Source organism: Mytilus edulis, chromosome 1 (genome assembly GCF_963676685.1).
Source record: "Mytilus edulis chromosome 1, xbMytEdul2.2, whole genome shotgun sequence".
Classification (NCBI taxonomy): domain Eukaryota; kingdom Metazoa; phylum Mollusca; class Bivalvia; order Mytilida; family Mytilidae; genus Mytilus; species Mytilus edulis.
In genome coordinates this window covers 115,242,676-115,372,629 of record NC_092344.1, presented here as the reverse complement: position 1 = coordinate 115,372,629, position 129,954 = coordinate 115,242,676, and the positions used below count along the sequence as shown (strand labels likewise).

The 129,954-nt window shown below is 31.0% G+C and overlaps 4 protein-coding genes across 36 annotated transcripts; 2 read left to right on the top strand and 2 right to left on the bottom strand.

Moving 5' to 3' along the window:
• Window positions 1-19,411: 19,411 nt before the first annotated feature.
• On the bottom strand, window positions 19,412-41,975 carry LOC139501208 (protein phosphatase 1 regulatory subunit 42-like). 5 transcript variants are annotated; one of them, XM_071290231.1, is made up of 11 exons: window positions 41,802-41,956; window positions 40,107-40,294; window positions 39,251-39,420; window positions 37,978-38,116; window positions 37,256-37,490; window positions 34,842-34,973; window positions 34,335-34,400; window positions 32,165-32,179; window positions 28,870-28,987; window positions 27,655-27,680; window positions 22,162-22,300 (listed from the first exon to the last, which is right to left on the bottom strand). In XM_071290231.1, exons 2-10 carry the CDS (start codon window positions 40,239-40,241, stop codon window positions 27,662-27,664), a joined length of 1,029 nt encoding a protein of 342 aa, XP_071146332.1. In that variant the 5' UTR covers window positions 40,242-40,294; window positions 41,802-41,956; the 3' UTR covers window positions 22,162-22,300; window positions 27,655-27,661. The 5 variants fall into 5 exon arrangements, with proteins under 5 accessions (XP_071146305.1, XP_071146312.1, XP_071146320.1 ...); XM_071290204.1 differs by lacking the exon at window positions 27,655-27,680 and having other exon boundaries at window positions 19,412-22,300; XM_071290211.1 differs by lacking the exons at window positions 27,655-27,680; window positions 41,802-41,956 and adding an exon at window positions 41,568-41,719 and having other exon boundaries at window positions 19,412-22,300.
• A 600-nt stretch (window positions 41,976-42,575) lies between these two features.
• LOC139501622 (uncharacterized) lies at window positions 42,576-43,130 on the top strand. The gene has a single exon (XM_071290782.1). The coding sequence runs from the start codon at window positions 42,576-42,578 to the stop codon at window positions 43,128-43,130; it is 555 nt and encodes a 184-aa protein (XP_071146883.1).
• Window positions 43,131-45,715: 2,585 nt separating this feature from the next.
• Window positions 45,716-54,013, top strand: LOC139501237 (guanine nucleotide-exchange factor SEC12-like). The gene is made up of 9 exons (XM_071290246.1): window positions 45,716-45,874; window positions 48,092-48,287; window positions 49,300-49,508; window positions 49,966-50,049; window positions 50,582-50,694; window positions 50,928-51,101; window positions 52,088-52,160; window positions 52,855-53,014; window positions 53,759-54,013. Exons 1-9 carry the CDS (start codon window positions 45,740-45,742, stop codon window positions 53,842-53,844), a joined length of 1,230 nt encoding a protein of 409 aa, XP_071146347.1. The 5' UTR covers window positions 45,716-45,739; the 3' UTR covers window positions 53,845-54,013.
• Window positions 54,014-56,982: 2,969 nt separating this feature from the next.
• Window positions 56,983-125,943, bottom strand: LOC139501401 (centrosome and spindle pole-associated protein 1-like). Of its 29 annotated transcripts, XM_071290454.1 has the most exons (55): window positions 125,650-125,927; window positions 121,360-121,451; window positions 120,028-120,102; window positions 116,563-116,847; window positions 115,752-115,853; window positions 115,372-115,497; window positions 114,763-115,020; window positions 114,257-114,370; window positions 111,964-112,101; window positions 110,610-110,837; window positions 110,190-110,234; window positions 109,745-109,834; window positions 108,881-109,264; window positions 107,762-107,914; window positions 106,812-106,874; window positions 106,015-106,056; window positions 105,217-105,324; window positions 103,359-103,478; window positions 100,449-100,508; window positions 99,642-99,710; window positions 99,042-99,113; window positions 97,334-97,492; window positions 96,732-96,775; window positions 95,143-95,239; window positions 94,874-94,906; window positions 88,772-88,865; window positions 86,501-86,512; window positions 84,258-84,354; window positions 83,339-83,350; window positions 81,086-81,241; window positions 80,062-80,277; window positions 79,681-79,722; window positions 75,757-75,875; window positions 75,326-75,413; window positions 74,478-74,598; window positions 74,219-74,268; window positions 73,697-73,794; window positions 72,997-73,190; window positions 72,568-72,621; window positions 71,733-71,882; window positions 70,794-70,934; window positions 70,293-70,364; window positions 69,665-69,877; window positions 68,061-68,123; window positions 67,355-67,391; window positions 66,775-66,863; window positions 64,860-64,906; window positions 64,347-64,462; window positions 63,866-63,997; window positions 62,253-62,321; window positions 61,037-61,140; window positions 60,386-60,491; window positions 59,698-59,767; window positions 59,372-59,396; window positions 56,983-58,095 (listed from the first exon to the last, which is right to left on the bottom strand). In XM_071290454.1, the coding sequence occupies exons 2-55, from the start codon at window positions 121,441-121,443 to the stop codon at window positions 58,066-58,068; spliced, it is 5,766 nt and encodes a 1,921-aa protein (XP_071146555.1). In that variant the 5' UTR covers window positions 121,444-121,451; window positions 125,650-125,927; the 3' UTR covers window positions 56,983-58,065. The 29 variants fall into 29 exon arrangements, with proteins under 29 accessions (XP_071146555.1, XP_071146562.1, XP_071146587.1 ...); XM_071290461.1 differs by lacking the exons at window positions 59,372-59,396; window positions 83,339-83,350; XM_071290486.1 differs by lacking the exons at window positions 59,372-59,396; window positions 106,812-106,874.
• Between the last annotated feature and the right edge of the window lie 4,011 nt (window positions 125,944-129,954).

Sequence of the window (129,954 nt, the reverse complement as noted above, 5' to 3'; positions counted from 1 at the left end):
TACAACAATATAATGTATTACTATACATATGTTTTAACAAGTCATAAAATTTCCCACCTATTCCCTTTTTGAGCAATTTATGTAGTAATGCCTTTCTTACAACACTGTCGAATGCCTTTTTAAAGTCCACAAAACAAATGTAAAGATTTTTCTTACACTTATTTAAATATTTATTAATTAAAGTTTTCATTATGAATATATGGTCACTTGTTCTATATCCTTCACGAAAACCACCCTGCTTGGCACTCAACAAGTCTTTAGACTCTATGAACACAGTTAATCTGTTTTGCAGTAATGAAGTAAATAATTTACCTAAACAGCTAGAGACACATATACCTCTATAGTTATTGCAATCATTTGGATCACCTGATTTAAAAATTGAAGAAATATATGACAGATTCCATGATTTTGGAAATTTTCCACATTGTAGTATTTTATTAAAAAGTTTTACTATAACTAGTACCATGGATGAGGCACTACATTTAATAAACTCATTCAATATCAAATCAGGGCCACCAGACTTACCAGATTTAACTTCATTACAAGTAAATGGGTAATCCAGAGAGCAATGATTGTCCTTTGATGTTTCAAGATCATCATGAAAATTAAGTTCTGAATCAGAGTTTAATAAGGATTTGTAATGTTCTACCCATTCCTGCTTTGATAATGGACTGGGCGCCTGTTGGTGGTTATTTTTTAGATTGTTAATAGATTTCCAAAAGGACTTAGAGTCTTTGTGTTCTAGGCTATTCAATTTACTAATAAATGTCCTATAAAATTCTGCTTTTAAGCTCTTTTTTTGTTTATTATAATGTTTTACACAATTAGAATATGTTTGGCGCAGGTTAGCATTATTTTTATCCTTTTGGAGTCTTTTACCAAGAGACCTTACTTCTTTCCTCAGCAAAAGACAATCATTGGACATCCATGCTTTTTTTGGTTTAGCTCTTTTTCTCTTATTAGATGGACGAGAACTTTTCTTTTTTAATACTAAAGTTTTTGATGCTGCATTTACATAAATTTTATTAACTGATGAGACAAGAAAATCAATATCATCACAGTTTTCATCATCAATATTGTTCATTAGATCTAATATATCATTTACAGACTCTTTATGTAATAAAGCATCATGATAATTGTCTGACATGGAATGTTCCCATTGAAATTTACCAACATCAGAAAGAGACTCAAGAGTTGTCTCTCTTTGAGTACATGATTTAAAGCATACAGATAATAAACAGTGGTCAGACAATTCCACTGGAGATCTAACAATAAAATGCTGTACACAATAGAATAAATTAGGTGTTGCTAACATATAATCAACTGTGCTTTGGCCATTAGAATTATAAAAAGTAAAAAATCCTAAGGAATCGCCTAGAAATCTCCCATTAAGAAGTCTCAACTGCAAATCTTTACAAAGGGACATAAGAAGAGTCCCATGTATGTTTTTTTCTCTATCCATTTGACGTCTTACTAAGGGAATATCAGGGGAGTAATTAATAGGGACAGGACAATCAATGAAATTTTCATTTCCATCATCATTTTGAATGTAGTCCTGCAGTCCTCCTGTTCGGGCATTAAAGTCACCACAGATTAGAATTTCTCCCTGATGTTTAAACTGCATGATTTCATTTTGAAGCTGTGTAAATATCAATTCTGAATCATCTTTATTCATATATGGTTTTATATAACAAAAACACAAATAAACTGTATAAGGTAGTCCAAGTATTTGCTTATCCAGCTTTAACCAAAGTGAAATTGTTAAATGTTGTTCTTAAGTTAAAAATAAACTTGTGTATAATTTAGAGCTAAATAGCTCTTTTAACATTTTATTTACCACAAAGGAGACCAGGTTCGTTCTCAAAAGACCTTCAACAAAGCTGCTTATAATATCGGATCGTTATCAAAGACTGGGATTATAATCTGAGACTACCGTGCAATAGTAGTCGCACGAATAATACATGGTCTATTGCTCACAGATTAAGAGAAAATAGAAATTTATCAGCTTTACTGCGGTCATTTCTGAAGTTCATTAAGAACAACATTTAACAAAAGTGAATAATAATTGCATATTACGACTACCGTTATCCTAACTTATAGTGCTGTCAAACAAATGCGATATAGCTTTTTCGTATACAGTTTTTAATTCAAGATGTATGCCTTTTACATACAGTCGTCTTCAAAGACTCTAGCAGGTACAATTTTGCGCAAAACAAGGACTCGGGTCAATTTTTTATAGACTTTGAAAAGTTCCTTTTACATTTCTTTAATATGAAAATTATAAGTCTGTTCGAAAATATCAAGTTTGCAAAGTTTACTTCCACTCTTTTCCGTAGGAAAGTTTAAAATGAAAATCTACAAAAATTGATTATTAATATTAAATGAATAGATAACGAACATTGCTATACATAGTGAAGATGTTATGGAGCTCCATCCAATCCAATCAGTCGTTTATGATATGAAAACATATGGAACGCCAAAACTGTCTTGTTATGACAATTTTTCATTATATGAGGTGCATTTACCTCTATATGATGTGCACTTGTCAGTATATGATGTGCAAACACCTTTATATGACGTGCAAATATACCTATATGATGTGCATTCATACTTATATGATGTGCAAATGTTCTTATATGATGTGCAAACATACTTATATGATGTGCAAACATTCTTATATGATGTACAAATATCCTTATATTATGTGCACATATACTTATATTATGTGCAAATGTACTTGTATGATGTGCAAGTATATTTATATGATGTCCAAAGGTATCCGGTCGTTCCGGCCCCAAACCGATCCGGCCCCAAGTCAATCCGGCCCAAAGTCGATCCGGCCCAAGTCGATCCGGCCCACGTCGATCCGGCCCCAAGTCGATCCGGCCCCATAATAAAATATGAATAAACTATATTCACTATATGGAGGAATTTGTCACAAATTTGAACAGTATAAACGGAATTTGCAAAAAGTGTCGATGATGGACGACAACAGATAAGTGAAGTATTGGAGTACCAGTTAAAGAACAATTTTAAATCGATTCGATACGAAACTGAGTGTTATTGTGTCTGTTTGCATATAAATAAACTCATCATATATACCAGGACTGTATAGCAGCTCCAACATGTTTTAAAATGTGAAGATATTTTCCATGTTGACTTTGAATGTCATGGCGATTTTTATTTTATTTACTTCTCACACAGAGTAGCTAAATAGATATTTACAGTCCAATGGAACCGTTAAAATTTAACTCATCATAATGTCTTGTTTAACCAAATCATTAGTCTATAATTGGTTTGTTTATTCAACAATTGTCTGATGATTGTGAACTAAGGTAATGCCAATCGTAATCACTTAATTCAATCAAATCCTGATTAACTAAAGTTAAAGAAAACTTATGTGCATATACTTTTTTCTGAGGAAAATTCTTTAATTTGTCCACATTTAGAAGAAGTTTACTTATTTTTAATTGCTTGCTGCCAGGAAGCAATTCGTCGACATATTTTCCGTATGCATAGTGACCTAAGCGTGACCCGGCCTCCTCGTAAAAATCCGGTGATAGCAATACGCATGAATCTGTCATTAAAATAAACAATTACCTGATTGTATATGTTAAACACGTGCTAAGTACCCATGCTTTTTGTTGATTATTTACTATAAGGTGACAATCGGTAAACTTCGGCTTGAAAACACGGCATTTAATGAGTAGCCATATTTGTTAAATCATAACAGACAGATAGAAAAAAAAATGACGATTATACGATATATTTGCGTAAAAAATGATAAAATCGTGCACAGAGGACTTAGTTTATGATATATACATGCATTGGTTCAAGAATTGGATGAACATTATTTTTCACCAGTCACTCGTTTCTTATTACTTTAAAGAAATTAAAAGAAAAACAAAGTTTGACAGCACTTTTCTGCGATTTATTCATCTTGTTTACATAAACTATTTATGATCTTAAAGGAAAGACCACGTATACTGCTTTGGAATTGATTGGACGATGTTCACATATCCTCATCCTCACCCTACATTCAGACACAACATATGCAATTATATATATATATATTTATTTTTTAATTATTTTTTTTTCTCAAAATGATGTGGATGCTTGAGCATCTGAGCATACATGCAAGCTACGCCACTGATTTGTTATATACGTTTTAATATAATTATACAATAATCTTGAAAACTTGTAATAAAAATATAACCTAATTGTTTTATACCAGAGACTCTGTTTATACTCATCTAAAGAAAATATTTTTCAAAGGCCTTTTTTATTTTTTTTTAACGTACACCTTTTACATTATAATAAAAATCATAAACATTTATGAATTACAATTAATATATATCTTTATTTTTATTCCTTTTAAATATATTTTTTATTGGGGCCGGATCGACTTTACATATGGGCCGGATCGACGTGGGGCCGGATCGACGTGGGACAGATCGACTTGGGCCGGATCGACGTGGGGCCGGATCGACCCGAAAGCTGTCCAAACATCTTTATATGATGTGCAACTACACTTATATGATGTGCAAATATACTGATATGATGTGCAAATGTACTTATATGATGTGCAAATGTACTTATATGATGTACAAATATCCTTATATGATGTGCATTTTCCCTTATATTATGTGCAAACATCTTTATATGTTGTGGTTGTGTCATTATATTATGTGCTTGTAATCTTATATCATGTGGTTCGGTTAACTTCATTATATGATGTCGAAACGTCATTATTAGAATGATTACTGTCTACGTCATAACTAATTCCGATCTGCTTCTGCAGAATTGATATAAACCCGGATCAAATCTTATTTTATCTAAAAAGAGGAAAACCTTGACATGTTTGTTCCTCGATTTAAGATGAAAAAAATCTTGGAATTATTCAAGAAACATAGCTATAATCATTTTCTTGAAAATTATATGCAAGTCAACTAATTTGTTTTCCTCTAACAAAACTATATCAAATATTGTCATTTATTACCCTTTGTATATTTCAATGATTGAATTGTGTATATACTAGTAATATATATTGTAAATTAATGTATGAATGTATGAATGTTAACTGTATGCATGTATTTTGTTTGAGGGCCTCAATGAAAATTAGACTATTTCTAATTGAGTTACCCTCTTTAAATAAAGAATTTATTATTATTATTATTATTATTACACCAAATATTGATGGAAAATTGTCAAATTATGAATTTTAATCGATGGGTCTACAATAATGAATATACGGGATCTACAATAATGAGCATGCAGTTAACTTATTACGTTTTAAATCTTTTAAGCGAAAGTGCATTTTTAAGACAAAGTGAGACAGTGCATTTTAACAAAAATTAACGTTTCAAACATTTCGGCGGAAGATTAAGATCAATTAATGCAGGAACTAGTTGAAGAATTTCTCGGCAGCGGCGGAAATATGACAAAACAAATTGTGTGGCTCTTTTTATAGCTTGCTGTTCGGTTTGAGTAAACGCTCCTTGTTGAAGGCCGTAATTTAACATATAATTGTTTACTTTTTACACATCATGGCTTAGATGTAGAGTTGTCTCATTGGCACTCATATCATATCTTCCTATTTCTATTCATTGCAAAAGACACCAATGAACTCAAAGTCAATTTTAAAAATATTTTATAACGATAGCTACAAAATTATCCTCTCTTGCATATATAATTATACCGGTATGGATGATTGGTTGATTAATTTGTTGATTGATTGCTTTTTAACGCCACTTTCAACATTATCATGTGGCATTTCGTGGCAGTGAGTATACATTGATGGAGGAAGCTGAAGTCCCCGGAAAGAACCACCGACTTTCGGTAGGAAAACTAATTATTCTATTCAATGGAGATTAGAGTCGAGCTCACAACCTACATGTAAGTGTTGACAGGGTAGATACTTGGACCACTCGGCCACCGAGCCCCCCCCTCCCCCCCCCAAAAAAAAAGGAATTAAAGGAGATATGGGATGACCTTCAACTCGGTGCATGACATTTGCTTGCATCTTTTTATTATGTTTTCATGCATTTATTGAACACTTACATGATTATGAATGTGTGCTTGACGTCCAGCGGAAAATTGATATATATATATATATATATATATATATATATAGTTGTCTCTTTGACACATTCCCCATTTCCATTCTCAATTTCATATATATATAAAAGACTATGTGGTATAATTGCCAATGAGACAACTCTCCACAAGACACCAAATGACACAGAAATTAACAACTATAGGGCACCGTACGGCCTTTAACAATGAGCAAAGCGCATACCGCATAATCAGCTATAAAAGGCCCCGAAATGACAAATGTAAAAGAATTCAAAAGAGAAAACTAACGGCATTATTTATGTACAAAAAATGAACGAAGAACAAATACTGGTATGTAACACATCAACAGACGACAACCACTGAATTACAGGCTCCTGACTTGGGACAGGTGCATATTCGTATGGGAACATATTAATGTGAAATGAATATTAACCTGTTTTGTAATAGACCGACACCCTGAGTCGGATTTTTAACATGCTACTTCGTAGAAATCCATTTTACCTTACGGTGTTACCCGGACAGATTATTCTGATTCCGAGCCGAACAAGTCTTCGATTGTACTCCTTAATTTAGCAGGGAAGCAGCAAATACCAATTTTAAATTCTTTGATTTTGAACCGGCCAGAATTCGAACCTACGACCAGCAACACTAGAGGCTAACATGCTACCATGAAAGCACCGCCACTAGACAGTTACCCGTAATATAAAAGGAAAGCCGTTCAGATATACAACTCCGTGAACAGGGCTAACATACTGACCATTGATTTTTTTTGGGGGGTGATTGCGGGGGAAAAAGGGGGGGGACATGTTTTTCTGTAAATGTTTGATTCCAAGTTTCTTGAAAGATATTTTATCTTTTTCAGGAGGGAATCAAAATAATTGTTTCCATTGAAAATGAGAAAAAAAATAAAAAAATAATGAAATTAAAAAAATTAACCATATTATTTAAAAAAAAAAGAGTTTTTTCATTAAAGTCGAAAAATATGTTTGTCCTGGAACAAGGAAGTACACGTCCTCCTGTCCACACTTCATGTTTACATCACGATGACCGCGAGGGCATTCCGATGTATTGTCGCAACAGAGATTTGACTTTTGTGTTTTTTGTGTTAACGAATGCGGAAGAATATCTCAAGAACGTTTATGCGGGAAAAATGAATGCCTACATAAATCCAAACTATTAGAAAATCCGAATTATTACAGATGAGTTTTCACCATGCACTTGCACTGCACTATAATTAGAATAGTAGAATAGAATGCTTAGCATTTGAATCAAAATTATGTATACATGTAACTGTTATATACAAGTAATAATTCAATATATAACAACAAACCAGAGTATACTGATTTGTATCACTACAATATAATTGTGATTACAGTGAGGTTGAATTCCCTGTCATTTATTCATCATCCAAGCACGAACTTGTCTCAGAAAAAATATATTTCTGTAAGTTAACCTCACTTTCAGGTATTGAGATGTGATTTTCTTTTAGACAAGTGCGTGTGACCATCCGCGAGAACTTGCGGTCATCCGATCTTCAGTACTTCAGTCCTTTGATACTGTTTGTTCTAGTAAATATTACATCAGCCAATGAAATTCAGCCTTCACATTTTTGAAGGTGTATATAAATCCGACAAAACCAAGAATCCCAATGGTCTTTAAACAGAAAATAGAATGGAGCGTTTTCAGATCCGCATAAGCATAGCTTGGACACACAATATCTGTACTTTAATTAGATTTGTGTCTGAATGAACATAAAAACACTGTATTTATTTTTTGTTTACTGAGGCCTGGTGGTCTCTGAAAGATAGAGAGTTGTGTTTTCAATTTTTCTAAGTGAAGATTGACGGCGGTGACTTTTAATATTTGGCGTTTATCTTTAAAACTTCAATAGATTAAAATAATAATAGTGCAATGTGTCTGAATATATTCTATGGTAAGTTTTATGGTCCCATTTTGAGCAATTTTGGCCCTTATGAGTTTTGTTGTTTTATTGCCTATTATCTTGATACTTATTTATAGAGAAACCTTTTCTTAGCAAAATAGTTTTCTCGTTTGAATTGTTTTACATTGTCATCATGGGGCCTTTTATACTGACTATGCGGTATGGGCTTTGCTCATTGTTGAAGGCCTTACGGTTACCTATAGTTGTTAATTTCTGTGTCATTTTGGTCTCTTGTGGAGAGTTGTCTCATTGGCAATCATACCACATTTTCTTTTCTTTTTTTATATTGTAAGAACAGATTTAAAAATAAGTATATTATAATTATTGTCATTTTCATCATTGGTGGTGGGGACGGGGTAGGAAAGATGGAAATTCCTCTATTTTTTTCCAAGGAATTACCGTGAAATAGGGGGAAAAACACAATCATTCCAAAGACATAAACTTTACACCCCCCCTAAAAAAACCACCAGAGAACAATTACATACACCTTTCTCAATACATTTGTTCGTAATAAAAAAAACAAAAAAATATATTAAATTCCTTTTGCAGTATATAAGTTTAAAATAGCACGTCAATAGTGGATCTAGAACTTCTCTGTGGACAGAGTACGATGAGGGTCAAACTCTAAACAGTTAGGGCAAGTATGGACATAACCATTCCAGCTTTATACAGGTCTGAATTTGAATTAATTTATCATTCAATATCTGACACATCATAGGTTTGTGACACATAATAAATGTGGTCTAAGATTTCCAAAAGTTGAAATTTGGCAATTACCTATTATATTGTCCAATATCCGAAATCTAAATATATTGCTAGATTCAGCATATCAAAGAACCTTAAGAATTGCTTGTTTTAAGTGCCGTTTTGGCCCCTTATTTCTAAAAAGTTTTTGTCTGGCAACAAAGTATTTACGGACACCGAACACATCGCAAAAACATTATACTGCGTCAAATCTATAAATATAAACAATTAAATACCACCATTTTATTTTTAAAAAAATCAAAATTAAAGGCTCCCTTAATTTCTTCGTATCCCCTCTTTATGGGGATAGCAAATGACCGGTCCATCATATTAGTCATTACCCTATCAATGTCCGGTTTTTGTCCATTTTTGTGTCTTTCTTCAGAAAAGTGATATATAAAGACAAACTTCCACAGCTAAAATGATCAGCAAAGCAAACTTTACAAAACACTGAACATACTGGAAATTCATGTTTTTACTTCTTTAAAAGACAAAAGCCGCTAACGCAAGATATAAAGATATTGTCAAATATAAGCCTAGTACAATGAGCATAGAGCATGGCATAAAAGAATCATTTCTTTAATTTAATAACTTTAACTGTATGCCGATTATTGCAGACCTCGTATGTTCATTATTGTAGACCCATTGATTAAAACTAAACTTTTCCTAAGTCAGGAATCTGATGTACAGTAGTTGTCGTTTGTTTATGTAATATATACGTGTTTCTCGTTTCTCGTTTTGTTTATATAGATTAGACCGTTGGTTTTCCCGTTTGAATGGTTTTACACATGTAATTTTGGGGCCCTTTATAGCTTGTTGTTCGGTGTGAGCCAAGGCTCCGTGTTGAAGGCCGTACTTTAACCTATAATGGTTTACTTTTTAAATTGTTATTTGGATGGAGAGTTGTCTCATTGGCACTCACACCACATCTTCCTATATCTATTTGCAATTCACAATTTGAAAAATTTCCAATAATATCTGGTGTGATCTTTTTCATCTTAAATCTCGAAACAAACATGTTAAGGTTTTTTTCTTTTTACATCTCAATCATTTTCCAGACGACAGCTACATATTTGATCCGGGTTTATATTAATTCTGCAGAAGCAGATCGGAATCAGTTATGACGTAGACAGTAATCATTCTTATCGTAATCATGTTCATTGACCATAACGACGATGAAAGCACATCATATAATGACGTTTCGACATCATATAATGAAGTTAATCGAACCACATGATATAAGATTACAAGCACATAATATAATGACACAACCACATCATATAAAGATGTTTGCACATAATATAAAGGAAAATGCACATCATATAAGGATGTTTGCACATCATATAAGTATATTTGCACATCATACAAATACATTTGCACATAATATAAGTATATGTGCACATAATATAAGAATGTTTGTACATCATATAAGAATGTTTGCACATCATATAAGTATGTTTGCACATCATGTAAGAACATTTGCACATCATATGAGTATTTATGCACATCATATAAGTGTATTTGCACATCATATAGAGATGTTTGGACATCATATATAGATACTTGCACATAATATAAGCATATTTGCACGTCATATAAAGGTGTTTGCACATCATATAAAGGTGTTTGCACATCATACAATGACAAGTGCACATCATGTAAAGGTAAATGCACATCATATAATGACAAGTGCACATCATATAAAGGTAAATGCACATCATATAATGAAAATGGTCATAACAAGACAGTTTTGGCGTTCCATAAAAACACATAACATTCATTATATGGAATTAAAGTTTATGCTTTCCTACCCATTTTTTATAGGCGGAAAAAATACTATAGTAGTTACTTTTTATATTTTTCTGCGTCAACGTCTATCCTTTTTGTTTATACTTTATTGTCTACGTCCAATTTCTTAATATGCCCAGTGGTACTTTCTTGATTTAACTTTATTTTCTGCATCCAATTTCCCTGTATGCCCATTGGTGCTTTCTTGATTTAACTTTATTTTCTGCGTCCAAATGCCCAGTATGCTCTGTAGTACTTTTTTGTTTTAACTTTATTTTTCTGCGTCTAAATGTCCAGTATGCCCAGTATTACCTTTTACTTTATTTTCTGCGACCAAAATGCACAGTATGCCAAGTGATACTTTCTTGTTTTAACCGTTATTTTCTGAGTCCAATGCCACTATTCTCAGTGGTACTTTTTTTGTTTGTACTTTATTTTCTACGTCCAAATGACCAGTGTTCGCAGCGGTACGTTCTTGTTTTAAAATAGCATTATTTTCTGCTTCCAATGTGCAGTATGCCCAGTGATATTTTCTTGTTTGTACTTTGAGTTTCCTTTCTACGTTCAATGTCCACAGTGTTATTTTTTTTTTAACTTTATTTTCTGCGTCAAAATAAATCATGTACCCATCTTATCTTTACTTATTTTTTCTGCGTCAAGGTCGCTGTGGTTCTCTTTACCGATCTTTTGAGCCAACTAAAACTTGTTTTTACTGTTTGTTCTTATTTTGTGCTATTACACCACGCACTGTCCAAGGTTATAGGAGGGTTTAATGTTTACAAACATGATTAATCCTGCCACATTATGTATGTGCCTATCCTAGGTCAGGAGCCTCTAGTACAGTGGTTGTCTTTGGTTCATGTCTGTCAAAATTGTTCTTCAAAAAAAAATCTATTTCAGGTCTTTAGTTTTCTCGTTAATTATTGAACGGTGATTTTTACTTGCTTAGTACAACAACGGCCTTATTATATATATTTCCTGTCGTCACCTTTTTTCTGCTTCAAAGTTTCTGTGGTACCTTTGTGTCCACTTATTTTCTATGACATACTGACATAAAATCCGATTTATCAATTTCAGTATCCTTGTAATCGGCAATATTTTTATGAAGTGTTCTACGTCATTGTCTATTGTTTATCAAATTTTTCGAATCACCAAGTTGTTTTCTACCCTGAAATACATTACAATTTAGCTGTATTTGGCAAAACCATTCGAAACTACCTCCCTTTTTTAAACTGAGATCAGGCTGTACCTAACATTTCTTATACACAATTCCAAACAAGTTACAACTTAAATTTCAAACACAAACAAGTGCTGCAGGATCTCAATGTATTAACCTCCTGATTGCTTTAGTGCTAGTTCCTCATTTATGTATAATCCGACTATTCACGTTATTACTGGTGACATGAAAGTTGTCAATAACACGTCTCTGCGGAATGTGTCATCCTAAGGCTTGAAATATCGTCAGCCTTAACCCATCAATTGGAAGCACAAATTCAAAATACGGATGGATTTAGTCGATGATTATGCAGGCAATATGGGTAAATATGAGAATGAAGACGAAGATACTCTTTCCGAATGGATAAAGGCTGTGAAGTGGTTAAATCAAATCATTCTTGAAAAAAACCCCAGAATGTGTCTATGAATACACATGCTATATAAATATTTAAAGACCCACATATACACATGTCCTTTCTCCATAGAAATATGTTGTTGTCCCTGCAGATAAAGCCCCAAACAACATCACATTACTTTCAAGGACCACAAGGATACAAACAAAAAAATCTCTGCAACTGACATTATCAAGATGCTTGATTTCTTGATTGACAACATATTTGATACGTTCGGAGGACGTGGTTTTCAACAGACTGTTGGCATTCCAATGAGAACCAATTGTGCCCCTCTTCTTGCCGACTTGTTTCTTTTTTATTATGAGGCTTACTACATACAGGATCTTCTTACGAAGAAAGATAAGAAGTTAGCAATATCCTTTAACTTTACTTTCCGCTATATGCATGATATTCTCTCACTAAATAATTCAAAATTTGGTGACTATGTTGAACGCATCTATCCCATCGAACTAGAAATAAAGAATACAACAGATACAGTCAAGTCGGCCTCATATCTTGACTGACATCTAGAAATTGACAATGTCGGTCGTTTGAAAACAAAACTTTACAACAAAAGAGATGATATCATCTTTCCTATTACTTTTCATTTTTAAGTAGCAACATTCCAGCAGCATGGGTTATCTCTCAATGGATACGATATTCCCGTGCTTGTATTTCCTATCATTATTTGCTTGAAAGAGGACTGCTGCTCACAAGGAAGCTATTAAACCAAGAGTTTCAAATGGTGAAGTTGACATCATCCCTTCGTAAATTTTACGGACGCCATCACGAGTTGGTTGACCGTTATGGAATAACCGTTTCACAGATGATATCGGATATGTTCCTTACGTCGTATCTACAACCCCCTTCCCGTTCATGAATGTGACCTACCGGATTAGATTAACTACCGGATTTGTTATAACATGAGCAACACGACGGGTGCCACATGTGGAGAAGATTCTGCTTACCCTTCCGCAGCACCTGAGATCACCTCTAGTTTTTGGTGGGGTTCTTGTTGCTTATTCTTTAGTTTTCTATGTTGTGTCATGTGTACTATTGTTTGTCTGTTTGTCTTTTTTGCTTTTAGCCATAGCGTTGTACGTTTATTTTCTATTTATGACTTTGACTGTCCCTCTGGTATCTCAACCTATACCCCCATGAAACTTACACAGTAGGGAAAAAATCTGGATAATCAAAAGTCTGCTGTATGTTCTTTTTGGAATTTCCACAAAAGATGAAGAACTGGATTTCCTTCACTGTATTGAATACATAAATTATATATGTCTTTACAAACAACGTAATATTGCTGGGTAGACCAAGTGCCCCACAAAAACTCTTTCTAAATCTAAATTATTATAAATTTTATCAGCGACCAAAGCCTGACTTCAAGATTATTGTGTAACTAACTATTCTAGAGGCGACATGAATCAAATGTGGATACGATATTAAAAAAAATCAAAAGATCTGAAATAGTACATACAACTTCAAGCACTCTTTTATCTTATTGTGCAATAGCATTAAAACACCTGACTTTTCATCATTTTAAACAAATATTCCTCTTTCCAAACTAAAAGACAAATTGAAAGAGTTGGTTCTGTTTTGTTTCGTGTGATTAAAAAAATAATCTGTGAAACTGACATTATTAAAATGTTTGCTTTCTTGATTCTTGTGGCGATTGCCCCTCTTCTCGCCGATTGTTCTTGTATTTATATGAGGCTGACTTCATAAAGGGCTTTCTTAAGAATAATAAGCAGAAGTGCTCACACTGAATAATATAAAGTTTGATGACTAATGTTGAATGTATCTACCCCATTGATATTGATCCCAAGGATCCAAGAGATACAGTTAAGTCAGTCTCATATCTTGACTTACACTTATAATAATTGACAATGAGGGTCGGCTGAGCAAAAAACTTTACGATAAAAGAGATGATTTCACCTTTCCAATTGTGAACTTTCAATTGCAATGTAGCTCCAAGTTGATACGATTTAGGTCTTGTATTCCTACTATGATTTCCATGATAGAGGGTTGCTGCTCACAATAAAGCTATCAAACCAAGAGTTCCAAGTTGAGAATTTTAAATCATCTATTCTAAAAATTCATGTCCACATCAATAGTTGGTTGGCCGTTATGGAAGATTTGGTTCACACATTACGATGGATATGTTCTAATCGTCGTAACCACAACCACGTCCACCTCTTTTAGGGATGTCAACTTCCGAATTAGACTAAAGATTTCGTAGTACATGTGAAACATGACAGTTACTACATATTCAGCAGGATCTGCTCACTCTTCCGGAGCAATCGAAATTAACCCCGTTTTTTTCGGTGGGGTTCGTTTTACTCAGTATCAGTTTTCTATGTTGTGTTTTGTATTGTATACTGATGTTTGTCTTTTGGTCTTTTTCTTTATTTTTCCTTAGCGTTGTCAGTTTATTTTCGACTTTAGAGTTAATGTCCGTTTGGTATTGTTCGCCTTTCAAGTACAATGTACACGTACTGTTCTATTTCAAAATCTTTCTGTTATTCCCTTGAGGTCTTCACAATGTTTTCTATTTCATAGTTCGTGAAGATATCTATGTCATAACATTATTTTGTTTTCTGTCATACTTGTCTTGTTATCTTTACTATGAATTGTATAGCCCTACAATAAATGATAACCCTTCAAACCACAACAAGAAACTTTTGATAGGAGGAACAAATACACATTGACACAAGAAGTGGAATATATCCATTGTAATCTTAAACACCGATATGCCATAATGAACAGCTAGGCAAAGCAATGGCCTGCGCAAAATTTTCGGAATGATGATTTAAACTTTACGATTTGGCACCCTTTGCAATCCCTGGAATATCTGTTCGCCAAAAACAAGCGCTGCTAGAATGTGTTGCGTCTGGCGTAAATGTAAAATTTTGATCCTGGTATCTATGATGAGTTTATTTGCAACCACTGCTGGTGGAGATTTATTTCCCCGAGGGTATCACCAGCCCAGTAGTCAGCACTTCTGTGTTGACTTGAGTTATCATTGATATGTTCATAATCATAATTAAACTGTTAAAAAAACTTTGAATTTTTGAAAACTAAGGCTTTTCTACCTCAGGAATAGATTACTATTTTAGTACCATGGCTGTATTTGGCAAAACTTTTTAGGAATTTTTGGTCCTCAATGCTCTTTCTTCAACTTTGTACTCTTTTTGGCCTTTTAAACATTTTTGATTCGAGCGTCACTGATGAGTCTTTTTTTTAGACGAAACGCGCGTCTGGCGTAAATGTAAAATTTTGATCCTGGTATCTATTATGAGTTTATTTGCTACAAAGAAATGGAAAGTTCATAATTGGAAAATTAAACTTATCTACATTTCGAAGTTACCGAAGCACACCTGTCTGTATTTGTTTTATCCTTTATACATTAGAATAAATGGGATATATGCGATCAATAAAGTTCCCAAACTTTGAATTATTTGAAGACGGAACATCATGAATTATACACTGAGAAGCCTATTGTTTCATTTAAATGTAAAAATGTGGTTTGAATCATCAAATCACACAGCTTGAAGAATATAATTCGATTGTTCACGTATTACGAATTACATGATGTGTTCAACTCACTAACCGAAATCGCAACATTAAAATACTCATTGATTCAGTCAAGGATTTTTACTTACTAGAGATTGATCGGGTAATTCTATTTAGTAAGTGATGTATAATTAATTATCTTAGCAAGAAAATACTATAATTTTATTGACAAACAAAAACATCATGGGTCAGTATTATGTATACTTTGAATTTCAACAAAAGATATAGCTAGGTCTTCTTGCACTCTACTGGACATCCAAATCTTTTTTTTTTTCGTGAAGTTTTGTTTTCAACCGATCCTTATTGTCAATTTCTATATGCAAACAAAGACATGAGGCATACAACTGTATCTTGTGTATCATTCATTTCAAGTTCGATGAGATAGATGCGTTCAACATGCTATATACACATGTATATTTATAGTAGTCATTAAACTATTCAGTATTAAGTGAGAAGACACTGTCTCTTTAGCGGAAATGAAAGGATAATGTTACATTCCTTTTCATTCTTCCTTTGAAGCTCATGGATGCAATCCGTGTCATATAAATAAGAGAACGAATCAGTAATACGAGGAGCACCGTTTTTATTCCTGGAAATGCCGATTGTTTGTTGAGAAACACGCCCTCTAGCTGAACGTTACAAATATGTTGTTAATAAAACAAAAATCAAGCCTCTTGATAATGTCCGATCAAGAGATTTTTCGTTTAGTTAAAAAGTACGATGCATCCCTGCCTAAAACATATATTTTTATCTACGTTGACCATTTATTTTTATGAAACAAAACAGTACCAATGCATCCAATTAGTTTGGTATTGGGAATACATGTGTGAAGGATAGAAAAGTCAAATATGTTAATCCTATTGAGAGAAGATAAACTCGTAATAGATACCAACTTAAGTACGAGAAATTGAAGAACACTGAGGGTCCATCATGCCGACAGGTTTTGCCAAATACAGGTTATGTTATATTGTTTCATTTTCCAGACTGTGACTTTTTGACTAAAAGAACGGCGGAGGCAACCAACTAGTAGTCAAACTCATAAGTAAAAAATGATGCAATTGCCCCTCCCCCCCAAATAAAAAGCCACACAGAATAGACCTTTGATTTATCAAGTAGTTTTCGTGGGTTTATAAATTTATTTTCCACAGAAGTGAATTGTCTATTCTTTTAGTAGACAATCTTTCTGAATGTGTAAAGAAAGCCGATAGATCGTTGATACAAATTGAATTAAAATATCATAAAAGGTATACATATGCTACATCGATCATTTAAGATCTGAACATGCTAGGCACCAGTGGTATGTCAAATATGTTGTTGTCCCCGCAGACAAAGGCCAGCAACATCGTTGAGTGTAAATCGTATCAAACTAACAGCTTGATAAAGGAATATAATAAGGTATTGGCAATTGACTTAGAAACTTGATATATATACCCAAAAGCCATTTACTATGATGGAAATCCTGAATAGTAATTGGTCTGTTCTATGTTCCTTTGGAATGTCAATCGAAACAAAGAACTGGATCATCCTTACTGAATACTTAAACAACATACAAGTGTCCTTACAAACAGCGCTAACTATATTGCTTGGTCGTCCAAAGTGCTCAACGAAACTCTTTCTTAATAATAAATACAATTTTACCAACAATCAAAGCTTGGCTTTAAAGTACCTACTACTACTAGGGCGGTGTTAATAAGATGTGGACTTATATTAGAAGATCGGTACATACAATATAATAAATATTCTTTTTGCAATTGTTTTAAAAGTTTTGCACTTTTTCTCTTTACACAAGTACTCCCCATTCCATTTCTTCAAACTAAAAGACAAAATGAAAATTTCAATAGATCCTACTTTGTTTCATAAAAAGAATGGGCATTATAGTATATCGTCTTTAGCAGAGATAAATCGTACTTTGCAAACAATCACTCGGATTCAAACAAAAATATCTCTAAAGCTGACATTAGCTAAATGCTTGATTTTAAAAAAAAACATATTTTTTAGTTTTGGATGATTTTTTCAACAAATAATCGGCATTCACATGGAAACCAATGGCGCTCCTCTTCATAACGACTTGTTCATTTAATCATATGATGCCGACTTCTTCAAAATGCCTCTTATCAAGAATGAAAGAAGCTAACCTTACTTTCTGCTATATAGATGATGGTCTCAAACTGAATAATTCAAAATTTTAGTTATAAAAAATTGATTCTCGCAATAGTATTAAAACATTCGACTTGTCCACCCTTTACACGAGTATTCCTTATTCCGACCTAAAAGACAAGTTGAAATAATTGGTCCAGGTTTGTTTCATTACAATTAATGGCACTTTGTCATGCCCCACTTAGGGGCATTATATGTTCGGTCTGTACATACGTCCGACTGTCCCGCTTCAGGTTTAAGTTTTTGGTCAAGTCAGTTTTTGATGCAGTTGAAGTCAAATCAACTTGAAACTTAGTACACATGTTACCTACGATATGATCTTTTTCAATTTAATGCCAAATTAAAGGTTTGTCCCAAATTCACAGTGCACTGAACATAGAAAAATGATAGTGTGAGTGGGGTATCCGTGTACTATGGACACATTCTTGTTTGCATCAGTAAAGAATAAATCATACTATGTAAAAAAAACAATCTGTGCTATTCTTCTTGCTGATTAGATCGTTTATTCATGAGGCAAACATCTACTTTTTTCCTTTAAATTCATGTTCTGCATAATATATGATGTCCTCTAACTTAATAATTCAAAGTTTAATGACTGTTGAACATATCTATCCCTTCCAACTTGAAGTTAAGGATATAACAGATCAAGTGGTCTACCCCACAAATTGACTTTCATATAGAATTTGGAAATAATTGTCGGCTCAGATCTAGACTATACGACAAAAGATTATTTCAGCGTCTAAATTGTGAACTTTCCAATATTCAAGCAGCGCCTAGCTATGGCATATGGAACAGTATTCCAGAGCTTCAATTTACTATCATAATTTCGGTTATAGATAGTGGTTGCTTACAATGAAGCAATTAAACCAAGAGTTCCAATTTGCAAATTAGAAATCATCCCTCTAGAATTTAACAGACACCATCAAGTAGAAATCATGCCTCTAAAATTTAACAGGACACCATCAAGAAGAAATAATCCATCTAAAATTTAACAGACACCATCATGAGTTGGTTGACTATTTTAAAATACCTGGTTTACTGATGACTGATATATTCCACTTGTAACCACAATCCTTTTCTTCTTTTCTCCAATATTACCAAATTAAGACTAATCTTTGGTTTGTATTTACATGGGCAACATGGGGATGTCACATGAAGAGCAGGATCTGCTGGCCATTCCAGAGCACCTGAGATCACACTCAGTCTTACGTTTTCTGAGTTGCGTTTTGTTTACTGTTGTTCATCTTTTGGTAGCTTTTCATTTTTTGTCATGGTATTGTCAGTTAATTTTCGACTTAATATTAGTTTGAAATCCCTTTGGTTTCTTTTGTCTCACTTTCAAACTGAGAAAAAACACTGATGGACAAATATATGCTAACCAGATTCACTATACAGTACCTTTTGTTTTCAGAGATAAATCCTTTCATTATTGCTGTCTTCATTTTATATCTCTTAAACCCATAGTGAAACAGTGTCATACTTTTGATAGCTGATTACTTTTTATGAAACAAGAATATCGATCTACTCTTTTATTTCACTTTTTTATTGCTTGTAAACAGAAATACTGAATCATGACACATAAAAGCAAAATTAAATATCACATCATGAAATTGAGCAAATTGTGAATAAATTATGATAGACACACATAAAATAAACTATTACAAATTGATAAGCTTTACAGAATAAACTATCTAAAATGAAAAAAAAAATGGATAAGCTTTACAGTATGGACTGTCTAAACAGAAACAAAGGTCAGCTTCAGACAGGTCAAATGTGTATTGAACCTTCCAAGTAAATAAAAATTGAATTAGACAGATTGTGGTGTCATAACAGAATTCATTTTTTATCACAAGTGACTTTCTATTCTACTATAAATATAGAACACATTGATACAACATAGAAATGGTCCACAACAAAGTGAGTCTTATTTACAACACTTTTTAAAGTAATTTCACCTTTATTTAATAGTGTCTCTTCCAATTTCTAGCAGAAATACTAGGACTGTTACAGAAAAAGTGCTTAGGAGGGCACTTTTTTTTCAGAAGCACCACCACCCATAAAATTTATTACAATAATGCATTATGCTAAAATATGTTCTAGATCCAATAATCAATGAACATAATATTCAAGCACTAGTATATATATATACCTATCTAACTTTTTTACACAACAGACCATAGAAAGATTAGGAATTCTATCCATAATGATAAACACTTTGTCAAATATATTTTACATTACAAATTTATGATACAATTTATTTCACTTATTACAGTTTATAAATTTCACTCCTTGATTGTATTACTAATACAAATAAAAAAGTTGAATATTAATATTGTCCAAGTTGAAAGGCCAGGTTTATTTCAAAACTCCAAATCCATCAACGTCAGGGATAAGTTAAATCTTTCTAGCACTGAAAAGAGGTTAAACAATGTTAAGATATGGGCTTATTATTTTCTAATGAATGCTTACTGAAAGTATGGATTCTAATGGTCTATAAATTGAAGGTTTTCATTGCTGTATTTATAATCAATATTACATTAAAAACTATCTGTGCACATACAGATACAGAAAGCTTTCTTCAAAGAGAATGCATACTCATCTTTGAAATCTTAATATATGACATGTGTTGCATACAACTAAGTCTAAGTATCAGGTCTAAAACAAAACATATATTAGCAAAATAAGCCACTTAATTAAAGGATTATAGATTTTGACAATATATTATTTTGATGTACATAATATGTGAATTTTTTTTTTGTAATGGCACTACAGTTAACAATACTGTCACAATACTTAGTATTAGCACCTCTTTACAATGGAATGATAACAAGTATATACACCTAAGAGGCAGACAAAACATACCATGGTTTGGTCTTAACAATACATGTTCCTCAATTCTGTAGTGGTACCTTAATGCCCAACTTTGATTTATTAGTATTTTCTAAATTAGCACGTTTAAAAAACCTTCAATTATCAAAGTTCTTTTTTAACTTATAGATTTCTTGCCATTATAATTTTGTTACTATAACAATAAATAATCTCTTTATATTGTTTTTATGATGAAAAGGGAAAGTGCACTGTCAGGTCTACAAAAATTTGTAAATAAAATCTGTGTTAATTGTAACACTGAGATAGATTTATGATACCAAAAATCAACAAATTCTGAACATTTTTCTGATAAATTAAGTACAAATAAAGCTACAGAACATCAAATTTACAATGAATAAGTCACAGAATGACTGACAAATAATCTGAAATTTAATCTTCCAACTAAAATAATACATACATGTAATTTATTGAACACAACTTATTTTTGAGACAGGTTATATAAGCTCATAATACTCAGGCCTGTTCAAATATTTTTTATTTCGTGAAGGGGGAGGATGGTTACTGAAAACCGTAATATGAACCCTTCAGCTTCAGGCGTAGTTCTTGACAAGATACTTAGCACTAATCTATATTTTGTTTTTCTCAAAAATAGCCAGTTTATTGATAACTGAAATCTTACATTATCTAACTAACAACATTTACTGAATATATGCATCTTTGCAAGTTACATAAGGAGGAAAGGATAGGGCTCTTACACATACTTTCATTAATTTATTTCAGATATGAACAAAAAGAGATACTGTTCATATGTCAATGAAACAGAAACCCACCAACACAAAATATTGAATAATAACTTCACAGAATCACAATACATTATTTCCACTTTAATTTAGTCTATTTAAACATATTTGAGATCATCTTAATCTATGATTCAAATTAGTATGTTTTTGATGATTTCAATTCTTTCTACAAGTAATTAAACTTGTTCCCTAAATGGCTCTCTGATTTATGAAAAAAAATTAAAGACCACAAAATTACCTGTTTATACAGATAAAATAAAATGCAATATTTCAACTTATTTTTCAAAATAATTGATGAAAAAAGATTTATGACAATAAAGAAACTGTGATATAAATAAATAATAAATTAATTAATATATTATAGTATAAATAATAAAAGTGTCGTTGTTCAACAATATAATTTACAAATTAAAATATGTATCTTCAAAAACAAATGGACAGATTTATTTGTGTAAAATACAACACTGTTCCCCAAAACAATAACTTTGTATACTGTCACTGTTGCTTCATTTGTGTATTGTACAGTTTTATTTCAAATGGAAACGTTTTGTATTAAAATGAAATGCATTGATAACAAAGATAAATTATTACAGCATGACTGCATGAGATCTACTGACTAGGATACTCAGGAACGTCAGTGTCCAAGGAGATGATCTGGTTTAATGTGATGTGTAGAATCAAGGTTACCAGTCAGTTCAAAAGTCATATTGACAGGTCTTCTTCGTACAGGGGCAGATGTGATCGTCGTACTGTTCTTGAAATCCGCAAAATCTTCGGCATTTCTGTAATAAATTGAGAATATTTGTATAGCCAATATTAAGACTGCACTTAATCTAAGGTTTTGTACAGCTGGTACATTTAATTTGAGGCCACTGTTCAATAATATTTAGTACTTACAGCGTTTTCAATAAAACATGCTATATATAAATACATATATTACTCATAGATGATAATGAAGATACATAAGGCCTTGTAGAATGATAAATTGTATCATATATGACAACTCAGGGGGAAGTTCAAATCTTTGTCTTTCAATTTGTGAAAAAAATACATGTAATATATAATAACTGAGACACCTAATGAAAAATTCATATCACAAAAATTTCAGGTCCATGCAACTGAAAAATAGCAGCAAAAGGTTAGGTCAATTGATCCTTGTCACTAAAAGGTATTTTCTTTCTCTTAAAACCATGCTTGCTATGTACATGCATATATTTGTAGGACTCTATTCAGCAAATAAAACAACTTTTCTATTAAAAAAAATAAGCAAACTCAAATCTTTTTAATCTAATATTTAAATGAAGTTTAAACTAATTGCCGGTATACTGAATCTCAAATATATTTTTTAACAAAAATGTTACAAATTTTGCAGTATGATTCAGTTCAAATCTATAAATTCTTTCTCATACAAATTTGTGAAGACTACAAAACTGTGCAGAGATTAATCTAACAATTTTGTAGACCTGATTCAACAGAACAATGTTTCTAAGGGGGACAATTCATGCATTATAACTATTTAATTTGAAAGGAACAAAATGTTATTTTACACATCAATTTATCAAAAAACCTCTGTTAAAAAATAAGGTAAATTACAGTATATTAAAAAAAGTAAAATTAAAATATTTCAATATGTTTAATGTCTGCATGCAGGATTGTCATTATAAGTTAGGAGGGAAGTAATGTTTGTTATTTCATCCCACTCAATTCTTACGAGGAGATACTGATGAACTCAGTTCAGGGGTCTGCACTGATAAAAATGGAGATTTGAAAATATCAGGTAGTCTGAAAACAAATGTATAACAAGTTTCTGGTTATGTGCTAAAATAATGTAGCTGTCTGAAAACAGATGCATACTTGTTTCATTGATATCATTCACTGGGGTAAAGCTGATGACCGTAACTGCATTCACGGTCATCCCAAGATGTCGGATGAAAAATTAGGTCAGTATCTGTATTGTCGGTTAAAGTGTTTCTATATCATTTTCTTTACAAATAATACATTTCAACGATGTAAATTTATAAAAGATTCACACGAAAATCACTAATTACTACCGAGAAATGTGCATGAAACAGGAATTTCGATTTGAAAAAATCGCTCAGATGACCGTAAATCACAATCGAGATGACTGTAACAGAATCAGCGATTCATAACAAGGGTGACCGTAATTGGTTTTAAGATGACCGTAATTTGTAAATGATGACCGTAACTTTTAAAAGGTTGACCGTCATTTCTAAGAAATATCCGTATTTATATAACTACCTTTTTGTATCCAATGAAGTTAATCGTGTTAGTATAAACGTATTAATATGAGAGTTTTATATAATAGAAGAAACTTAGATGTGCTTCAAATGCATAGTTCACCATATGTATCTTTTTTACAGTACAGGGTTGAATTTTTAAAATGAATTTGCAACAAGACATGCACATGAAGAAGTTGGGAAACCATGCCACAAACGCGCGATAAAATGACACCTTACAAGTATAATTGAAAAAAATGCGGTGCACAGCCTCCAACTACTAGACAAAAGATATTTTTTTTATTTCTGGGATTCCTTTTAATGACGTATAATAAATACACATTTTTAAAAATGCCAATGCATGTACACCCATTGATATTATATCGTCTTCTATTTTGTCGTGCAAATAAAATAACAGAAAATATTGTGATGTTGTCAATTTGTATATATACAGAAATGTTATTCATACAGTCTGGATTCTACTTCGTCAAAATTATCTCCCCATTATGTCAGGCAGTTCATTTTCACAATCGTAGAAATGGAAGCCATTGTAGGGATGACGCGCTGCCAATTTTGCTCTTGAAAACCGATAAATTTATCCACATAACACCATTACGATCCTTATATGTCAGTTGTATTTTAAAAGACAAAAGTATCTACTAGCTAATGAGTATCAGTTATTGATCTTGTTTGTATTGATTCAACTTAGGCAGCAACCATTTGATTTTCCGGGGGGCTATGGATATTTTTTTCGGACAAACTTTTTTTTTCTCCGCCATATTCGGCGAAAAACAACCTTTTTTTTCACAACAAGTCGATAACAATTGTTTTCTTTCAATTTTAGCATAAGTGGCAGCTGAGGGTGAAACACCCTGAGAAAAAAAATGTTTTAGCTGCCACTAAAAACAAATTTTTTTTTTCTCCAAAAACTGGAAGCAAACTTTTTTCCCCAAAAAAATCCATAGCCCCCCCCCCCCCCCCCCCCCAGAAAATCATATGGTTGCTGCCTTAAAACTATTGTATAATCGGGTCAGGTGGAATTTTCGAAAATTCTTAAACATTTAAAAAAAAAAAACTGATTAAATATGTCGTGGAAGGGGGGCAGACTAAAAATTTTCAGTGGTTGAAGATCATAAACCCTAGTAATCACACACAAAACAAAATATTTTTTCGAAGATATGCATTTTCATCATCCAAATTAAAAGACTGTCGTCAAGTACTTTTAGAAAAAAATAGCTATTCGAACACACCTACTCTGTTTTTGTGATTCATTAGATAGGTATTTCACTTGACCCATATATTTTATCTTTTCGTACTGTCATTTTTTTACGTTTTACGTTATAAAGTCAACCTGTAGCTTTGATATATTAAAATTATAGAATCTGAAGCGAGATGCTATATCAAATACTCTTGCTTTGTACGTTTTAAAGACAAAATGTACACCTCAAACACGCCCTAACATAAAAAGGTGCACTCGATTTTCTCTTTTCGATACAACCGTTACCTTTTTTTTCTTGATTCACATAATGGAAGGGCAGACACGAAAATTTCTGAACTAATAGATTGATATGTTGTCCCTACGTCGTAAAAAAAAATCGGAGGTTATGCATTTTCTTCATCCAACTTATAGTACCCATGTCGTCGACTTGATATCTTATTGTTCTGCATTACTATGTAATAGATACATTGTAAACTTATATGCAAATGGTGTTTTTAAATTAAACACTTCGTATTTGAGAAGAAAATTGTCGTTTTAATTGTTTTTAATAACTTTTAAAAATTTTGTTACTATAGTAAACATTACAGTAAATTTACATTTATCGCCTTCTCTAACAAACAGCTACGAAAATTTTAACGTCGTTATCAATGAATATTTCATTGTTTACGAGACATATATGCAATTTACTAGTACATGTATATTATCATTGTCATGAACCCAAAATACGGCCAATAGTTTAAAAAAAGAATTTTATGAACCATATTTATATCCGCTAACCGAGCCCTATTGAGATCGACAAACTCAACAAAAAGCTTTGAATACAAGTACGGATATTTCTTAGAATTGACGGTCGTCCTTTATAAATTACAGTAAGCCTTTACAAATTACGGTCATCCTTTACAAGTTACGGTCATCTTTTTACCAATCACGGTCATCCTTGTTATATGTTACGGTCATCTTGAAAATATTTTGATTATGATTTACGGTCATCTTAACGATTTTTTCAAATCGAATTTCCCATTTCATGCACATTTCTCGGTAGTAATTTGTGATTTCCGAGTGATTCTTTTATAAATTTACGTCGTTTCAATGTATGATTTGTAAAGAAAATGATATAGAAACACTTTAACAGACAATACAGAAACTGACCTAATTTTTCATCCGACATCTTGGGATGACCGTGAATGCAGTTACGGTCATCAGCTTTACCCCAGTGATCATTGGGTGGTTAGAATAAAGGATCTGTTAAAAATTGAAGTCATAAAAAATCAAATAAGGGCAATTCCAGTGAGATTAGCAGGCTTATTTTCTCCACAATAAAGTCTCTCTGTGTCTTGCTGGATATCTACTGGAATAACCATACATAATAAGCAAACGAAACATTTCAAGCAAATCAACTGTTGGAAAAACTAATGGAAATTATGCAGCAATGTACAGGACCATAAAATATTTAAACTTCATATCAATCTACAAAAATAAACATAATATTACTCATAACTTCCTCTAATCTCTACCTCAAATCAAAGGTACTCCTAACAAAATCATCACAAAGGACAACTATAAAGCATGACAGGTGATCAAATGATTTCTGTTAAAGGGAGGTAAATGGGAAATAGTGAAAAATGAAATTTTTAAACATGCCAATGGGAAATGAAAACTGATGTTAATGTATGAATTAAATGTATTATATCATATGGATTATTCATTAATTGTTAATAATGTGAAAGTTGTAAAACCAACATCAACTAACAATGAAAAACGTCTATTAGTATTTTATCAATGACATGTTACTTTTAAGATCAAACAATAAAATAAAGACATACAATTCATAATGAATACTGAAAATGGAAAATAAACTGATCGTGATCAATGTTGCAATTAAACTTATTCTAAAATATGGACCTGTTCATGCAAAATATTAATTTTAGTATGAGATTATCAATAGCTCTCAATTTGATGCAATCTTTCACTGCATTTAGTGGAACAGACAAAAATTTTATTTTAATATTTATAATAACTTTCAACATAAATAATTGAACTTGACTGCTATATGATTCAAAGTAACAAAAATAAAGAATTTTCAAATTAACAAATCTCTGGTCTTAGACTTGCTGAATATTACAAGTTATTAGAAGGATACTAACGTAATAATTTTGTTAAATTCCGTCAGGCCAATCATGTTACAGGAGATTGATATGATAAACATTATAAATGTATTTACACATTTTGTATTTGGCTGAATTTTGTTTCAGAATGACATTAGATCTGCTACGAATAACCTTCTGACATCTAGAAACAATCATTTTTAAATTGTGATGTCAAGGTTAATGGGAACATGTGTGATTGAACGTAACAGTTGACAAATTTGCTTACAAGTGTAAATACGTCTATTGTAAAAGGATGACATAATGACAGAAGCTGCACGCCAACAGAACCTCATACGTTCACAAGATGATGAAACAAAAACCCTAATCATTGATATGCAGTTAATCATGAGGCAACAAAATATGTGACAAAAAATTAAAATAAAATGACAATTCTCCATTAATTGGCTGTTAAAAATAATCAATGTGATTGTATTAATGGATGAACTATGACATGGTGGTGATTGTGGACACAATAACATGGTGCATGTGATAGGACGCACTAGCGGGACAACCACTCTACAGCAATACTATACCTCTTAATTAACTGATTATTAATGTTCTGTAAACAAAGTAGCAGTCAAAATAAACATAGGTATCTCATTTTGGGTAAATTTTCTTTAACACATGCAACTAAAAGTTTCATGCATATCATTTTGCTCTTTGTAATCTGCCCGTCTCAACAAAACCTTGTACTGGTTATCATATGGTTTTCAGTCATACTTTCCATTCACACATTTTATTGTCAGATTCTCTTGTAGTGGATTATTGTGCAGAATATTTTCATTTTTAGCTACAAATTGTATCCTTGATCCTTGATGCTGTATATATGTGAAACTTTTTTTTTTTTTATCTATTGCAGTATTGGGCAATAAGTGAACATTTTATGAAAAAAATTGCTTTTTGGATTCATTGTGTTAAATTTTATAATACCGGTAAGTCATTGTTGACTTACATTAAAACAAGAATGTTGTATACTTGTAAAGCCTTATTAAGCATTTAATCAACATTTTGTATAATTAAATCAAAACTGTTAATAAGCTATTTATACACTAAGTATAAGACAGAATCTATAAATAGATTACAAATGACACAAGCATTAGTTTAATGCTAATATAATGAAAATTCCATTGTCTTACCAAAATCCTCATTAGTTTTTAAAATTAAACCTGTACCCATTTCCATTCCTTAATAAAATATACCTTATGGACAAAACTTTGCTGTAAAAGTTAGGAAATAATTTAATGATAAATTTGCTATAAATTGTTATTTTGGGCAGTTTAACTGGACTAACATCAGCACATATGAGCTTATCATGAAGAGCTGAGAACAAATTGGGTCAAAGTAGCATTATTCAAAGTATGACAAAAGACCAATGAAACAGACAAAGTCATATAGAAAAGAAGTGTCTAAAAAGATAAAAATAAATTATCAAAAACTTCCATCTCTCGATCAGAGCATCAATGTGATTTATGTTTCTTTCCTCCATATATTTTGAATAGGTTTATTTTGCCAATAATAAAGACTACAATAGTACCTGTAATTCAATCTATATGATTATGCATAAATATATTATCCAGAAGTAAAAATGTGCAATGTTAATCTTGAATTTATGAATATGCTATTAGCAAAATATTTTAGCCTTCATACAATATAGTTTGTGCTCAGAATGACTAGATCAAAGTGAAAAATAAGCTAAATAACTATCTCAAAAAAATTTAAACAATCCATAATAACAAGGTTATACATACTTAGATCTGAGAATACCACTTCTAGCCTTTACTGGAGTTGTGCGGTCTGGCTCTGGCTTCTCAGACATGTTTGTGGTCGTTCGCGCAAGAAGTTCGTCAAACTGCTTTCTAGGTAATCCTATAATTATGTTAGAAAATGTCATACTAATGCACGAGACAAATTATCAATAATAAATGTATGATATGATAAATCACTGAAATATACTGCATTAGTTTTAGGTAATATACCATACTGGATTTAAAGTTTGTACTGGAATAATGAATTTGGTAATCTTTTTAATATGCTTTCAATTTAATGTATTCATGTTATTTAAATCCTTTAAAGGCAATTCTTTACATTCCTATTTTAGCTAAATCTGGATGATGTTATTTCCAGGAAAACTGTTGCTGTTCAATCATTGTCTGTTATTTTCTTTTTAAGTTAAAAGCAAGACACAATATTTCCTATGTTTTTCTGCATTGAAATTCTTTGCATACTTGTTCTTTGTATTACTATAAATTCTACTCTGAAGAACACCAATACATAAGAGTGCATGGTAAATAATTTAGGCTTGCTAACAGTAACTTACAAGCATTGTATAATGCAGAATTGTCTAGTACATGTATATTATTTGTTTGTACTGGTGTTTGTGTTATCTGTTATAATGTTATTATAAGGGTTTTAAGGTACTGTTTTTTTTATCTATTTTATGTTTTCTTATGAACTATAAAGTAGGCCAATGATTGAGATTACAAAGAGAAGGGGCTGGGAACCTAGTGATATCTAAAATAATAGTCACTCCTTTATGTTCTTTTTTTTGTTCCAAGTTGGTGGGTTCTTGTCTCATTGACATACATCTCACATCTACTTTCATTCATACACATTTTTAGTATTACCAATACTAATATTTCATACTCCTCAAAAGAAGGTCATGGATTAACAAACAAATATGCATTTTACATTTTTGTAAGTCACTCCTATTTATTCTTATTTTTTCTACTAAATTGCAGTAAGAACCTCTAGACAAGAGATTTATAAACAAATCCTGAATATCCAGTAATGCATGCTGTGTAATGGTCAAGTTGCATTGATTGTGAGTGTTCTCTTGTCATTTTGGTAGATATCATAGAAAACATCAAAATCTACCCAAAATTTGGGTTCCCGTGTTGAATTTTTTTTTATCCAAGAAGGACTGTTAATGTGGTTTTAACACCTTCATAAGGGATATCTCAAGAAATCTAATTAATTACAGGTACAGTTACAAAAGACATTTAAAAGAGAATATATATATAAAAGTCTTAAAGTTTAAAGGAAACTAATATGTTGTGGTTATATTTTTTAGTTTCAGATGACATAAATATATATTTGAATGTATTCTGACTTTTCTAATAATTCTGGTATGCTATGTTTCAAATCAAAAATGAGTAAATTTTCAATGCAGATGAAAACCATGATTGACAGAATATTACTATAAATTATCTGCAGGTAAAATCACCAATAGAAATTTATTTCTTAACAAAAATAAAACACCATGCAATAGTATATCATAATTTCATGACATTTCATTGAAGTTTTGTTAATCCAGTGATAACAGGGTTTCACTACGGTTTGTGTAAGTGCAAGTGTATGAATACCATGCAACAAGAGGAACAGGTCATTCAACATTTGGTGGTGGTCATCAGCAACATGTTTTAAGGTAGGATTTTGACAAAAAATATATAAAGTTTCAATTTTTGACAGCAATGATTTTCAAGACCAATTTTATGTATAAAAAAATATATATATATAAGCATTTATATATTCTTTATGATTAAAATCTAAGCATTATTTAAGTATAAGCTTTTTAATTAAGCAATTATAAATATAAAAAAAATATATATAAATCTTGCCATTTTAGTTAACAAAACAACATGAACAAACAAACAATTTGTGATGGTAACACACATCATCCAGATCAAACTTGACCTTTCACCTATTGTGTGGTCATAAGAAAGCCTTGTTAAATTTATATGTTGTTTTTGTGTATTTTCTTATAAAAGTGAATAATCCCATATGAAATATTGACTGTCTATGATACTGGTATGGTGTAATATGTAACTAGTAATTTTGATTGAACTAAATTTATCAATAAAATCTCATAAGACAAATACAAATGAATTTATTCAAAGAACATTGTCCTTATTTTTAATTCAGTATGTATTTATGTATCATTTCTTTCTGACTTAAATATTAATGATATATGGCAGCTGTTAATTTAGAACAAAATAAATTTGATGTTATATTATATATACATGTAGCTGTATTAAAGTTTTGTGAATACTTTTGCAGCATAAAAAAATACAACATTCATAGCAGCTTTATATGCAGTAAGATTGGCTTGGTCACTGTATTTTTTTCACTGTAGAGAAAACATCGGAACCTAGCTAGATACAAATGGCAATTTTAGTGTATAATGTAACTGTTCTTTACCAATTTCCTCACTCAATATAGACTACATGATCACAAAGACATTTCCCTAAAAATAACTACACACGTTTTACCCTATTTAAAATATTATCCCTTTCTCTATGGTAAGTAGGTGTATATATTTAGGATAGGAGATTCATTTATAAGAGATTTACAGAGAAACTAAACTCACTACACTAATATCTATCTATATGGGATTGTCTACTTTGTCCACAACAATGATACCACTGCATTTTTTTATGTACTTTCTGTTTTATCTAAACTCAAAAACCTAAGACTGGGTTACACAAACATTAAAGAAAGTTAAATGTTGTTAAAACTGTAAGCCTTTATTAAATCATTATAGTACAGAACTGGTAACACAAACATAACCATCATATGATAACATACATCAATTGCGTTAAAACCACGACAACTAATGTGCTCTGATATAAACCATCAAATGATCTGCATTTCACATAAAACTCATCAGGGGCCATTATCCAGCCATTTTAATAAAAGGGGGTTTCTTACCCAGGACAAAGGGGGGGGGTCCAACAACATGTTCCCATTTAAATGTATTGATCATCGAAAAAAGGGGGGTTCGATTGATAGAATGTACTCAATAAGACCCAATAAAACCCAGCAAATGTTACAAAAGCAACTTAGGTTGGCCCTTTTTTCACCATCTACAAATCAGAGAAACACCTACAGCATTTTTTTTTTATTTCTAAGCCCCCCTGGAAATCAAATATGTCAATAGAATGAAATACTGAGATTTTTTATCTGGGTTAATTTCACATCTAACAACTAAATCTAATTATGTTATCTAGCTTAATTATGACCACATCTGAAACACTGAAAACTCACCTTTCATCATGTAGCCTAAATAAACCAATAATATTCACTAAGCATTGTATCTAAGTGCTAATAGATTCCCAAGTTTAGCTGTTAATAGTATTCTATACAAAGCATTTTAGAATATGGATCTATTAAACAGCTAAAAACAGTGTAAGTGTTTCAAGGAATTATTTCTAAACATATCATATGGCCAGGTTGCAAAGAGAGTTTCTTTTACAACTGAAGATGAACAGTATTGTAGACATAAAAATATGAACATACAAAATAAATAAATATAAATTCATGTATAGCAATAATCCATGAAGTATGCAACAATTGATAAGTTAAACTGACCAAAATCAAATGTTGTACCTCATCACAGACATTGATGTGCTAAATGAAAAACATTTATATGTTAGCTAACAATGTCTCAGACATCACATATGAGAGTTGAAAAGAGATAGGATTGAAGAGCTGATTACACAAAATAGGTTCCCCCTGCTGAAAATTTGGCTGAAAAAGAAGTGAGTTCTAATTGGAAAAATTCTTAAACTATTTTTTTTAAGATGTAAATTCACTAAATGAAGTAATATATATATATAATTATGCAAAGTGGTTTTCCCCTTCTGCTGCTTGTCAGCCAAAGAGCAGATTCATCATGTTTTCAGCCTAAACATTGTTTTTAAAATCAGAAGCGAAAAAAAATATTTAAAAAAGTAACTACCATTCCTTTTCCTATTAAAAGATGAATCACCAATTAAATGCTTACTTTCCTCTGTTACAGGAAAGAAACATTCTCGCTAAATTTTACATTTCGTAAACTCTTACCAAGTTTATATAAAGAATAAACATTAGCCTAGATCTAAAAACAAACACATTCTGTATGAAACACCAATTTTACTATTTTGTCCAATTTCTTTTGCTATGGTCTTGTTAAAAGTATTATGATAATTTAATGAAAAATGGTTATAATCTTATCAATGAGGAAATAGTTTTTCTAACTCTAGATTTCTATCTTGGAATCAGAATAGTAAAATTGTGGATTCACTTGTACATAGATTTAAATAGCTTAGTAATCCACTTGGACTACAATTCTCTGGTGTGTACATTTAACATTCAGATGATAAGTTTCTTTTTTCTACTATTGTATAAAATGTGATATTTTGGAATTGACATTGGTTTTGTAAGCTATTTGTATCACTATATATCAGATTTATTTCATACCCAATATTGTTTATCAGTTTAAAACTTGATGAAAAGGAACGACTTGATTGAGGATATACACACCAAAGAATCTGACCTTTCATGCTTGAAAGAAGAATTATAATAAGTATATATATACTGTCATGCCTAAAGTGATACCTTTAAGAAAATTGGGTCTGAAAATATAGGTTCTGATTCAATAAGACAGTTAAATGTAAAACAGACATGGTAAACTCTTATAAATATGTGTATATGAATTCACATGTGTTACTTAAATGAAACTCGAGTTTCTTATATCTTTATCTTTTATGTTTTATATTCATAAAAATTTCATGATCTGATATTGTAGATTTTCACACGAAGAAATTGATAAAACTATTGGTCTACAATGAAATCTGTCTGTTCTTTTTTCAATCCATGCCAAATACTCATGATATTACAATATTGAATTCCTAGCATTTATTTACAATTAATGCTAGGTTCAATTCAAAAATATTAAAGTCTTTTTAAATATTGGTACTTCAAGTGCAAATAGTTATTGTATTTTAAAGGAGTACATTGAAGGACTTTTTGTCTTATTTTAAAATTATGTTTTAAATTGTAAAAATATTCGAATTAGCTCTCGCCGCGATATAGCCTTATTGTGCTAATGCGGCGTAAAGCAACCAACAATCAACCAACAATCAATCAATCAATATTTTAAAGGAGAACTACACTCCAAAGACTTCAATAAGGTATGAACTACATTCATTGGATAAAAAGTTAAAATTCAATTGCATTTTCTACATTTACTATTCAAATTCAAATTTGACAATAATTCTATTAATAATGTCAATTCATCAACCAAGTCACCAGTGTGTGATCCTTTTGTTGAAAGGATAATAAACAGATCAGAACACATTGCAATGTAAAGAAAACATCTTTGGCAAAGTTATCCTAAGAGATAATTCTGTCAAAACTAGTTAACCATTGATACATCTGTAAATACTACACTTACCTGGCATCATATAACCTGGAACTTTAGGGTTACGTGGGTCTTTAACTGGAGGTAATTCTTTGTTACCTATAAAATACCAGTATTATAGATATATATATAGATTGTAGTATACTTTAAAAATAAAAAAATAAATTATCTGATGTCAGCTGTTCAGACTGACTGCAAAAATCTCTTGTAAAAAAACCTTTTACTTAAGAGATGAAGAAGAGGAGGTGTCATTTTCAAAGAAACAAATATTTGTTTAACTATTCTCAGTAATGAATTAACTTCCATTTCTGGAATTAAATCTTGTCATAATCACTATGTTCTGAATTTCTAATTTTTCATAATTCTCAAACTTAAAGTTTTAATTGATTATATTTTATTACAGAATAACCTTTACCTTTGAAAGAAAGCTTTTCATTTATAATTTTTAGAAGTTTAAAGTGGAAAACTGTTTGTGTTACAATGAGTGTATGTAGGAATAGTTTTGTTTGTTTGTTGTGTATTCTATATTGTAAGTTATACCATCAAGAAAATCTCCTACATTTCCTTTGCGATAAATTTCTTCTCTTTTCTTCTTTTGTACTTCTTTTGATGCATGCCAATTCCTTAAAAACTGACGAGAAGTTTCTGATATTTCTTTACCATCTAGAATTTCTGGAAAAAGAAAAATAAGTACCACTTTTGAAAGAGAAGTTAGGTGAACATGTTTGTGACATCACAAAGGACATTATTGTATTTTAAGTGACCCCACTATACTATCCGTTTGATTTATCAATAAAATATACATAATTTCAAAATAGCTTTTTTCATTAATGTGATGTACCTAACATACTAATGCAACCTAAATTCAATTGAACATGTTTTAACCAAGAGGCTCTCAAGAGCCTGAATCGCTCACCTTAAGTTTTTTGCTTAAATCTTCCATGAATGATTATTTTGGGTTTTCAATTTATATAAATGGTTCTTCGATTCTGTCATATCTTCTTCAAAAGCAAAAACAAGAGAGGACACACTGAAATGTCTCGTTTGTCTCGTGTTCATAATATAATTTATGATGAAAGTATAAAAAAACATTGTATACCCCAAGCGTTACATTATTGCTGTTTACAGTTTATCTACATTTGTAATAATATTCAAGATAATAACCAAAAACAGCAAAATTTCCATAAAATTACCAATTCAGGGGCGGCAACCCAACAATGGGTTGTCCGATTCATCTGAAAATTTCAGGGCAGATAGATCTTGACCTGATAAACAATTTTACCTCGTGCCAGATTTGCTCTAAATGCTTTGGTTTTTGAGTTATAAGCTAAAAACTGCATTTTACCCCTATGTTCTATTTTTAGCCATGGCGGCCATCTTGGTTAGCCGGGTCCACGGACACAATTTTTAAACTAGTTACCCCAATGATGATTGTTGCCAAGTTTGGTTCAATTTGGCCCAGTAGTTTCAGAGGAGAAGATTTTTGTAAAAGATAACCAAGATTTACGGAAAATGGTTAAAAATTGACTATAAAGGGCCATAACTCCTACAGGGGTCAACTGACCATTTCGGTCATGTTTGACTTATTTGTAAATCTTACTTTGCTGAACATTTTTGCTGTTTACAGTTTATCTCTATCTATAATAATATTCATGATAATAACCAAAAACAGCAAAATTTCCTTAAAATAACCAATTCAGAGGCAGCAACCTAACAATCGGTTGTCTGATTCATCTGAAAATTTCAGGGCAGATAGATCTTCATCTGATAAACCATTTAACCTGATGTCCGATTTGCTCTAAATGCTTTGGTTTTTGAGTTATAAGCCAAAAACTGATTTTACCCCTATGTTCTATTTTTAGCCATGGTGGCCATCTTGGTTAGTTTGCCAGGTCACCAGACACAATTTTTAAACTAGTTACCCCAATGATGATTGTTGCCAAGTTTGGTTCAATTTGGCCCAGTAGTTTCAGAGGAGAAGATTTTTGTAAAAGATAACCAAGATTTACGGAAAATGGTTAAAAATTGACTATAAAGGGCCATAACTCCTAAAGGGGTCAACTGACCATTTCGGACATGATGACATATTTGTAAATCTTACTTTGCTGAACATTTTTGCTGTTAACAGTTTATCTTTATCTATAATAATATTCATGATAATAACCAAAAACAGCAAAATTTCCTTAAAATTACACATTCAGGGGCAGCAACCTCACAACGGGTTGTCCGATTCATCTGAAAATTTCAGTGCAGATAGATCCTGACCTGATAAACAATTTTACCCCCATGTCAGATTTGCTCTAAATGCTTTGGTTTTTGAGTTATAAGCTAAAAACTGCATTTTACCCCAATGTTCTATTTTTAGCCATGGCGGCCATGTTTTTTGATGAAATTGGAATTAAAACACAAACTTTATTCTAGATACCCTAGGAATCAATCAGATGAAGTTTGGTTTGAATTGGTTCAGTAGTTTCAGAGGAGAAGATCTTTGAAATAGTTTACGACGATGACGGACGACGACGACGGACGGACGCCAAGTGATGGCAAAAGCTCACATTTCCTTTTGGAAAGGTGAGCTAAAAATATAATTATAACACTTGGATAGAATGAGCTATCTATTTTATTATAGATTGCCATAGAGATGGTTCCTTTTGTACAAGAATCCACACCATGCAAGACGCTCATGGGTAGTCAAGGTCATAAAACCCCTACTAGTAGTAGAACAATAAGAAAGTTAATTGATTTTGAATGGAATCTTTAGACCATCTACAACAATTTTGCTTATATTTATGACAGTTCAATTATGTAAATTTGGAAAACACTGAAGAAAACCAGTAGATAAAATTAAATGTACATGTAATAGGTAAACTAGTAGATAATCTGTATAAAATGTGCTAAACATGTGATGTATTTTTCACCATTCTTAATGCATGAACTATTTGAATTTTACCCACCTAAATGACTTGCCATGACGATTACTCTATCTCTGTATTTAGCTTTATGACACAATGGATTTCCCATTAAATCTAGTCTCCACAATCTATGCCACTGTCCAAAGATATTAGCAAGTTCCTTCATGTCCATTAACTGATTGTCTGTTGCATGAAATTGTTGTATCATTATTAAACATTCTAAGTCACTAATACTGTTCAAATTGTTCCCTGACACATTAATCACTTGTAAAGATCTCTGCAAGGAAAGATAATCAGTGCAAATAGTATATAAATTGAAATACATAAAACTCTATAGTAATAATGCCAGATTATCTACAAAATAAGCCTTTAAATCTCTATTTCTCATAAAGGTGTAGTATACATTGAATCTGAAGGATACCATTTATTATCAACAGTTGTGGTTACAGTTGTGGTTGTATAGAAAATGTTTCAAGTTCCTCTTGCACTTGTGTTTGTGCTCGAGGAGCTTCATTTGCATTTTGATCTGGTGTATTGTTTTTGTATGGTTGTACCTCAAACTCTTTGCGATGAATATTAGATAAGCGCCTAAGATTTGTCTGAGAGATTTGTACGATTTTTTTTACAATTCAACAAAATAACCTTTACTAAAATTTGATCAAACACATAACTGGCTTTTGTAATTGATAACATCCAATAGTATCTTCAATACAATATTTATACACTTTCATGACATTTTTATCTGTCACAGAAATAATCCTTACCGACAAAGATCTAATTGTGCGAGGATCAAACAGAAGTTTTTCTCCAGGAGGTAACCTTTGATTTTCCAAGTGAAGTTCCTGTAAGTTGTCTAACTTATCAAGTCCCTCTAATACTGTAATACAGTTACCGCCTAAGTACCTGAAAAATAGTTAGAAAATGGGCTATGAGTTATTGTGTAAGACAGTTAATGATAATCATCATAATGTGACATTTTTTCTTCTGAAATGTTGAGTGACTTTACAAAACATAAAACTTATTGCAAGAGAAGTAAGAGAGTTTGTAGACAACACTGATAGACCTTAAAATATTTTTAATTACAAATTGACTAAAAAAAAGAAAAGTAGATAAGAAGTCACAAGTCAGAAAGTTCTCAGAGTTGAAAGACTATAGACAATCTGCTTATCGCTATTCTAAGCAAGGTTAATAAAATTTGGGTTATGTATCATGATGTTTTTACTCTATTTAAAAATGAGAATTCTGTGGCTTTAGATGAAACATTAACACACAGTAGATCATAAATTATGTTAACTTACAGAAAGTAATTCTACAGGAATTCTGCTGACTTACAGTTAGGATAGTTTAATGATTGAAACTGGTTCCATTGACTTTTGGTTAGTATGTTGTAGGTATGTTGTCTCATTGACACATACCCTTGTATCTTACAGCTTAATCACTCTGACAAGAGGTGAATCACTGTCTCACAGTCAAAACAGTTTGACAGGGATTGACTTACAATTTAGACAGTCTGACAGGGATTGACCTACAATATAGACAGTCTGACAGGGATTGACCTACAATTAAGACAGTCTGACAGGGATTGACCTACAATTAAGACAGTCTGACAGGGATTGACCTACAATATAGACAGTCTGACAGGGATTGACCCACAATTTAGACAGTCTGACAGGGATTGACCTACAATTTAAACAGTCTGACAGGGATTGACCTACAATTTAGACAGTCTGACAGGGATTGACCTACAATTTAGACAGTCTGACAGGGATTAACCTATAATTTAGACAGTCTGACAGGGATTAACCTATAATTTAGACAGTCTGACAGGGATTGACCTAATATTCAGACAGTTTGACAGGGATTGACTACAATTTAGACAGTCTGACAGGGATTGACCTACAATTTAGATAGTCTTACAGGGATTATCCTACAATTTAGACAGTCTGACAACAAGTGACTTACATTGAATTTAGACAGTCTAACAAGGAGTGATTTATAGTTTAGACAGACTCATAAATCTGGCAAGAAGTGACTTACAATTTAGACAGTCTGGATAGAGGTGTCAGGTTCTCTATTTTACAGATATCATTATTCTGTAAGTACAGCATATTAATGTTCTGGTTCTGGTGAAGCATAGGAATTCTATTCAGCTGATTGTCGTAAAGGTACAGCACAGACAAATTTTTACACATAGACAATTCATCACTCTGAAACAAAATAAAATAAAGTCTTAATAGAAATTGACACAAAAATATGCAATAAAACATTTTCATTGATGGAAAACTAATATATAGAGCAGAGGTCCATTATTGGTACATGTACCTGTCATTGACACAATAACTTAATATGCCTTCCAGTTCAAAAACAAATGCTCTGTTTTCCAACAATTTTCGCAAATTTGGTGAAAACTATCTCCCAGGATATTCAGATACAAGAAATATAAATAATTGTACTTCTAATAAAACATTTTATTTCAATAATATAGGTCCTGTTATTAATGAAATCAAAACCCTGAAAGTAATTTTATCAAAGGCAGAGATGGCCTTAATTATATTAGCATAACTTCCAACTTGGCATTTGATTTTGCCTTCCCTATGTATTGATTAGACCACCCGCACTGATAAGTCTTATTGTAGATGAAATATGCATCTGCCAAACAAAATTGTATACCAAGTATCTTTGATGATTTGTTCTTAATACCCGTAATATAAAACATGATAGCAATTAAAATGCCTATGACAATGAATAACAGTATATTAAAAGTACTGTGACCCAAAAACATTAAATTATTTATATTAGTTGTGTTTGGTAAGGATTATCAGTTATATCATTCTATAAATCAATTACTTGATAAGTTAAAAGATAAAACTACAATTCATAATAGGTGACATACCACTTCATCAATATTTCTGTCTTCCAAGTAAAGATGAGTTAATCTACGTAAATACTGTGACATAGATTCATCTCGTTTCTTCTTGGTGTAACCAGAGGTACCCCTTGCAATCAGGTCAATAGTTAACTTGACCATTTTAATAAAATATTCTAAAACATAAAATCATGTAGCTTCCATACTTTCCATCCCTGTAAAAAGACACGATTTCATGATCTCTAAATTACAATTTTACAGTATATTTTAAAAAGTAAATGTGTTATCATTGAGCAATGTTGAGTGTTTATTTATTACTATATATATATTAAAAAACAGAGATTCTTAATCATAAAAGAAAACAATGTTAGTACCTGATTTATTTTTGTTAGAAAGAAGGAAAATTTATAATGTAAAAAGTTTAAATTAGTGGCGAAAAATGTATTTTTTTGGCGAAAGAGGTGGCAAAAAAGAAAATGGACCCAGTGCAAAACATGGTTGTAACAATCAAAGGTTTCAAATATTTATAAAAGATCACAGCTGGTTATCAATACTGATCAACCATATCAATTGTTACAATAGACGTCCTATAACTTTTAATTGAGTTCAATCACTGCCAATATAAACAATCATACACCTAATCGCTATTTGTCCGCTATTACTGGACATCACCAAGGTTCCAATAAAATTTTAATGTCATTATAAAAAAGTGGTTGTTGAATGATGTCAAATATCAAGCCGAGCGGATGCTTGTGTCAACTTTCACAGATTTCCAAATAGCGATAAGATGTATTACAATAGAGTATGTGTAATTTTACATCGCTTTGAAAATTGATGTTCAATCTTATAGACTGATTCTATCTAAAGTCTAGTGTTATTGTATCAATCAAATTTCTAATGCAAGCTGGTATTGACAAAAAACTACATGTAGTACTGTGGCCACACTGGTTGTGAGCATAGGCAGATCAAGCCCCTCACCCCCCTCTCCCCCCTTTTTTAGAGTGATTAGATTATGTAGGGAATCACTGAAGCATCACTGTAGCAAGCCCCTCTTATGGCAGTCAGTGGGGTCTCCTTATAAAAAGATATGGATCAAACACCCGAGAGGATCAAAGATTGAAGATTGAAGGATCAAATGTTTATCAGGACTCTGGGATGGTGTGTTTTTAAGTTCAGGATTTCGGGACGTCATGAGTTAAATTTATTTAAATTCTGGACCAGAGCTGGATTTCATGTTATTAAGCCAGGGATTTCGGGATCAGGACCACTCTGAACCCCCCCCCCCCCCCCCCCCCTTTATGGTGTACATTGTATGTCACAGTATGATGTCCCCTGTTTGTAATGCCTATTCTTTTCAACCAAGTTAATTCTGATTATTCAGACCATTCATAACAAACCAAGGATTTGTATAGTAAGACTTACTATACACATCCTTGAACAAACCTGTAAAAAAGGGGGTGTTCAATGGCCAGTAACACTAACAAGTACCTGGGTGCGACTCCAATTAGTTTGTTTATCTTATTCACATTGTTGATTATATGTTATAAATTGTATATTCAACTCCACTCATTGGTCATAAAATGATCGTTCCGCACTAAAATAAAGCAAAATAAAGAATACTTTGAAAGCATAATCACGTGACCAGTCGTTAGGCTTTTGTTGCTATGAAGTTTACGAAGAAATTTGACCCTCGAAACTTTCCAATATATTATATTCAAATACCTGTGAAGTAAACAGTTTGTTGCCACTTTTTAATATGGCTCTGTATCTTTAAATGATATCAAACAGAAGAAATATTTCAAAACAAGGTCAAGTCTGATACAAGCGCCTTATTGACAGAAGAATTCAATAAAACGCAATTAAGATAATACTCGACTTGGTTTAATCAGCAGCGAATGTGCTCTATTCAGATTATTTTCAGACAGAATTTAGAAATAAATACTAAAGTCCAAAGTGTATTTAAGAAAAAAAACAACCAACTATCACCTTCTCAGGGCTCGTGAGCACCGACAATTTTATCTTTCAAATCTTTGTTCCTTTATACTTGTTTATAGCAAGGATGCAATACTTTTTTAATTTACAAGAAATGCAAATAGTTAAGGTAGATCATAAGTATTATGCTGATAATTTATCTGGTATGATATTGTGAGGCAGGCAGTCAAAAGCCTTGGCCGAAAGATCTATAAACGTATTTACACTTTTGGTATTTAGCTGTATCTTGCCTCCGAATGACCTTAGATCGACTCCGAATCAACTTTTGACGTCAAGCAACAATCACTTTTGAATTGTGACGTCAAATATTTTAAATTATGATGTCAAAGTTTACGGGAACCTGTGTGATTTTACGTAATGGCGGACAAATTTGCATACAAGTGTAAATACGTCTATTAATACCGCTGCAATGTACTGGTTTTTATCAAGAGCTTCACGCTAACACTCTGAGAATTTCTCAAGGCAAAGCTACAGAAAGAATCTAGGATTGATCATGGGAAATACATGGAAGACATCATAAGCACAGACCACAAGGAGCAACCGAAACGATTTTGGTCCTACATTAAGAGCAGGAAACAAGAATCCACAGTCATTGTTACACTCAAAGACAAAGATGGACTTCTCCACAGCGATACACCAACTAAAGCTTCAATCTTAAACCAGCAGTTTCAATCTGTCTACACCAAAGAAGACATACATAATATGCCACATATAGGACCAAGTCCATTCCCAACTATGGACAACATCAGAGTCAGCCAGGCCGGAGTTTACAAGCTACGCCGTGGACTAAGACCATTCAAAGCCACTGGACCTGATGAAATTCCAGCCTATATACTCAAAGAAGCAGCTGAACACATATCACCATATCTGACCATACTTTACCAGAAATCTTTGGACACTGGAATTATTCCTGACGACTGGCGAGCTGCCAACATTGTCCCAGTCTTCAAAAAAAAGGGAAAAACACAAAGCTTCCAACTATCGGCCAGTCTCATTGACTTCGATCTGCTGCAAACTATTGGAACATATTTTTCACAGCACCATCATGGATCACTTTGACCGCCACCAGATCCTTTGTGACCATCAACACGGTTTCAGATCTAAAAGATCTTGTGAAACACAACTCCTGATAACACTAGACGAAATTGGCAAGAATTTAGACCAAGGAGAACAGACAGACATCATCCTGCTTGATTTCTCCAAAGCTTTTGGCAAAGTGCCCTAAGAGACTCCTCCAAAAATGGACTATTACGGAATACGTGGAGTAACGCTCAAATGGATACAAGACTTCCTAAGCAAGGGAACACAATCCGTTTTGCTTGAAGGGCATAAATCTGGCCCCCTAGACGTCATCTCAGGGGTGCCTCAGGGAGCAGTCATCGGACCCCTATTATTTCTGGCTTACATTAATGACCTGCCACAACCAACATCTTCTGAGGCAAGGTTATTTGCAGACGATTGCCTAGTTTATAGAAAAATAAAGAATGTAAAGGATAGCGAGACACTCCAAGACGACCTTAACAAACTCCAAGAGTGGGAATCACGATGGCAGATGAATTTCCATCCTGAGAAGTGCATTGTGATACGGATTACCAACAAAAGAAACCCACTGATAAGGAACTACCAACTACATGGTCACACACTAGATGCAGTCGAGCATGGGAAATACCTGGGAGTCACCATAAACCATGACCTACAGTGGAAGACACATATCAACGAGACGGTAGGCAAAGCATCAAGGACACTAGGCTTTCTGAGAAGGAACCTAGGACGGTGTAAACCAGAAGTCAAAGCTAATGCCTACATCACCATGGTCAGACCAACCCTTTGAATACGCCTCCTCTGTACAGGACCCTTACCAACATAACCTTGAAAAAGACCTAGAACAAGTACAGAGAAAGACAGCTAGGTTCGTGTACAATGAATACCAAGATGTATCCCCAGGTTGTGTCAGCTCTTTAATGGAGAGACTAAAATGGGAGCCTCTTAAAGATCGCCGCTGCAAAGACCTACTCACCATGTCGTACAAGATCCGCAATAGATTGGTGGATATTGACCCCTCTAATTATTACAAACCCGGAGATTCAAGGAACAGAAGAGGCCACCGCATTCACCAACAGCGCACTCTGAAAGACCAATACAGGTACTCCTTCTTCCCAAGATCAACCAGGGAATGGAACACTGACTCTACCGGAAAAAGCCACAACAGCAGCTACACTAGAAGAGTTCAAGGCCAGCCTTACCATCCTGCCAGAGGCCTTGACAGGAGCTTCACATACCTAGAACTCCTTAGACCCCAGATGTACATAGTTTTATTTGTAAATAATTTTCCTGTAAATAGCTTTTATTAAGTGAGGAGGGAAGGCCTCGTGATTTCACGAGCAAGAGTCATTTATACACTCAAGAAAAGTCCGACTGTACTGAAAGAAGAGAAGAAGAAGAAGTGAGGACTGACATCCATGCCCACGTCTAAATACACATGTATTCAGTTAATGGAATTTCATATATATTTTGAAAGATTTTAGAAAATATGGGTCAGGGTAAGACACTTACTGGTCTATAATTTGTTTTTAATAATGGGTCACTCTTTTTATGATGAAGGGGGATCACTTCGGCTTCTTTAAGTTCATCAGGAATCAGTTATTTTCAATTGACAAATTTACAAGAGTTGTCAGCTGTGATGCAATATAAGATTTACATTTTTTTACTTTTTTTTGCTGGAATACCATCAGCTCCTGTAGCCTTTTTGATGTTTATTTTATTTTAAAAAAATCTACATTTTCGTTTGATACTTTCTTGAATTCAAAATCAGAATCATGCTTTCTGTTACTCATAATTTCTTTTATACTTTGGTGATTTGAGGGGTCATATATACTACATCTGCTCCAATTTTGTCTGCTACTGTGGAGAACAAATTATAAAAAACCTTTGAAACTTCATTTGAACTATTTACAATTTTGTCATTTTCATAATAAGATTTTTTGTTCTCCACAGCTCTCTTAGATTTGGATGTATAACATTTTATAATACTTATTTATAATTTATCCATATTCTAAAATGATATGCAGATAATGTGTAATTTACAAACGGTCGAATTTTACCTATGCGAGCGTTTGACTAGACTTGCTACACGTCCCTTCCTAATTATGTTTTTTCCCAATTTTGCCCCTTTAACAATTTTACTGCTAGCCTATAACTAGGAGAATACCATTAGACTGTCTATACTGACATCTGCAGGAGGAATGGACTTGTAAAGTTTGTCTGAGGCTTGATCAAACTATTAATCTGAGAGTAAGTAAGATTGACATTTCTCCAAGGGCAATCATTAGACTGGCACTTATCAGTAAAGATATAAATAAGTAAGGAAGAAATAAACGAAAGGGAATTGTAGCGTTTGACATGACAGTGATTTTTTTTAATGTTGACCGTCGTGGTATTCTTTTTTTTTAGGATAACTCTCCGTATTTTACATGATTCGAGTGGGAAATAATCTGCACATACCTTTACACGTATCTGTTATATTTAAATAAAATAACGATTATGATCACACATTTAAGCATTGAAATATATCATTAAATAGTTTTACCACAATACAAATTGTGAAATCAATATATTTCTACAAATATAAGGAAATAGTAGGCCCGGGGTAAATCATCCAATTTGTAAACATGGCTGCAAACGGGAAAGGTGGCTTGTTGGCACGTTCAGATTTTCCACTATACACGGTGAATGCGTTAGACGAAAGACATTTTATAGTTGCAGGCGGTGGAGGTGCTGCAAAAACTGGAGTTGTGAATGCAATCGTACGTTGATTTCCATGTTAAATTCGCTTACCTGTCTTGAATATGTGGTTTTCACAATTCTTTTCATATCTTATTTTTTAATACCACTATTCCCGAGAACTACCAAAACTGAACATTGACCCGAGAACTGATAGATGTTCCCCGAAAACTTCATTCTCTGTGGTGCTTTTCTAGAATTTAAAGATATATAACTTGAGACTTGTCATTTTCCATGAAAAAAGTATAATTTTGCATCAGGAATTCTATTTTTTTTCTTTATGGTTACATATGGTAAATGTTATTATTCAAAGCTAAGAACTCTGCTTTATGAGTTTAATCATGAAATAGGAAATCTAGTCTTCTCAAACAATTCAATGCTATTGAGAATGATCTTGTAAGAGTCTAGTCCACAAGTTCCAATATTATACAGACTTTCTTATAAATGGAGAAAATTGAGTTCATAACAAGAGGAATGGTATATATATATGCCTTAAGTTACATCATAAAAGATACTCTATACTGGACTTAGTTGGCAGCTAGGATCATGATGGCAATGTCATTTAAACTCATTTAATAACTTAAAATAAAATAAAGCAATTTATTAAGTTCATGAAGTTACTATTAATCAAAAGTTTAAGGTTTAAAGTGACAATTTAATGTTAAGTATAAGCCTTGTATCCTTATATTTTTTGCAATTCTTATATTTTCAGTCTGTAAGGATGAAACTTAAGGGTTGATATAAATGGTTAAGTTGTTCTATACATGTAGGTATGCCTGAATTTAATCCATTTTTTTAGGTACATTTTGTACATTTGTACATGTATAAGGAAAATTCTACACAGCTAATAGAAATATATGTCCCAATATTAAGTGATAAAGTAACTATTGTGATAAGCTACTGATTTTCTCCCTAACTTAATTTGTTGTGTTTCTTTATTGAAGTAGGACTAATAAGGCTACTGGTGCAGTGTAAGGTAACTTGAGAGAAGTACCAATAAAGATGTGCATATTGGTTTAATTTAGAATGAAAAATAGGAAGTTGAGCTATATGCTGAGTTACAAACTGATAACTTGGTGGCACATGAAGTGTTTTTAGATTTTAGTCCACAGTGCATGAACTTTTACAGTACTATGTACATAGATTAGTTTATTATTGACGTAATAACATGTGTGCCATAAATGGAGTACAAATGTATATAGTATGGTGATGGAACAGTTCCCTGCACGTTTATAAAAGTGAATTGACATTAAGTTACTTTAAAGCTACTAGTGCCTGAAGTTTTTCAATTAAGCACCCAGCTGGGATAGCATCCTTAGCTCATATTGGATAAGACCAACTACCGTTGCATTGTAAATTGGTGGTGGGTACATCAGGCAGTGTTGATATCCTTTATACTAGTATCTTGACTGATTTGTGAAACGATTATGTTCACTGTAAATTATTCCTGCACTTACACACAGTTGCTTACAGTAAGCTACACTACAAAAGTAGTAGTACTTCAGATAGTGAAGGAAAGAATAAAGAAGAAGAGGTACAAGTCAAACGGTACCTGGTCAAATCCTTATTTAATGGAAAAGTCAAATTGGCACCTGGTTAAATTGGCATCTGGTCAAACCAGCACATATGTAAAGTAAATTTGGCATATATAATTGGTTATAATTAATTTGGCATTTATTAATATTTGATATAATATATATTATATAGATAAATCAAGGGCCAATTTGACAAGAATTCATTCTAAGGCACTGGCAAGGATTATGTTGAAATGATACAATATTGAATAACAAAAAAGTAATTTTAAAACTCAAATTGCCAGAACTTTATGTTGGGTTAGGACCTGATGATATACATATGTAATAATGATATTGTTACATGTACGTCAAGCTGTTGTGACGTTATATTAATTAAACTTTTAACTTAAGTTTTGTTGCTGGATTCTCTGATATTATGATTTATATACAAATGTATGTGGCAGGTGCAGTGCGTTTGACTTTAATCTTATTTGATTGGAATTGTTAATTCCAACCAAAGTTCATAGGGATGCTCTGGACACTCATGCACCTCTATAAATGAAAACTGACCACAATGATATACCTGATAGTGCTGAAAGTTGTGTTCGTCGCTTATAATCAATTAAATCATTTAAATTTCAAATCAGTCATGGCTGGCAAAATAGGACCATTTCTTGACCCCTGATACATGAATGACTAATGTATTATTACATTTATTTGTTTTAGGAGGTATATGAAGTAAGACAGACAGACAATAAGTTGATAGCCAGCAGTATAGGTAGACATGACACAGGAACTAAAGCTGTTATGAATGGATGTTGTCACTATGATGGTAGAAAACACATATTAGCAGCAGGATTAGATGAAAAGTGTCATACATACTCATTAAAATATAAAGTTGTTTCTCCCAAGAAAAACTCAGGTGTGTAAGTCTTCATATGTCATCTTCTGTAATATTTATAGAAACAGGTGAAAACACATTGTATGATATTTTTATTAGTATCATTTTCAACAAATATGGCTAGTATGTTGTTTTAATATGTTGTTACAAACTGAAGGTAGATAAGACATGCTTAAAATCCAGGAACCTTATTCCAATTACATGAATTATGTTTACTGTAACATGGTACATCCAATAAGTACAGTAAACTGACATTTCTTCTCTTTTTCAGAAAAATGATAAAAATTTGAGATAATAACTATTAAAACTTTTTTGTTTTATTTAAATAAAAAATTGAAATTAGAAAAAATTGAATGGAAATGTGTGGTTAGGAGAACACTACGCTTCTCTCACATACATGAAGAGATATGCCTTGCTAAGAAGTTAGAAGAGTTTCTGAATAAGCAATAGTAACATGAGTAAGGGAAAAGGAATTAGGTATGAACTGAATGTTGACTTTTAGATGTATTTTTCTTATTTACACTGTTGGGTTGCTGTGTTATTATCGTACATATGCAAGTCTTGAATTTACCTTCAGCCTCATGAACTCGGTGTTCTTTTCCCATATCTGCGTCCCATCTCATATTGCGTAATAGGAGTCGCACATCTGTATCATTTTTAACAAGTCATTCCCTGTTGAATTTTTTGTCAAAGTAATCGCTACAACTTTACATGCAAAGATCTGGGAAAAGCACACAGATTTGAGGCTTGACATACCTAACTATTTGACTCTTACATAAATACCCCAGAATCATCTTTCGTTCATATCATAAACTGTTGAATTTTTTGTCAAAGTCATCGCTACAACTTTACATGCAAAGATCTTGGAAAAGGACACAGATCTGAGGCTTGACATATATAACTATTTGACTCTTACATAAATACCCCAGAATCATCTTTCGTTCATATCATAAACTTACATTAAATATTTCATCAGTTTCTTGTTTAAGAAATGAAAAAAAAACTGAGTTCTGTAATCTTTTCATTATGATAGGTAAAACAGATGACACAGTTCGGAAAAGAAAATCTAATGATGGCACTGAAGAAAATGGAACTAAACAAATTAACTTTGACATTGAAGAATTAGACAGTTTTGAAACCGACTTTAATAAAGATGGAAGTTTTCAGAAAACTGTACAATTTAGTATGGATCAGAAATTTTTAGCAACAGGTGGTGCTGATGGGTTTCTTCGTGTTTGGAAGGTATGGAATGTCTTGAAAATGTTGAAGATTGAAATAAAAGAAAATATGCTGCATAGTGTATACTGATATACCTTTAACATAACTGGGCATCAATCAGTTTAATTATTTCTTTTCATACACTGAATATATTAAAAGTTATTTGTTCGACTTTTTAAAGTTTGTTAATTTGTTGATGTTACCAAGCAGTGTGTTTTTTCAATGCACAGATAAGCAGGATTGACATATAACAAAGAATTCACTCAAATCAGTTGTGAGCCTTGGCTGTGATATTTCCTTTGGTTAAGTGGGTGAATATCCCCTACTGTTTTTGTTTAATTGAGAATAAGGTCGGATTTAAATATATAAATTTGTTTTTTTTTAAGATCTGAATTTTGTATCCATGTACCAATTTTACCATAGGATATTTAATAAACAATGATAAACACAGATAGATCAAAAGTTGTATATATTATTACAGTACCCTGAATTGAGTAAGATATTTGAAGTCCATGCACACAAAGGAGATATTGATGATGTAGCCATCAGTCCTGCAAATGATAAGGTAAGTGATTTGTATTTATTTAACTTATATCTCAATAAAGGGAGACATTATGTTTTTGTAATATTTTTTCTATGGTTTCTTATTCTCATAGAACCTTGTCAGAGGTATTTTTATAACATTTTTATGAAGTGTTACCCTTGTCCTTCCCATTATACACCGTGTATGCCTCCACAGTTCTCTTACTTAAAGTTTGCCTCAAACAAATGTTATGAAAATTATACACATTGCTTATTACCACAAAACTCAGATCAAATTAGAATTTGGGTAGTGTCACTTTTACCGTTCTTGAGTTATGTCCCTTTATAATGTTAAATACAAGTTGGGGCTTTTCCCAATTTATTTTCACTTCCAGCACTTTTCACTTGTGTGTACAATAAAAAAAATCTGTTTTTTGTTTTTCAGAAAAGGTAGGTTCATTTGATTATACATAATTATGTTGGCCTTAAGTTAGAATTTTATCTATTTATTGCATTTAAGAACCAATCAAATTTTTATGTTAAATATGTGGTCAATAGCTACTTTTATATGATAGATAGTAACAGTTTCTAGAGACCACTGTGCCTGTGTATGGAACGCTAAAGAGGGGAGTAAAGACTGTGAGCTCAAATGGCCGTTAAGTGATCAGTATCGGCATAGAGCATGCAAGTAAGTTATACCTGATCATTTAGGCTTTGTTTGTAAGTAAAGTACTTAGACTTGTAATGCATAAAAGCTGAAAACATGGGCTTGAAAGCATATTTAAACCAATTATTTTTCAAGGATATAGAAATATATTAATAAAGTACTTTCACAGAATTGTATGTTATTTAACATTTTCGCAAGATCTTCATCTTAAATGGTTTCAAGCAGAACATTAAATTTACCAAAAAATATTTCAGATATGGTTTAATAGAGGGAAGCAAAGAACATTATAACTTGTACACAATCAGTATACCTGTAAAAAGATCGCAGAATCCAGCACCTTGTTACCTTGCTATGTGGGATAGTAAAAAATTTACAGTTAAACGAATGGTCAGTACTGGAATAGAGGTGCTGTCAGCATTGGCTATCAGGTGAATTATTAACAATCTTGGAGATATGCTTTACAGCATTGACTCTCCGGTTAATTGTTTTACAGCATTGACTCCCTAGTTAATTGTTTTACAGCGTTGACTCTCCGGTTAATTGATTTAAATCGGCGAAGCCAATAAAACCATCAAATATTAATAGGGGAGGGGGGTTTACTGTTTTCTGATGATTTTGTTGTGAATATAAAACTGAATTTTCCCCCAAATTTTACAGCTTTTTTGCTAGATATCCTACCACAGACATGAAAAAATATAAACTGCAGAATCACAACGCAATAATATGAAACTAGTTTATTGATGATTTGATATTGTTTCAAGTAGACTAGAAATGAAATAACTTGATAATAAATGATTTGCACATTCAAAATAACCTGACATGTTGGTACTAGCTCAATACAAAATTTTTAAATGAAGATATTCTTATTTACAGTGTAAATACCGACTTTAGAGAAAAAAAAAGGATTAAACTAAGCTTCTACATAAAATATGTAATAAGTGAATAACCTTTATAACCCCCAAGGGTGACTGGGGAATAGAAATATGGTCAATTGGTCTCCTTCCGACCGTCAGTAAAACGCTTGCCAAAGTGGGGCGTCCGTTTGGCTGTGTGGGATGTATCAAGTTCGCAGTCACGTCCGATCAGATTGGGGACGTTTAATCCGATGCCTCGTGTAAGGAGAGTGCCACGCTCTTTGCACGTTAAGAAATCTTGCAACAACTCTTTGAGGGGTCCGTAGGTGACCTGTTGCAAGGCAAAATTTCTGTCCCTATCCAATATACCCTCATTTTCTAGTGGCAGTCCAAATTTCCCCGACCATCATCCCTAAAGGCCTCTATTATGACAATACCTACCTATAGTATTAATTGTGAACTTGTTCTCGTCCTGAATATGCATGAAATATTTGCCACTGGACGTTAAGCAATCAACAATCAATCAATCAATAACCTTTATATGGTTGTTTCTATTGTAGTGATGATGGGACTTATGCAGCTGTAGGTACAATCTCAGGAAGTGTGGCAGTCTTTATCTCTTTTAGTTTACAGGTAAACATAATTTCTCACTTGGTTTATAAGTATTAAACATTTTCTCATTTATATTAAAGGTAACCCATTTCTCATTTAGTTGACCACAATAATATTTTCGACTTTTAGATAAACCTATGATATCAAAAATGTTGACACAAAAAATGAATGTGATTTTTTACTTGCTTTATTTAGTGTTTAAGTTTTTTGGAATCTAGTAGCTTTCAAGAGTTTTTTTTTAAATCAAGGCCGTAACAAAAAAAATTACTTTGAGCCACACCACAGATCTCAAATTTCAAACATTTACGTGGGCTATGCAAAGATATTTTAAAGAAATCAACTAATTGGAATGCTGTCAAGCTTCCTTTTGTGAAATAAAATGATATGTATAAAGCACAACACAAACAGTTTTAAGATGTATATATGAATATCTCTGTATATTGTCTTGTAAGTGCAACGTCTTCTTCAGAGGATGTAAATATTGATTAAACTTTACATAGAACACTATAAAAAATATAATTCCAGTCCAACTTGTGAAAGGAGAGATAATCAATTTACTAACTTCAATATGGAAGTATTGTGTGGTAGGGGCATCATTATGTGAGTTAATTCAATGTTTTAGTTATATAAAAGATTTTGAAACAAATATTTTGCTTGTGTCTTTTTTGCTCTTCAGCTTAAGATTTATTATTAATAGTATCCTTTTTAATTTCAGAAATTATATAGTGTCAGTGAGGCCCACAATATATTTGTAACAGGTTTAGATTTTTTACCGAGTTCGAAAGCCACAGAGGCAGTGACGGGAGATAAAGATTTTACGCTACTCAGTATATCAGCTGACAATACCATTCGTGTTCATCAAGTTGCCAAACGCGGTTAGTATTATAGCATTAGAAACATTTAAAAAAATGCTTTAAAAATTATAACTCTTTTATTTATGTTCTTTCAACAACTGTTGACCATTTGATTTTGTATTTGTAAAGAATTCAAGCAGTCATGTTGTTGTACTGTACACATTCTTTGTGTAGGTTGATACTTGAGTTTCTGGCATTTAAAATTTAGGGCTTATATGCCATTTGCATTTCCCTGTGACAAAACAGTGTGATTTTTAAAAATTATCACTGATATTGATTAATTCAGACCACACGATCGGTTGTCCTAACAAAATAATGCATTTGTATCCATTGGTGTAAAAGTGTAATTTGAATACATTCAATTAGTGGTGTATTTCTATGTTATTGAATATTTGTTAAATGAGTAAATATCTCTGAATAAAAATGGATAAATGGAGATGTAGGATACATATATATCAATCAGACAGCAACGTACATGTAATTACCCAGAAACCAAGACATTTATACAAGCATCCCAACATTTCTTACTATCCTTTTGTTCAGAATTAAAAGCAGTCTAGGAAACAAAAGTTAAGATAATACATTGTATAGTGAATTGATAAAAGATAATACTTATACATTGTATAGTGAATTGCTAAAAAAAAAATATTCAAGGAATGTAAGTCTCACTGTATATTATGCAAGATTGATTCTCTTGCAAGGTACAGTACGTTTTTTTGTGTCCTAATTTTTATTTTTTCAAATTTTCTATACTTTTAATTACAGGATCATACAGTATAGTGTTATTGCTTATTGGACTGGTAGTTATAGTTGTGTTATTATTCATCTTCATGGCAGAAATGGGATTATGACAAGAGTTATCCCCCATTCTCAGATGGCAGCCATTAACATTCCATCAAAACTAGTGGATCTGATTGGTAGATCATCATTTAATTAATTGAACTTCAAAGTGAATTAAAATTACAATGCTGTGATAAACAATTAACTTTTTATATTGATCTTATTAAAAGGGATGAGGTATACAATATTTTATATGCTTTACAATGTACTAAATATAACTTTCAATCATGATATCAGCTGGCTGGTTATTTATTATTATTCTCAGAACTCTGGTATTATAAAATAGATATGGTCGACCACTGAAAAAAAATGTTACATTTTCTGGTTGTTACAAAATTTTTACTGTATCTGGTTATGAAAAATATTATTATTGTAAATTCTTAGCTGAAAAAGGGAGCTAGCTTGTTGATAGTGGAAAATAACTATATCAGTTTGTTCCATTTTTCGAAAAATACAGGAAATTCACTTTTAGAAATGGATGATTTCATGAGCAGTGGCACTGATATTGCTTTTTGATATAAACAAACCAATTTACTTACTTCTCACTGTCAGATAGGCTATTTCGAAATTATTATGTCACCAATTTTACCGTAATAACAATTGGGGAAAATTGCAATATAAAACAGACGCATTTAAATTATTCATTAACTGTTGAAGTTTAATTTCTACTGGTTATATTTTATGTACTTTATTTAACTTCTAGAAAGACCTATTTCTGAAATAATTTGATATAAACAAGGACTGATTTCACTGGCTTAGAATCAAATGTCAACATTTAACTGTCAATTGTTATTGAAAAGAAAACTATAATTTTTACACAGATAGATAAAAGATTATCATGTCCTAAACAATTTATGTGAGGTGACATTCATGTTGGGTTTTTGTCTCCCTGTCACAAAAAAATCTGCATAAAGCTAATAATTTTACTCAGGAATTGAACACCAGTCCATAGTATTTCTTGTTAAGAAGTTTTACATCCCCTATGTTATTTGATGTTCCACAAAGCAATCTCGTGACTTTTCATTTTTACATATTACAAGAAAACGTAGTAATTGTCTTTGGAATAGGCAGAAATTCAGCATAATTCCTTCATATTGATATTAGTTGTTGTTATCCTTCCATTTGATCATTTTCATCAGGTACCTTTCTATTACATGTACTTTTCATTGTCAATGGAAACTCAATGGAAAGTTATGAAATAAATTTAAAGAATTGCATTAACATGTTTAACATGTAATTGTGTGTTTCAATTTTATATTTCATTTTTCAGTTATTCGTATAGAGTTACATCTTATAATATTGGACACTTATGTTTTAAAGCATAAAACCAACTTATTTTGTCATATTAGAACCAGCCTTTCTCTAGTCTTTGAATATGTTTTAGATACACTTGTTTAAAAATTGTAATTTTATTTAGTTCTTGTAGAGGTTATTTTATCTGTTAAAGGTTATATATTTATTTATTTTTATTTATTAAATGATTTATGAAATCACTATGTATGAAAAATATCAAGCAAATAAATAAAAATTGAAACTTTCTTCAGTTGTGTTTGTTTCAGAATTTAAAATCCTTCTAGGACTGGCTTAAGTTTCCAGATCATAAAACTACATATGAAGCAAATTAACAGATTGCATTGCACACAACATTCTATACATCCTATCCATGTCCTTTTCACAAAATTTGTCAATGAAATAAAAACTGATATTCAAGTTACAAATGAAGTGTATGTGAATAATCATTAACTATTAAGAAAATTACTTAATTTGTGCATAGTGCATGAATCTATTCATTCTAAAAATATCAATGATGTCATTGTAAAACATATATTTAAAATTGGGGTTCAGCTAAAATGATGAAAAAAAGGTCTAATTCATAATTTCATAATCCAATGCTTAATACAATGCAATGTTTAGTTTTTAATTCCAACAGCATAACCATGGCAATTTATTCCCATTTGCATGAAGGGAGGTAATCCTGTTCCTTCATGTTAAATGGGAGATAATTCATTTACCTCAACGTTGCCATATGGTTAAATGTCTTGTAAGAAAACTCCTAAAATACTAGATTGAAATTAATGAAAATTTACACAGCTGTAGAACACTACTAGATGATCCGCATAAAGAAATATAACCCAGGAATAACTTGTGAAACAGGAGATCATAAAATTTGGAGGGCAGAAGGTATCCTTCAAAAGTTTTATTTTCATTCATTAATTTGTTTTCACCACTCCACTCTTATTATCCCAATCTTGACCGTAACAAGATGATTTAATGAAACCTTCCAAGAATCTTCAGTATCCAATGCAATGTGCACTTGTCATTTTATTTATTTCAATACCACCATGGAATGAATGATCTTGAAACTGTCCCGTGTGAGCATGGTTCCCTTCAATGCAGGGTTTGAACATATAATTCCTTGCAGGGTCAAACTTTAAGCTATAAAACTGGTATTTCCTGCCTCTCTGCTGAGCACATGTCATTTAGGAGTAAGAGCAAAGGCATGTTGGTTTGCTGTCAGAACAATGTGTCCAGTATGGTGACATTTTTTCCTATGGACTGGTACCTTATGAACTATTTCTATGGATTAATTATTATTCCTCGGATACCAATTTTTGTGGATTTTTTTCTGAGACAAGTGCCTATAAATGATAGATGTTTACTTTTATTTTCATGCTTACTTTCACATATGTTGCACAAGAAAATGCTTTCCTCTCCTTTATTCTAACTTAAAATTTGAAGATCCCGTAACTTGATCAATTGTAATACTAAGTACCCCAAGTACCATGTAATTGATTTTGCAGGTACATGTTTGTAAACAAACCGAGATCGCAATATTCTCACACCAGTCAGGAAATGTGAAAATAGCACAAAAATTAGAGAAAGTGTGTTCTTGTATTGTGCTGTTGGACCACTGTCCCAGGTTAGGCTCAATCCAGCTTGGGTAACCCTGCCTGATTCTGTATGGGCATGTCAGGATCCTGTAATTTAGTGGTTGTTGATTGTTGCCGTGTAACATATTCTTTTCGTTCATCATTTTGTACGTAAATTAGGTCATAAGTTTTCTCGTTTAAATTGTTTTACATTTGTCATTTTGGGGCTTTTTAAAGCTGACTATGTCATATTGCAGAAAAAAGCTTTCAAAAATCAAATAGATTCCAATATTTTTATTTCTATAAAAATATGTCATTGCACTGTTAATTGTTAACAGTGACTTACAAATAACAAATATGGACGAATTATTACACCAGCCACAGTTCTGATAAACAATGTTAGAACATCACAAAATATTAATCAAACCAAAAATCTTCATAAGTATTGCTGTTATTTAATCACTTGACTGGGTATGGCAAACTAATTTTCTGATGTCAGTAATGTTGGTAAACATATTAAAAATCTATATTAACACGTTAAATAAGATAAAACAAATTAATTAAAATGTATAACACAAATAAGATTTATAAAGATTTTTTTGATAAATAAATAAAATGTCATTACTGATGTGTAAAACAAGATGAAGACAAAAACATGTGGCTAGGTTATCACAGATAATTTGACTAAACCTGAGATTTCAGATCTCATAACAATAATATACTACATGTATATAGATAACATATCTAATTCTTCAGTTCAGATATTTACAATTCTGACTGGCAGTGAATTATGTATGTCTATAAAACATACTCATAACTCTTCATTATTTCTACGGACGTTATACAAATTTTGCATCAATAATGATTTCCATTTCTATGTAATAAAGTTATGGTTGAAACTGCTCTACTTTTTTTATTTCTCGGCCTCTCATTGACAGACTACATATGTTTAAATTTTTGCTGATTTCTTTCACGTTATATTTTCTCTCTTTCTCTCTCTCTCTCTAAAATTCATTTCATGAAATTATGTAAAAATAAATTATTAAATAATTAGCACTAAAAATGAATTTGCCACCTGTATTACATTGTATATATACTCAATAGTACCTAGTTTATACAATAAGTACAATCATAGGAATGTAATGTTTTCATTGATATTATTGCCATAACAATCACTTTCATGATATTTTCATACAAATGCATGTGTTATTCTCACAATATCAAATTATCTACAAATAAATATGCATTCATTTACAAGGCTTAAATATATTGTGTAACATCATTTAATAATGTCATGTTAAGCATTCTTAGGATGCAGATCTTTGTCTCTAAAATGCTTTACTTCCTGGTCGTAACCATGAATCATCTTGGAGTGTCTGGCCGGACGGAGGTCTACAAAAGATATACAGTTTTGTATAAATAACTGAAAATGATATTTTATCTGACAAATCTATTCCCAGTATTTAAACTGGTTCCAAATGATATCATGTATAAAAAATAGTACTTTTATTGTTGTATTCAATGGAAAAACTGAAATAAAGATCCATTGTTTTTTCACAATAGTTCAACATATAAGACTTTTAAGCTGCATTTCAGTTTTAAAATGTGCAAAATTCAGCATCATTCTTTTCTGCAAAACATTAACTGTACATATAAGCAGGAAAAACTGACCACAGGTAGTTGTAATCTTAATCATTATATATATCACTTAAAATATACACTGATTACTTAAAAATTACCAGTACTTCTGACCTGACCTAACTTTTTAAAATATAATTGTCAAAATGCAAACATGAAACAAAATAAAATTATACACTCAAATGCACCCATCTAAGCTGTTCCAAATCACATATCATTTTTTTTTTAAATTGAGAGTTAGCAACCATAGCAAGATAATTTGATAATTTTTGTAGTTTGCACATGACATGGATGGCTATACACCAATACAATAACTTCATATGTTGATTGTATAACATCTGTTTGAAACAAAAAATGATTATCTTTGAAAAGGCTAAGCATAATTGTTTTTTCTATCTATACAAAAATTTGTAGCATTATAAGATCTTATAAGAAAATATTTTAAAATATAAATTTGAAACTAAAAAAATAAAGTAAAAGAAGGTAAATCACACAAGACACAAAGAATAAAGACATAAAAAAAATCTGTACCAAAAGAACCGTTAACAGGGCAATGCTAACTGATGTACAGTCTCTAATTATACTTATACACAAAAGTAGAAAATAAAACACAGAACATGAATTTAAACTTATAAACTAATACTAGTGAACAAATTTTACATTTCCTTGTGTTTTCTTATATCTTAGTTGAAGGTAAGTTTTGTAAAACTTCAACCTGATAATGCAATTGTTGAAATAAAATATTTAATTAATTCTTAGAAAGTTATTGAAATTATTGTTTTTCTCGAATTTGTATTATATTCCAGTTGCTGTTGAAAGTGACTAATTGAATTTAATAATAATAATGAATTTTTAATTCTTTATTTAAAGTTGGTAAACTTACAACACAGTTATTTTTTTGGAAAGGTCAATTATTTTTTTATGATTCACTGACATTATTTACTATTTAAAAAAAAAGAAATAAAAGGCTTTAAAAAAAACAATACACTGAATTAAAAAAACCAAGACAAGACAGTCTACATTTACTCACATTCCCGGCTTTTCCAGGAGCAGGACTTTTAAAAGACATTTACAATACAGGACAACATCAAATTACATTCATCAGCTGAGATTAACAGTTGTATTATGAGGATCAACCTTACAGATGATTTTTATGTTAAAATAAGATGAAAGAAATTGTAGAAATTTCCTTTAAAATTAAATTTGTGAAAGAGCTAGTAAATGATCATACATAAATATATTATGTGTAAGCTATAAAAATCTGTTTCTCAATTTTACTAATCTTTTTTGTGTGACATATCTTTTACATTATTGTGGTAAAATCAATGACCTTCACCCTTTATTATTTTGTTTTACCTGTTATATCTTTGTTTTGCCATAAATCTGTCTAAGATATCATCAGGATCAGCTATTGAAACATCATCAGCTGAAAAATATACATGTATTGGTAATCAGTTATCAGGTTTTCAGAAATATTTAAATTACAGGAAAAGATGAATAAAAGGATTTAATATAAATAAACCAATAATTCCTATGAATTTTCATATACATTTCCTATTGACATCCTCCAATTTAGTGTTGTACTGTTGTGTAATTTAGTAAAGTGCAGCAAGTCATCTAAATAATTTAAATCAGACCTACTGCCAACCACTTTGAAAAATCAGTTAAACCCAAGTAAAAAAAAAAGGGGAAAGAATTCCTCAAACAATTTTATTAAAACAGTTTTACAACTTCAATATGTGTTTGATCTTTCTGTGAAGTTCAAGGTAATGGGCTGAAAACTGTAGATGATAACACAAAATAGCTACATCCAATACATCACTATGAGCGGGTTTGAACTTTGTCCAAAAAGTTGTAAAGGCATTGAACAAACTATAAGAAACCTGCTACAATGTACCATCACCAAATTTCTTAAAGAACAAAACCATTAAATGTTTAAATGATTCAGTGTTCATCTTTAGTCATCTTCCATACAGCACTGAAAATTAACCTCTTTCCATCAGGCTACCTTACACCCATCGTACAACCATATTTTATAACTTACTGTTCATCTGATGTAATCTCCGTAACCTAGCATCATTTTTCTTCTGTATTCTGTCAACATCTAAACTTGTTGTAGATCCCATAGGGTTTAATGATATGCTTTCAGGCTAAAACAGAAATAGGGTTCAGTAAATAAAACTCTGAGAAAGAGCACATACTTGTGTGCAATTCTGTTCAAATGTGATTCTAAAAATTGAGAATGGAAATGAGGAATATGTCAAAGAGACAACAACCCGACCAAAAAGCTGATAACCTATGGGTCTTCAATGCAGCAAGAAAATCATGCACCAGGAGGTGGTCCTCAGCTGGCCCCTAAACATAAATGTGTCTTTTTGACTACATATACATGTACATCTGGATAACAACCATAACATTCCCTTTAACTGATCTCAAACCAATTCTAACAAAGAATAATTAATTTTAATAACTTATCCTATTAATCCAGAAATTTCCATTACACTTAATTTTAGCAGTTCTATTTAAAAACTTTTGTTACTGGGGATATTTGTACTAAATATTTACACTTATAAAATAACAGTTAAAATCTTTGTAAAAAGTTTTAAAAATTAAAACATTTTTTTGTTTAAAGCATTAAAACTTAGCTCCAAAATTATGCAATATTCAATTTCTAATTATTTAAAATATTGTGTACCCTTGGGCTAAGAGGAAGTCTTTCTCTCCTTCTCATTCTTGCTGAGTCATTACGTTTGGGTAAATCTTCAAAGTCTTCAGGGAAATGGTTGACTGTATCTACATCTGAAATAATGGTAGGATACAAACATGTTGAGAATTAAAGATGTATATGAAGTATATATAATAATAAAACTCATATAAACAAAGATATAGATAAGAAGAAATGCTAAAACATATAAACATATTTAAAAGTGTTTTCTTTCAGAAATTAAGTTTTTATCAAATGCTTAATCGAAATTTTTGCAGCTTTATAAAAATTTAAGCAAAATAATGTAACCAGTGTGTTTAATAAAAAAAAATCTCAATGTGCACAAACTAATTTCAACATAAAATGGACATGTACGTAAGTTCTCAAAAATGAAACTTTGAAAAGAATAATATATCATGCTGCATATGCATTTAGAACCCCATAGCCTTATTTACTTTCTATTGTGAATTTTAATTTAGCTATCACCCCATTTGATCCCAAGCTATGTTCTAAGCTAGTCCTATTTCACATGCACTTTTATCTAGAATAATCTGTTCACTCCACAAAACCTAGTTCTGTTAGATGCCACACCAGTGTATTATCTGACTTAGATCATCCACAGCATAAAGTTTAGGTATTAATTAGATGTCAGTAAAAAACAAAACTGAAATTATTTTGTAGCCAAATGATGGAAAACATAAGGTTGAGAATGAACACCAAAAAAACTTTCTGATGGTTAAAATTATAAAAGATCAACCTTAAAAATAACATAAACAGACATACATAGAAACAACACACAGTACATATACAAAAGCAATATACAAAGGACAAGCACAAATAATAAAATGATAAAGCAAGAAATTCTAGTACTGTCTCTCAAGTTTTGTATGTGAATAGTTTTAAATTTATAATATGATCATAAAATGTAATCCTTTTTGAACATGTTACCAGCTTAAGGAAATCAAAATAATTCTATAACCAACAGGTTTTTTAATAGTTACAAAGATTATGCTTTTTTCTATAATTTCTGGTTTGTATTAGAAAATTTAATCAACAATTCTATAGTGTTCAAATTAAAACATAAATTGGAAGCTAAAACACAATATATATATATGTAAGTGGCTTTACCAAAATCTAGGCTGTTTTATTATTACTAGAGAAACAGTACTATGTTAGTTCTGGTGAAATGGTGGATACTAAAACAAACCTATAAATGCACTGTTGGAATTCAGCATGGACTTTGGACTCATAGTCCCCTGTCGTCCAGTACCATAGTCTGTGGGAGAATCGTGCAGTGTTAGTCGCCAATGAGATCATGTGACAAACGTATACATTAAGTAGATCTTGCTTAAATTCAAGTTACTTATTGAAATTTACAGAAAAAATATTTATTTCTTGTTTAATCTGTATTAAAAAACAGCTTGTCACAAACACTTATTCTTAAGTTCAGCACCACATCTGACATCCACTAAAGGTAAATATATTCTGGGGTAACAACGGCAATAATTGACAATGAACTCTCATATTTTCAGACATTTTTGTTAGAATCATCAATATTTTCAAGTAAATAAAGAGTAAAACGTAATCACTGATAACTTAGAAATAAATTATTCATGCTTTGCATAAATAAAATTCTGGCTTTTAGGGTTTTTGTAAAAAATAATTTCAGATGCATTCTTAAAATTAGCAATACAAATATTTAAATTTGCAAAATTATTTTTGTTCTTCACTGTTTATTATATCAATTCATGATCACACTTCTTAACTAACTTTTATAAAGAATATGATCCAAGAAAGTTTATAAATTTAGTAAACAATAACAAGTAGTATACATTCTACAGATCCTTTCTTGGACCAAATAAAGCTGAAAGGAGATGCAGGGATAGTCATCACACACAATTCATTCACATAATTACATGTAATATTTTCATCACAGAAAACAAATAGTGATACTGCCATTTTAAAGCTTTCATCTGAACTAAAGTACTAAGTAAATAAAAACAGCTTCTATATACAATAAAAAGCCAGAGGTGAATATATGTAGTCTTACTTAATTGAAAAATTAAATAAATGGAAAATTGTACTCTTTGTAAAGGAAGGAAATGCAGAATTCAAATTCTAAAATATCTCTGTAGGAGTTAATGTTAATTGTAATTTAAAAGATTATATCATTGGACAATTGACTGGACAAATGACAAAATTCTAGATAAATACGGGAATCTATATTCATACACTTGTGACAGGAACAGTGACATCTCTTATCAAGAGAGTGAGTCCATTTGGTACAGTGTACACAACCTGGTCATAAAGAGCAATAAATACCATTATTTACTCAACAAAGTGCAACCAAAGTGTTCTTGGTGTATGTACACATTCTAATCATAAGTTTTGAGTTATATTTGTGTTTCAATAATATCGTTGTATATGTGTTTTGCATCCACCTACTTTTACCAAACACCAAAGCTCTTATCATTTGAAAGATACTTAATGCCATTGAAAGTGTCTCAAACTTATCCATGAAACAACCAAGATTAAACAAATTACCAACCTAGTTCTTCTTCTATACTTTGTCTCACAGCTGAAGCATATTCTATTACATACCAAGAATATTTGAATGAGTTCTTTTATCACATGCAGGTAAACAAGATGTCTCGTGAATAATATGTGTGTCTTTAACAGAGGGATTGGTGAAAGAAAGTAATATTACATGCCAGTTACCTCCCCTTAGACTAACAGTCAAAAGAAACTATCCAGAGAAATACTATTTTTACTCTTTTAAAACAACTAAGTTTATTAACGTTGTACATGTTAAGTACTTACTTCTGTCTTTGAGATTTTTGAGGGTATCTTCTTGATGACGTAACAATGCATCTTGTTGTGATTCTAACGCTGAATTAGAGGTAGGGGCATCAGGAAACATACTTCTAAATGCTCGCCGGGAATCTGTATCAGCTGCAAGAGTAATATATCAAGTTTTAGGTGAAAGCAACTATTGTGGTCAATTTGATAATTTATCTATATGAGATTTCTTTAAGACTTTACATTTGTAGCTCTTTATGTACAATATAAGAAACAAACAAAAGAATATGATAGGAGCCATGACAAGAGGCCTGGAGTGGGTTTCTCCAAAAAACTTAAGACTAAGATTGACTGTAAGTCATGAACAATTCAGTATGTACTTACGATCAATCTTAGTGGTAAGTTTTTTTTTGTGAAATCAACCCCTGTTGCATGTTCATAAGTCAATAGTGATCAAAATCCCATAACTCTGAGGTCACTGTAACATATAAAATGTACTTACTTTTATATTTTAATTCATTAAATTCTTGTAATGTTCTAGGATTTGCTGTATCTGACTGTCTCTGTGGTACAGCAGCATGGCCTTGTTTAGCTCTCTCAAACACATCTATTTCTCTCCTGTATAATATAATAAGTGACAGGTGAAAAAACTACTGTATTATGATTTTTAGTTAATTCCAGCCCACATAGAATTTAACCTCCTATTCACTCTTGTATCTGAATATCAAAATATGTAAACACAAAAAAATGTAGACAATGTTTGAAAAATAGTCATTGTCTTAGTCAACTTGAAAAAATTACAAGTGATTGAAACCCTTCACAATTATAAAAGTCTTTTATATTTTTTTTTCATGCAAAATAAATAAGCTTCAAGGATTTCAAATAATAAAGCAGTAAATATAGTACATGTACAAATAATGTTATTGTCTTGTCACTCAAATATATCTTAAGTAAATAAAAACATCATACAATGCATTAAGTTTCATCCCTCGTATCATAATGTGTTTATACTTACGGTGGAGGTCTTTGTACCATTCTGGGATCAAACACATCTGGTTCATTCTGAAAAATATAGCAGTATTTTGTAGGAATAGAAAAAAAGAAAAGAATGAACAATGTTTGAAAAAATAAGCTTCATTCCTTCTCAACTAGAAATGAATATAAGCTAAAAAAAATCATCCTTTTATGACAATATTAAGCATGGAGTTAACTAAAAAAAATCATTAAAAAGTCCGTTATTTCTGATTGGGGGTCTTTAAGGCTAACACAGATTAATTTTAGTGAACATTGTTTCAGAATTGTAAGGTTCTCTAAAAGAACAACTTCCACCAAAAAGCATTGTATACTATAAAATTTATAGCATTTAAATAGGGTGATAAATACAAGTGAATAAATGTTTATATAAAACTATTCTACATGAAGCGGCGTATCATGCATTTTATTTGACGCTTGAATTAACATATATATAACAAACACTTTATCCCAAAATCCAGTAGCAACATATTTCAATTTGAATGAAATGGTTTCCAAGAAGCTGTATGCATTATATTTTATATACAATACCTTTATTAGCTACAGTATGACTATTATTTTAAATTGGGAAAGGGAAGGGGGGAGAACCAAGAAGTCTGTTAAGGACCATTATCTATGTACATGTCCTATAAACATTAATTGAGTATATGGAAATATTTTCCTATACAAAAGGGCAAAAAATAAAGATTACCAGTTTGTATTCAAGATTCTGCTTTTATGCTTTTCAGACAGAGTCTTTCATAAATTCTCTGCCACAGAGGAAGCCATCATTGATTTCAAATTTGTATTAAGGAACCTCAGGTGCAGATGAGATAAAATTACAGGTATATTTAGAAAGTCATTTAAAAACCATAACCACTTCAAACAGGACAACATTTGTGTACAACCAAAGCACAACATGATATACTTATGATGAATTTTAACACTATATTTAATATAATTATAGCTCTAAATCAAGATATAAGACAATAGAACTATTTATATTTAGAGCATAATTTACTCAAAGCATGTTCTAATTTAATTTCAGTCAAAACTACAAAAGACTAATGCCATGCAAGAAAAGCATTACAACAAAAGTCAACCATAAAACATACGTAAAAAAGATCTAAAAGGCAAGCCTCATCAATTGCCCTTTCAACCTCATCGCAAAGAAAATTCATTTGCTACAAAGATACACATATGCATATTTACAGCATATATGTACACTTTCCAAAAAATATTTTAAATCATTTACTGATAAAGACTTTGTCTTGTAACTTTTTCAAGCTTGAAAATATGTGAATAGGTAGGGAAAACAATCAGAAATATGTGATAAGGTCAATAAAATTCCCATTACATGTTATATGCTAAGCCCTGTAATTTTGTCACAGTCAAAGTCTTGTGTAAGTAAACATTCCATAAGGAATCAGAGCCTCAGGTCTGAACTCTGAGCAAAAGTGATATTTTCTTGATTATGCCGGAATATGTAAAGGTTACATTTTAACCTACGCAATATATGAAAATCTAAATTATATGATAAGGGTGGGGTAACAGTACCCAAGCGATACCCTGATCAGTTAAGTATTGAAGTAAACCCCCCTCTCTGAAGCACAATTCTAACTGGTTTCTGTCAAATTACAGTTCATCTTTAAAGTCATTTGACCTAAGTGAGGGCTACATTCATCATATTCATAGATAGGATATGAAAAATTCAAGCTGCATTTTTATCTAAAATTAAGATAAAGTTCAGTAAAGTGATTGTATGTTGCTTGTTTAACCTTCTATGGTGAATATTTCACATATATCAAAGTCTTAAAGACATGACTGTTTCAATATGGATCATGTTGTTGAAAATAAACAGTGTGCCTATTTGTTGTTATTTACATTATTTTTGCTTGGATACAAATGATGACACAAACCTTTTGGTTCTCCAGAGCATTTTCTACTCTCTTTCTTTCACTCTGTAATTGTTTTCTCATTGTAGCTAATTCTTTAAGAACATCAGAACCTGTAATGACAAGTATATCTCATGTATATATATTCAAATGTTTGTACTATAGATTATATCTTAACAGGAATGTACTATATTTTTTTACATTGAATGATTGTGGTATGTTTGTTTGGCTCAGTACATCTGACATGGACCTCATTTTCAGGTTTTTTGGCCAATGTCTTGTTGTCATGGTTAGGTTAATTTCTCAGATACAATAATTAATACTTAAATACACAGATAATTAATAATGGTAAGTTAATGTGAAACTTGTATCAAAATCTTATCTTCAAGACTTTCAAAATTATTTCAATTACAAAAAGTAAAACAGGTGAGAAATTTCAGCATTTGCACTGTTTTTTCAAGAATACTTTTGTGCACTCAATTTTTATGTTGGTCATTAGTTCCACCAAAAACTGTCCATATAGTACTTATTTTTGTTAGTCATTGTATCTTTTATTTAATTTGTGCAAGAGTAACCTCCCCTTGTTTACCACAATACTACTTACTGTTAGCTCTGGATAGTTGTAAAGGTTGTGGAGCAACCTGGAAATTAATAAATCTATTATTAAATACAGCAAATTTTTACTATGAAATTTTCAGGATCTGAAGAAATCATCTGTTCAGGCTTTTTAAATCTTTTTTACTGATCATTCATTTGAAAGATTAATCATATGAAATGGAAATGGTTTGACTTTAAATCCAAAGGATATGTACTGATAGACATATTTGACATAAATTTTGGTTTTATTATTTAGATTAAACTTGACATAAATGTTGCTCAATCTGATAGCAATAAAAGAAGTCAACCCTTTTAAAACCATTCAATTGTCTAACAGCATCAAGGGAGATAACAACATCAGTCAAGCCAGAAAGATTACTTTTTTTGCTTGACTTCGGCAATGTAGACTACCATAAACATTAATTTCAGTAAACATACTTACACACAATTGTTATATCAGCTTACTATTATTCTTTTAAGAGCTACAGACTGTCATGCACTTTTTTGTCTGTAGCAATAAAAATAAATATACACAATTCTTACCTGGAAATCTGTATGGCTTCTGTAGGAATGAATTGGCACACACTGCAAACTATGCCCTATGTATGTTTATAGCAACATAAGGAACTATATGAAAGATACTAAAGGTTTTACCCTGCTTCTATTTGAGGGTGGACCAGGAGTCTTGTGCCAATAAAATGTATAATACTGACCTGAGGTTCTGGCTTGCTTCTGTGTGAGGGTACAGGTGGTGACCTGCCTCGCCCATCTGACGTCTGTACCAATAAAAAGGAGTTTATACAAGCCATGCTTATTAATGCAACTATATCATAAGTAAGAACCTGCTGTTACATTTAGTACAATTGGAACAAATCTGATTTAAAAATTCAAACATAATGTCAAACATATTTTTTGCTTCAAAGTTTTGTTTTTCTTTTCTCTACATTTTCTGTTCTCCTCATTGCAACTTTCATGTAACAGCAATAGATTAAAAGTAATGGTTCTATTCTATTTTTCAATAAAAAGTATAATTTCTCATGATTCTAAAATAATTTTATACTATATATCAAAATGTTTATCATGAAGACTGTAATCTATGTTATATGAATTTTCCTGCAAGTACTTTTTTTTTAATTGTTCATTGTTAAAACAATTTTGCTTAGATAAAACAGCTTGTTTTAAAGTATGTGACTTGAATTTAGTTTTTATCAAATTGTGCCTCAGCAAATTTAATGAAAAATCTTACAAATTGATTTTAACTTGTATTGTATAGTGAACAATTTTATTTTTGATCTACCCATTATTTCCAGTAATATACTAGAAATTTTATAACTTATTTCAGAAACATTTTTGCAGTTTATCAACATTTTAAAAAAACTGAAAACTTTTGTTGAAAAAGGTTTGATTGGATTAAAACATTGATATACCATAGAGTGGTTGGTCTTCACTTAACTAAAACGTAACAAATTAAAAAATAATATAATTATAACCAGTACTTTAACACAATAACAAAACATGCTGTTAGATTATTAACATTCTATAAACCATGCAAACTACCATCACCTCACTTTATAACAGTGCAATCATCAATCTATTTTTTATAACCTCCCTTTATAACAGTGCAATCAGCACTCTATTTTTTATAACCTCCCTTTATAAAAGTGGAATCATCAATCTATTTTTTATAACCTCCCTTTGTAGCAGTGGAATCATCAATCTATTTTTTTATAACCTCCCTTTATAACAGTGCAATCATCAATCTATTTTTTTATAACCTCCCCTTGTAACAATGCAATCATCAATTTCATTTCACAAAACCTGTCCTTGTAATAGTGCGATAAGCACATCCCTTTGTAAAAGTGCAATCATTCATTTATTTTAACTGATGTTTATTCAGGCAAGTGTTATACTTTATCTGCAAATCTTTAACCCGATAAAAATTCAAACAACAAAAGTTTAATATGAAAGTCTTAAGATACATGTACCTAGGATTTCATAAATTTAAATTAAAAATTTTCATCTAAAATCATGTCAACCGTTGAATTATATTAACATTATCTTAAATGTTCATTTGTATATTTGAGAAATTCAAAGTCATTTTTAAAATTACTTAAATCATTTCCATAATTCTCATCCCCTATCATTAAACATATCATAATTAGTAAATGAACAATTTTTAACACTTTATACATTTTAAACATAATTTGATGAATATGGTAATGATGTGTGGAGGAAAAATACAATTTCAAAGAACTTTCAACTTTGTGCTGTTCATTCAAAACATGTGACCCTTAGCCCATAGAATCTAGATTTCTACCGGAGTTTTGATTTCTGGGGTAATTCTTGTCTGTGTTGTTGGACGTTCCAGACTGACTGAACTTGTACGGAAATGATCATAACCATGTATGTTTGGTGCTGAATCTCTTTTTGTTATACTAAGTTTAAAATCATCCGGTTTATAATTGGTCTTTTTAGGAGGTAGAGGTTCTTTAGACTTGGGAGGAGGTTTAGAAACATGTCTTTTCTCTTCCTGTACAAAGGATGGTAAAACTTTATGTAAACAAATCATATATAATTTGTGTGTACATATCACATATAATTTGTGCAGGCATTATTTGTTTCTATATTAATATACATAATGTAACATGTACTAACAAGCTAAATTAAATAACAAACAAACAAAATGAGTAGAAAATAACAAATCTATTATATTGGGTGAAGTTCTACACTATTAAAATGTAGCTATATATGTAGCTAAAAATTCTCATGCAAAATGATTATTAGTATACCAGTACTCAGTGTACAAATGGTGATGTTTTGTATGGTAAAAAAGACTGTTCTAAAAATACTATCGCCTGACTTCTGCTTGATCCTATTATTGGCTTACTCAAGTTTTATCGCGAAATTTCTAAATAAAGACCTTACAACATGAAAATAATGATTACCGAAGGTTCTCCGTTTTCTGTTGCGAGTTTACTCCTGACAGCTGGTATAGGAGGTGAACCAGCTCTCTCATCCTGTAAATAAACATATCTTTTATTTTCCATTCCTTTTACCTTCAGATTACCCCTCAGTCCTTATCCTTTACACATATTTGACAACAATGTTCAAATGCAGAACCTTTATGATGAAGAACAGCTGTAAAATTACTGTTGTTTGGGAAAAGTTTACAAAACTGAGTTTTGTATCTTTGTGTATTTTCTTTGTTTCCTTTGTTAAGAAAAGTAACAAACTTAAAGAAGTCTTAGAAATGAAAAAAATCCTTGTGAAGTTATATATGTGTATATAGTGCAAACTGAAACTGGCCATTAAACATTTATATTTGTCTATGTGCAGACTATTACCTACAAATTGTCATTACTAAAGAAAAAATAGTTTTGTGATACTAATACTATTTAAATTTAATTGTATCTGAACATGAGCTGAGTGTGGTGTAACTTTCTTACCCTTTGTCTTTCTGTTCTCTCTCTATCTTGTTCTTCTTGTTTCTCTCTTGATTTAGCATCAGCATCCTCTCTCCTTTTTCTGCTTTCCTCATTCTTTCTATCTTCAGCTTGTTTTCTAAGTTCTTCATTTTTTTTCCGAGCCTAATGATTTAAATATGGCATATTAGAATTATACCACTTACTAAGCTATATTGAATACTTTATAAAATTATTTTAATAAAAAAATTAATGTTTATCAAATGAAATTAAAGTCATAAGAAACCTCAAATAAAAAAAAAATAATGCATACGTCTTTTTATAACTCAATTCATTATAAAACTTATGTACATATACTTTTTTCTGAAGAAAATTCTTTAATTTATTCATATTTAGAAGAAGTTTACTTTATTTTAATTGCTTCCTTCCAGGAAGCAATTCTCCCGACATATTTTCCGTATGCAAAGTGACCTCAGTGTGACCCATCTCGTAAAAATCTGGTGATACATTACACATGGATGTCCTTAAAATAAACTATTATCTGAATTTACATGTTAAACGGTGCTCAATAACCATGTTTTTGTGTAGATTTTTTGTCGATTGTTGACAAAAGGGTGACAATCGTCAAACTTCGTCTTCAAAACACGAACTTTAATTACCTGCCATATTTTCACAACACTGACCAATTGAAAAAAAAAATTAAGGATTATACGAAATTTACACAAAAAAAATGATAAATTCGTGCACAGAAGACTAAGTTTATGATGTTTGTATGCATTGGTTCAAGAATTGGAAGAACATTATTTTTCACCGGTCACTCGTTTCTTATGACTTTAAATTAAGCAAAACATTTAGGCTTCTTTTTTATTCACCAGAAAAGTCCTGTGCAATCATCCTTAAAAAAGTATTATAACCATCAACTTGGTAGTAAAAAGTGCCATTTTTTATAAACAAAATTATTACGTCTTCTTCTTTTTCTCTTTTCTTTCTGACTTCTTCTTCATATTCCTGCTGTATTCGTATCCTTTGTTCCTCCAGACGTCGGTTTTCTTTTTCTTCCTCAATTTTTTCCTTTTCTCTTTCAATTTGATCATATCTTTTTTTCTCTTCAATCTACCAAAGTTACAAAGCGTCAGTTGCATTACATATGATGGTGCTAAATTATCACAGTAACATATCCATTCTATAGACAGAAATACCAATTTAAGTCATAGAAACAGAAGAATCCACTTATCTAACAAAAATAGAAAATTATGATACAAGATTACTTGAAATTAACCACATTTCAGTTTTAACAATACCACTTTTTATCTCTATGGTAATTTCCAAGAACAGGTTTATTTCTATCATATTCCATCAACTGTTTTCCCAAAGGCAAAGTATGCTGTTACGCTGCATTTCAATTTTAGACTTTGTTTTTTTGGTAGCATCCTATACAGAAATGAGCTGCATTTTCCTACAAGAAAAAAGCCTGAAAAAGACTACATAGAGAACAAATATATATTAACAATCGATAAGTTTTAGTTTAAATTTAATTTAACATTTGATGTTAGTAAACAATGATGAATTTGATTTGTGCTCATCATATACATACAATGTGTACAATTATATGGTCTTAGGTACTAGGCATAGTGAAAAATATAAAATAAGTGGATTCGACTGTCCTAAAAAGCATATAGGCAAATGGATGACTAATCTACCTCACAAACCTTTATAACTTGTCCTCCTTCAGACCTGAGTAACTGTACTTACTATTATAAGATATGTCCTAAAATTTGACCCTAATTAATCTATATACCTGTCGACGTAAATCATCTTTATATTTATCTGCTGTGGTTTTCTCTGCATCAGTCTGAAATTTGAAATATGATTACAGCATAAAATGGTGATAAAGAAATATATTTTATGCTCATACATAATGTAAAATACATTGTTTGGTTTGATCTACACCCATGCAGCTGGAAAATTGATCGGTGAGAAAATTAAATAATTTTTTTATATTATCATACACAGATTTATAAATATATGTAAATGACATAGAAGTCTGGCAGATAAAACAGTTAAAATAACAAAATCTTGAATGCTTTGAGCAATGCTTTTACATGTTATCATTTTTCTTGAGTTGTAAAATACAATTGTACCATTTTGACAAGACCTAAAATCTAAATAAAACTATATTCAAAACCTTCTTCACATATCTGCACACAAACTTCTTGTGTGAACTTACCCTAGGCTGTCCAAATATACCATGACCACCTCTAGCATAAGTATTCTCCCCTTTAGCATTCTGTTGATTTGGTGGAGGTTTAATGAGATCATCTTTAGGAGAAGCAGGAGCTCGGAATCTTGGTGACTCCCTAGGGGGCGGAGACCTCGCTGATGTTCCTCCAACATTCTCATAATGCATAGACCTCAAGTCAGCTAGAAATAAACATGCAAAATTTTAAGCTTTTGAATTTGTTACAGTTATAGTTTTAAATCACAAGAGTGCACTCTCTAATGTGTACTGCCTGCTTAATAAATATTTTACAACATTTTAGAAGAAAACTTGATCACTCAACCATGCACTAAACCTTAAGGATTCTGTTGACCAAATATAGTTGGCTTTTAACTTGAAGTGACTAAAAATCTTTCCTTATATGAAAACTTCATGTATTTCATTGAATCATTAAAAGTGGCTAAGAACATGTGTCGCTGTCATACAGACTTGTACATCTTATAACCAGTATATCAACTACATTTGGTCTCTAATAGAATTTTATTTTTCTACTTGATATTGTGATATAAGATTTTTTCAGATAATGATACATATATCATCAACTGTCTTTCAGTGGAGCAAATTAACTGAAGTAACTAGAAACAGGAAGTAGATAGTACATAGCATTCAGACATTCATACTATTAAGGGGAGATAAGTATTTTACTTACTGACTGCATTGCCAGAATTATCTTTGATTGGAGCTCCACCGCCACCACGACCGAATGGATTATAGTTACGTATTTCTTCATCTAATTTTCTTTCATATCTGAAGTGATGAAAATATCATGAAATATACCATTAATAATCATCTTATATTTTTATATACATACATGAATAAAAGAGATGCAGGGGCCTATATCAGTGAGAAAGCAACCCAACAAAACTTGAATAATTTCATCACAAATAATTTCCCTTGCAGACCCAATCTTTATTAAGGGTAACTAAGGGTATAACTCTTGAATGTATATTCAAAATCACTAAAACAAGATTTGACCTCTATTTAATGGTCCAAAGTTTCAAGTTTCAAAAGATCTGAGAAAGTTGTATATTCAGTATAATCTTGGAAAAGCACAAAATGGACAACAACCTTTTAAACATTGGACCTACTAAGAATAAGTGTAGCATCACATGCAATTTCTACATTATCTAGAATAAAAAGGATTAGAGTTAAATTTTGTTGGAATACATACCTATCTTTTTCCTCTTTCTCTTTTTGTTCCCTGTATTTCTTTTCTTGTATCTAAATGCAAAAAAAACACTTCAACTCTCATTTGAAAGTAGACAGTAACTACAAGCATTTATAGTTCACAAAGGTGAAATAGTAACAATATGTTAAATTACTAAAGCAAAACATATTGCACAAATTTGAATAGAAGTTTCTATTAACTTTTGTAACTTAAGACAATCTGTAATGAACTACGACTTGTTAATAGTGTATTTGAAACCAACCTGTCGCTGAAGTTCTTCTTGGTAAGCTCTCTGATCTTGTCGTGATTTACTTCTAAAATCATCATCACTGGGGAACTGGTATGGTGAGATCCTCTCTTTACTTCTACTCCTGGCTCTAGTACTGTAAAACAGAGTAATCAGTCCTAGCTCAAGTACTGTTTATATAGAAAAAAAGACATTGAGCCATCACTCCCAGCTATAAGTATATAAACATTAACTTGGTTCATCCCTACATTTTTCTGTATATTCAGCCACCTGACGATGTCAAGAAGATGATTTGTAATATTATTATTCTTTTATGTTTATATGTACATTGTGTACATTGGTTGGATGGTTTTCTTGTTTGAATGGTTTTACTCTAGTCATTTTTGAGGCCCTTTATAGCTTGCTGTTTGATGTGAACCAAGGCTTGGTGTTGATTACCTTACTTTGACCTTTAATGGTTTACTTTTATAAATTGTGACTTGGATGGAGAGTTGTCTCATTGGCACTCATACTACATCTTCTTATATCTATATCTATATTCAGTATTCTCAAAAGAAAGAGTTACATAATAAGTTATTTAAAATTTTACCAAGATATATGCTTATGCATGTAATGAAAGATTTACTTAATGCTGAAGGTATTATCATCCCTTTCACTGGTACTTTTCAACTTGTTTATAGACTTATTTATCTTCGAATGTTACTCTAGGAGGAGTTTATAGACTAATTTATCTCCGAAAGTTACTCTAGGAAGTTACTCTAGGTGGAGTTTATAGACTTACAAATCTTTGAAAGTTACTCTGGGAGCAGTTTTTAGATTTACTTATCTTGGAAAGTTACTCTAGGAGGAGTTTATGGACTTACTTATCTTCGAAAGTAACTCTAGGAGGAGACATTCGACGACTATATGGCTGATCATCTAAACGATTTAATGGAATATCTGGACCACCACCTGAAATAGAAATATATGAATATTAATATCTTATCATTGAATTAAAAATTATATTCTGATCTTGTCATAAATAGTGCCTTTTTATATAGGTTGAGAAATGAGTGCTAATTCAAATTTATCTGAATATTGTCTCTCTTTTAGGATTTATAAATCGAACTCTTGAATTGATCTATTTCTATATTTTGTCAATGGAAATGCATAACACAAAATAATAGCGTACTTGAAAGTTAACAGAAACAACAACAACCCAAGTATGTAACTAACTAACTTATTTCATTCAATATAAAATCCAGTACTTATTGTAGGATTATTGCTGAAATACATATTTAATACAAATACTAACCTCCAGAAGGCTCTGGGTCTAATGGGTTCTTCATACCATAGAAATGATAGGCTTCATCTATAGAACTGAGAGCTGGGTTGTTTAGACCTCCTCCTCCTCCTCCTCCAGTTATATAAGTACTGTAAAAATAAAACATTCAAAATACCTCATTAATCCTTATACTAGGTGCACTGTATCAAAGCTAATAAGTACCAGCTAAAATGAAGAAAACCAGTATGCATTATAAAGCTGTATCATTGTTGCAAAAGATGATTTCATATTTGTATTAATGATGAATTAAAACGTAACCACTGATCCTGAAAAGAGCATGTTGCACCCTGATTCAAAGTCAACAAACACTTTACCACAACCTTGCATTATCTTTTTTCTTTTCCTTCCAAACAATTCATTTCATGATCAACCTTTTTTTTTGGTCAAAGATTAACATGATAACCAGAATGTATCTTTGGATTATGATTATGAATTGTAAATCAAATTAATTTATTTTCAAAGAAAACAATACCTCAATTTTAACTTGAAACAACTAAAGAACATGATGGCAATGAAATAACCAAACTTATTCATTGAGGTTTCTGTGTTACCTAGATAATCAATGTAATCAAGTGTCGTCTGCAATACCTATATATATATGCAGCAAAACATCACTTACACAATGGAAGGCTGTAACAGCCTTTAAATAAACATTTAATGATAATTAGACAAATTCTTCCAACAATGTTCATTCCTATTGTCTTACAGATAAACAAATGTTTTTTTCACTCATTTTAAACCAGGTGCTCCGCAGGGCACAGCTTTATACGACCGCAGAGGTCGAACCCTGAACAGTTGGGGCAAGTATGGACAAAACATTCAAGCGTGATACAGCTCTGAATTTGGATTGTGATCAAATTTTTGACATTACATGGTTTTTTTTTACACAAAACAAATGTCAAGATTTTACAAATCAATTAAAGATTTCTTCTTCAAACTTTTTAAATCTAAAATTAAATAGTTGACACAGCATAGGTTTCTGACACAGAATGAATGTGGTCTAATGAACTTAAAAGTTTTTTTTGCCTTTGAGCAATTCACTATGCTGTTGAATATTAATCCTCTCAAAAAAATGTTTGAAGAAATTTTCTTTTTATTTATGAAATCTGAAATGAGAAAAATTTAACCCCCCCCCCTTTTTTTTCACATCCCCGTTTCCCTTTCTCCAAAACTGATATCAATTCAAATTTCTAATGGAGTTTGCAACAATAACTACTCATTTAAATACATCATAAAATATTAAAATGTAAAATAAAGTGCTTGTTATCACTGAATGGTAAAGATTGGTTGGTAGTAAAAGTGAATATACATTGTTTATTGTATAAAACAATAAAAAAAACTTCATCAGCAACATTTTATATTGGCAAATTTCCAATGAAGTTATTTACATAAAGTTATTGGCAAATAAAAATAGAAAATGACATCATAGATATGTCTGGCAAATGTCCAACATACATTATCTAACAAGTATGGACACAACATTCAAGCTGGATTCAGCTCTAAATTTGGATTGTGATTAAATAGTTGACACAGCATAGGTTTCTGACACAGAATGAATGTGTTCTAATGAACTTAAAATTTGTGTTTCTCTTAGAGCAATTCACTATGCTGTTGAATATTAATCCTCTCAAAAAAATGTTTGAAGAAATTTTCTTTTTTATTTATGAAATTTCAAATGAGAAAAATTGAACCCAATTTTTTTAATCACATCCCCCTTTCCCTTATTCCAAAACTAATCTCAATTAAAATTTCTAATGGAGTTTGCAACAATAACTACTCATTTAAATACATCATAAAATATTAAGATGTAAAAAAACTGCTTGTTATCACTGAATGGTAAAGATTATTTTAATTTATCAGTTGGTAGTAAAAAGTGAATATACATTGTATATTGTATATAACAAAGATTTAAGTTGATTCTGGACAAAGAAAGATAACTCTAATTAAAAAAAAATTTGATATTTCACAAAATTGTGCAATTAGATATTTCTTGCCATTGCGCAATACTGTGCAATTGAAAAGACTTGCTATTGCACAATACTTAATATAATAATTTTAGATCCTGATTTGGACCAACTTGAAAACTGGGCCCATAATAAAAAATCTAAGTACATTTTTGGATTCAGCATATCAAAGAACTTCAAGATTTCAATTTTTGTTAAAATCAGACTAAGTTTAATTTTGGACCCTTTGGACTTTAGTGTAGACCAATTTGAAAACAGGACCAAAAATGAAGAATCTACATACACAGTTAGATTTGGTATATCAAAGAACCCCATTTATTCAATTTTTGATGAAATCAAACAAAGTTTAATTTTGGACCCCGATTTGGACCAACTTGAAAACTGGGCCAATAATCAAGAATCTAAGTACATTTTTAGATTCAGCATATCAAAGAACCTAACTGATTCATTTTTTGTCAAAATCAAACTAAGTTTAATTTTGGACCCTTTGGACCTTAATGTAGACCAATTTGAAAACGGGACCAAAAGTTAAGAATCTACATACACAGTCATGACAGTTAGATTCAGTATATCAAAGAACCCCAATTATTCAATTTTGATGAAATCAAACAAAAGTTTAATTTTGGACCCTTTGGGCCCCTTATTATGTTGGGACCAAAACTCCCAAAATCAAACCCAACCTTTCTTTTATGGTCATAAACCTTGTGTTTAAATTTCATAGATTTCTATTTACTTATACTAACGTTATGGTGCGAAAACCAAGAAAAATGCTTATTTGGGTCCCTTTTTGGCCCCTAATTCCTAAACTGTTGGGACCCAAACTCCCAAAATCAATACCAACCTTCCTTTTGTAGTCATTAACATTGTGTTTAAATTTCATTGATTTCTATTTACTTAAACTAATGTTATAGTGCGAAAACCAAGAAAATGCTTATTTGGGCCCTTTTTGGCCCCTAATTCCTAAAATGTTGGGACCAAAACTCCCAAAATCAATACCAACCTTCCTCTTGTGGTCATAAACCTTGTGTTAAAATTTCATAGATTTCCATTCACTTTTACTAAAGTTAGAGTGCGAAAACTAAAAGTATTCGGACGCCGGACGACGACGACGACGCAGACGCCAACGTGATAGCAATATACGACGAAAATTTTTTCAAAATTTGCGGTTGTATAAAAATCTCTTATTCGTGATATTAATGCAATTGTTTTTTTTGCAAACATAAAAAAATATGAGAGATTTAACACATAGGGTAAAACAACAACAAGACAAACAGACGTGATTGTAACAAGTTCATGCTTTAGTGAGGGGAAACAAAACTGTTAGAAATTAAACTTGTTTAATAGATTTTATACACCACCATACAAAACAGCATAAATCATTATGTTTTAGTATTTACACACCAAGAATAAACATTTTTGAATACAAATAATTTTCTATTTAAAATTTTTGAGAAAGATTGGCAAAGGCTGTAAAAGATAAGATATGTATGCCAGAAGTCTGCAGAGGCAATATTTCATCTGATACTTTGCTTGAATATCTTTGAAATTCTAATCTATATGGTTTTATAAAAAAATACCAAAGAAAAGATTTTTTAATCATAGAATAGTATAATTAGTATCGGCTGATGCAGGCATGAGATAGAATAGAGTATTTTCCTGTAAAGAATCTAAGAGAATGCATCCAGACCTATATAAGCCATGCTAGCACTGGCCAAGTCAGTCGAATTAGTGAAGTTACAGGGATGACAAGACATTAGGATGATATCAACATAAAGGCTTTTATAATAACTTTTATTGCAATTCATTTTTTTTCTGATAATCAATTAATGAAAGAATTTCAGTTAAAAGCATTCCATTCATTGATCATTATATTTAATAAATATTTGGGATTGCCATAAAAGTTTGAAAAGAAGCCTATTGCACTGTGTACCTTGGGATACCAATCCTTCCTGTGTCTGATGGGTCTGCAAAGCTATAATGAATATCATATAATAGGTACAGTGACATGTGTAAGTGTCACAAAGACAACACTTAAAAAAGTTTTGTTTCATGAGATAATTCATCTTTAATCTAATAGCTAAAATTTTATTATTTTGGATTTTAGACTTATCTACCTTTTTATTATCATTTATATTCTTTTTATACAAAATTTCTTAAAGAGTCCAATACTTTATAAATTAAAAACATATGTTTACTTATTTATGCAAAAGTGTAAAAACACAAGCTATCCATAAATGTGCCATAATGACCAGCAAATTTGCTTCAATTTGGTATAAATGTGTTTTCAAGTCAGCTTACAGTAGACACTTACGATGGTTGATACTGTATTCCTGGTGGAGCATATGCATTCCTGGGTCTTGACTCGAGAAGGCCTTCAAACCCTGAATCTAATAATCCCCCTCCAGAGCCACCACCTCCTCCTCCTCCCCTACCTCGTCTCTGTGGACGTCCTCGCTCTCTTGGTGTATAGCCTCCTATTCCACCAAGGTCTAGATTTAAATCCTGTCCATTCCTTCCACCGCGAGGACTAAATGAATAATACAATAGATTTTAACCCCCTTTAATTTTAAATCTGTATACGACAGATACAATCTATTAAATTATATTGCCATAATAAAAAGACCAAGCAGTTTTTCTTCCATTGTCTGGTCTTGAGGCTACAAAGTAAATCTTGGTATTTCAAGGCCTGTGTATTCTACTTTCTGTGTGTTAAGAATGGGTACCAGTATGCTAGCTTTTTAATTATCTCCATTGTATGATGCATAGTCAAAGATAGGCATAACCTTCACTCATGTTTAACTTAAATTGTTTTTTTTATAAATTAGGCAGTTAGTTTTCTCAATTGAATTGTTTCATATTTTTAAATGTGGGGCCTTTTATAGCTGACTATACAGTATAGGTTTTTTTTGCATTGTTGAAGTTTATATGGTTGTCTATAATTGCTTACATCCACTTTATTTGACCTTTGGTGGATAGTGGACTCATTGGCAATCATGCCACATATCCTTATTTTCATATATATTTAACACCATTTTTATATGAAAAGTTATTCATAGTATCAAATGTAAGATACATTTGTTTTCCCTTGATGTTTTCTTCCTGTATAGTGCAAATGACACCTTGCAAAAGGATAGGCCAGTGTACATGGTGTCTAACAGTTGAATAACAACTTTAAGTAGATACAATGACACTGAAAAACAAGGGCAAAGTGCTGTTAAATGGGCAGTATTTATTAGTAAATTTAAATCATTCTTAAAGGTTGAAAAAAATAAATTCTTAATCTAGACATTTTACATTTGTTCACAAATAATAATTTGAATGCAAAACAAGCTAACCTGAGATCAAATTTGGTATGATATGGTTGAACTTCTGGACTTCTAATTTGTCGTCTTGGGGTTATTTCAGGATTACCAAGGTTTCCAATTCTCCGTACTGTCTTCTCTGGGTCTAAGAATCCAGAAGCATCCACCCTTAAGTCTTCTACCTTCTCTCTATAACACAATGTACATATATCAACTATTTAATCTTTAATATTTTAAGCCTTCGAAATCATAACTAAGTTCTCTTATATGTGGATTAAAATGTATGTGTTTGGGGACACATTGTTGAACTGTGGGTTTTATATTCAAGAGATCAATCATAAATGAGGATTTGTAAAGTATAATGTGTGCTTTAAATGACCAGAAAATCCATGGCAGATGGTTCAATGTATTCCAGGAGATAGCACATATTTTCACAACTTCTGATGTGTTTCAGAAAATCTCTTTGGACTTATATTGTCTGTTCATATAAATTTATTACATTTGAGAAAACAGAGTAGTGTCATACTGTTTACCAATTTCTTTTTAGTCAAGTTATATTTTTAGACATAAGCTGAAAAAAACACCATTTCTAGTCCTAAGTGTCCCATCATCTCTGAAAAGTCCTTCTTTTTGGTAAATGTTTCTGTACTTTTTTTATACTATAACAAGCAAAAGCAGACTATCATACTATATCATTAATTTTCATATAATGATATTCTACTACTTTGTAGGAAAAAGACTTTTTGAATCCTTTTTAAAATCTCATCTGTTAATTTTTTCTTTTAAATCTTTCAAAGATAAACAAGTAACATGGTTATCATTTTAGTAGCTACATCAAAATAACAAGCAAAACTGGTAAAAATGTTAGAAGTTCATCAATTATAATAACTTTAACTCGTTAGAAAACTTTTCAATTATGTTAATTTATGGTAATATTCTTTTCAAATACAGAAAAAGTTGTCATGTGACGTAAAAAAACAACCTGTAATGACCAATTAATCTCTGGAGTAATAGGAAAAAATAGTTAGTAAAGGGTCTGGTATGGTTTGATATATTTCTAATCTAATTTTTACTTGTTACAGCTAACTAATCTATTCAAGTTTTTGAGATAACAAAAAATCACTTAAAGTCAATAAATTCTTTAACTAGTGTAACAATTTTGCCATAGATATGTAGATATTATTTTGCTTATATTTTTTGCTTTTTAATGTTTCTTTTCAATAGTTTTTGACAAACATGCAAAAAGTGGATACAAACATCAGTTAGGGGCAATAACTTTAGGGGCAATAACTTCAATTTAGTGAGACAATTTCTGCCATGATGACTGACATGCAATTTTTACCATGCTGAACATTCATGCAATTTTTATTGTGCTGAACATTCATGCTTTATTTTTCTGTTTCTCTATCTATTGTAATGTGTGCAAAAAGTGCAAAATATATATAAATAAGAACTTGGAAATTGGTCAAAAAATTTCAGGGGTTTGTGCGATTTTCCTGAAAAATTCTGTTGGAAAAAGATCTTTACCTTCTGATATTGTTTATTCATGCCAGATCTTATTTCACCACTTTAGTTTTGAAGGTACAAGCCAAAAACTGCATTTTATCCAAGTGTTCCTTTTTTTAGAAACAGTAGGCTTGAAAAAAATCCCTGGATACTAAAGTTAAACAGGATACCCTAAGTAACATTCAGGTGAAGTTTGGTAACAATTGTCCAAGGTTGTTTTAGAGAAAAAGATTTGTTTTACTGGAGTAAGTGCAGGAACCATGTTCAAATTTCTCATGAAGAAAGCCCTATATCTCTGGAATTATTGAAATAACAAAAAAGAGCTATTTGAAAGGACACAAACTAGAAATCATTAAAATGGAAAGAAGCTCCTAATGTTGTATCAAAAATCAGCTCAAGCATGAAATATGGAAGAATGTATGGATGGACAGACTTCAGTTTACTGTAATACATCTCGTCTAAGATGTGTGTATAAAAAGCAGCCAGACAATTACATATATTGAAGCATATATAGGCAAAACCTGACTACTAAATAAAAGACTTACAAGTTACTTTTCATCAGGACAATTTTCAATTACTTTCCTACTGAGTGACACTATTTTTGTTGTGAAGTTAATAATAATAAAAAAATAGAAAAAAATTCAGGAGCATGCTTTTATATTTTTGAAGACCACCAAGTAATTATGAGCAACGTCTGGTTAACCAAGCTTTAAAATATGAAGATTGATGTCAGTTGCAATAGAAGTATATACAATTATAAGTAATGTTCATTGTACTTACAAATTCTTGTTTCTAAAAATAATTTATTTATTTCAGAAATGAACAATTTTTAATAACCTTTGGCAAGAACCACTACACATGGAGTATACTTAACTAGATTTGAAGGAGTCAAACCATTCAATGAACTCCATAACAAATATTTTACAATATTTTAAGTGGAATTTGGAACAGTAGCTCTTGCCAATATGCCTCTTAAATTTTAATAAACATAAATATGTAAGTCACAATATATTGGTTATCAGTTTAAAATGTATTGCACTGGTTCTTTGGGTTTCTATTCTACATACATTTTGTACTATTATTGTTCTAATGATATCAATGTTATGCTTATAATTAAGGATAATTCTATTTAAGGGAGTTCTAAGTACTAACATAGGCTAACATTGCTTTTAACTAATCTATGTCTGAATTGTTGCTGTTCTCTTATTCTATGCAATCTGCGTTATATGTTCATCTGTATGAGCTTTGCATGATTCTATGTATTTCTACTGTCTAAACATTGTTTATAACTTTATATATAGCAGTAGGTTGGTTAAAATCCCCACAGAGCTTATGTTGTGATGTTGTAAATGCTCTTCACTTTAAATCAAACTTTTATGCTTTATACTTTTATGTTTTATGTTTAATGCATTAATTATTATGCTTAATGCATTATGTGTTATGCTTAAAGCATTATGTATTATGCTTTATGTTTGGTTTTAGGCTGTATGCAATATGAAATGATCCTTTACTGTAATACATATAACCTCCAAGATATCATTCCACTTGATGTTATAGAAGAAATTGCCTTGTAATTTAGGAAGAGCAGACATTTGAAAATTAACCATTCAGAATGGTCTCTGGTGGCCCTGTTTTGTGGTTGATTTAGAAAGAAACAAGAAAGTCTATATATCTATCCACTTTAGATGTTATCACTTACCTCCTTTTAGCAGCCAGAGTTTCTTTCATCTGTAGTTGTAATTCATCCCTGTATTTGTTCTGTTTCCTACGCTTGGCACTATCCCTCTCATTGCCACCTACAATTTAGATAAATATCTATAATTAAAACCTGTACTATCACATTGAAATAGACATGAATGTAAGATAATATGTACAAAAGTATGTGTTATTGTGAAAAATAAACAGAGGCATTTATTCTCAATATAAGGAAATGTCTATTTCTGTCAAAATATGATGTATCTTAAAGCACACATTATAAGCCTACCTTCATATATTATCTAAGATCCTTAACTCTGTAAATATATAATATTAAAAAAACCCATTTTCTTCCTTCAAATCATGTTTCCTTGCTGTTTTGGATTTACTTCAGGGAAGCTGTTAAAACTGTAGTATGATTTGTGTTTGCTAACTATCAGTAAACTTAAGTATGACAAAGCCTGTGTTTGATATAACTTTTTATGGAAATTAATTGTAGTTAATGTCTACTGTATATGATATAGATATTTATTACATTATTACATTGATATAAAGACTTTGTCAAATCAATCAGTCCCTATACCTGCAAATGCATTAAATGTAATTGTTTGAATTTTTTTTTATGTCATAAGAGCTAACCTTTATATTCCAAAAGGTGTTTTCTCACCATAATTAATCAATGTGCCTAGTGCAGAAAAAAACCAGCAACACAGAACTTAAAGTTAAATGAGTCTGCAAACTAATCCTGGGTCATTTTGTACCCATGATCTTTTTTCTTCTAACTTTGAAACGGACAAGGGCTGAAAGTTCCATCATTATTTAGTTTGTTATCCAGATTTAAGAATAATGTATGTAAAACTTAAGACATATTTGTGCTTTTCTTTTCTATTATGGAAATGTGAATACTGTATCATTTATGGTATCATTTTTTTTTTTAGGTTTTTCATAAGTTCCAAAAAACATAAGATTTAAATATTCTATGGAAAAAACAAACTCGAAAAGACTTATTTTTAAAACCATCAGATCTAATGAAAGTCACAAATTTAGGTACAGGTATCTAAATTTCAGTGAATGACTAAATAGATGCACAAACATGCTATCTGTAACCTGAACGTAGGTCAATTTTTATAGTTCTAATAATAAAGAAAGCACATCATTAAAGAGTTCAAACATTCAGGATGGTAAAACAGGAAGATTGTTGGGATGGAATGAGAATTAATCCACTCACTGTTATGATGGAAACAAACTTTTTAAAATCGTTACTATAAAGACCAAACAATTTATTGGAAATGAATGGAAAACTTATGAAAGCATTATGAAATAAAAGCCTAATGCACCAAGGTCATCATTAAAATGAATGAATGGTAAAATTCATGCATATTTGAACTTAAAAGATATAAATCTTAACTACAAAACATAATACACAAACATAAATGGTTATTCGATGAAACCAATTAAATCATGAATACACATTTTTGTTGGGCACAAATGAAAAATCTATTTGAATGTAAGTTCACATTAATAGGCAATGGATTTCTTACTTCATTAGATATATACATATGTAGTTTTGATATGGTTTTTTTCAGGGTTTTAATGAATCTATCATATAACCATAAAAGACACCCATTCAGAGGTGCTGAAATATTACATCACCAAACTAAGTGACACTAACGTTATATGCATTTTCATCACTTTTATTGTAGAAGCATCATTAGTTGCCAATGCCAAAAACAAGACTTTACTTGTTTACAATAGCATTTTATTCCCCTGTAGCCACTTAAGCCAGCTGACTGCATAAAACCTAAAACCTTAACCCAGTGTGTGTCATTATAAATGAATTTTTATCTAATCTAAATATCAATGAAAATATTTCTTATTTTTAGGGATTTTGATATAATAAAAAACATGTTTCATTTAAATGTATTTTCCTAGAGTGTGTTTGATTTGTCCTCTCACTTGTATTTATAAATCAACTAAAAACTGAGAGGAAGAATTAATCAAAGAATTTTAACATTGTTGTAAAGTTAAAGAAAGTTATAAATTGAAAAGACATGCTAATTAAGGGTATTCTCCTTTGCCATGCAGCCAAAACATCAAAAGAAAGGATATACCTGTAGAAAAGTATACATGATAAACAATAAATTAAAACTGAGATAAAATGGCACTGGTTCATTCTTGAAACCGTGTGACATATATATATATTTCTAGAGAAATCATGTGACAAGTCTATAAATAGTGACAACATACCTCTGTCAGTACCTGTGAAGAAAATTATTCAAACATATATGTGTTCAGGGGTTCAAAATTAGATCACACACTACTACTTCCATGTTCGTACAAACAAAAAGTAGCTTTCAAACTTGATTGTGTGAAAGAATTAATTTTGAGCCCCTAATATGACTTGTTTTAACTACGGTATGTTTACTGTATAATTAATTTTATAATTGTATCTTGTTTTAATCATGTTGTATGTGGTGAGACTTTAATAAACTATTGAATCTATGATAATTATCAAGCTTAAGAGGATTTCATTTTTCATGGGTACTAATTTTATTGATTTCCTGATTATATGTGAATCATTAATTTCAAGAGATTTAAACTAATTTTTTATATAATACATGATGCATACAAAACTTGTCAAAATCACAATGTCAAGTTTCCTCAAATTAACTTAATTGGTACCCACAAAAAACCTAAATCCACTGAGGCTCACTCTATCTGTAAATCTGAAAGGCAGACTTCAAAAAAGCATGCATCAATACATTTCTAAAAGTATGAAAAAGTAGTACAAAAAGGACACTTACAAATAAGCATGACAAATTCTACTTAAAAGATTAATCTCTGACTTTTTGTTTAAACTTCAATGTTTGCTTTGGAATGTTCAATTTTGATTAGGTTTTTTTAAGGCACTGAGTTGTCTGTGTATTCTTTTTGGTCACCAATTCTCAATTGTAATTGAGTTCCAGAAAAATACAGAAAAACAAAAGAGACTTCGTTTTTTTGTTGTATTTTTGTATCGATAACAGATCTAGAATTAAACTTATTGGCAACATTTTAACAAACCTTTCAGTGATTGAAAGATTGACAGTGAATTTGTCTTTTTATGAAGAATTTAAATTAATTCCTAGATGTCTAGTATTTTGTTGGGTTGCTGTCTTATCAATGAATACCTCATATCTCTTTCATTCATACCTATACCTACTACACAAAATGTCTCGAAAGCTTTTATTACTTATTCATTCAATATTTCTTTAAATAACTATTTTTATATGTACAGCAAAAAATTGTACTAATAATGAATGCATAAATTTTATTAGTCAATTAAAATCACAACTGTTACTATGCAACAAACTTAACTAAAAGTGACATAAACATCTCTCTATTGATGTTGTATATAAAAGTACTGTCAAAGTTATAAACCTAAATACAATTTGAAAAGTCTATTATGTGTATGCATTTAAATTGTGTTAGATATGAGAACACCTCTATCGCATGCAGTGTTTAAACACTATTTACCTTAAGTTTAAATTTCAATAGGAATAATGAAACATGAAAAGGAAGAATATGTTATATCTTCACTCAAAAATATGATGTTATTGATGAAACTGAGCAATCCCTAACTCTTTAGGGTGGTAATTCACTCAAAAATATGATGTTATTGATGAAACTGAGCAATCCCTAACTCTTTAGGGTGGTAATTCTATGTAACTTCTTATTATTTTGTCTCTGTTTACCTTATATTTCTTCGATTTAATATTTCTTAATTTATTTTTTGATCATATAAACATCCTTATGTTTCATTTTTTGGTTTATTGACAAAAAAAATTTGACATAAGTTTCTGTCAAGTTCAACAAAACAATTTTTTATCTTATTTTGGATGTTTTGTGTCAATTTATTGTATTGTGATATACTTTTTTATTGACATTTATTATTTAATTATTAGCATTGTAATTTTATATAACATATTTCTCTTTGGTTTGATTATTTTAATCTGACTTAAACAAGTAAGGCAATCTATAACAAGATTAATCCTGGGCACTGTGCCATTCTAATAAAATTCTTATCTGATCTTAATATCTTTAAATATGTTTGTCTTTTTGTTTACACAAAGACTCATTGAGGTCTTATACCTTTTCTTATTGGGATATTCATGACTTTAAGCTTTATTACCAAAACCCTTACAATTTAAAATGTTGAAATATCATGCAATACTGATCTTTATTTGGTCTGTGATATAATATATAGAACTTAAACCTCATGGTTTTAAGAAAAGTATAAAAATAGCTTTTAACAATGTCCAAGTCCCTAAAACCTTATCTTACTAATCTGTTCTGTTGAAATGATTAAACAAAATTTACAATCAAATCTTTTATATATCTTAACAAGAAGAGTGGCAATTATTTTCTTATTGAAGAACATTTAAAAAAAAACACAGAGAAACAACAACATATTTTTACTTTCTTCAGAACATGTAATAACTCCAAGCAAATATCACCACCATAATATAAGAAACTTACCGACTGGCAATGTGGCATAGTACGAAGTTGCCATTTCTGAAGACGGTGGTTCCTCCCTCGGTGGAGGACCTCTTGGTACGGCTTGCGGTTGTTGCTGTAATTATAACAATCACTATGTCACTTGTATTACATCCATTTTTAATATTCCAAATTAATTAAGTAACTCCTCAAGGTTTGAATTGAATAATTATAATATAAGAACACTAATTCCTCTATAACAAAAACTTTACTTTTTGTGTAAGTAATTTAGAACAAGATATATATCCAAATAAACCTCTTCAAAACAATCACTAATGGAGTTCTCCGTTCAACTATTTCCTTTAAGATATGCACACCACTATGTATGTTTCTTATAAATCAGATTTAAAGGTACACCTATATACCTTTATTTACCTATTCCTATTCCTATTATGGTAACCTAGAATTATACTATAACAGTAAATATACAAATATCTGACCCTATTTAAATCAAGATTGATTCTGTAAAGAAAACTTAATGAACTGTGACGATATATGATCTTTAAAAAGTATATATTTCAATAACACTGCATCTCATTCAGGACTGTGTATATTATTTCTTTATATAGTCACTTAGTTTAAATTCTAAGGCTTCAAAAAATGTGTGCGAGAAGTGAAAGCAAAAAGTGAAAGGGTAAATAACACTGAATATATTGCATGTTTAACAGTTAAATAAGTAATTTGAATATGACGTTATGAATTGGATGTACATTTCAGTGACGTGATTACTAAGTAACAAATCTGATAAATATTGACCCATGCGTGACATGTTAATTAAAAGTAATAATTCTTTGATGAGATAATGGTAGTGGTTTCTCTGGAGAATGTGAATTGTTATTAATTATTTAGAGAAAATCCATAGTTCTTACTGTTATCTCCTATATCCTATTTTGTTCACTGGTTTATACCTTAAGCTATTCTAAACATACTTAAGAACCTGCATGATCAGTGGTTCACCGTTGTCCTTTGTTGCTGTGGTTCATAAGTGTTTCTTGTTAATCTTTTTTTTTATGTAGACTAAACTGTTGGTTTTCCTGTGTGAATGGTTTTAAACTAGTAATCTTTAGCATGCTGTTTGGTGTGAGCCAAAGGCTCTGTGTTGAAGGCCATGCTTAGACCTTTAATGGTTTACTTTTACAAATTGTGACTTGGATGGCAAGTTGTCTTTATTGGCACTCATACCACATCTTTTTTATATCTATGCTGAAGGCAAAAAGATAAAATTCTAAAACCTAAAATGGTTATCACACCACATCTCCTTATCTTTATGTCAACATTATTTTCACTGTGTGTGTGTAAAAATATGTGTAAATTATATTTTAGGTAACTTTTACTCCCATCCAAGTTGTTTACCTGTATACAGTTCTGTGTCTAAAAAACTAAATTCTATTGAGTATATCTAATCTGATTTCTTGGTACATTTTTTAAGTTTTAACAGAGTTCACTATTTCAAGTTCCTATTTGTATTGATGCCTAGGGACATGTAAGTAATGATTGGAGTGGTATTGATAAATCATTAAACAGAAGATCAAACTGATACAACAATACTAACACATAAATAAATAATTCAAAGCACACAAGAGACTACGGCAGTGAAAAAGTGAGACAAACAACTTTCATTAAGTTTAACATATACTGTGAAGTCATTATTTCTATGGGCCCAACAATATAGTTTTGAAAGGGCTGTATTTCCTGGACTTTTTATTGTTGGACAATTTCAAAATACAATCCACTTAGGATTTTTTTCATTACGTTTTAACACTTAATTTGTGGTTAACAAAATATACTTGATATTTCATTATCCAACACCCCCCCACCATAAAAAAAATATATTAAATTAAAAATGAAAGCACAGTATATATTATTATATTTTGAGAGAACAAGGCAAGATAAAGGTGCAGGGAATATTTCTTAAATATTGGACAGAGACTGATCATAGTAAGCAATACAAATTTATTTGCCTTTTACATAATGTAGGCAGGCTGCTTTTGATTAAACCATGTAAATCTTGTAAATATTTCTTTCCCAATTATTTTATGACAAGGTGCAATGAGAGGAAAGTTGTCTTAAATACATCAGATCTACTACACATAAGCAAACAAACAAATACTTGGAAATGCAGGACCAAAATAGTTGCTCTTTGTTCAGGTCCCCATTTCCATTCTCAATTTTATCAATTCTTGTTAATCATAATAAATTTATATTTTACATGTTAACTTTTGATATATTGCTAAAAACATGTATCTGTGCTCATATTTCAAGATTCTCTTGATTAAAAAGAACCAATTATTGAAAGGAAAAGATATCGTGACCTCTAGCTTATGCTGTTTTTTGTTCAATGGTTTTTAATAAAAAAAAATTTTTTTTTTGTATGAAGTACTTTTATCATTAAATAAAAAAGGTGCAGGTCTTATTTTGAATAATTTCATGTCTGTTAACTTTTCAACCACTTATAATATCAGAAGGATAACTTCAGATATTGTTAGGTCTGATGCCATATTTTCACTGTTTAGTAGGATTTGTGTTGCTTCTTGCAATGCCATTTGCATTGAGGAGAAGAGAAACAAGAGTGCACACGCTGAAATGTCTCGCCTTCTATACTAATCATTGATATTATGTTGATAGTCCTAAGTATAAAGCTAAGCTTTATTAGAACTGTCACATAAACTTAACATTTACCAAGATATCTAAACAAAGACCAATGAACCTTGAAATTGAGGTCAAGGTCAGATGAACCATGCCAGGCAGACATGTACAACTAACAATGCTTCTATACAACATATATAGTTGACCTATTACTTATAGTTTAAGAAAAATAGACCAAACACAAAAACTTAACACTGTGCAATGAACCGTGAAAATGAGGTCACGGTCAAATAAAACCTGTGAAACTGACATAAAGATCATAAAATATTTCTATACACCAAATATAGTTGACCTATGGCATATAGTATAAGAAAAAAAGACCAAAACTCAAAAACTTAACTTTGACCACTGAACCTAAAAATGAGGTCAAGGTCACATGACATCTGCCCGCTAGACATGTACACCTTACAATCATTCCATACAACAAATATAGTAGACCTATTGCATATAGTATGAGAAAAACAGACCAAAACACAAAAATTTAACTATAACCACTGAACCATGAAAATGAGGTCAAGGTCAGATGACACCTGCCAGTTGGACATGTACACCTTACAGTCCTTCCATACACTGAATATACTAGCCCTATTGCTTATAGTATCTGAGATATGGACTTGACCACCAAAACTTAACATTGTTCACTGATCCATGAAATGAGGTCGAGGTCAAGTGAAAACTGTCTGACAGACATGAGGACCTTACAAGGTACGCACATATCAAATATTGTTATCCTATTACTTATGATAAGAGAGAATTCAACATTAGAAAAAATATGAACTTTTTTTTCAAGTGGTCACTGAACCATGAAAATGAGGTCAAGGACATTGGACATGTGACTGACGGAAAATTTGCAACATGAAGCATCTATATACAAAGTATGAAGCATCCAGGTCTTCCACCTTCTAAAATATAAAAGCTTTTAAGAAGTGAGCTAACGCCGCCGCCGCCGGATCACTATCCCTATGTCGAGCTTTCTGCAACAGAAGTTGCTAGCTCAACAATGACTGATTCGCTCAAGGTCAAAATTTTATATCTGAGTGCAGTTTTTCATGCTGCTTTTAATCTTGTGAGCTAGCATATAATAAAACCTGACTATGCAGGTCATTCAATTTTATTGTACAAAGGATATTAATGTTTTTTAAAATGGTCTTAGTTTTCTCGTTTGAATTGTTTTACATTGTCTTATCGGGGCCTTTTATAGCTGACTATGCGGTATGGGCTTTGCTCATTGTTGAAGGCTGTACGGTGACCTATAGTTGTTAATGTCTGTGTCATTTTGGTTTTTTGTGGGTAGTTTTCTCATTGGCAATCATACCATATCTTCTTTTTTATATTGTCCTTAAAAAGTTTGCCCACCGATATTAAGGTTTGATTACTGTGGATTCATTTATTTTTGTGGGTACCAATTTTCGTTGATTGAGGAAAACTTGTATTTTCGTGGATATTTGATTTCGTGGTTTTCCAAAGTATACATTTAATCAAACAGCAAATTTGCAATTTCGTTGAACATTTAAATTCGTGAATTCCCTGTACTCACGAAATCGTCGAAAATTGGTATCCAACAAATAATAATGAATCCACAGTATGTTTAACATAATTTAATACTAAGACACTTTGGGTAATTCACATTTACTGGTATATTTGATTTCAATAACCCAGATTTTGTTTTTTAATTATCAGATTACTTTCTGATAGTTTTGAATGTCTTTACAGGATAGTACTGTAAAAAAATTAAGAAAATTGGTCGAGGACAAACATAAGAGAGAAATATGCTTAAAACAAAAACATATGGTAGTTAAAAGTAGATTTATGAACACATCTTACCAGCCACTGTGATGAATATTAAAGTAAAAAAGTGAGATATAAACTTCAAAGAAACTTAACAGTATATATCAACATATTCTACACTATGGTAGATAAAAAACTTTTTTCAGATTTGATGCCAGTTCTAACGTTAAAAAAATCATTCATTTCATAGCATACAATTCATTTGTGTGAAAAAAAAAAGATTTTCATCTGCCTTCAGAGTTAATAGCGAATATACATTTATAGAGATTCAAACCAGTTTATGATCTAGCCAATCTTACAAAAAAAGGAAACAAGATTTCACACAAACTTTAAAAAGAAGAACGTGTTTCAGCCTATGTATGTCTTATATCTCCTTGATATCTTAAACTTTGTCATATATTATCTTGAAAACATTATAATTGATGTCTTATAACAGTGGAGGATCCAAAACTTTTCCTAAGGGGGTCCCGCTCCAGTCATGCTTCAGTGATTCCCTATATAATCAACCAAATTCATAACTCGTCTTGATTTTTTTAACATTAGTTATGAACATACATGTTTACATAAATAGTATATATCAAATAACAATCCCCCCTAATTCTGTCTATTTTTTCAACAGCATCAGTTACTTGTATCAACCAATAAGTTTTAAAATATCTCTTGGTATTTTTTATTTAGGTTAAGTGTTTAATATTTCTGTCAATAAGGCCAATTAAAATTAATTGATAGATTTTCATCCCCGCCCGCCCCTGAATGACTTTGTGTCGGGAATTTTGGACTGTGAATGATATCCCAAGCTCAAGAATTGTGGAACACGTTGGCACAAAAATGACTGGATTAAAAACAATTGACACAAGCTCGAACTTGTAAGATTTTTGCGATATTTTGAGCAAACATACACTTAGATTTACCCATGGCTATTGGTTTTTTTGTTGAGAAACAGCAAACAACTTCTGTCCCAATACCCTCAATAGAGTCACTAAACACCTTCTTATTGTTAAATTCATGTTTTACCATGTTATTATATTTGCATCGTGCATAAGAATCTTAAAAGCACCAACACTGTTTGAGTTTTCGTTTTATTCTGTACTCATAATTCTTGTGTTGAATACCAATGCATATTTGCTTCATTCTAAGAAAGTAAAATTAACTTGGAGTGGTTAGTCCAACTGAAGAGAGCACTTTTCCATGTGTTTGCCTTTGACTAAAAAATAGGTTTCTAAAGCGGCAACATCATCATGTACATGTAGAACAGTGTTTGCCAATCAGAGATATTAATTTTAAGAATTTGAAAAATTATGTACGATTCCTTGTACATGTATAAACATGCTATAAGCTTATTATTACTCTTGCATATATGAAGGAAACGTCACAAGATGGTTTGATATGACATAAAAAATAAAAAATAAAATCCTCCCACCCGCCCAATTTTTTTTCAAAAATTTGGATGAAAATCTAGATTAAATTTAGTTGGCCTAATAGAAATCTCTTATATCAGTAAATGATGTCATTTGTTAGTACATGCATCAGTTGTCGTAGATTTAGAGATTATTATAATATTATATGAAAGGTGAAGAGTGAAAGTCTTATTTTGAGATGTGTAGATCATAGTGACATTAGGCTGAAACACCACAAGAAAGAATTACCTACCGACTGTTGTGGGGAACTCTGCACTTTACTTAACTGTTAGGCAAAATAACACATAAAAGTATTTATCAGAATATTATTTTTTGTACTTAAATATTTTGGAACAAAATCTTGCTAGTTTAAATGTGAACCCAAGATCTGGTATATAATTTAAAAAAAAATAATAAGTATAAATTTAAATGAAATAGGGATTTATTGCTTTATCATGAACCCAAAAGCAAAAAGCTTCTGTTATAACTGAGGATAACTAAGAAAGACAGAAAAAAACTTACCAAATCTTGGTATTCTTCATTTCGTCTGGCCTGATCAGAATCTAACCACTGGTCATTGTCTAAAATATTAGATCTCTGATCACGAAATCTGACTTTCCTAAATATAAAATATATGCATATAGTTTTTAGGCAATTTATATATATAGTTCCCCCGACTGTTTGAGAATTATTTTTAAGATCAACATGCGGTTCTTTACGACAGTTTTTTAATTGATAAAAATTCAAATTTGACATCAAGTTGTCTTAATTTCTCCTGAATTTGCTATTGTGACATTACAAAACAAGAATGTGTCCATAATATACGGATGCCCCATCCGCACTATCATTTTTTATGTACAGTGGACAGTGAAATTGGGATCAAATTTGGAATCAAAATTAGAAAGATCTTATCATAGAGAACATGTGTACTAAGTTTCAAATTGATAGGATCAAAAACTACCTTGACCAAAAATTTTAACCTGAAGCAGGACAGACGGACAGACAATCGGACAAACAAACGAAAGAACGAAAGACCGGACAGATGCACAGACCAGAAAACATAATGCCCATAAATGGTGCATAAAAATCTTATCTATATATAGTATATTATATGCCTAAACTAACAAGCTTGATCTGTGAAGTAAATGTTTGTCCTTATATTATAAGCATTTGATGTTTTCTAAAGATTATCTTTTGAAAATCACCATCAACAAGGATCTAGTGATACCAATTTTTTTATTAAGTGGAAAGCTGCTGGTTCAAAAATACTAAATACTACAGTTTCGTTATTTGTTCCTATACAAGGAATCCTAATTAAATTTAAAAAAATCTTAAGTGGTCAACCTTTGTAATATCTGATTCAAAATATGGACACAACTTTTCTGCATAAGTTTAAGTTTATCTTTAGTAACTATTAATATAGCTGCGGAACCGTAGCTCTTAGGTCCTTATGCTATTTTTTGACTATTTGCGGAAAGAATTATTATTTCCGTTAGTATCTAACTTTAATTAAACGTACTTTCATTCAAAAGGTCATGAAAATAAAATAAAAGACGATGTAAATAAACTAACATGTGCTTTCCTATTAGAGTTATCTTTTCTTGATTTTCGTGACGTCACCACGAGATTCAATATGGCCGAACAAAATAGGCGGAGAATGTATACAAATGGAAATAATTAGATAATAGTGAATATTCAAACATAAATAGATACGTCATATCCTAGAAAAAATATCTGACGAAACGAACTATATATATTGACAAGCTTTGCATTGATTATAAACAATAAATTTTTGGGAAATAAGTGCGACCTGAACCTGGGTCGCAATTCCGAACGTTTTGAAATAGGAAAAATCCGTAGCTCTATGGTTCACAAATAGTAAAAAAAATAGCATAAGGACCTAAGAGCTATGGTTCCGCAGCTACTATTAATATATATCTTTATAACTACTTCATAACATAGGGTAAAATTATTGATAATTCTTTAAATATTGGCGGTCTCTTATTAAGAGCAAAAATCATGAAAAAAAAATTCAAAACACTAGTAAAAGTTCTCTTTTTAAAATTAACTTAAAATTCTACATCATTTCAGTACAATTAGGTATAACTAACCTTGTTTCATATTCTCTGTCCAAATCTTTATATCTATCATTTCCCTGAAAAAATTAAAAGAATATGGAAATTCTCTTCAAACTTGGAAGAAACAACTATAGTTTAGAATATTTTCTAATAAAATGTTTATAGTAAAAACAATGCAGTTATAACATCTACCCTCGTAGCTGCATATATCCATTATCATATTTCACTTGTAACATGTCAGTGTATCAATAGCTCATTCACTGTTGTAGGCCCTCGTACGTGTATTTTAACAAACCAGTTTATCAATTGCTCCTTTGTTATTGTAGTCTCTTATGCCTTTATGCTTTTAGGAACATTTTTAAATATCAGTGTATCCATAGTTCCATTGCTTCTGTAGACCCTCATACCCTCATGCATCATGCTTTCATGAGGGTCTTGATGGGTCATTCTTTATTTCTGTACTTTTTATGTCATTTTGCTCTCTACTTTATATATAATTTTAGCCCATAATTCTCTATATTTCATATGTGAGCCCCTCATTGATCTCTATTCTTTATATTTTTTGGCCATAATTCTCTTTTCTGTAAACCCCAATCCACACCCTCTGTTATGATTTTAAGTACATTTTTACATACCAGTGTATCAATAGCTCCTTCACTGTTGTAGGCCCTCATGCCTGTAGGATCATCACGTCTATATCTAGCTTCTTCTTGCCTTTTCCTGTCTAGCACATCATCATAAGATGGGGACTGCCAACCAGCTCTTGGACCTGGAGGACCATTCTCATTAGACCTCTGAAATGACATACATAGTAAAATTGAGAATGGAAATGGGGAATGTGTCAGAACCAGAAACATGTTTCTATATATAAATTAAATCATCAGAATACTTGAGAAATGTATCTGTTTTATGTAATTTGAAAAGTAATATTGATTTTCCACCTTTAAAATCAGACTGTCTAATGATAAATGCTTGTCATCTCATATTTGGTTTACTACATTTGACAAAAGATTTGTAATTAAAAATCTTAGTATTGATGTTAAGGTATAGCTATATATAGTAACAGGACACTTTTGCCTAAAATTAGTACAAATATCAATTACAGACCTTACAACAATAGACCTTTTACAAATTCATATGAAACGTTTTATTCATTTGTATATATTTAATGTTTAAATTACAATTGACAAGGAAAGCTCTAAGCTAAGTGAAGATAAATGTATATATACTATACAGACAGCATTACTTGTCTATAAATGTTTCATTTAGTTTCACTATTTTCATTCTATATATATTCTATAATATACACTATTTTTGCTATATATACCTTATCAAAAATGTTAGTTTCAAACAGACTTTTAATTAGGTTGTAGAGAAAAAACAGCAAAACCAGGAAAATGTTTAAAAACATTATACACATATACTTTTGTGAATACAATTGTGCTATTACACTACTGCACCTCAAACCATAAAGATGACACACGAGTGAACAGTAGAGGTGTAATACAGTTAACTACACAATGTTTTAACAACAAAACAATAACTTTAAGTCAAACTAAATTAACAATCAATTTCAACAAAATCCAAACTTTTTAATATTTTTTGTCACCAGATCTTATTTCTGTGCATTCCTTGGAACTTATATTCTTTTCTATTAAATTTGGAATGATGAAGAATAAGGTATAGGCAAGAGCAGCAAGAAATGACTGCAGAATAAAAAGGAAATGTTGAATAAGAGTGTTTTAACAGCAAACTTAGACACACAGGATTGTGTTTGACACATTAATGTCAGTTATATATGCCAGAAACAGATCTTTAAATCTCAGAAATTGTGACAAAAGCTAAAGTTAAATATTTTAAGAATTATGATGCCATGATAAAAAGAAAACAGTGCTCCCTACCCTTTTTTTAGAAACATGTATATTGTCTTTTTGTGCTCAAATTTTGAAGGACTTTCAAGCTATCCTATGAAAACCAATTTTCTACAGATGATGGCAATAACAGAGGGTAAGAATGCCCTTTACCTTCAGGTGTCAAAGGGTAATTTTCGGCTACTGTTAGCATCAAATTAGTTAAAATTTTACTTTAATTTGTCAAAATATTTCTAACGTCGTTGGCAAGTATTTTTTAATGTTATTCATCATGAAGGTACCCCTATTAGGACCCTTATAACAACACTAACTTCTTGATATAACCCAAAACATTTGTGACAGGATAAAAAGCTCTGTGTGGTTCCAAAGCAGAAAAGTCAAAATATATAAATAAGAACAAAGCAAAGATTGTCTAGCTAACACATTTGAGTTAGTGTATGCTAACACAAGAGTTAGTTCAGCTAATACTTACACCTCGTCTCTTCCCATCCTTATTTTGTAGCATTTCATTATATTCTTTATTTCGCACTGCCATTTTCCTTTTCTATTTCATTATTAGAAATATTTAAATTGAATAATTTGAACTGACTTTATGAGTAATTGCAAATTTTATTTGGCAAAAATGCAAAAGTTTCTAATGCAAAACAAGATTAAAGATCAATGAAATTATGTGGAGGTAAATAATTTAGCTGGATACTAAGAAGCACATGTATTTAATAGTGATAATGTAACAGGTCAACTGATAATGAACTATCAAAATATAAGTTATGTTTACAAGTACTAGCATTGAACTTAAAAGCAGCATTTTACTTTAACACAAACTTACAAAATATATGCAATATCAAATAGGGAGAATATGGTATACTGGTTATGTACTTTTTCCTATGTTATTGTTTCAAAATATTATTTACATTTAGGGACCTTTGCAACATTTTTTAATAATACATTTGTACCTCCTATGACTACTAAGAAAACCTGTTATTTTTTTCCTGTCTATAATTTGGAATCTAAAGGAACAGAATTTTGGTAGGACATATATATTTGACTTATAATGAAAGGAAAGACTGCATACCTCAGCTGAATCACTGTAGTGTAACCCAGGTAACGTAGCAAATATGTCATCTTTCTTCCCAACATCTCTCTGAAATAACATTATGTTACTCAACAGTTAGGGATAATATTATATGTATTATGTTGACACTTAGTGAAAAGGGGAATAACTCCAGCATGAAAAAAATTCTCACAATTCAAGAAGTAATGTATTATGAAAATGAGATAATACAGATAAAGACAGCTATAGAAAATATCTTATCTGATAACAATGGAATCAAATTTAAGTAAAATACAATAAAATAACTATGGCATGCTGCTCTCATTAAAATTAAAAAATTTATTCCAGAATTTTTTTCACTATTTTGTAAGTCAACATGAAAAGATCTTGTCTTGCATGTTAAAAGTTAAAGTAACAAAATTTATATGAATTGGATTTTTTCAAGCAAAGCAAAAACAAAAAAAACTGCAACTTTTAACCTCAAGTGTCATCCTGTTATCTCAAATTACTGGAATAATGGGAATTTAAATTAATTCATTTGAAAAGAAAGTTTGTTTATTAAATGATTTAAAATTTTGTGATTAGAGCTACCGAAAAATCAGCAGCTACTTTTCATTTCTAATTATCAGGTGAATCAAGAGAAAGGCATATTAAAGTGAATATATACATAGTAAGATAATGCAAGCTTTGGCAAGTATTAAGGGTGATCAAGAGAACAGATAATATTGTAAGGTGTCCTTGACACAACATCAACAGAGGAAGATTCTATCAAGGCTGTAGAATAAAACAATCAAGTTTGTGGTAAATAACATGCTCAGTGATTTGTACCTCGTTTGTGGCGGAATTTACTCTTCTGTTATGGGGTTCTGTGTCATTATAACCATGTCGCTGTAGAACACACAAATGCATCAAATCAAACAAACAAAACAAACACTTTATAACAAGAATTCTTTTTTTTTTTTCTGGAATGGTCAATATTAAAAATAGATAAAAGATTAATAAAAAAAAGAAAGAATATTTTAAAAAAATCATTTTTTAAATTTCTTAAAGAAAATCTGCATTGATAAAGAATAAAAAAATAAGTATTTGTATGTAACTTTTCTTTAATAAAATAACTTTATTTTACAATTAAAAGATTATCATGCTAACACCAAAGCCAAATAATGGGTAGATGTATCAAGCGAAGCCACTATTCCTTTAACCACTTGTAAGTACTAGCTAGGACCATTCATTAGTAATATGAATATCAATGATTAGTCTGAGGAACAGGATTTAAAGCCCAATCTAATAGACTATCACATTTATTGAGACAATTCTATCTTATATCTTCAAAAAAAGAAGAATCTAAAACAAAAATATTCTCATTCAACATAAATATTTTGTGGAGGAGAAAAATATAATAGGATAAATGTATATACAAAATGTATCTCAAAAGTCCAGTCTATAGGTCCAAAATATCAATACATGTTGGTCATCTGATGGAGACTAAAATATTTGGTTGTGAAATGTATGATCACTGCAGTTGAATCATAAATTTCTGCAGATTTAACTTTTAAATGGTTAACACACACAGCTAATTCAGTTACAGTAATTCTGTCCAGAATTTTACATAACTTTTATTGGATTGCTTTCTATTTATTTATCTTGAGATTTTTCTTTCAAATCTATGAAATAAAAAAATCATGTTTCTTATCATGTTAAATGAGAGAGTTTATATAGAATAAAATTGAGAAAGGAAATGGTGAATATGTCAAAGCGACAACCACCCGACCATAGAGCAAACAACAGCCGAAGGCAACCAATGGGTCTTCAATGTAGCGAGAATTCCCGCACCCGTAGGTGTCCTTCAGCTGGCCCCTAAAATATGCATAATAGTACAGTGATAATGGACGTCATACTAAACTCCGAATTATACACAAGAAACTAAAATTTAAAATCATACAAGACTAACAAAGGCCAGAGGCTCCTGACTTGGGACAGGCGCAAAATTGCGGCGGGGTTAAACATGTTTATGAGATCTCAACCCTCCCCCTATACCTCTAGCCAATGTAGAAAAGTAAAAGAATAACAATACGCACATTAAAATTCAGTTCAAGAGAAGTCCGAGTCTGATGTCAAAAGATGTAACAAAAGAAAATAAATAAAATGACAATAATACATAAATAACAACAGACTACTAGCAGTTAACTGACATGCCAGCTCCAGACCTCAATTAAACTGATTGAAAGATTATGTCTTCATCATATGAATATCAGGTACAATCCCTCCCGTTAGGGGTTTAGTATCATACTATCATAAAATATATGAGAAGAACATAACCCGTGTCATGCCAACAACTGTTTTTTTAGAAATAAATGTGTTTAGTTCCGATGCAAAGACCCTATCAGTGAATCAATGTTAAAGCCAAAATATGCAATCTTTAATGACCTGACAACAGTATCGTAACTATATCCCCTTTTAATAAGTCTATTTAAAGGTTTTGTTAGTTTCTGAGGAGAATACTGACATTTTTGTGCTTTATAAAGAATATTTCCATAAAATTTTGGATGTGAAATACCTGAACGTATAAGATGTCTGCATGTTGAGTTATATTTACGAATTATTTCCTTATACCGGTGATAAAATTTAGTAAATGTTTTGACCAGTTTGTGATATCGAAAACCCTGGTGTAATAATTTTTCAGTAATACATAAATTTCTCTCGCTAAAATCTAATACATTGTTACATACACGAGCGAATCGTACAAGTTGAGATATATAAACACCATAAGATGGTGACAAGGGAACGTCACCATCTAAAAATGGATAATTAACAATAGGAAATGAAAAATCATCTCTTTTATCATAAATTTTTGTATTAAGCTTCCCGTTTATGATATAGATATCAAGATCGAGGAAAGGGCAGTGGTCATTGTTATCATTAGCTTTATTTAAAGTAAGTTCTACAGGATAAATTTCTTTAGTATACATACTGAAGTCGTCATTATTTAGAGCCAATATATTATATAGAAGTCTTTTTTATTCACAAACCAAGAAGAGTCACCCAACATTTCCATGAGCATTTTTTTAATAATTCTACATTAATGATTGGTTTTAAAAAATAACTACACCAAAGGCTGAAAATAAAAATACAATGATAATAAAAAAAAAAAAGTGCCATGAACTCTTGAAGTCATCTTTCATGAAAATAATAACAACAATTAAAAGATAGATAATCCAAATTAGGCTTTATTTCTTAACAAAAATTGTAACTATGTATCAAACCTTTAAGATTTAATTTTTAAACAGAAAGTTTCTATTCCAACCAGTCATATATATCAAGAAACAAATTACATTTAGTACAAGTTTTTAAAATTTTTTATGACAAATACTGTTTACTTTTTACAGAAAAAAAACTTAGCATTTTTATTAGGACACACAAAAGAATACCATCCATTTCAAAAACATTCCTTTAAGCAATAACATTTTAGTCTACAAACATCAAAATGGATCAACATCCCTCTATAAAACTCATTTTCCAGAGCTTGTCTATTAAACTTTTGCCTTGACAATCAATAAGGGTTACCAATGATTTGTAAGAATAGTCTGTACAGTTTGGTTTATACTGTCAAATCATTGTAAATAGCCTGTATCATGTTGACAATAATATGACCTTGACCTTTAACTTAAGGCTGTCACATTGAACTTTAACAGAGGTCATAGCTCCAACCTCCTTGAACTTGATATCAGATTTACTTACTGGATTTCTTGCTGAGGTAGGAAGAGGTGGTCTTCCCTCTGTCTGCCGACCTCGACCTTTACCACCTTTCTGTCGTAAAAATTCATTATATTCATCATTGCGTAGCTGCTTTTTGCGTTGCTGAAACAATTACCATGCTGCATTAGTAAACTATTATTAAAATATGCATTATACATACAAAAGTTCATTATACCAAATACTGCATGCATACATATATACATAATCAGTACGTTCACTTTCATGTCTGTTGTCTTCCAGTGAAAAGAAACATTAAGTTATGATAACATTAGTGTGACATTATTTTTTTTATTATCTCCCCTTGTTTTGTCCATAAAGTGACACTAATCTTAACAAAGAGTATTTCTATCACCAGAAAAAATTGACATGCATGATTTAAAGTACTTAAATGAAATCTAAGCCTGGGTCCAGCATGGTTATTCTGATTGGATGTAAATTCTGCTGGGTAAGGTAGCCCATGCAACATGCCTTGTATCAGACCAGTACCCATCATGCAACTTACAGAATATGGTTTGATATCAATAAATTGTTTACTTTCATACCAATGACGTGACCAGCTATGAACTGGATAATTCAGATTCTGGATAAATATACAGAAATCAGTAACTTTACATTCAACAAATTTGTGAAAGGATGCGGTTAACAAACAGTCCTTACTTGCCCAACAAATTGTAGTATCACAAAATCAGCTGTCTATATAAAGATGATTATAAAGTTTGGGCAAAGGTAAACTGTAAGAATGTTGGAATCATATGGATATTCTCTTGAGATTTTATTGTTAAAAGACAACCTAAATTTAATATTTCTATAAAAAATGACCTAAATAACTCTCTAAATGGAAAACATTGAGCCTATGAAATTACTGAAAGTTGTTGTATATAATGACAAACATCATGGTAAATTGTTTAGCTTGAGGGTCCGGAAACTATCCAAAATTTATAAATAAAACAATTCTTCATATAAAAAGAGCCGTGGTGTAGTGGTTAGTGCATCGGACTACTAACACAAAGGTTCCTGGTTCGATTCCCGTTTGGGATGAAAATTTCAGGAACTCAATTTTCGGCTCTCCCTTGACACCATCTTCGAGTATGGTCTTGAGGAAACGATGATAGTCCGTTGGAAGGGGACGATAAATGGCTGGCCCGTGTTAAGAGAGAGCCATATCTCTTGCACGTTAAAGACACCCTTGTAGAAAAAGAGTAGGCTAATGCCGCTACAAGGCAGCACTCGCACCCGCAAAGTGGAAAGGGATTTATATAAGTTGCAATACTTGTTTCCCAATCCACTATAAATAAATATGTTTAAACTAAAATGCACACACAATTAGTGAATACATTGACACTGAATTACATAGACATGGATGCTTAAGTTCAGATTCAGAAACAAGGACACATAGATTGTCAGACTTATCCCTATCAAGCAATTGCCATGGCAAGACCCTAGTACATTTAATATCATTTTGATTGGAAATTTAAAGAACAGGTTTTTCAGAAAATTTGATTTGAATAAAATAATTGAACATTGCTTTCAATTTCCATATGATAAAAATTTTCTTTTTCCCTTTTTCCTTTTTAAGTTTGACCTCTGGTAAGATAAAGTTTGACCCCTGGTAAGATAAAGTTTGACATCTGGTAAGAAAAAGTTGGACCTCTGGTAAGATAAAGTTTGACCTCTGGTAAGATAAAAGGTACATGTTTATTTTTGTTTTGTTCAGATGACTTTCAAAATGTTCAATACAAAGTTTATAAAATAATATAGTTCACACTTATGTACCTCTTGCATATACCGGTAATCAATTCTTTTTTGATGACATCAATCTAGTACAATATATTAGCCTTACCTCTGCTGAATCTCTTGGATTCAAACCCTTCAGGAAACCACCAGGGGCCTCATCTGTAGAAGGTCTTTGTCTGGGTTCTGGCTGTTGACGGGGTTCTGGTTGATAAGTCTGAAAATGATGTATTCTTATTCCTTACTTTTTTCCAAGTCATCAACATCAATATCATGATAGCATTTGAATTATATTGAAGTGGAAATGTTAGAATATAGCACAAAATTACTTAAGACACTAATATAAAATAAGAATGGTACAGACTTAATGACAAACACCTCCCAACTATAACAGGTAGGACATTACAATATCATGCATAACATGTCAAATTACATTTAACTCTTCAGAACTATTCATACTTTTGTTGTTTTTCTTTAAATATTATTCTATATACCAGAAAACAAGAATATGACCAGCTCACACTATCACTGTAAGTGAATGTGGATCAACACCCTAATTTAGCATATATTTTTAAATGGTCATATCCTAATGCACATTTACATTTAGTTCAAGTTGATGTGACCCTTAAATTTAAAGGATATGGGATATTCTTCCATGTCCATCAGTACATGGACAGCAACAAAGGAACAACACTTTTATTGCAGCTCTTCATCTCAGTCAGCGAGGCCTCCAACATGGAGCAAAAAACTCTCACCTCACTATAAAGTTAAGACTAACATAGCACCTGTTTGAGTGTAATTCTTTGCAGTTAGTCAATTTCTTGGAGAATTGGCTAACTTTTAACAGAGCTTCCCTCTTCAGGGTAGCTCTAATCTAAGCATACAATTATTTCATATTCTTAATTACCTCCCTTGGTTCACTTCTTTTACCTCTCCCCCTTTGGCCACCCTGAAATGCAATGATAAAGTATAAATATTATGCTGAAAATTCCATGGTCTCATGTGCACCTATGTCTATTTTAGGACAATTTTTCTGAATTTTCAGAAAGTCATTGCAGGGTTTTGAAACAATTTTTGAAATGATTTAACTATATGCTATTCTAAAATTAAGCGACAGCTTTTTGAGCAGCTGGAATTTTCTAAACTAGTGATTCTTTGGAAGATTTCATCCACTTGAAAAATAGTCTTACTGAAGAGCTTGGACGCCAATTGAGCTAAAATTATAAAATCTAGTGTATTTGTACAGCTATATTAACTCTAAAATGCAACAAAAAAATTTGATCTACAACATGTAATATACAAGCTTCAATACCAGTAGATAATACTAATGGTTAGCAATCATGTATAGCAAAATCAACTGACAATCAATTACTGGAAAATGCACACATCATAACAATATAAAGTCAATAACAAAGAAATGACGAAAAATGGTCCAATCTTTATATTTAGACTTTCTTAGATCTTCTAAGTTGCATTTTATAAAAACAATAATTAACCTATTGATTGACTGCAGCAAGAAAATTCAAATATAATATTTTTTTTAAATATTATATAAAATATCTCATTGAAAAACCTTGTTACATATTGAAATATATTTTTTGGAAAAAGTATGATAAAGTTTAATTCTACATGGTAAGAGGATAGGACAGCAAAGTATCACTACACAGGATGGGACTGCAAAGTACCACTACACAACACTGTTACCTCAGTTCTGGCCTCTACGTCAGAATTAACTCCCTTTATTAATCCAACTAATGCTTCATTATGCTGAAAAGTTAACATTCCAACAAACTATTTTTAATAAAAACTTCAGCCTAAAACCACCCTGGTTTTTAAATGATAAAGGGCTTTACCAGACACCGCATAATACAACTGCAGACACAAGTCAACAGAGACTTAAACAGGTCTATTGTTGTTTAAAACAATTTTTATCAAACACCAAGAAAGACCCACTTTTCTGCAATGGTAAAGACCTAATTACAAATAAATATAACCTTTATTGTGTCTCATATATGACTGTATCCAAATATTAAATATTTTCCTTTTTCTGATCCTTAGTTGAACCATACAATAAAATATAATTGTCAAATAAATATACCAAAGATGTCATTTTAAAAGATTCAAATTAAGACAGACCCGTACCAATTTATGCTCAAAATTTTTTTGCAGTAAAATATAAAGATCACAACTCTTATCATGGTATTATTTTTTCTATTCATCTGACAATTTAAACCAGGATGTGTAATCAAAACCGAACCAAAATGGTTGGGTATTATAAAAGGAGTCATTAAGACTGTGCAAAACTTCACACATTTTGAATGCCATTTCTTTGCAATACCTCAAAATCAATTTCATCAGCCATCATTGTATGGTATGTATTTGCTACCTCATAAAACCTTTCAGCTTGCTAAAAGTCATGGATACAAATATACTGTCAGTTCAAAAACAAGTTTGAAAATGTAGACTTATAGTAAGAAGAACAAGCTTGTAAAAATTATCAAGATTAAAATAGATATGATGTAATAACCTTCAGAGTTTAGTCTCTACATGAGGGAAAAGGGTTAAGAATATAAACTAAAACAACATATCTCAGGGTTTAAAATAGGAAAGAAATCATTTCATTCTGTGAATAGATAAATACAGACAGGTCATACCTCATTTATCAATCTGTTGTACTCCTCCTTTCTCTCTTCATTTAATTTGTCCCTCTGTCTATCATGGGCACCAAGTTTATTAAACATCCCCCCTGGAGTTGGGGGTTTTGGTGGTAACTGATCTCTGTGAGTTTCCCTTTCTTGTTCCTGTCGCTGTAATATCACAAGACATTTTTCATCAAAAGCGTTTATTAACAATCCATATGAGTTCACATCACTATAGAACCTAAGACCTAAAGCTGCATTTAAATAAAGAAAATCTTATTACAAATAATTGTAAAATGTTCAAAGGCATCTGGGATTAATTCAAAATGAAGATAAAAGATCAGAATAATTGTAAAATCAATTGCATTTAAAAAGAAAAAGGTATATTTCAAAGATTTTTCAACAGGTAGGTATACATTATATATCCTGTAATAACAAATTTACTACAATAGCTCATCATACAGAACATAATAGAATAAACATAATTTCATTTATAATTGAATAACATTTTGAACTTGAAATGGAACAATATTTACATTTGTTAATAAATAGAAATTGTATTACAGAAATTCATATTAAATGAATATAATGTAGGTTAGTAAAATCTGTAAGAAATGATACACAATCATTCTGTTATCCTACAAATAATAATCATGTCAAAAATGCTCAATCATCATGGCTACCTTTAAACTCAGTGCTTCATATAAACAAGACTCAGTGCTAGATATCAAATTATGACACAATGGTGAATTTTAAATATCAAAAAGTTACTAAAAAAATGTTTGCAATATTCAAATGGACACTTAAGCGTTTTTAGGTTACATTCAGCAATATCTGAAGGTGACCATTCATTATATATATTTAATTTTAAGTCATATATATCATAGAAGAGGAAGAGACTGAGAAAAGATGCTGTTATATGTTCTCTAATACAAACTATTGTTAAATTTAAAGCAAAAGGTTATAAGCTATTACAGGTCTTCAATACAGATGAAAATTTGGAAACATCTTAAAAATGTGACGACTGATGATTTTTAGACAGAACTTTGTTCTGTATTACTTCTATCAGTTGTTAACTTCAGCTTCATGCAATTAAATTTTATGTCATCACTCATAAGCTCATTTTAGGGATACCTCAGAGCTGAATTCACGGCTATACATTTTTTTCAGCTGGTGTTTGTAAATTTTTAATAACTTGAGATATCGTCTCTGTATTGGCATTGGAATGAGCCACGATGGAGATAATAATGTTTGCACATGCTCTAACTGGTCACCAATTTCACCCAACAGGGATTCAGCAGTACGATAACCAGTTTCATTCCTTTCTTTAAAAATTTTTTTCAATTTCTCAATTTTTTTCTCCACTTCATCCATGTGACTTTCTGAGAGGAGATACAGAGGTGGTGACCCATTTAGGAGTTTTCTATCTCCTTGCTCGGTATCAGTAATATCATCAAAATTACCAGGATGAGCAAGAGGTTTGTTTTGTTCCTCAGAGTCATTACCTTCTACTTGTAGCTACAAACCAACAATCTGACATGTATTTAACCGCAAGAAAATTTGATATTTATTAGAGCGACTTTAAATCAAACATTCTCAATAACAAACATCCAAATTAAAATGATTATTAAAACAAATAAACAAATACGCAATTATCCATTTCTTGAGTAGTCAAAGATTTAGAAAATAGAAGAGAAATCGAAAGATTGTTTTACTGAATCTGATACTATCATGACAAATTGATCAAAGGTCACACAAAATTGTTTTTTTCTTAGAATTTTCAAATACATACATGTCAAATTCTACAACTATCTACCTACACTACAAAGTCAAGGGGAGTTGTAAGGCAGAATTCAGATTCTGTGGAAACAGAAGACCTAAATCAAGTTGGCATCAAAATTATCATAGAAACAAGGCATATATGTATCTGTATATTCCTTAATGTTTTAAGTAAAAGTACTAGACTTGATAATTAAGGGTAAGTAACTGTCATGCTACCTCATTTAGAAGTTGTTGATATTCTCTTTCTTTCTCCTCTAACATTGTAAGTGCTGCTGTTTCACCTTCAGTATATGAAGTTTGTCTCCCCTTAATAAAGCAAAACAATGTCTTAACTTATAACATAAAAAGAACAAATAGTGCATGCATGATGGTTACAAGCTTTAACAAAGTATAAAAGTCTACAAAATATAAAACGAATATTGTACAAAATTTAACTGACTACATATTTCAATCTTAAAATAATGACATGTTACAGAATATTTCAACTTTTTAAAGGAACAAAACTGGTAAAACAAATCTTTCAACGTAACAAAACACTAGGGATAAAAATGAATTAAAATGATAATAATTCAAATATAATTTAACACTGCATTAAAAACATATCTATGAGATAAAAATAAATCTAACTCTACTATAGTTTTACACTAAGGGGAACAACTACCTGAGGTAATCTCTCCACAGAGTTATCTTCTCTTCCATGCTGAAGCTAAATATAGAACAATACTAGCATTTACTTCTAGCTTCCAACAGTGAAGTGTTTATTTTTCTAATATACTGAATAACTTATTATGAGGTAAAATATCTAAATGAGAAATATAATAATCCTTATAATAATTAACCATAAAAAATTGACTAACACTACTCTCTTTGATAAAATTAGGACTGTTTAATGCAAATTATTTCCTGAAACCTTTTAAATAAGTGCATAGACGGACAAAATGTGAAAAGTTAGTACTTAACACATAATGATTTTTAAGGTATCTAACTATGCTCTTTACATATTATAGCTTTATATATTTTAAGCATAAAAATATAACATAATCTGGTGCAGCTACAGAAAAACAGTGCCATTTAATTATACCTTGCTGACCAAATCATAATATTCATTCTCTTTATCTTCTTGAAGCTGTCTAGACCTATCATACTGTTCATATGATGATCTGGCAGTATCTCTGGGCTGTGGTTGTGCTATTGAATTTTGATCTGGATAATTTGGCTGGGGTCGTGCATATGACCTTTCTTCCCTTTGTGTCTGGGGCTGTGATCTTTCTTCCCTTAACTGTGCACCTTTGGACCTTTTACCCTTTTGCTGTTAATAGTGTAACAAGAAATAAATAAATAAACGCTCCACCACCAACAACTGTTAAAAGACATCAACATCAAATTTACAAACAAGACAACATATCTACATTGAGGTTTGCAAAACCAAATTTTACATTAACATGAACAAAACTTAATCTAAATCAAGAATGTGTTCCAAGTACACGGATGCCCCATCCGAACTATCATTTTTTTTATGTTCAGTGGACCGTGAAAATGGGATAAAATCTCTAATTTGGCATTAAAATTAGGAAGATCATATCAAAGGGAACATGTTTACTAAGTTTCAAATTGATTGAACTTCAACTTCATCAAAAACTACCTCAACCAAAACCTTTAACATGGACCAAAAACTTTAACCTGAAGCGGGACAAACGGACGGACAGACGGACGCACAGACCAGAAAACATAATGCCCATAAATGGGGCATAAAAATTCCCATTTCATATACTTTGCTTCACATAAAAACATTACAACTATAGAATACATTCATGCTGAAAATCATCATATTAAAGAAAACAAATTCAAAATATTTCATTATTTTACCTCTTAGAATTTGTATGTGGTATTTACAATGTAAAGTTATATTATTAATTATATTTTAGTTATGACACAAACTGTAAATATCTTTTCTTAGACTAATAACTTAAATATGGATGAGGATATCTGAGCTAGTAAGGCCTGTTTTAAATTAAGCTGAAAACGGCAATGAAGAGAACATTCCCATAAATCCCACTTTATTGTGTGTGTAAATATTCTCTAAAATTAGAATGACTTGACTGAAAATGACAGAAAGGGAATACACCAATTGTGTATCGTAATTTTTTTAGGACATTTGTCAATCAAGATTTTGACTTTCTAGTGTTATTTTTAATTTTTTTATTTAATTGTACATACTTGCTAAAACTCTAGTATCAAAACAACAAACAGAAATTAACAAATTAACATTTAACTACTTAAGATTATCTATGAATTCTACATCCATGCAAAAGGTAAAAAACAAATATTGTTAACTGGTATCAAAATCAAACATGTATAAAATGTATTTATTATAGACATAAATCATAGGAAAAAGTTCTGTGATTCTTAAAAAAAATTCTGGTGCCACTCAATACCTTGGCCAGCATTTCATTATATTCTCTTTTTCTTTCCTGTTCTAATTTCTTTCTTTTTTCTTCATATTTTCCCAGCTGAAGCCCTGGTGCTTCTTCTTTAGGGGGGTCATTTGTTCTGTTTGTTTGGGGGTCTGCCCGCTATGAAAAAGATGTTTTGTTAGAAACTAGCATTAAAAGCATGAACATTCACTAGCTGTATATTAGGCAAACTGAGGTAACCTGGAAATAGGGTAAAAATTCAAATTTTGCATGAAGGAAGGACATATCCATCTTTTTTAACTAAACTTTACAATAGTTTGATTAAAAGTGAAAGACTTTAAAGATGTCAATCTCAACCTCATAAATTTAAAGAAATACAAAAATCAATGTTCTAATCAAATACTAAAATTGTCAGTCTATTGAGGCTAAATGTATTTATTTACCATGATTCTGTAATCTGTATCAAATGGGCATAGTTTTCCCAATATAACATATCTAACACTTGTAAAAGGATTTCTTTACTTATTATATAGGTATAGAGGAAAACATTGGAACAGATGTTGTTGTATTGTGGTGTTCTAAAAAGTCAACAAGTGTGAAGCAGTGATGGCTTTTTAGTTATAAGCTTTTATTTCTAAGTATGGTAACATAAATACAACAAGCATATACATATATATAGGTATAAATAATAACAAAACACATGCAAAAGCAGATACAACATAAAATATATATTAATACTGGCATAATTAACAAAAATAACAATACTATAAATTTGCAACAAACTTAATAAATGAACTATTTGTTAACTAGCACATTAGTAAACCAATACAGGCATGCATTCTTTATATTTTCATTAATTACACACATTTTTTCAACTAGAATTGTTTTTTTAACATATTCATAAATTGGTGAATTCAACACATTTCTATGTAAAATAAACATGTGTGAAGTTTGTGTTACTGTTAGTGTTGCTCTCCACCAATTGCAATTCATTCAAAATTTTGACCAAATTGCAATTTGTTTTATAAAATCAAATTGTTCAACTGGTCAGAAATTTGAACCAACTGCTGTAGAAAACCACAGCCAAGTGCAAGGTGATAAAATAAAACATACTTAAAATCCTATAAGACTTTTACTCCACTTTAATGATGTTGTGACAAAATTAGTTTATCAGTTTGTATAGTTATATTATATTCATTTCCATGCTGAAGGGGAACTGTTTATTTTGAATTGCTATTAAATTGTCCAAACTAAGCTTTCATAAAGTTTTTCTTTCTAAAAGTATTCTATATTTATAAGAATCAGACATTATGTGAATTAAAACATTTCATATTCAGTAAAATATGTGTTAAACTGCAATATATGTTTGTAGGAAGTTTCCATGGGGGAGATAATAACTTTTCTTTCAAAAAGTCTTTATTCAAAAGAATAATATTTTAGGTTATCTCCCCTGAAAACTTATCAATAGCATATTGTTATTTCACACATATTTTACTGAATATATGATGTTTTATTTAAAATGATATCTGATTGTTATAAATATAGAATACTTTTAGAAAGAAAAACTATATGAAAGCTTAGTTTGGACAATTTTATAGCAATTCAAAATAAACAGTTCCTCTTCAGCATGGAAATGACTATAATATAACTATACAAACTGATAAACTAATTTTGTCACAACATCATTAAAGTGGAGTTAAAGTCTTATAGGATTGTAAGTATGTTTTATTTTATCACCTTGCACTTTCACATTTTGACTGAACAATTTGTTCAATATTCTGACCAGTTGAACAATTTGGTATAATAAAACAAATTGCAATTTGGTCAAAATTTTGAATGAGTTGCAATTGGTGGAGAGCAACACTAACAGTCAACTCACTGTAACACAGCCTGAAATTCACATGAATTCCTTGATATTATAATTGATAATAACAACTTATGTAAAATTAAGAAAAATTTTGACAAATATATCAGTGACGATGATCGGGTTTTTTTTTTAAATAATTTTTGGTATATCTCAAATTTCAGGGCCAAATTTAGACATTGATAAACAAACTCCAAAATCACATTATTTGTGTGTAAATGTTCACAATTATGGTTTCCATGTGTTTACAAATTGTTAATGGTGCAGCATATATTCACATTGTTTTAGTTTGTAAAACAGCACAAAACTAACTAATAGCTTATCTATATAAATACATATTGTTATATTTTTAAAAACAGCACAGCAGAAAAACATTAAAAACAATGTAATTAATTGATGTCTCTAGCACTATCCAGCAATACTAGCACTAGTCACTCATTCATCATCTACCTGTTCAAAGAATTGTCTCGTCTCTTTCTGCCTTTCATCCTTCAGTTGTTGCTGATGTTTCTGATAGTGAAATGTGTCATAATAGTTGTTAGGCTCTGAAGGCTTCTCTGGTGTCTATACAGAAATATTAGTCACAATATAGGTGATGTAAGGCAAAAAATAAATTATAAGCAAAAAAAAATCTAAATTGTGATAATGTGATATTTATTATGTGCAAAACAAGGTGATATTTTCAAATAAAATATAAAGTGCTTCAAACTTCTATCAATAAATTACAACTCTATTTCTTCAATAATTCATGAAAATTAAAAGACATATTTCTTTTACACTCATACAACATACTCTTTTTTTATTATTGCAACACAAGATTTTTTCTTTAAAATTACAAATATCTGAAAAAGCTATGTGGGAATGTTCAGCACTACTAAAGTTGTGTGGCCTGTGTTAGTCTATTCTACGTTTGACATCTGTATGGTATAGGTCTATAGGGCAGGATTTATAAGTACCTGCTCTTCTGGTACAACCTTATCTTGTGGTCTTGGCGGTGGACGTTCTGTCCTTCTTTTATCTACATGTACATGCTGGTCATGTGTCTTATTGAGCGCCATCATTTTATCAAATTCTTTAAACTTCTGGTTCATTATCCTGTCACTTATTTCGTGGTCTAGTTTTTCTTTGGAAGGATCAAAACGAGGAGAAGTTTGTACATAGGGAACTGTATTATAATCTCTTTGTGCTTTTAACATCATTTGCTCTGTCTGTTGCTAGAAGAATTACACAGACAACACTTATCAGTAATTCTTTTGGTCAACAGTTATATGTAAGTTAACTTTTTAATAAAATGTGCATGGCAAAAATTCCAACATCACAATTAGTCTAAACTTTAAAAAAAAATAGCAAGGTGGTCATAATTTTATCTAAATTTGTGAAATTTTCCTCTTTTTCCTTCATGTAAATTTAAATCTTAATCAAATTTATTATTAAATAATCATGCCAATACCTTAAAAAAGTGACCTTTCTACCATAAGTTTTGATGGTTATCAATTTTATAAAACAACTTAGTAGAAATTTTGTGTAGACCTTTATACGTTAAATGACAGCTTTTTGGGCTCTACCTTTTCTAGCTCTTCCTTGTAATCTTGTTTGCGTTGTCGGTCAATCTTTTTACGATATTCCTCAAACTCCCCAAACTTTAAACCTGACCCAGGAGGGGTAGGTTGTTTTCTTGTTCTACGTTTTCTCTAATGAAGTGGAAACAGATTAGTCATTTTTACAATAATTGTTTCAATTTCTATATATTTACAAAAAATATTATAGCTAATTCTTAACTTAAAAAATTTACTTAATGCATAAAAACAGTACTTTATTCAGGTAAAACAATTATACTGTTATACTTTGAAAACTATATCAACTGCTTTAGGAATTTTAATTTCTTATTAACTTTGATATCAAAACCATTTGTTTGTTGTATAACTTATATAAACAATGATAGTACCTGTTCTAAATATTGATTATAGTCTCTTTGTTTTTCTTTTTGGAAGGAGAGCTCCCACTCTTTGTAATCAACTTCAGGTTTACGTGGCGATTCATTTGTCTTCTGTATAGCAAAATAATGTGAGGTTTATTGTTAATTTAAAAATGACATGGGTAACAGAACTTGAGTCTACTTCCTACATTTAAAATTCCTGCAAATATATATTTTTCCTCAAAACTTAACTAAACTCAAATACTAACTTAACATATATATGGCCTCTAAATGTATATAGCAATTAAAAAAAATTTAACAACAAAACAATTCTGTACATAGGCATTTAAAACATTATCATAACAACAATATACATTACATGGTACAATATTAGTCGAGAATTAGTCAATTCATCTGGAATATAATACATGTACATCACATGCTGTTACTAAAACATTAATTAAAGACAGTCATGCTACATAGTTATTATAAATAGTCAGCATTATTTAATGGCCTTTTGAACCATAATTTCTACTTCAAATCTGTTTTGTTTTATTTACATTTTGCTGATTGTTATCTCATCTCCTTTGCAGATTGTTAATATCACTTCATGCTGTCAGTTTGTAAGCCTCCAAACAAGTCCTCTGGTTATGGAAACTTAAATCCTGTATATTGCATGCCATTATAAACAGGTTTAATGCAGGCAGATAAAGTTGTGCTGTCAATATTATTTCATGCTATCACAAGCCATTGGACACTGTTAAGATGGCTGTACTGTCATTTTGATCTCATGCTATCAGTTAATCCTTTGGACACTGTTATGATACATTCAACACATTACCTCTGAGCTCTTGTCCCTAAACTGATCAAATGAAAAGTGAGGTAGCATTGGGTAATGTAGAGATGGACTATGTCGCCTGTTGTAACGCCTGGTTTGTGGGGAGGAGTTCGCTGGTGTGGATAATAATGGTATGAGATCATGATGATAGGTCCTTAGATATTCCTCATAATCCTTCCTTCTTTCCTTCATCAGCTCCTTTCTAGCATCTTTATACTCAAACTCCCTCATTGACTTGGGATCTGGTAATGTATGACTCCTGACCATAATAGTCCTCTTAGGGAGTAACTGTAACATGTAATACCATACCAAAATAACATTTCAGTGCAATTCTAACATGTAATACGAAATAAAACTTCAGTGCATTACAAAATAAATATGCACAATAAATCATACAAACAGGTACCCAACAGAGATTATATTTATAGCAAAACATTCTCAAATTTTGTGCAAACCACTTCCGTACATTGCCAATATCCACACTACCCTAACACATGGTTGTGGTTGAACACACATACATTGTGTATTCACATCCTGTTTTGTGTACCTGGTTCTGGATAGCTTTATATTCTTCTGTTCTTTGTTCAATAAGTTGTTTTCTTTTCTCCTCATATTTTCCTAGTTTGTTAAGGCCTGCTTCTGGTGTTGTTTTACGTTGAGTAGTGTTGGACCTTGGTGCAGTCTTAGGAGGATTGGTACTCTGTTAGTTTAGACACAAATAATAATATTGAAAAGACCAGGACTGGCTATATATATTCTAATTTAAGATTGAGATGAAGAATCAACTAATTAATCAGTTGTCAAATTTTTAAGTACAAAATTGATTGAAACCAAAGAAACTTTAGTTTGCTAAAATTTACTTATTAAAAGGGGTCTTCTTCAACTAATATCCCTTTGTTTACTACAATAAACATTACAATAAGCGTTGTAACATTTTAATTTTCTTAATTCAATCTATATCCTGAAATCACCAAAGCTACATGTAGGAAATTAGCAGCCACTGCAAGTTTCTACAATGTACATGTACCATTCATAATAAAGTGCCTCGGAAACATTTACTATATGTAAAGGAAAAAAAAGCAATTTCCCAATAAACCTCATAAAAAAGCAGTTCAAACTTTAACATGCATGGTATCTTTTATATAGATATACACCAAGTTTGCAAACACATCATCCAAATACAATATATGTGACCCTAGTAAGTCCAAACAGATCTTGAGTTCACCTTATTGTCACTTGTTTGGTTGTGTTGTTCTGAACCAGCTGATTCGCTACTTAACGGGATTCTCAATTCTGGTGACTTCAATATATTTACTTTCTAATAACAAGATATAATTCATTGTCAGTCATACAAATTATGCAATCGTATTTACTTGTTTAAATATAAAGACACAATAAGAAAATATTTCATATTAAACGAGAGGCAAATATAACAAAAGGGTATTCAAATGTGCTTTACACAATTATATGTATACACTTAATTTTCATGCTGATACATGCACAAAATGAAGTTACTTAGTAAATTAGAATAAATAAATTCGCCGAGTGCAGCTGGATATGACCGCAGAGCTCCAACCCTGAACACTTGGGGCAAAAATGGACACAATATTCACACTTGATACAGGTCTGAATTTGGATTGTAATTAAATATTTGACACATAATAGGTTTCTGACACAGAATAACTGTAGACAAAGAACTTGAATTGGTTATGTGATTTGAATTTATATTCAATCATTTTGTTTTTGAGCAATACACTATGCTGTTGTGAATTGACATTCCCCCTACAAAAAAATATAATATTTGAAGAAATTTTCTTTTTAATTTATAAAATCTTGAGAACAAATTATCCCCCCTTTTTTCCAAAAAAAAAAAATTTTCCCTCAAGATATGGTCATAATTTCAATTCAAATTTCCAATGGAGTTTGCAACCATAATAACCCATTTAAATATATCATAAAAGTCTTAAAATAGAAAATGACATACCGGTACATAATCATGTCTAAAATTAAATGACCTTCTTCAGCATTTTTAAAATAGTAACGTCTAAAAATAAATTGACAGCTAATCACCTTAAAACAATACAACATTTCTTTACACATAATTTAGAAGCAGTGTAAGAAAGGTAATTCAAATGCAGTGTTTGAAATACCTCCCTTACTCTGCTTTAAATCTGTTTGAGAAGAAAACATCTTAATATCAGTGTATCCCAAACTCTGTCTGACTGACAAAATGTCAGACAAAAAATCATTCGGTCAGACAGAAGTTTAAAGATATTTATGTTGCATATATAGTAGAAAAGTCCAAATTTCTCTTTTGGTCAGACAAACCCTAAAACAGTCTGGCACAGACTGTAATATGTCCTCTTATTTGTAGGACATAGTAGAAAAGTCCAAATTTCTCTTTTGGTCAGACAAACCCTAAAACAGTCTGGCACAGACTGTAATATGTCCTCTTATTTGTAGGACATGAAAACCTGTATCATACAAATCAAAATTTTTCATCCATTTGTTACCATGAGCTCCAGATTAAAGAAATACCTTTTGTTAAGAATTGATAAGCTTGTTTTTATAGAACAGATTCTAAATCAACTCTTTGCCAACAACTTTATATTACTCTTAGTCATAAAGCCTCATTTTCTTTATAAACAGTTGAATATAAAATTGAGGTGCAGAGGGAAATGTTTGTTGGCTTATATCGTCCTAAATTTAATAAAAGAAAATAGAATACTTTTTGGTATCATTATTTCTCTTTAATTCTCACATTTCTTTATTCAAGTGATGAAACATTTCTTGAAATAGGATGTTTGCAGGAGCATTCTGATTAAACTAACATAGAGCATAACTTTCTCCTCACATTCCTAAAAAATGCCAGTAAGCAGTTAAACACAAAAGCATATCAGACTCGAATACCCTTTCGAAGTATTCCTCAATTAGCAATTGCAAAGTAAGCAAACAAAATTTGTAGAAATTTTGCAATTTCAATTATTTTACTGTCATTTCAGGGCAGCATTATTAACACATGAAAAGGATATAGTTTTAACCTAGTTTTAACCCCAAAGTACAGCGGTTTATTATTAGTATAAATGTTAATTAAACATAAATCCAACAGTTCCTGCAAAATTGTGAAATTTTGAACATGCAAATTCAGTTTTAAGATTTATTTGACCAATCAATCCAGAAGTCTTGCATTTCCTGTTAATATATACATTGTATAAATAGATGCATATATAATAAGAATCCTGACATTTTTTTATATTTTTTGTGTACAACTTTGTGTGTTAATGTATTAAAAATAAAAGTAACATTAAAAGGACCCTGAGTTGACACATCATCTATTTACTGAAACAACAACATACTAAGAAGTATCATACTAAGAAATATAAATATATAAATAAAAAAATATAGAGTACAATACAATCAGTTAACAACAACAGTGCAAACAGACAAAATAGTGACACAGCATCGTACCTGTTCAGCATATTGTGTCTCTTGTCCAGGATCATCCCACTGTCTACGCCCTACCCTTTCACCTCTTTCATCATCCTAACAACAACACAAGTAATTTGTCTAAACATTTTGTTAAGTATGAATTAAAAGAAGTCATGGATAGGGGATAAATGTAGCATTACATGTGATTATTATGAACCAAAATAAAACAAAGGCAAATCTTCTTTTTCATTTATGAGCAATCAATCACATCTACATGTATACTATAACATGGAATATCAAAGAAAAAGTACTTATAATAATGATTATGTTGACTTGTTTTGAGTATTAATTACAGTATCTCAGGGTTTGTACAGTCAATTATGTTTTTACTTACATTATACAAAGAGAAAATGAAACTTTCAGAAAGAAAAGTGAAAATACTTCTCCATTGTAGGTAAAAAAAATATGTGCTGATTAACTGATGGGGAATCCAGTTTAGTGCCTGTTTCTGATAATATAAGCCTTTATCTGCAAAAATTACTTATGAAAAAAACACACAATCCTGCCTTCATTTTTGATGATTCTATAATCTTACTTCAACACTTGGCAACTTGTTTCCTTAAACTTTTACAAAAAACTTCAATCCATTGTACAGTTTCTTATGTATAATTCGGAGTTTAGTATGACGTCCATTATCACTGTACTAGTATACATATTTTTTAAGGGGCCAGTTGAAGGACGCTTATGAGTACGGGAGTTTCTCTCTACATTGAAGACCCATTGGTGGACTTCGGCTGTTTTCTGCTCTATGGTCAGGTTGTTGTCGCTTTGACACATTCCCCATTTCATTTCTCAATTTTATTATGGGTTAATCTGAATTCATTGGAAATAAGTACAAAAGAAACTGAAAATGAGACTACATATGTTACATCTTGTTTACATGTTACACTGTATCTCTTCTGTTCTTGTAATATAACAAACACTGTGAGGATGTGGTACAACTGCCAATGAGACAGAGGTTAGCAGGGATATATCATATAACATACATAATTCTTTCAATTAAAGTACTACTGAAGGTAAATGGACCTACTACCTGTAAATACTAAAATTAACTAAAAGTTTTTAAACAAAATTACAATTTGATACAAACCACATGATGGTGTATCATGTACATATAGATATATATATTATTTTGTATTAGTCTTTCAATGATCATGATAAGTTAACAGTCATGCATTAGCTGTATAATAAGAAACATTATAAATGTGCAATAAGCATGCAGTTTTGTTCCATTTCAGTTCATTGTTTTCATATGTATATATCTTTAAATGTAGTCAATAAATTTTATGTAAGAAAGAGAGAAAAACTTACTGCTAACTGTTGTCTTTCCTGTTGAAGTTTTGCTTTCTGATTTTGAATAAATTGGTCAATGTCAGATTCCATCATTGAGGTCATGTTATTTCCTGCTGAGAGAAAGAAAGCAAGTTAACAAAAATACAGAAACATCATAAACGTGGAAAACTATCTGTTCATTTTTTCCATCATAGAGAAAAATTCTTCAATCTGACATTATAATATATGATACATTTTATTCCCCTAGTGAAAGTTATAACCTGTCCAATTTGAAACTGTTTATATATCAAAATGAAACAGTTCTACAGTATTAAAAGTATGAGACACAAATCAGACAAATGTTTACTACTACAGGGATCAAAGGTGAGGTCTGACTGACCTGCCCATAGTAAATGAAAATTACCCCCACCTTCACCCCAAGTCCATGATCAGTGATGATGTCTAAATTTGAAATAAAATGACAGGTAATTATAAAACAGTTGGTAAAACATTCTTGGGCTTGAAAGATATGTATACAGTTAAAATTGAGTTATTTTTTTCAAAATGAAGGAAAAATTGAGTTCTTCCATTTTCTCAAATACATGTATATTGTACATGTACAATGTACATATGTAGGCATGCTCATAATACAGTTAAGTTTTGCATATTTTGGATACATTCTTAAAAAGAACAACTTTAGAAATGGAGTTAAATAACAATATTCAATAATCATTGGCAGTATCAATTCATTATAGCTACTTCAATCTTATGATTGATTCAAGCAAAGCTAGGATTAGGGAATGTATCTAAAATATTAAATAAGTGTGATCAGAAAAAGTGGACGAACAAATGGGCATGAATGTATTTTGGGAGCAAACAGACTCATTTCCCCTTTGGCATACACCTTATAGCTATTACGACTTGATCTGAAAAGCTGTCCCACATGAACTTTCGACGTCATCTTTTCCATTTTGGCTTTAGATATTTTCTATTATGACGTCAAAATTTGACAGGAACATGTGTGATGTCTAGTAATGGTTGTCAAATAGCGATTAGGTGTATTGGTAAATGACAGATTCAGAGATTGACAGAAACAAGTGCCTGTGCTGTCTCAACTCACAGGAGTTTGAAATCCTATCAATAAGGGGGTAAAAATATACCAAAGTCGACTATCACAGTAGAGCTTCTTTCAAGATCCTATCAATAAGGGGGTAAAAATATACCAAAGTCGACTATACTTTGGTGAGGGTGGTAAAGGGTTATTTTCGTGCAACGTTTTCGGCCTTTTTATTTCACGTATTTTCGTGTTTTAACGTGTTATTTCTCATGTTCTCGTGTTTGGCTCGATTTGCGTGCTTCGTGTTTCCTCTTATTTATTTTCCATGCTTCGTGTCAGTGCTCTTAATTTCTCGTGCAGGTCCCGAAATTGATTAAAAAGTCAGTGTGTTATAATACCTTCTGAAACTTCACATCTTGTGTAAACTTATAGAAATTGATTAATATATTGTTACCATTCTACTTTTGCTTTTGCAATATGTATGGTATTAATGAAGTCCATCAAATTGCTAGTCTATAAATTCGTTTTTTTATCAAGTAAGATGCAAGTAGCGGATGCTAAAAGGTGACTGCAAGGTCTTCAATGTTCATTACTAATGGCTGCATGATCTACAAGAACGACTGGATATAACTTCTGGTACTTGTTTCCTTCATATTTACGATCTTATTTATCGTGCTTCGTTTTTCCTGATTTTTATTTTTTGTGCTACGTTTTTGCGATTTTTATTTCACGTGTTTCCGTGTTCAGTACCCCCCTTTACCACCCTCTTTGGTATATTTTTACCCCCTTATTGACGGTACCTCGAATGACCGAATAACACTGTTATTATCCGAATAACACATGTAATGACCGAATAACTCTTCAAATATCAATATTAACACATTTGAGTGACTTTTAAACATATATTATTGAATAAAATTATATTAGAAGTGTATTTTATAACCTAAAAATGATTTACAAGTTGCAGGTGAGTTAATATTGATCATAAATTTATGGATATCGGTGTGTATTTCCAAGATGGCGACCAAGGAAATCGTATAGAATGAATAAAAGAAAGATTGCATATGCCTTCAAAGGAAAACGCTATGAAAATATAGTATTAAATATTTTACTGTATATACAGAGAATTGTCTAATGATTGTTTTTCAGAAAGGATTTGAAAATTTAACCATTACATCAAAGCAATGCAATTACTCCAATCACTAATTACTTTTCATAACAATTTACTCAACATTAAATAAAATGTAATTAAGAATTTTCACATATTCAATTCAAATTTAATTAAAAAATTATTATACTTGATTGTTTTAATAAAAACAAAGCTTCTGAATGGATGATTCGTATGTTTGTTCTAATAAAATTTTCTCAAAACTTCATTGGCAAATATAAATGTTTTTACAAGTAACTATAATTTTGTATAAAAAACCATGAAGACATTTGTGCTGTCTTCCATTTTCAAAATGGCTTTATATCCGTGTGTTCAATGTGATGAAGAATGTGTTGATTGCACCATTCAATGCAGTTGTTGTGATCGTTGGGTTCACAGTGCTTGTGTCCCAATGGATGAAGCATTGTTATTGGCCTGGTCAGATGTGTCTCTAAAGTTCCTATGTAAGGACTGCTGCTTTACAGACAACAAGTATGACATGGCCAAGGCCCTAGAAAGGTAAGTATTTTTTAAAGTATATTTCAGACATACCGTTTATTATAAGGTATATAAATGTGAAATTGAGTTTTTATATTATTAATAGAGAACAAAACATGGAAAAAGAAGTTTAAAATAAAAATTTTAATTTTCAATTTCAAAGAAGACAATCTTTCACTAAGTTTATTATATTTCATTTATTTCTTATTTCATTTAAAATGTATTAAATTTGCTTAATTACTAAATAATTAGTATTTACGTTTTTTTATTGCTACTTTCCTTTATTTTCATACATTGAATAAGTTTTAATAGTGAAATGTTCAGTACCAAATATATAATTTAGTAGTGATAATGAGTTAATATGTTCCAATAAACAAAATAATCATTACTTCTGTTATATTGTTAATTCGGTTGTTGTTTACTGACACATGCCCATTACATAATTAATCATTAAGAGATAATGAAATTATATTACGGTATGGACACTCTGCATTAACAGGCTTGTGACTGTCTTGGTTTACCAAGGCTGCATTACTTAATAGTTATAAATATTTTACAATAAATTCTAAATAAAGTATTTTCGCGGACTATGACGGATAACCCCGTGCCTTGTGCAGGATATCTTAATAGTTATAATTTTTTTACAATAAATTCTAAATAAAGTATTTCCGCGGACTATGACAGATAAGCCTGTGCCTTGTGCAGGATATCTTAATAGTTATAAATATTTTTTAACAATTCTAAATAAATTATTTCCGCGGACTATGACATATAAACCTGTGCCTTGTGCAGGATATCTTAATAGTTATAATTTTTTTACAATAAATTCTAAATAAAGTATTTTCGCGGACTATGACAGATAAGCCCGTGCCTTGTGCAGGATATCTTAGTAGTTATAAAATGTTTACAATAAATTCTAATTAAAGTATATTCGCGGACTATGACAGATAAGCCCGTGCCTTGTGTAGGATATCTTAGTAGTTGTAATTTTAGAGTTTAAAAGGGGCTTGGTTAACATCCATTTCTAAATTAAAAATATAATAATATGATAAAGATAATAATTTTTTTAATAACTAACTAAAATTAAAACAAAAACTAATTTAAACAGTTTACTATTCCATATTTTATTTTAAAAAGGCACACCCTCACATTGTTCATTGCCTTGACGTGGCGTGAGGGCTCCACTTTGGTGGTCTAAGATGAACACATTGAGGGATTGTATGCAATCTTTCTTTTATTCATTCTATACGATTTCCTTGGTCGCCATCGCCATCTTGGAAATACACACAGATATCCATAAATTTATAATGATCAATATTAACTTACCTGCAACTTGTAAATCATTTTTAGGTTATAAAATACACTTCTATTATAATTTTATTCAATAATATATGTTTAAAAGTCACTCAAATGTGTTAATATTGATATTTGAAGAGTTATTCGGTCATTACATGTGTTATTCGGATAATAACAGTGTTATTCGGTCATTCGTGTTACCTCCTTATTGATAGGATTTCAAACTCCTGTGCTCAACTTATGTTTAGCAACAATCATTGACAATTGGTGTCAGCTTGGTGGGTCGTGTGCATCTATAATGATTTCAATCATTTTTTAGTAATTTGTTCACCTTAAAAAAATACTCTGAATATATATCTTTATATATTTGTAGTCTCAAATATCACTGCATGGAGATTTTCGGCGTTTATGGCAACCTCCAAAACATTCGTGTTTCAACGGTTTGTTTGTAATTCTATCATTTCTTGTGCGGTGTATTTCTACTTTATGTTAAAGTTACTCATTATAATATCCTAATGTTAGATGTAGAAGTCTAATTTAACGTAGAAAAGGCTTTTGTTGATATTTTTCAACGAGACAAGACTTGAACAGGAAACAAAACATTGGAATGCAGCGCATGCGTAAATGTGTTCATAACAAATACGGTTAGTTATTGCAATAGACCACTTTCGAGTTCATCCGTCACCGGAAAAAACTCGTCAATTATACGCGCCTTTATCACCGTCATTTTTGCGTTTAGGGGCGTCGTCACTTCCTCCCAATGTTGAGCGAGTGGTAGGAAAACTATAATTCTATATTGTACGATTTATTCGGCAAATTGAATTCTCAAAATTGACAATCAACACTGCTGTCATTAGGGAATTGTCAGTAAGTACCTACAGAGCAACCATTATTTCTAGTTTATCCTGCACAAAGACGATCACTAAGACGCTTGATGAACGTAAATAGTGCAGGGATACAGGCGAGCCCCTCTATCTGGTAAGTGACGTCATAAAGGCGTGCATAATTGACGAGTTTTTACCGGTGACGGATGAACTCGAAAGTGGTCTATTCCGGAAAACAAAATTTAATGTCCTTTAATATTTATCTCACAATTTTTCTTCTCTACAAAATATATATCTGCCAAAGACATTATATACATAAACTTCTCGCCTGATTTCCTGAAAACAAGTTTATAATTGTTGATAAAATAAAAATATGGACCAATTCAAGTACACCTTCTATGATCTTATAGGGTGCGCTCGACTTTGAGTGACTCAGCAAGAAGGTTTTTTTTTTTTATTAAAAGGTTATTTTAGGACTTTTCGTAAACAATAAACGCTAGCACGTAGGAAAAGAAGTGATCAATCTATGTTTAAAATATTGTAATAAAAATCTCTTTATTAAAGTCTGTTGTTTTTCTATAAAAAAATTGGTTTTATTAGCATATATTTAGATTATAACTGAAATTATTTTGTAAAACAAGTACTATTTCAAACTACAATGTAGCATTTATTTTGATATAAACTAGATTTAAATTTAAACAGATACTTAATAAAGTATTAATAGATTAAAGAATTGTCTAATATATGTCCCATTGTACAACATTATACTGTATAGATTTAAGTAATGTTTATGACAATCCAAAATTGAATGTACTAGTAGTATTTGTACAATTTAATACCAAATTGACGGATCTTTTGACAGCGTTTTGGAGGTACAGGAATAATTGAAATGTTCTTGTCCAAAACCTGTATATCATTTGAAATTTTCCATTGATTACCTCCTCTTCATGAGGCAAAACTTCGTGTCAACCTGGCTATGAAATATTGTCATATATGGTATATGGTAACTTCCCTTTGCCAGAACAAAATTTCTTTGTATTCATCTGTGAAACATTGTTTATATTCAGGCAAAATTTCACAGTGAAAATATTTCCTCAAGTTCTCCTGACAATATTTCATGATACATAAGTAGTCATGAACTATTGTCTTGGTGGACAACATTTCATTAGACAATAATTTGCTTTACACATACAGCAAGTATTGTTGACATATTGTTTATGGTAATTGAAAAACAGACCAAAGCGCACAAACACTTAACATTGACCAAATTGGGAATAAAACAGGTAGTGGAGGTCAAGGTCGGATGACACCTGTCAGATAGACAAACATATTCACATAACAATCTTTCCATGAAGAAATAGTTGACCTACTCAATATTGTACTTGAAAAACAGACCGAAACATAACTTGAAACTTAGCATTGACCAATGAATCATCATGAAAAAGAAGGTCAATATCAAATATTTTTTATAAATTTCTGTATTAATGCCATTTTTAAGCACCGCTTAAGACCATACTATATATTACTACTCAAAAATCAATATTTCTTTTAACCATTGATATACCTGCAACTGGTTGAAGCCAGTTACTATTTTGATAAAAATGAACATTAAAGCTATTTTTTTTTAATTCAAAACTTTACCTCGAAAGTTAAAAAATAAAACCCAACTCAAAACGTATCTAAATCAGTGTGAAAAAAATCAGCTCTGAGAATCAGACCAATTCAGGGCAAACAGCCACTATTTAGCCAATAAAATGGGTATGCGACGTTTAAACCAAAATGTTAACCATCAACCAAAAACTTATAGCAAAAACAGCATCTTTCATGAACAATTTGAGATTAAACGATAACCAACATTTTGTGTAACAGTACTTTCTTACGTTCTATGTATCTTTATATACAACGTAGTAGATGTGGATTGATTTCCAACGAGATAACTATATACTACTGACTAAAGAATACCAAAGCACAAATAATGAAATGTCTCGTCTGCCTTACTTATGATAGTATATTTGTTGAACGTCTGTAATATTAAGGGTTTTTACTAGGAGTGTCAAATACGCTTAAGATTGTCAATGGTTCATAAAAAGGTGACAAGGTTAGATGAACCATGCCATAAAAATCTCTACAAACATCCCGTACACCAAATATAGGTGTTCCGATCCTTACAGTACCTTTGAAACTGACAAATGTAAAAGTTGTGTTTGGCAAATTAATTCGGAACATAAGGTCGAAAGTATATGAACAATGACAGCCAAAAATAGACATCTTAATACTATCATTCAAAATATCAAATACAATTGACGTCATATATGAAACAGACATACAGACAGACACCATACACCAAATACCGTGGCGCTATAGCATACAGGCAGAGACATATAATACAATTGTATTATATGTCTCTGATACAGGTATACAAAAAAGGCCAAACAACATAAAACGAACATTGCCAAATGATGCATGATAATGAGGTCAATGTTATTTGAAACCTTGCAGAAGTCGAAAATTTACACCTTACAATTCTTATCATAACAACAGACAGTTATCCTAAAGCTTAAACGTATCCGCGATACGGACTTGATAACAAAACTAAATCTTCATCCATGAAATGAGGTAAAGTTAAGGTCAGATGAATCCTGTCTGACGGACATGTAGATTATAGGATCCAATATACAAAATATTTATAAAAAAAAACTAGTGATTAGTGAGTACTTCACATGACAATAAAACCCTAAACCTACGACCAGTCAACTATTATACAAATAACATGTTCACAGGCACAAATAATAGTTTGTTTGTACAAATAAAATCTCATGTTACCCCGCTTATATATCTTGAGCAAGCGATAATATGGATTGTCTTTATGCCTAGAGGTTCAAAACAAAAGTTTCAAGTGACGGGTGTTACTTGCAGGATAATAACAATATACATACATTGGTGGATAATAAAAAATTTACTCTTTTGAAAATATTAATACTTTGAAATGCTTATTTTTTTGAGGATATTGGCTAATCTAGTTTTTCTCAATCAAATAACAAATATTAATTATCATATAATTTGAAAAAATTATTTGAACGTCATTGTAGCATCACATCTTTCACGATCTTCAAAAAACGGTACATGATCTTTCACGATCCGAAAAATCTATTTTGTGTGAATGTATCTTTTTTTTACGAAGTTTTAGATTATGTTTATAGAAAATAACTATGAGAACCATTTGATTCATTCAAATAGAATGCCCTTATACAGATAGAAGTAGTTTATTTTATTCGCACTTGTGAGAAAAAAAATCATGTTTGTTTACATTTTTTTATTTCATTGAAATGTCGAGTAGCAATCTGCCTTTTGTTGTTTTGTAAAAACTATGTACTTTTTAAAACTGGATTTTCTCACATACCGATCATAATGTTGAACAGACAGTTTTATTTTGTTGTAAATTTGTCTGTGTAATTAATTAAATAAGATTATGTACTGACTTTTCATATGTCTTCTCGATTAAATTTCTTTTCACGATCCGTTACCAGAGCTTTCACGATCGTCTCGCAATACTTGACCCGATCTTTCACGATCATTTCTCTCGTTAAACCGACTGACACCCGTGTAGTTGACCTACTGACAAAAACCATTGATTATTATATCTGAGAAAAGCATCTCGTCCCTTATATTTTTACAGATAGTGTGTTTTGCCTGTTAGAAAGCTGTCTACATATTCGGTCACGTGTTATTTTGGTCTCTTGTGGAGAGTTGTCTCATTGGCAAACTTCCACATCTTCTATACTATTAAACGAGAAGACCTCTTTTTGTGTGTC

Bases quoted from the DNA above. Each gene is read 5' to 3' on its own strand.
- LOC139501622 (XM_071290782.1), top strand. From the start codon at position 42,576: ATGGAAGACATCATAAGCACAGACCACAAGGAGCAACCGAAACGATTT.
- LOC139501208 (XM_071290204.1), bottom strand. From the start codon at position 40,241: ATGGTCAAGTTAACTATTGACCTGATTGCAAGGGGTACCTCTGGTTAC. The intron at 37,491-37,977 runs GTAAGGATTATT...CTTTCCTTGCAG, and splicing joins GCACAATTAGATCTTTGTCG to AGATCTTTACAAGTGATTAA. The intron at 34,401-34,841 runs GTATAACTTACA...GGTATTTTATAG, and splicing joins TGTAGGAGATTTTCTTGATG to GTAACAAAGAATTACCTCCA.
- LOC139501401 (XM_071290454.1), bottom strand. From the start codon at position 121,443: ATGACCTCAATGATGGAATCTGACATTGACCAATTTATTCAAAATCAG. The intron at 97,493-99,041 runs GTAAGTATTAGC...ATGTCATTTCAG, and splicing joins AGGATGGGAAGAGACGAGGT to AGGTCTAATGAGAATGGTCC. The intron at 63,998-64,346 runs GTAAGTACATTT...TTACTCTTGCAG, and splicing joins TAATGAATTAAAATATAAAA to CTGATACAGATTCCCGGCGA.
- LOC139501237 (XM_071290246.1), top strand. From the start codon at position 45,740: ATGGCTGCAAACGGGAAAGGTGGCTTGTTGGCACGTTCAGATTTTCCA. The intron at 48,288-49,299 runs GTGTGTAAGTCT...TCATTATGATAG, and splicing joins TTCTCCCAAGAAAAACTCAG to GTAAAACAGATGACACAGTT. The intron at 50,050-50,581 runs GTAAGTGATTTG...TTTATATGATAG, and splicing joins TCAGTCCTGCAAATGATAAG to ATAGTAACAGTTTCTAGAGA.